At 43.8% G+C, this 123,907-nt stretch overlaps 1 protein-coding gene and 2 long non-coding RNA genes across 4 annotated transcripts; 1 reads left to right on the top strand and 2 right to left on the bottom strand.

The window, feature by feature from the left end:
* Positions 1-7,818: 7,818 nt before the first annotated feature.
* LOC142034791 (uncharacterized) lies at positions 7,819-19,199 on the bottom strand. Its single transcript, XR_012651798.1, has 3 exons — positions 18,628-19,199; positions 16,755-16,805; positions 7,819-8,565 (listed from the first exon to the last, which is right to left on the bottom strand). It is a non-coding gene; the product is annotated as an uncharacterized LOC142034791 (long non-coding RNA).
* A 15,787-nt stretch (positions 19,200-34,986) lies between these two features.
* LOC142031814 (uncharacterized) lies at positions 34,987-103,794 on the bottom strand. 2 transcript variants are annotated; one of them, XR_012650612.1, is made up of 8 exons: positions 103,692-103,794; positions 72,323-72,396; positions 67,643-69,999; positions 67,423-67,543; positions 36,808-36,851; positions 36,382-36,524; positions 36,157-36,226; positions 34,987-35,218 (listed from the first exon to the last, which is right to left on the bottom strand). It is a non-coding gene; the product is annotated as an uncharacterized LOC142031814 (long non-coding RNA). The 2 variants fall into 2 exon arrangements; XR_012650613.1 differs by lacking the exons at positions 72,323-72,396; positions 103,692-103,794 and adding an exon at positions 70,233-72,251.
* A 3,056-nt stretch (positions 103,795-106,850) lies between these two features.
* Positions 106,851-110,713, top strand: SFRP2 (secreted frizzled related protein 2). Its single transcript, XM_075029502.1, has 3 exons — positions 106,851-107,506; positions 108,148-108,228; positions 109,646-110,713. The coding sequence occupies exons 1-3, from the start codon at positions 107,014-107,016 to the stop codon at positions 109,948-109,950; spliced, it is 879 nt and encodes a 292-aa protein (XP_074885603.1). The 5' UTR covers positions 106,851-107,013; the 3' UTR covers positions 109,951-110,713.
* The last annotated feature ends 13,194 nt before the right edge of the window (positions 110,714-123,907 follow it).

Genomic DNA, 123,907 nt, shown 5'->3' on the forward strand with positions numbered 1-123,907 from the left:
AGAGATAACGTAGCACTAAGGAGTTCTGCATTATAAGAAATCCATTTCCATGCAAGAACAACTGCAGAGGCAGATGAGGAAGAGTGCTACATGCACCACTAAGCTATTGCAAGGCTGCTCATAATTTGGATGAAAAACAGTAATGGGGCTTTAAGGCAGCTTAAGAATGGGCTAATGTATTTAACCTACAGATAACTCAATCAAAGCTTTCCAGATCCTGCTGGAAAAGTGTGCAATATACTTAATCCAGTGCAAGAGATGTCGTCTCTGCAATGTTCACGGAGGTGTTTCTCTGCTCACTTGAGCTGTTTTCACTAAAGTAAATGGACTGCACCTTTACAGTCAGCACTGAATCCACACACATCTCCAGGCACGAGTTAAATTCCCCTTGGTGGCTGGATCCTGCTTATGCCGAGGGGATGGAGAATGATGAGAATATGAGATGGAGAGGATGAGAGCAAGTGTGGGCACACTCACCCTTACTTGCTTGACGGCTGGGCTGACATAACACCAGCTGAGGAGCACCTCTATTGAACACGCTGGCATGAGGTCCCTGAGTGTCTCATGGCAGTAGTTCCAGGCACAGTGGGGTCCTGCTCGTCCCTTTTGCTAGCATGACCCAACCCAGTCAGGAGGCAGCGCCGGCCACAGTGCTGCCTGGGCTGGACTGCACGGCCAAGGCTGGACCCTCAATAGCCCAGGCACTGGAGGTGAGCTCTGTGGGGCAGCTGGTTTGGATTATCATCCATCCGCATCCCTTTGCCAACGCAACCCAGAACTGAACCCTTGTGTTTGTTAGGAGGAGAAAAATGCAGGAATAGCATTACAAAACCTCTCACAAATGAAGTTGCAGTGACTCCCAGAGGGCTGTTTCACGTCACTTCTAATTCATGAGTCTCTAGCTATTACTGGATGCTCCAGCTAACAAGGCACTGGACAACATCGGACAAAAATAAGGCAATACCTGATCTCCAGGGCTGGTGGTAACTGCTCCTCCAAAAATGTATCGAAAGGCATCTATGAAAGAGCAATAGTTACTGACTTAAAAAAAAAAAAAAAAAGTAATGATTTTGAGGATGCATTAATATCAAATCCCTTCAAACTTTATAGCAAATGAAGTAACACCACCTTTAAAATATGGAAAGAAGGTTTCCTCATGGCACAAAGGAGGACCATAAAGAAATACCTTCTCTGGGGTCTTAATTTAGGAGGGCATAATAACCTTTTTCCTACCCCATCACAACATTTGTCACCAAAGTCAGATACAGAGGCATGTTTGGCTGGAAAGCAACAGGAAAAGAAAAATGAGAAATTAAGGTGGGCGTTTCAGATGACATCCATAGTGGGATACTGTAGTTTCAGGGTGCTGTTTTTGTCAGCTTTGCACCTGTCCTGCCTGGGAACCTGTGCAGACCAGCCTGATTAACATGAGTGAGTTTAATCAGGGCTCAAGAGATCACCTCCCTGCCAAAAATCTGGGAGGTTTTTATAACCCACCTATGCCATCACATCAGCTAAATAAACTCTCCCTGCTCTTTCTGGAGTGGTGACAACATTTATTTGATCTGTTTGGCACCATAGATTAAATATAAACCTGCACACTAAAGAAGAGAATTTTGTTTCAATTACATTTTACGTGAGATAGAGCAAGAGTAAGAGAGAGAGAGAGAAAGAGCAAAATCAAATAACCAAGGTGTTACGTTAGAAAAAAAGCCCTTTTCTTTGGCACAAAGTAATTGGAAGTAGAGCCAGGAAATTATGATTCTAATACCTACTCTGTCATCTGATTCCCTGTGTGGTCTTGGGCAAGTCCTTTAACCTGCCTGTCTAATTTCTTCAACCTGGTAGATGAGGGCAACCAACCACAGAGGAGTTTGATGAGTACTAGCAGATGTTTTCACAGCACATTGAGAAAATGCGAGAATCCATGGATGTGCTATTATTACTCCCCAGGAGCACACCTTAATGAAATGAATCTGAAATGGAAAAATTGTATATAAGATGCAAACAATGCTCCTCTTTCTGCAGTGGGCAATTTTATTTTATTTATTTTTAATTGAGTTACAAAAGCATCCTTACTAAGAATTCTTGCTCTAAATCTGGCTGGGAAATAGCTTGTTGCAACATTTTATCATCAGAAATTTCTGCTGTTTTGACTGGATCCCTAAGATCTGTGGTATGTTTCTGTTTCTTAACTACTGGAGTATGACATTAAGGATTAAGTTGCTGGAAGAAAATACTAGAAAATTTGAATTTGCTCAAAATTTGCTCATTCAGGATGAAATTCAATTCATCCCCTTCAAGGTAGACATGACTGGAGGCTGCATTCTATCTCTTTGCATGTCTCTCTTCCTTCTACCAGTTTTGACAATAAAAGGCCCTCCCCAGAGGCCTCATGTAAGAGAAACACAGGAAGGCTGTGCACATGGACAAATGGAAGATACAAGAAATTAAAATGGGGAGGCAGCAGGAAGACTTGATGAAAACCTCCCCAGCTTTGCTACTTGAGTATTCAATAGCTTTCACTGCAACAAGATAAGCCACACAGCAGAAGGCTTAAATAAAGCAGTTTGGTAAGTAAATGTCTAAAAGTAGTGTCCTTTGCTCTTAGTCAGTACCTTACTAAGGGTCTGATTTGCAAAGATGCTGACAATTTGCCAGTCTGCAGAGAAATCCACGGGAGCTGAGAGACACTGGGCAGGATCAAAAAGAAAGCCCCTTGCCTATGTGTCTCAGTTCAATGTGGTAATCCAACTCATGGTGTCTCTGCTTGAAATTTCTGCCTTAGATTTGCTTTCAAATGTCTTCTATGCTAAGTCTAACTTTGGTACAAATCAGCGGATTTAGGAATTCCTTATTGGCTTGAGATACACTGTAAAGTCCATTTCCAGCAGCTGAAGAAGGGGTTAGGATTTCTTGCAGTGTGCAAGTCAGGGGGTGACAGTACAAATTCAGGCTAATGGAGCCAATGCTGTTCAAACTTCAAACATTTACCATCCCCTGGAACAAGTGTTGCTTTAGACAAGTTGCACAAGATGATAGAAGGAAACTGGGACTTCACTGCCATTCTCAAACAAAGAGCGTATTCATTAGGAAAACTACTTCCTCCAAAGCACTTACACTGGCATATGTTTCCTACAGACAGCAACGGCTTCAAATCATATCCTATGTTACTCATTTACATATCACATTAAGCAGTGAAGACAGCAGAAATCTAATGTTGCTTCCTAACCAGCTCAGAATCTCTCTGCAGCTTATTAGTCACCTCTTCCCTCAGAGGACTTGTGCTGCGCTGCATGGTTGCAGTTAAGAAGCCACCAGATGGTGTAGAGTCAGCACTCCAGCTTTATACACCAAAGTCCTCTCCTTTTTTTTTTAAGCAACAGGTTATTTTATGACAGTCCAGCTAAATGAGGAAGAAAGGAGTCTCAGTTCAGGAGAGGAATGCATGTGTTGGGTGCATGCATCAATCAGTGAGGACGGTGCCACCGAGCACCTGTGAATGGGCTGCTTGGTGTCCACGCAGATGGGCCAGAGGTGGAAAGAGCTCACAGCGAGATGCCCCAACAGCACAGAACTCTGCATAACCTGTGGGCAAATGCATCTCACCACTTACCTTGCTAACAGTCCCAGGGCTGTGCAACCTTGACTACCCAAGTCTTGAAACTGTGGCCGGTAAAGAAATTGCACTGTCATTTAATAACAGCGGAGCAGCTCAAAGTGGCCACAGAAACCAGTAACAAACTTTTAAAGAGGGAGGTCTTTCAAGGGAGCCCACTGATTTCTTTTCCTTAGAGGTCTCTGGGAAGAATTTAATTTCTTTGCCCCCCTGGAAGAGAGTTGTCACGAGCAATAGTTTAAGTTTTTATGTGACACAGTGTTGGTTTCATTTAAACCACTTAGCAGCCCTGCTTGAGGCATCTGCTTGTGAAACCGACCCTCTGCTGGTGCTCCCAAATCTCCAGAATTCATATGCTGTTGTGCCAGCACACTGAGTGGCTTTCCAGCTCCAAAAATTGTGCATTCACAATGCCTGAAAGACAAGTCATTTCTGTAGCTTGCCAAGTAAACTTGATTCAAGATCGTTGTAGTCTAGTAGTGGGTTTAGTATAAATGTCAATAGCTTTTGTTTAGTGCAGTTTAGTTGGACCATCATATCTGTGATTGATGCATTGGGAAGTAACTTTGGGAGAGCTGAAGGAGATACCCATTTTGGAACCATTTAGATAGGTGATCAGTCCTGTTACAGCCAATGGGTTTCCTTAGGCGGGTAACTTTTTCAGGATCTTTCAGGATCTTCCTTTTTTCAGGATCTCACCATGGAGGGGGAGCTGGTGACTTCACCTGGAGCTCCACATCACAAAATGGGCAGTGTGTAGCCAGCTGCATTAGCAAGGAGTGAAACACAGGTGAAGAATAAAATACCATGGCAAAGCTTTTCATGGAAATTTACACAAACTGTGCCTAAATTAAGCTTGATTTAAGGTCACTGCTATTAGCCTCTTGCTTTATCAAGCAACTTATTTTAAAAATACGTTCTTTTTACAATACTTGGATATCAGAACTTTGTTTTTTCAGCAATAATCTGTTTTCTGTGTTGGTATTTTAAATTAAAACCTTTTGCATTGTAGTTTTTCCACTTAGCAAGTGGATTATTGCCACTTAAAACAATGAGAGGCAAGTATTATCCCTTGTGTTACAGAAGGATCTGAAAAAATACAAAGGCAACAGAAATATGCCAACTTTTGTTTACACATGTGTGCATATCAAAGGTTTTCTGATGAAGGCACATGAGAGGAGGGCTGGGAAGAAAGTGCCAGCATGATTGATTGCATTTTCCTGTTCATGATCATCTGTCTATGTGACATACATACAACAGTACATATGGTTAGCATAGCCCTCCTGACTCACTGTGAGTATTTCACACATATCCAGCTCAAAATCAAAGCTAGAACTCCTTGCACTTGTTTATTTTGCTGGGGTAATATATAGGGAAAGGTGACCCAAAGAAAACAAAATGAATAATACCAGAGAATTCCATTTTCACTCAAAGCTCAGCAAAACCCAGACAAAGTTTTCTGAAGCGCAGGGAAGACGAGGGAGTACTGTGGCCACCTGACCCTTTTCCCATGGATGCTGCCATCTCCATCATCAATCCTTTAACTTCTTACCTATTTTTGGAAACTCTTCTCACACTAAATTTCCAAGAGTTGTTTCAACTGGAATAGAATGAATGAAAACTGAATTAGGTCCAACAACTTGTCCTTTATACTGGTAATATATTTGGAGAAAGGACTGTTAAACCTTTTGTCTTGCACAGAATGAAGCACATTGCCCCTGCTACACAACCTGCCCATGAATAACCACAGTCTTTCAATGCTACTTTGTCCCCTACCTCGAACATTTTTCTCAGGTTTATATATCTTTTCCCAAGACTGCAGGAAGTATTGAAATCACTTTGAGAGATGTTTTTTTGATAATATTTCTGCTCCAATGTGAGGAAAAAAACCAAACCAAACCAAACTAAAAATAACAAACAACCAAAACAGAAAAGAAAATGGGAAAGATGGATCTGGGAATTTTGCTGCCTAGTTTTTGGCTTTAGATGTAGAGTTCTTGTAATTTTCTGAAGCGTAACCATACAACATCTCTCCTATTTCAGGACTTTTTGGTTTCTTGAAACACAGTGGCCTTGTTTTAATACAGGAGCACTCAGACATATGGATGGTTGTTGCATTATACATTTCCACTGTTGATCCAATATTTGCATCAGCTCATGGACATGTCATTTAGAGAGACACCTCAGTCTCCCAGTGGATATCATTCTGACTCTGGGTAACATGTCAGTCCAGCAGTGTTAGATTATACCCAATCTCAGAATGTGGTGACTGTCTTCAAAATACACCTGTCTTTTTGTTTCCAGTTTTGTGATTCATTTATCAGAGAGCAGAGGACAGAAGATTTTGTACTCAGCGTCCCTAGGTCCACAGATGTCTGTTTTGCCCAAATACACATGAAAAATTTTTTTTTCCATATCTCCTTTTATATTTTATTTTATTTTAATTTAGTTTAAATTAATTTAGAATCAATTTAATAAAAAATAATTTTATTTTTTTATTTATTACTTTTTTAAAAGCTCACTCACACCCTGTTATCAAGAAGTATGTTAGACCCAAAACATAGCTCTTGTTTCATATGCAGTATGAAGAATAATAACTATTTTAAGAATAAAACTGATACTTGAACAAAATTCCATTATACAATACTCCCCTGTTGGGAAAAGAAAATAAGCCATAACCTCAGCCTATCCACTTACTTTTTCCATTTCTAGTCTCTTTCTGTCTAAGGAACGTTGACGACATTTTGCAGAGAGAACAAAGTGCCAGAGAAAGGAGTAAGAGGAATTTGATGGCTATCTTTCCGGCCATGTGTTTTCTTGTCTGGTTATCCCCAGCTGTTTGATTCAGCTCTGTTTGGGAGTTCACTGCCTACTACCCTGTACAAATATTACTATTTTTGGTGCATGCTCTTAGGTGCGACTCCCATTTCCCAGGATGCTCAGTATGATAATGGGGATCTGTCCTACCTCTTCCTCAATATGGTTGAGCCAGAACCTCACAAGACACGTTTTGCTGTGGCTTTTAGTTCATACATACCTTTACTGCAGATGTCTCCCGCTCAAGTGCAGCAGCAGCATTAGCTCTCCCAAATTTTGCAGGCTCTTGTCTCATCTTCTCTAAAAAGAGAACAGCGGATTATTTTGACAGCCTGATTTCCATATCCCTTTCCTCTTCCCTTTCCCTTACAAATATAGTGGACGTGCTTGTGGCAAGAGTGTTTGATAAAACTGCAAGCTGGAAGATAATTCTGGAGACTATTTGAGGAGAGCTCAGGGCTCTTACCCCACGGTCATGGGGATATGCCACATGGCTGATCACAACCAAGCAGGTTTGATCATCAAGCTCTTAACAAGCTGTTCACGAGCTCTCCACAGACCACAAGCTGCTTGCAGACATTAAAAGGAGATGGACTGTCAGTGGGTAATACCAAGTGCCTGTATTTTTTGGAAATGCCAAATGAAAGCCCTTTTTTTCTCTCAAAATGCATTTTTGCACTTGGTGCCCCTTATACTAAGATACACAGCTGCAAAGAGTCTTCCTCCTCTGTGTGATGTGCAGAAAGGTTAGAAACCATTATTATCCTTGTACAAAAGCCTCATCTGCTTCTTCGGCGAGGGCAGAGCATCCTCCCAGCTGTGCGGCACAGGGGCTCCTGCACTCCCTCCCCTAAGCCAGCCCACGGAGCAGCCCCAAGCCAGGGCAAGCTCTCTCTCCCTGTGGATTTGCGGCAGGAGGATGTGCTGCCCTTCACACGTCGAGAGGCTTGGGGTGTGGGTCTGCCCAGAAAGCAGCATTTAGGACCGCCAGGCAACTCACTTAGTGAATCACCAGTTCATCTGGAAAAGGGCCCACCTGCTTGCAGGCAACTCACAAAGAAAGAAGGAAAAGAAAGAAAATTGCTGAATAAAGTCATCCACTCAGATGGTTTTCCCAGCCCCAATCATAACCTTCCCTCACCCAGAATTTGTTGCTGTAACCGAAATGTCACCAACCAAGCCATGGGTACAGTGCACGTGGGAAGAGCAAGGCTCTTCCTACAAAGAGGGGACGGGTGAGCACCCTGTGGCCCTGCAGCGGGCACATACGTCTCTGCAGCGCAGACAGGGTCTGCCTTGAGGCCTCTGCCTTTCAAGACAGTCTGATAGGAAAAAGGTCCTCAGATCCCCCCCAGAACTCTTCTTACACTAACCAAGGAAAACACACATAATTAAATTAAGGCACTTTGTTTTTATATCAGTGCAATTTATAAAGATACCAGTGTGACAGTTTCTAGGCACAGATATAGCGTTCATATTTTTCCTGGATGTAGCCCATTGTTTTCTCAGCCAGAAAGCTGTGCTAGGGACACTCTTGGGCACAAAGCAATGCTCCAGGCCATCTTCCTTGGTAACGAGAAGGGGTGGTATCTGCCCTGAAATTGTGTTTCTATCTAATTAAATTCAGCAAGAGTGCCTTCTTTAACCAAAGCCAGTCACATGGAAGTATTTGGAGCGGGGAACGCTGATATCTGATACAAAAGTTCACACCAGCTGTCATGCCTTTCAAAGATGACAAAAAGTTCAATCAAGCCATAAGCTGGACCGTTACATTTTGACAGCATATTTCCTGCATCCAGAGTCTCTGGTTGTAACGGGCGTGTTTTCAGCGCAGAGCCAGTTCACTTTGGGTGTAGGCCACTTTATGGGTGTAGTTACACACTGATGCCATGTGACGCTTAAGTAAGTTGAGAGCAAGATGTATCTCTGTTGCCGCTTGCAGATCACCATGACACTTGCGAGGCATTGCTGCGGTGGCAGACTTTGCTGGCAAGAGTCTCCATACCTCCTGCCTCAATAGCATAAGGGGCTCTTCCCTTCCCATACTTTTCCCAGCAACACTGAGCACTGTCTTGTTCTGTCCCCTGTGCTCCCCAGTGGCTTTTTGTTTGTTTGTTTGTTTTTCTTTCCTGGAAAAGATGTGGAAATGAAAAACAACAATCAAGCAATAGCATCCTGACCAGTTTCAGATCACATCCGCAGCTGCAGGAGTGGGAGGTCCATTGGGGGGTAGCAAGTGGAGGAAGAAGGTGGGCTGAGGCTGATGCGCTACAAGCATAGAACATGTCCAAGGGAGAAGGCATAGGTAGAAAAAGCTTGCAAAGCACTGACAGCCAAACCGGTTATCTTGAAGTTTCCTCTTCAGATCCGTGGTCTCCTAAAAGGAAGGAGAGTTTAATTTGCTCTCGTCTTGCACCACAGGGAGATGATCCTGGGGACTGTGAAGCACCCTCTCCAGTGACCCATGTGGAAAGGCTGCTATAGAGGCTGTGTGAAAACAGCACCTCTGAGCCCAGTCAAGCACCCATGTGAAGTGGCAGTGGGACTACACTGGGGCTGGGGGCAGCCCACATTACCTCAAAGCCCTGGGAGGAATTTCTCCTCCAGGACAACCCCCTGTACTGTGGGGTCAAGCCAACACAGGGCAGGTGCCTCCGCAGGCTGCACCTCTCCAGGAGAAGGCAGGTATGTGGGGAAAGAGGTGCCCCCTCACCCTCAGAAGGAGAAACATCCATTTTGCTGGAAGATAGACGCTTGGGCATCATACGGTGCCTGCAGGCAGCTGCCAGCTGAAGTGCTGAGTCTGAGCCTGGACTGGCAGAAGAAATGGCCCTGAATGAAGGCAGAATTATTGCTGATGTCATTTATAAATTACTATCTTTGATGTTTAACAGAACTGGACACTCTGTAAATTAAATTAATGTTTGTTCATGGATTCATAAAATGCAATTATTGTCAATTAGAGATTATAGCAATAACCCACAGGGGGTGCAGAACAAATGGGATTTGGCTTTAGTTTTTAATTTAGGGGCAGACTGCCATGTCCTTGTTCACAATGCAATAGTGACTAACTTTACAAAGATAATGTGCTTTTATTAGCACAAAGGGTCTTTGGAGTGGAGGCCTTGCAATCAGCCTGGCTTTGATATTTACTGAAAATAGAACTATTACATGTAGTCCTTGAAATATCAGCAACTACGAAATTGTGCTTTATTTCTTTTGCTACAGAGAATGAGCTGACCCAGTTGTGATTTGGGCTGGTCAGGGTTAATGTTCTTGGTTGCACTGGGACTGAGCCTCTGCCAGATGTCCTATCTATATGACCTTAAGAGAAGAAAGGGCAGCAAGGATTATTTTGAGACAACCAGCTTTCTCATAAAGTAAAACTGGATGATCCCAATAAATGTATTTCACTTAATTTACAGCCTCCCACACTTGCCCGTCAGAGCATACTGTGATATCCTTTTGCTGTGGGAGTGTGTTGCACAAAATCTAATTGTTTCTGCTGAGTTGAGAAACTAATAAAAATAACTCAGGTACACGTTTTATGTGCAATGTTTATGGAGTGACCTAGGCATATTACTCCTAAAATTGTAGCCACTAAAAAACTAAGGTCAGGTTGAAAAAAAACAAGGACTAGAGGTAGAAGAGAGGACCGTCACAGTATTCTTCTTAGACTACTTTGTCTTTTTGTCATTGGCCTGCTGGAAGCCACTGGGTTACTTTAGAAGAAAAGAACCTCTTAAAAGCAAAGTCCCAATGATCTCAGATCGAATTTACATTGAGCAAAAAGCAAAGCATTTGACTTTCCTCTAAGAGTTCAGCATCACACACATGCAATCATCCACCTGTTTCCTTAACTAGCTTTTAGCTAGGAAAACAAGAACAGAGAAGTGGATTTTGTCAAAGACCACGGGAGGACTATAGAGCATTGTGTACCAAACAGTAAATATTTGCTTCGGTATTACAGTATATGCTTTGGCTTACAAGAGCAAAAGAGAGTATTTGAGTAGAGACCAAGGCCCATGGTCTTGATGGGAAATAATAGAATTTCACCCATGAACTGGCTTGGTACTTTGGCCATAGGCCAGAGGAGGCCAAGGAGCAATGCTAGAGGGCAAAACTTTCAACCCCCCACTGAAAACAAAACAACCTCCAGTGCTTCAATGAGTGTCTAGTACACCCACCTAACTTATAAGGCACCCAGCAATTTTAACATCTGTGACCCTAAGCCTCCCTGGGACAGCATGCTGTCTGCTTAAGCCATGAGTCCAGAGACATTAGCTTGGGAATAAACTTCACATTTTCCAGGCTGGCTGAACTGGACTCATATTCAACACACTCAGAGCCGAGGAAAAGGAGATCAGATATTTGAACCTCTGCAGACCTATCCATTGGCTTTCACTGGAAATGCTTTTGAAAAATATAACCATTTTATGACATGCTGTAAGAAAATAATACAGACGAGACCTTTTTTTTTATTGTGAAAACAGATTGCATTAGGAAAGGAAAGGTAGATAAAGCTCTTTATGCCTCTTGTGATTTACATATAGGCACATAGGGTGGGCCTTTGGCTTGAGACTATTTTCTCCTCCCTACATATTCTCTCTCTAGTGCCTGTGTTAATCCAGGGCTAGTGAAGAGTTATTGTCCATCTGAGTGAGTTGGAATGTCTTGCATCAAGGCCCATATCTGAGAGCCTTATAAAAATGTCATATCGCGTGCTCACCTAATATCTTGATCCTAAAAGGCTCCCATTTGTGGAACTTGAAATTCATTAAAAGTCAATACATCCTCATTCATATCTTTAGTTGTTGAGAAAGAGACGTGTGAGGCACATTCTGAGTTTTGGGGTTTTTTGTTTTTATTCAGTTTACTGGGATCATGATGAAACACATCACTCGTGTACCCCATCCATCACATCATCATCAAAGTATTCATTTGGTCTTCTCTAATTGGGATCAAATTTTTAATAAGGAATTTGTACCTATGTAAAGATAAACTCTTAAGCTCTGCATTTGATTTTTTTTCTGTGTTTTCAAAGAACTGAAAATGTGATTCATCTTTTTCTGCTTCTTGCAGATAATTTGATACAGGGTATTTTAGAACATTTCTTTTGTATTTACATTTTGGCACAAGTATATTGTTACGTTGTTCACAGCCTTTCTATTGTCACTGCCAACTTCTTTTGGGGAAAATCAAAGAAAAGCTGAGACAAGATATATCAAGCCACAGTCATTTGGCTGCCTAATATTTTATTGCTCCCTTCTTTCTTATTGGTTTCCAGTTCTCAATCTTGTCATTTAGTGCTTATAAATAAACCACTTTTTGTGCTTGTTTAGTAAATAATTTTACAAGCAGAGCTGTTTGAGGATATGCATCGCACTCTTCTTCATGTCACACAAGTTAAAACACTCTACAAAGCCATGCAGTGGTTGACTAATGTTTGGAAGGTTTCCTTTTTATGATGGTACATTCTAAAAAGAAAAGTGATGTGAGTTTCACTGACCTTTCATAAAAACAAAGGATATTTGTAATGTAACCATTTCGGGATTCTAGGACTTTGATTACTGAAGCCTCCTGCCTCTAGAGAGACTCACAAGAAGTGAATGCAGTTGCCCTCGCACATCCATTTTCTCCAAGTGGTCTTACCTATAATTATGTCTGTGTGTATTTATATAAAAACAATCAGATCTGAGGGAAGGAAATTGCTTATTCACCCATATGTCTCACCCACAGTCTTGCAGCAGTCTTTCTGTTCTCAGGGCTTTCATGCATTCAGTGAAGTCTTCAGTGAACTGTTTGTGCCAACCTGACTTATTTCACAAGCATCAGCCAGAAAAATAGTCACTCATAAACCTTAAAGAGAGTCTCTGCTACGGCTTGGCTTGTGTTGTTTCTCTGTAACGTCCAGCACAGCATAGCTGGTTTCCTAAGGAACAGTTCATTTCTGCCTGTGCTCCCTATAATGAATAGCCAAAGCCCACTCAAACTTATTCTAAAGACAGAAGGTCTGGTATTTTAGGGGAATAGAAAAATCCCTACAGTGAGGGGTATCTTTTCAGAAATTTAGGGTGAAGCCATATGAGAAGTGGTGAGCCAAGCTAGGATCTCGTGGCAGCCCAAAGATTTTGCTCCCTCCCACCATCTCCTTTGCACCCCTTTTCCGCATGACGTTCCTGTGGCAAAAAAAAGTTAGCTCAGATATTTCTCTGCATTAGGAAGGCTTTCTGCCTCTGACTCTCCGGAGGCTCACAAAAGGTCCAAACACATGGGGTAATTTTGGGGCAGCAATGCAGTGAAGAATCAAAATGCCTTTGCTATCAGGAAAATGCTGTCACAGATCTGCTGGTTTGTGATTCCCAAAGAGGCAAGAGGGCACCATCAGGCATCTCCAGTGCTTCTTGATGGCAGTTCAACAGTGGACGCAAGTTGGCTTCACGTGTTAAATAAATAAGACTAAATTGGACACAATTCTGAATGTGGTCAAAGCTCCCTTTTGAATCAAGCCATTCATGCAGCCTACATAAATAGTCAGTCCCCTAAGGACCTCATTAGGCATTATTCCATTTTTTAAGCTATTCCAATACTATCTTTTTTCAGTTATTCTCCCCTAGAGACTGGATGATACTGTTTGTTTAGCACACATAAATTTTTATTTTTATTTTTATTTTTTCTTGCTTCTATTTCATTATATGCCTTTATTTAGCTATAGATTTAGTTCTAGTCTGACTCAATGAAGGTCTTTTTTTAAAAAATCTTTATCTTACACTATTGTCCCATCATGATTTCATCTACTCTCTTAGGAGTCATTTCTCCTTCATGCAGGGCAGTACTACAGCACTTCTCCATGCAGCAAAACAGAGTCAACCATCGCTAAAGGCCCCCAGGGTTGATGAAGTTTTCAGAATCCCTTAGATGGGAAAATGGTCCTGAATGGGAGGGTCAGCTCACACTGCCACATGAGACATCTGAGCATGGCCCCTCGTGACAGACGATGTGATACCCACTTCCATAGTGAATCCCTGGGGATTTTAATATCCCTGAAGCTTTACACCGAATTTTGCCAAAATGCTTTGTATCGGCCTAATCCTATCCACATTTGGGAGAGCACTTCAGCACACACTTAGCCCGAAGTGTGTGCTCAGGGCCATTAAAGTTAATGATGCTTAGGCAGATTTCAAAGTTAACTGTGTGTTAAGAGCCTCTCTGCAGCAATGGTTTCCAATGGTTTGCCTGGAAGAAACTCCATAAAATATAGCTGGATTGAACTGCATATTGTTTTCACTGTGGCAAATTTGTTTGCCATGAAAACATGAATGGGGAAGTGTAAACCTCTGTACTAAATACTGCTAGTAGAATGATTTATACACAGTATTAAAAAAATATTGTTGCAATAGAATAGATTAGTATAAGCTCTCTGGGGAGAGACTACGCTTTCCTTGGGTTTTGCACAGTGCCTGGCATATTATAGATGCCAGAGTTAACAAATAGTTATTAACAATAATAAAATACTTCTACTGACAGAGTAGACACCAGTTCTTTGTATCAACCACATGTGTCAGACAGATAAATATCAGACAGATAAATATAAACCTGATCAGATTAACTCTTTGTGAGTCAGTAATTTTTTTAAGATGGGACCAGCTCTACTTTGTAGCTTTTTCCACCCCTTACTCTGTCTTCCTTCAGTGTAAATACTCTTTTATCAGCCCAGAAGAGCTATCTGCCAGAGTCAAATCAACCAGCCTAAGTACAAGAGCATCAGCCACTCCTATTTCGCTATGGGAATAACATAAAACAAAACCAAGCGTCAGCAGAGCACAAGCTGTGACAATTAATGCCTCTATGGCTCACATCTGACTTTTTTGCACAGTGTAGTTCCTAGACGTTAATTCGTTAGAGCTGGGAACGTCTTGTCGCATGTTCACTGCTTTACTGCACAGCCATGAGATGTGCGAGGGCATGTGCTCTCAGACTAATACTGCCAAATTCAGGTGAAAAAGGCAAATTTTACCGAGTTGCCAACTGCAGCAAAAGTGTTGCACCGGGTCTTGCAAGCGTGTGACAAGGCTGGAAGTGTCAAAACCTGACACACTGAAAATGCACCATTACGAGGTTTGGGGTGAAAACTTGAAGTGAAATCAAGCTGACTTGCTATGATGTGCAAACAAGTCCTGTTCCAACTCTTCAGTTTTCTGTCTCCAACTGTTCCCAATGTGACCAACGCCTGCACCAGCCCAGCCCTTGGGAAATGCCTGTGTGAGGCAGAGGCAGTAGCAGCACAGCACGTGGCAAGGACACCTTGAGCATGTTCTTGACTTGCTGCCCTGCTGTGTCACCTCGGGCAAGCTGTGCCATTGCCTCACACCTCTGCTAAAAGGATGATAACAAGACTGAAGCTATTGCAAGAGAGAGAAAAAATCCAGAGTTTAAAAAAAAGACGTGTCCCATGCCTGCAGTCCCAGCTGGGCTCTCTTTGTTCCCTTTCTGATTTTAGCACATCCAAAGCACATTGCATGTTTTCAAGCTACTCTTTCCACAGCCACAAGGGCTAGAAACTTGCTTTTAAAAAAATAAATGAACATGAAAGCTAGGATTCCAACCTAATCAAAGCACTCTGGAGGTTAAGACAATAAAAACAACAAGGGAAGTTATGAGACCCGCCAATGCAGCCAGCGTCACAGTTGTGCCCCCGCCACCTCTAGCTGCCTGAAGAGACAAGCGCTGAGTTTGTCAGGCACTCGGCCTTCTCAAGAGCCCAGAAACGCTCACATGTTTTGAGGAAAACAGGATTATTTTGATGAGAGCTGCCAGAAACTAAAAGGTTCATACACGCAAGGAAGACTGACTCTTCTATTTACAATAAACTGGCCCAGCAGCTCCCAGCCCAGCTCCTAAGGGCTGTCCAGGGCAAATGCACAAAGAGGTTTTTTTGGAAGCCTCCATGTTCTCCGGCTGCCTCCAGGCAGCTGTCCTATATTTTCTCAACAGGACCCTCCCAGCCAAAGCAAATGTCCCTGGCCAGAAGTCAGGCACCCAGTGGTACCTTGGGGACCCGCCTGTAATTGTGCACACACCCCCACGCCTTCCTCTCCACAGCTCCCAGCCCATCGCTTTTCTCCTCAAAACGGCGCATGTCTGCCTTGCCCGTGCTGCCAGCATTGCAAGAGGGAGAGGTTGCAGGAGAGCAAGCCGTGCCTGCATGTAGCAGGGGTGTAAGCTGCAAGAAAGGGTCAGGGCTCCTCCACAAGTGGACTTGGCCCATCGTGTTTGCCTTCTGCCATCTACACTGGCTTTAAAAGCCATTTCACAAATAAATACATTAGTATGTGGAAAGTTGTCCTTAATAGAGTGTGTAAAGTGTTTTGGCACAGAAAAGGTGTGTGATAAAGTGCATTCCAAACCCCAGCCCTGAATTAAGTATTTAAGAATGTCTTCCAATGGGGAAAAGGGGTGAAGAAAAAAAGAAAGAAGCAAAAAGAAAAGAACCAAAGCAGCTGGCAAAAGCACAGATGAATCATGAAACTCTACGAAGACCTGCCAAAGTTTCAAAAACACTCTTAGGTACAATTTACTAAACCAACCAAGTAAAAGGTGCTCGTAAATTACAGATGTACGCAGATGTTGGTGGACTCCAGAATTAACTCTAAGCCTATTAAAACTTTAAACACTCAATGTGCTTGACTGTCAACAAAGGTTTTAAATAGTGTTGCAGTTTGCAGATCACCAGGGATTCAAACTTTCCCAACTGAACACCTTTAGGCTGAGGGCTCAAGGGCTGCAGCCCGCTATGCTTTAACGGGATGCAAACCTCAAAAACATGGAACGTACCTACAAATAAATCATGTCAGGGGAAGGTCCAGCAGAGTGGCTGGAACCATGACATGTCACAGATTTAAGATTGAGATCCTTCTATGAACATTTAAGATGTTTTGGACACGGCATCTGCTGAGATGTTTAGTGCATCACAAGGTACCTCAGTAGGGCACAGACTGGGGACCGACCCCCTCTTCTGCTCTGTGTATGGAAAAAGGTTTAAAATTCCAGGAAAAAAAGATTGAGTCTCCCCTGGTGGTGTGCTTAGAAACCCAATCTTGTGCTGAAGCCATTTCTGCTCTAATGACAGCCCCAATTTCACCTGAAGTATCTCCCTTTAGGGATGGTCTCTGAAGAGGATGAAATTATTAGAGGGGTTTTATGATGTAAAAATCATGCTTAGAGCATCAAAAAAATGGACTATCATTTATTCCACTAAGCAAAATTGCAGCCCTAAAATCAAGGACCATTTCAGAAAGGAAGGAGGTGCACAACAAACCAAATCTGTAGTCCTCTGGGTGTCAGCGACTCTGCCAAGGCTGGCTCTGTCCTAAAGACAAAAAAAGGAGAATTAATGCAGGTACAGTATTGCCTTTTTTTAACAAAGTCCACCCATGCTTTTGGGAAAGGGTGAAGCAGGAATCCTCCACCCTTGCCGATCTTAGCTTTCAAACTTTTTTTTTTTTTTGCCATCTGAACTTATTAAACCCCTTTATACACTTATAAATTCTTCTGTGGTACATGATATGTTTAAAGCCAAAATAATAAAAGAATGAGAGTGTTTCTGCCCAGACATCCTTAAATATTGAATGCAAATTTCCTGATAAAAATCCTGAAGAATCACAACATAGTCTAGTGTACTATAAATTAGGCTAAATCAAATAAATCAGACTATATCATCCCTAGCGGCTCCTGCACAGTCTTTAAATATATTACCCACTCCTCATCAGTCCATTCCACTCAATAACCAGCTCTGTCTTCAGTCCCCAGGCCCGCTTTATTTTGAACAATATATTAGCCTTTGCAGTATAAAGGAGAAAGAAACTTCAGGAAGAAGATAGGCCAGCCTACAAATGAATCTCCCATGGCAGCTCCCTCAGACATGTAGGATGGATGGCTATTCTGAGCGGTCTGTGTCCCAAACACATCCAGGGCAGTAAATCCTTCCCCAGCTGGCTGGCTGGCGGCTGGGAGCAGGAGCAGTCCCTCCCCCAGTCCTCACCCCTCCCAAATACAAAGGCTTGCAGCCTCTCCAGCTCCTTTCAGAGGGCATATTTCATGGCAGACCTGGGAAGAGCAAAACCAGAAGCTCAGCTTCAAGGGAGAAGGGTCTCCCTTGGTGGGTCTCCCAGCGTTTGGGTGGTCATGGCCATTCTTGTCCGGGAGGTGGCCCTGGCTGGGCAGAGCCAGAGCCTGCATCTGCCATCCTCCCAAATGACTCCCAGGGCCATGCCAGGGCATGTGCTGGAGAAGATGGGTCTGAGCATCAGCTCCCATCAGCTGCCCCTAGGAGGCTGGAAGATGGCAACCAAAGGTAGCCGTCCAAAAACCTGCTCCTCCCTGAGGTGTCTTAAAAGCAGGGACACTAAACCGCCTGGCCCCTTCCCAGGGTACAGGCTAGTGTACAACGTGGCTGAGATACAGGGTCACAAGCTGAAGGCTCGTGGTGCTGAGCCAAGGCTTCGCTTGGCCTTCCCCCGAGAAAAGAGCAAACGGCCCTGTGTCTAGCATCATAAAACATCTGGTAGGGCTATCAGGAGGAAGACTGCTGAGGATACAGTTTAACAGAGCTGCTGGGATTTTTTTTTTATTGCATTTATTTTCACGAATCATAATAATAAAAAAAGGAAAAGTTGGAGTCCACTCAATTGAGTTAATGCTTTCGGAATTTTATTAATCAACGTCTCAGCATTCGTAAAAAAATGACACCTTTTAAAACCAGTGGAGAGGAACATTTCCAAATACTTCCAATCAAAAGAAATTATTTTAAAACTCACATTACATGTATTTTTAAACCAGCCCCTCAGGGAGATGGGTGTGAACTCTGAATTATCCCAATTAACTTTAGTGCCAGAGATCAAGGCCAGAAAATGCAAAGTCAGCTCTAAGTTTTCTGAGTAGGTTGCTGAGGGTGCTACAATGCCGGTAAAGCAGCAATTGTGCACAGCTGAGCTTTTTCATGCCCTGTGCCTGGGTCTGTTCTGAAGCACCACTAAGAAGAGATCCAGCACAGTAACACAGAGCATGGGGCATGGCAAATAATAAAACGGCACAGCCTGTGACAGCCCCAGTATTGACTAAATAAAATCTGCCTGGTGAGGAGAAAATGGAAACCAAATTATTTTAATGCCCATAAAAAGATGTTTACTGACCAAGCAAATGCATTCCTTTTGTCTGGGTACATGGTTAGCATTCACTTAAGGACAGTAGTTTCAGAGCTGAATTAAGACGCTGTATTTTATGCCCAGGGCAGGGCTGAATACCAGCATTTTCACTGTGAGCCTGTGAGTAAGAGAGGGGACAGCACATTAAAAGTGCAAGCACCTTGTGATTCCCTGTGGGTCTTGTCCTCTCTAACTCCAAATGCCAGATAATACACCATGTCCTGTTATTTATGCTGGAGATGGAAAAATTAGCAGAAAACTCTAAATTTGAAGCAGCAAAACTGAAGCCCAGGGTCATGAAGGAATTTCTTCCAGGGCATACACACAGCCAGTGGGAGATCTGGGAAGAAACCAGAGTCTTTACCCTTGCTAGCTGCATTTAAGAAGCTCTTTCCCCCCTCTTCTTCCAAAGCTTAACTTCTCCTTCCTTTTTTTTTCAGTCTCTCTTTCCCTGCTATCTGACTGCTTTGCTCTTTCCCTCAGAGGTTCAGTCTCCTCCTCATCCCGTGCTCCTTTCTCCTCCTGTAATATCTCCTGCTTGGTCCCGCTCCCCCAGCCAACAGAACCCATGAGAGTTCAACCTGTCCTTCTCCAGGAAGGAGCAGCATCTCTGTCTCTCCTGCTGCGTGGAAGGGCAATGCAAACAGGAAGGTAATAATAATGAAATGGATGTGGAGGAAAAGATTTGGTGGACCTGCCCCAAGTTCTGAGGGTTGCACCACGCATGCAGCTCAACCAGGCAGGTGAAATAGTAGCTCTGATCTGTTGGGTAGGAGGGGAGCACAGGTCTGATCATGATCAAGGGACTTTTGGTGGACACGACATAGTTACTCTCACTGGAACATGACCTCCTCAAAGAAACAAAATAGGATGCAGGCCATGTCTTGCAGCAGCTCTCAGCAAGGTCCTGCCTCCCAGTGCCACAGCTGTCCCTGCAGGAGAGCTAGCGCAGTGTGACTGCACTCTTCTGAGCCACTTCCAGCAGGTTCTACAGAAACCAGACAGCCATTCAGTGCACTGACCCGATTCATCTTGTGAAATCAAATGGTGAAAGAGAGGAGTTGACAGAGGGGAGTGGTTGTCATCATCCCCATGAGATACAGGAGCTTTTTTCTGACTATGAATGAAAGAATAACATTCAGAAACTATTGAGGCTCTTCATTCATACACATTCAAACAGATACTATTGAGCACTATTCATGCCACAAAGGTTTATTTAACCGGAAGACAGTGAGGGTACAGGAACCAACAAACACAGGGTTTGAAAGTTTTCAAGGACGCTGAGTTAAATTCAGAATAATGCCCCACGAAGGCTAACTGTTGTGCTCTTCACAGAAGTCCATTGTGAGCAGAAGTGTTCATGTAAGCAAATGTTACTGTACTATGCAATGCTCGACCTTTAACATCACACAAAGACCAGTCCAAGAGTCACTCAGCTACCTAGGGCAAGAGGCAAGGTTTTTCCACAAGCCCCCATTCTTCAAAACAAGTTTTAGTGCGACAGGAAAGACTTGGCGGGGTACTGTCTGCAACAGCAGCCAAATAGCCCATGATCCTTGGAGGGCCAGATTTCTGCTGACCATGTTGAGCCAGTTCTCAAACCCACTTTGCAAAGGGAACTTCCATTTGGAGGGAGTGGGAACTTACTTGCTTGGCAGCTGGTGCCGTTCAAGTAGGTGTCTGGGAGTAAAGAATTCAATAATTCAAAAAGTTGTTGGATCTTAACCAAATCCTGTTGACTCATCTCTCAAATTATTTAGCAGACTGCAATATTTACAGTACACTGTTTTAAGAAGATTATGCAAACTATATGTCTTTGTCAGATAAATTATTCACAGTAAGTCATATGACCCTGCCGTCATTCATAAATATAGCTTCCGACCCAGTTATTTCTTCTGTTGTCTAACTACTGCTTCAGTTACCTCAGGCTTTTGAGAAGCTCTAGGCTTCAGCAAAAATAATGCAGCCATTTCAGTTGACTTAGCTCTGCAGTGCCACAAATCCTTTGCCAGTGAGTCTCAGAGAGCTTTACAAGGAGGATTAGGATTGTTACCTTCATTTTATGGATAAGGCAGCAGAGCCATGGTAAAGGCAGTGTCCTATCCAAAGATGAACAGTGCTCAGTGATGGAGCCAGGAGCACAATCCTAGTCGAAGATGCTCAGTCCTGTACTGAAATCCATACTTTTCCATTTAAGATGTGGCTGACAGCTCGGCCCCTTTGGCAAATGGCTGTTTGTGTTTTCAGGTGTCTGAGCTGCTATTAAGCTGTCAGGTTGAGACTGGAGTCCCACAGGAGGATGCTTGGGGATTCCAGCACCTACTAAGACTGAAGTTCATGATGGTCTGGCCACCCCAGAGAGCCCCAGACACCATTTGAAGACATTCAGGTCAGAGAGGCACGCAGAGCCTGAATCCAGGGGGAACTGTACATGGAGATAGTTTTGCTGTGGCATATAACAGAAACCAAGCAGACAGCTGGCATTTGGAAAAAGAGGCCAGATCCGTCATAAGCTTTCCTTGGAATGTTCAAGCTCTAGACTAGACTAGTGCCAGAAAGAGTAACATTAACATTATGAGGAAAACCACAAGAATCAGGGTGTTAATGGCTAAAATGCAGGTCTTACCAAATCGAGGAAGGAGAAGCAAGGAAGCAGAGAAAGAGCACAAGCTGTCAGTGCATAGTCTTTGCAGAGGGGGAGAAATGCAGCCAAACCTTAAAAAACTTCATTTATGTACATTATTGAAAGAATGTAACACAGAAAAATGGAATTTTCCCCTCCGAGGGGAGAAGTCTTTGGGGACGTGGTTGATGCCAAATGTTTTTACTGTGCCTGATACAAGGTTTTGGCAGGTACCGCTACACAAATGGAGCACACATTTGTGCTCATTTAACAAAGGAGGAGACAACTCTTCTCCATGAGGATTGGAAGTCCAATAGCTTTCATGATTTGAATGGATGCATTATTGTTTTGATGGTGTAAAGTGTGCAAAGGTTTACATAAACCAAGTTTTGATCAGAAGGGAAAAAGCAGGGGTAGAGGCTCTGCACAGGACTGAAAAAAACCAGAGTGCTGGCCTTAAGCTGAAAAATTAAAAATATGCTTTGTGTGTAATAGAAATAACATTCCTAGGAGAAATGAACACAGCAACAAGGCCAGAGAGGTACCAGGACTAAGACCATCACACCCTAGGTATGCCAGCAGAGACGGGTACAAAAAGGACAAGCGTCCCTCAAAATACTGAATGAGAAAAGGAAATTTATGCTTAATCCCACTACTTGACCTGAGAACCTGAAAGTATGTCTGTGCAGGTAGGACCATAAGATGCTGGTTGCATTAAAAGGTCTGAGGTAGTTAATCAGAGGACTGTATTGAAGAAGTTCAGCCCTGAGCTGCTAAGACAGTAAGTAAAAAACTGAGAAACCCTTGGACTCTTCGATGAAGGGTATCAGTGAGGTCGTCCTGAGAGCGTGAGTTTATATCTCACGGATGCTGATAAAAATGTCAGCGTGTTGTAACAGAGAACAAGGTTTTGACTATGGTATTTGGGTGTCAAAGGTTTCAAGTCTTCATCTACTGGGGGCTCGTAAATAGCTGGAAAGGACATTACGCCACCTGCTGCCACTGCTGAAAGGAGCATGACAAACTTGCCCTGGGAAGAGCAGAGGGGTTTTTTGTTATTGAGAGAGAGTATTTGTATAGCAAATAAAAACCTAGAAGAGAGATCATAGTCAGAAACACAGCCTCTAGAGCAACAGTCGGAAATGCAACAGTGCAAAGACCAGAGGTTGGTGATGCTGCAGTGACCTCCGGTGAAGGGAACAACTACCTCCTCCTGCACGGGTTACAGTGCAGGCCAAGGTGCGCGCGAGAGAGATCCTCCTGTTACAAGGGAAATCTCCCTCTCGTCCCCAGTGAGGCAGGGAGGGGAGATCAGCCAGGCATCTTGGGGATGCTCTTTTGTTACAGATTTTCACAGGGATGTGGGACTTGCCCCGCTTTTACGCCTCAAGCCCCAGCCCTGGGAACTGACCTACTCCAAGTTCTGCACCTGCAGAGTCCACCTCCTGGCACAGAGTATGCGGGGGCTGAGTGCCTCCTCATACAGCTCAACAGCCTTCATCCCTGGAGAGAGGATTAGCAGGAGACAGCACTGCTAAACAAGGGGCTGCTCTGCGCTCTACCTGTACTAAACATGGCACTTTTCACATAAGAGTACCTGATCACAGGCTGCATCAGCGATCTGGAGTTTTAAACGGATTGCAGTGAAATCCCAGACACACAGCTGCAGGTTCCCTTTATACAAGCGTAATGGCCAGTGAGTGAAGCTACCAGTGTAATAAAGCACCTGTTGGCAAAGGAGGGACAGAGGTAACCAGATCTATATTTAGTACTTTTAAATTATAAAATAACAAGAGGGATATATGGGCTGTCGGCTGCAGACATTTTTTCAAAAAGAAATGAGAAATCGAGATTGCCTATGCTATTAGAAGGTGAGCTCAGAGGAATCAGAGACTTGCTGGTACATGAAGAAATACTTAAGAAGCCAAACATAAAACACAGTAGGTCATCGTGAAAGCTGCTGCCGTGTGCTGGAAGTGATGCCGTAGGTACCTGTCCATACAGGAAATCAGAGGTGGTTCTGCAGGTGTGTGAAATAACCATCCCAAGCACCTTATCCAGACCTTAGGCAGGAGGAAGATGAAGACTGCGTCTATGGCATTTTTGATCAGAAAGGATACCTGCAGCAGCCTGAGCTCCCCACAGCACTAAATGGTTTTGCTTCTGCTGGTGTTCACGGGGCCACACTCTGAAGACAGGAGTAGCCAGAACCTCAGATGTAAATTGTATGATCATGGTTACTTTGATTGACAAGAAAATGATAAGCTTTTCATATCCTTTCTAATCTCAATACTGTTTGCTAAATGCCATTAGTACATTGAAGCTTAGGAAAAAGACAAGGTAGGGAACTGTGCATTTACAAGTCTCTGGCATGACCTGGTTGAACTGACCACTGTCTTACACAATAGTAAGCATTTAAAAGCCAGGCACTAAAAGAAATCAGCTCTCTCAAACTTCATGGCCTCAAGGGCTTTTTGACCAAACACAGAATGCCAACTGAATTATAGGAAACTTTTGTTATTGCACAGTCCATGCACATACTTCTGGGGTCTACTTGCTTCTCTCTGTTGTCCCTAAAGGGAAGGCTGCAATACATTCAAAAGAGAGATGCCCTTTGAGAAAAGATGACGCCCAGAGACAGCACAGCTGTTTCTTCATGCAGATATCCCACCAAATATGCAGATCCCTACACATTAAAGGAACATTAAATATCTCCAGATCTGGCCTGATCTGGTCAGAGGAAGTCTCCAGCTCCTTTATGGCAGGCAATCACTGGAAGTCTATTTTGTTACTTGCTGCTACAAAAAATACTCCCACTAAATTAAGTCTTGTTTGACAGGACAGTTGATGTTTCCATCACTGAAACATCAGCTGAGGTTTTGACATAGTTGAGGTTTCTATCACTGAAAGATGTGTCTCTGAATTTGCAGTTTCCTACAGACATTTGTAGAGCCAAAAGGCTCCCTGTCTCTATCACACAAGAGTAGGATGTATGAAAGTCTGTTTCCCACAGATGCCATTGCAACACACACACACACACACACACACACAAAGGAAGCCGCTCCTTCAGCTGCAACTGTCTGTTTTCCTTTACACAAACAGCAAAGTATGAGAGAAAAAGGAGTCCTGGAGGGTTATGCTGGTTTCACATGGGTGATCTGAAACCATAGATGAGCTTTCTTTGTCAAAATAGTAAAAATGTTTATTTCCTGTTTGGAGTTGCTTTGAGGGAAATTTGTAGCATGGGAGCAACTGTGCCCGAAGCCATAGCAGACGGGTGCTGTGCTGAGAAAGGGGTCGTGTGTTCCCGTCCCTGTGGAGTCATGAGTGGGTACAGATGTTGAGGCTTCCATTTCCATTCCTCTCCATATCCCTTCTTCCCCAGTCAGCCCCTCCTTGAGAATGCAAGAAGATAATTTGCAGAAAGAAAGATGCATTTTCCCCCCTTTGTTTGGATATAATAGCGCATTTCTCTTTCATCGTTTGAAATATGGATTTGTTCCACAGAGTCCATGTAGATTCAGAACCAGAAAATACCACGCCGTGATGATGGCTGATGGTCTATGTCTTGTGCGTGCCCGTCTCTGCTGGACTCTAACCTACACTGATACTTCATGTGCGGGCAAAGGCAGCAAGACCGCTTTCCTCAAGTGGATAGCAGCTTTATTCCGGTAAGACATGCCATTTGAAGCAATGTTAAAGACAACTTTCTGGTAGCTAGTTTGTGTGTGTATAAAAAATACAACAAACCAAATAAAATTCTTGGTGTCCAGCACAAAGTTACTGGATCTCAGACTTGCTGGCATTTGCTTTTGGACTGAAGAGGGAAATATCTCTGTAAAGTTTCCATTGATCTATAAAGCAGAAACATCTGCTGGAAGTGTTGTCCCAGGCCGTCTCCGACTGCAGTCAGCAGGAGGCGAGCCTGCGGTTAATAAGCCTTCTCTCTCCCTTCCACAGTAGATGTCATTGCAATGAGTATGAAGCACAATAAGAAAGTTTACAGGATACAGGCTAACTCAGCCAGAAAATACAAAACACAAACATGGAAAAAAAGCATCACTGAGAAGACTGTCAACAGCTTTCAGATTAGTGATGTACTCCTGCCAAAGTGAAAACAGAACCACTGGACCAGCTACCCCGAACCAGCCCTGGGACTTGCCTCCGTTAAAAATGCCATAAGGACCATTTTAAAGCTCTCTTCTGCAATCCTATATAAAAGTGCTTGCAAGGCTGGGATTTAATCCGTAAAAGGCTGTCCTCTTTGGCAGGATTTTCAGAGAGTTTAATTCAATTTGCAGTGTAGTTTATGCCATATACCCACACTGAGATTTTTAATTTCCTCAGTGATGCTAATCAGTACATGCTTCCAATGTGGCCAACAGCATCCCACAGGTACCAGAGGATTGGAAACTCCCCAGCACAGAGATGAGCCTGGGATTCACCACTGGTGGCAATATTACAGAAGTCGGGCAAAGTTTGCGCTCCCTTGGGCAAAGCATCTGTTCCCCCAGGCTGTTTTTCACAACAAGATTGCTGGTTGTTTCCACCTACAGGAAACTTTGGAGGGAAGCCTCCAGCATTTCGGCTAGATACCGACTCAGTGAGGCCGACACTGCTCCCCCACTGCAGCCATCAGCCCCATGACACGGAGCTCTGGTGGGTCTTCCACCACACCACCATGCTGCCCTCTGCAGCCTCCTGCACCCTGCACCGCTGAGCGCCTAGGGCTTCACTTCCCCTGCCTTTGGGAAAACAGGGGGGGCAAAGAGAGGGTCAGTTATCCGCACCTGCAGCAGTCAATGAGCCCTAGACTGGCTTGTGAAAACCACTGTTTTCTACACTGGAGGGACCTGCTAGTACAGCCCTCTGGCCAGCACATCCTCCTGTCAGCGAAGGCTGAGGTGGGTGCTCAGTGCTCGTGGAGAGCTCAGTTTGGACAAGCAACCCGAGGCAAGCACCCCAGCAAGGTCCACCTCTGGCATGGCCGGTGCTGCTGCCCCCAAGGGCTGCCAGGACCTCCTGAGGCTCTGCCACCCCCAATGCCCCGATGCCTTGAGATCCTTAACAGCCTCTGGGTATGTGTCCTGCAAAAGTCACCGCTACAGGCACAGCCAGTGCTTCTGTGAGCCTTAGCATCATTTCCCTTCTCCCAGGGAACCAAAAGTTAGCTGGTACAGAGAACAGCCTTTTTAATAGCAGGAACAACAAGACTCTTCTTATTATGCCGTGCTGGTTATAGCATGTCACTCTGTCATCACCCTATCATTGCTCTGCTGCGCACACCACTTACTCTAACTTTAATGGTGTTACACTTACCAAGGTTATAATTACACATTATAGTGCGGCTTTCCTACGCCGAAAAAGGACTAAACGTACAATTACACAGCTCATAAATAGAAGGACGCCTTAGTACTGCATAAGTGCACATGCCCACATAAAACCTTTAATTTCGGTTGCAAATAGATTATAGAGATTTTACAAGGATGTTATTCTGACTGTGGTAATTGTTAGCACCACCTCTTGGTGAAAACCTCCAACTGCACGGGACTTTTCCCAGTAATGCCTCTCTTTCTTTACTACGAGTGAGGACTATGGTTCCTGCAAAACCAGCCATTAACTAGAAAAGAGTCATGAAAAAAGGATTTGCTGGTTGTTACTGTTATTATTGTTGTTCCAAATATTTAAAGATAAATATCTGAACCTATGCGTACCTCTTTAAATTATTTTAGGATTTAGAAACACTTACTGACCCCTAATAGTTAAAGACAGTCAAGTGAAAAAGCATGTGTGCCAAATTCAGTGACCTCTCAAAAGTTTAACATTAGAGCTAAAGAGAAAAACATATGGCAAACACAAATGCCTAGACACCTATTGATACTAAGATTAACCGTCACTGTGACAAAATGAGACCTAAGTGCTTTCTTTCAAAAACACCCCTCATTCGAGTCATAAATACCAATCAAAGGGGATCAGAGGGCAAATCTCATCTCCAGTCCCCAGAGGGTTTCTGAGCGCAACACGCTGCGTGTTGTCAATGTGAAAAGTCATGATGAAACTAGACTCTACCAAGAGGATCTCCCACATATTCAAAGATTTTTAGCACTCAGTAGTTCGGTTAAAATAAAAGCATATTGAACTGTAATGATCTTTCTTAGCTACTCCCTTGTCTAACAGCATTCAGTTGGGGCCATCCACATCTGAGGTTTCATGACCACACAAAACTTTTTTCCTCAAACTGCCCTGCCAAGAAAACCACGTACATCCCACCATATGTGTTCAACAGTGTCCTCGCTGTTGTCGGGCCATTAGCAGCACTGACTGGGAAGGCCTGGGTGACCAGCTCCAGCGGGCCTGTGCTGTGGTCATGAAGGATGAGCTGGTGCGAAGGGAAGGGGCAGAGCCTGCAGGCATGGAGGCAGAGGGGCTCAGAGGCACTCAGATCCCCCATCCTGGAGGACAGCACCAAGATTTCCAGTGAAGGGGAGCCATTGCCCTTAGGTGTTTCCATGAAAAGCTCCAGGGCAGGCCAGGCAGAGGTATCTGGGCAACAATCTGAAATGACAACTCCAGTCATCCTATGGCTGTGTGTCTAGCATCCACATGTTTTATAGGACTCGGGTAGATGGCTAAATTTCATTGTTTATCAAATGACCACATTGGCAAAACATTGAGCTATCTGTCCACATGTGTGGATTCAATCAGTAGCATAAGAAGAGCGATATGACATCTTCAGTCTCATTTATGGAGGAAAGACCAAAGAGAGGAGAAAGGACAAGGGGCTAGAAGGAAAGAGAAAGAAAGGGAGAAAGGGAAGAAAAAAGAAAGAGAGAAAAAAGAGACATAGAAAGAAAGAAAGAAAGATAGAAAGATTATGCTATTCATTCCTTTCTGTGCATTTAATTTTCAATTTTAATTGTGCAGAACAGGCAAATAGAAATGAATGATTGAAGTTTTTGGAAATGTATCAAACATGAAAAGTATGCACTTCTCTTAACGTAGCTTTTAAATTACTTAGAGCACACTGTTCTTATTGCTTATTGTGGTGTACAGAGTCCTGTGATCTACAAGGATCTACAAGTTTCAGGAATGGAAAGGGCCACTACAATCTTTTCCTTCCTTCTTTTTCTCACATTAAAAAAAAAAAAAAAAAAAAAAAAAGAAAGAGGAAAAGACCTCAGTGTCTCTTAGCTAAGATCTCCTAGCTTTCCCTATGTTTTCTAGTATCATATTCCTGTGTATTACTCCAGGAGGGAAATTCCCATATCTTACATTTTCTGCTTGGCTATAGTTATTTCATCTTTCTCCCTCTTGGTTCCAGCAATAAAAGCATCTGTTTGTAGGCTCACACAGGCAGAATTAACAAGAAAATACACGTATCTACAGGGCCATTTTAATCCTGATCGTGGATAGAAACATACACATGCATAGATATGGTCAACTCCTACCTCCCTTATTCATTGAGAAGTCCAACTGGAAGTACTTAACAGAAGGATATGAAGAAAGTGTGCAGGATGTGGGTCTGGAACTTGGAGGTAGAAGAAAATTTCAGTTCTGAGGGTCAAACAAGTTTGTGATGCCTTTTGTATAATAGCAGCAGCTTAAGTCAACATTTTCAGGAATTATTTTCAGTTCTAAGTGCTTTAAAATGAGACTGAGGCCTGACCTTTTTAAAGGGGCATGATGATTTCTTAAAAACAGACTCCCTGCTCTGGTCAAGTAAAATGCAGGGCAATCAATATTAACTCTCATTTTTTAAAACCCCACATTTTTGCTATCACAGCTCTTGGCTTTTGGCAATGCTATTGGCCGTGAAGTCTCAGCTGAAAGTGTGCACACTCATGACTTACCCACTTTCCTGCACAGGGTAAATTGACAGGAGGAAATGGAAGAATTTTACAGTATTTTTTTTGCAACATGAATTAATTCTTTGCCAGGGAAAACAATGGGCAAATGCACATGCATTTGAGGGCCTCATGCCCTGGCTAGCTATTAGCTGACAGCAATGAAAACTCCTTGCGAACCCTCACACCTCCATTTTCTGCTTCAGTGGGACAGATTTCTAGTGGAAGAAGGACATGTCCAGGGGGATACAGGAGAGGTTCAGTCAACAGAGGCCTTGAGACCACACTGGTGGTGTCCACTCCAGCAGGAATGGAGGGAAGTAGGTTGGGCAATAAAAGTTGAGTAAGGTCCTCTCAGACTTTTAGAGATTGGAGCAGGACAATAAATAGGTAGAAAGCAGTCTCCTGAGTCTGAAGGCAGAGAAAGAAGAAGAAAGTCCCTGAGGTGAGGCACAGGACAGCATTCAGAAATGAGAATTGGGAAAGAACTGGTTAAAACCAAATAACGAGTGACTGGGTCACTTGCACTCATGGATGAACATACATGCCAGTAAGACCTGTAGTAATTTGCGATGTTACAGGACACTTGGGGCACTGTGTTTGTTGCCAATGGTTCAGAAATTAACTGTTCAGTAAGATAGACCAATGGCATTGCTACATCAGCCAAAACAACACAAAAGCACTGGAGGAAAGAGGCCCAGTAAGCTCATCTCCCCACTACACAATGCAATACAAGTCCTTACAGTGTCTGGGGAGTCACAACATGTTCAGTTCAGTGCTTCCCAAGCAAAGAGCTTGAGCAGACCGTCCAAGCCCTGTCAGAAGAAATAGCCAAACCCGCTGAATGGTGTTTACCAGCCGTTATAAGGCCTTAACAAAAACAGACGAGTCAGCATATCCTTTGACCTAAATCAATGAAACAAAGTGCTTGAGAGAAGCACTGTCCTATCCGCAGTGGACGACATCTTTCCAAGATGAATGCCCAAGTTTTTTCCCCTTTTAGATGCCGCAAATGGTTTTTGGCAGATGCTTCTACACCCAGATGGCGCCAAGTTAACTACTTTTATTATGCCTTTTGGATGGTAATCTTCCCGCAGACTTCCTTTTGGCATCACTACTGCACCCAATATATTCCAAAGGAAATGACAAGGCTACTGCAGCACCTGGAAAGGGATAGTTGCTTGTACAGACAAAGTCCTGGGATATTGCCATTAAGAAGAGAAACATGATAAAAGCCGGCCTAGATTTCCAGAGACACTTGGTATTTGGGTCTAAAATGCAATAAACATTGGGCTAGCTGAACTATTGAGACAACGTGCATGAAAACTAGGCATAAGGGCAGACTGAGAAAAGGTAAATTGGCCCAAGAAAGTAATAAATAAATGCAAACTCCTGAATCTATGTCAAAGTGAAATGAATGCTGGGTTATGAATGGCAATAATATACCCTTGGAATGAACTCCTGGAAAACGAAAGCACCTGATATTTGAACATAATATGAGAATATGTTTTCAACTGAGCGGAAGCCCTACCTGAAGCACACTAGTGCTCCCTTCCTGTAACTACTCGCAGCCTCCTGCTATAACTGCGTTGCAGATTACTGAATTATTGCAACCTGGTCAGACTGGCGGGGCTGCTACATACTGCTCCCGGACATTCGCTGATGATATAAATCACTCTCTGCAGACTGAGGAGTGTCTCATTGTAAAAGAAGCATGTGAAAAATGTATTAAAAAGCTCTTCCAGAGAGTCATTTCAACTTTTGACTGACCACAAACCACTTGTACTCCTGATAAATAGGAAAGACTTGGATCGCGTGCCAGTGACTTGTCAAGCCCTACTTAGGGCTTAATTAGGTACAATCCACAGACATAATACAGTATTGTGCCTGGCACAGCCTTGGTAGTTGGTGGTACCCTGTCTAGATACCTTGCGAATGTGACAGATGTAAGATTATTGCAAATGGCTGAGGAAATTAAAGCTTTATGAGAGAGGTCTGCAAGCCTTAAAACCAATGTCTGATTCATAATTATAACACATCTGACTGGCTACTACCAAAAATGTGGAGCTGCAATATTAGAGTGTGGGAAAAGTGACTGCCTTAAGTACATTAGAAACATACCAATAATAACTGGACTCTCATTCCAGAAAGAAGCAGTGTTTTGGAGCCAACATGGTTATCCCAGCAAAAATATCCCCATGGTACTTCATTAGTGAGAGTTATGAATAAGCCAATATGTTCGTTTAGTGATCTGCTACTGGTAGAAGACATCCTGCTGCCGCAGTGTCCTGCAGACGGCTGAGATACCTGCCTCTCTCCTATAAGTTAGGCACACCAGGTCCTCACGAGCAACCTGCTGACCCAGTCCTTGCCCACTGGGACTCTGCTGTGTTATGGCAGTAGTACTGGAGCATGCAGTGGAGCAACACAACTACATCCCATTTGTTTGGGGTTCTCTTGGTTAGGTTATTATCCTTAACACAATGACTTCTAAACTGGAATGCCCTTACTCAAATGTTTTAAGGCTTAAGCTTTCCAGCAAAGCATTGTACATCTCTATCTGACATTTTCTCTCCCCCGTCCCTCTCCTGGAATTCTTGCTTTCAGCAACCACATCCCTGGTTTTTGATTCCTGGAAAAAATTCTCCTTTCTCATGGTGTCTTGCTTGATCATTAATGTTGACATGCCAAAAGCTTCCCACCGAGATCTTGTTGGCTTTTTTGGCATCCCACTTCTCCACATCTGGTATTTTATATAGCTATCCATAATATTATAATTCTTGTGCCAGCAGCTTGTCCTCTTCATATGCAGACCATATCTCTCACAGATTTCTCCCCAAATGGGTGCCTTCTCTGCTACATTAGCTCCTCCAGCCCCAAACAACCCAGCTGTTTGAAAGCTCTACGTTTTTCAGAAAACATAAATCACCAAGTCCCAAAATATCTGACAACCTTATACATAACAAAATTCATGAACAGAAAGTAACGCACTCATAACTTGTGATTGAAGGCCAATGAAAATGACACAAGAAACCTTCCTTTCCCCCATGCTGTTGCAGCTTAAGTAGCATCCAGAAACTTCCTAATGACTGATGCCCACAGAAACAGGAATTGATGCTATTTGTCAATGAATTATCAGAATTACTTTATATTTATGTTAAAGTGAGCTTCCATTTGTAGACCTTAAAGTGATACTGCACACCAGTCCCTTACAAATCAGGAGAAAAACCCAACAATCTCTGTATCTCAGGTTATATGCCATCCTTTGTCCACATCATAAAAATTTGCCTTGAAAGGCTGATGAAAACTACAAGACAGGGATAAAAGAGGGATCCCAGAACAGAGGAACACCATCAAGGGGCCATAGCAATCTTCTTCCATATTCATCAATAATACAAAATATCTTAATCTATAGAAGGCAATTGGATATGATCATAACCACCTGCTCTTATTCAAAATAAGATAAAAATTAACATTTATAGGCAACTTAACGTTCACACTCATTCTACAAAAATTTTGCTCATAGATAGTCTCATTTCATTCTGTGTCTTTCATGCTGGTATTTTCTGATCCTGTAATTTCTGTCCAGCCTGTTAGCGCTAGATTGAACCAAGCTACCAGTAACAGCTACTCAAAACTAGTAAACTAATACTTTTACTCTTATCCCACCCTCTCTATGATGGTTATATGCTATCTCCTATATTATCTCACACTGCATGTTGTCCTACCAGAAAAATTTATTCACAGGTCTACAGCTGTCAGAGTGACAAGTCTATGATTTGTGAGACCTTACAGTGAAAGTGATTTTTTTTTTCCCATTGTCAGTGTTAAAAGCAAAATCAGGTAAGTTTTCTGGCCAAACATCACAATCAAAAAACCCCCACCACCCCAAACAAAAAAAAAAACCACAGAGCCCCAACCCACAAAGCAAGCAGCTAATGAGTCTTACAACAGAATTATCATTAAAAAGTCACAAACAGAAAGAAAAACTTCATCAAATGTTTGAAAAATTCAGCAGAGACTGCTCCCAGCCTTTGTCAGGAATTGCTCAACACTAGAGCAGGTCAAGCTCTGGAAAGCAGAAGTCTTTTATCTCCAGGCATGTGCACAGCTACCTGCATTTTAAGATGCCTAAAGAGTGAAGTGTCCAACTTATACCTGGGCTTTTCTGGGAGTCAGGAAGTAGGTCTTTTCTTACCTGTCTCTTGGAAGAAGGAAGAGGATTCTTCTCGCGGAAGAAGATTCTTCTTGCGGGAGGCAGTTAAGCACAGGACAGACTGTCCAGAGAGGCTGCAGCATCCCTGCTCCCTGAGAGATGCAAAGCTTCACCAAACAAGGCCATGGGTAACCTCATCTAATTGTCAAGTCAGCTCTGCTTTCAGCATGGGGTTGGAGCAGATGACCTTCAAACATCCTTTCCAATCTATGTTTTTCTATAGTTTGATGATTCTAATCACTCACTAAATAAAAAATTAAATATTCTGCCAATGAAATGGTTCTGACATGTTTCTTCTGTGATAAACTGCACCTCTGCTTTCACCACGTTGAGATAGCAACATGACAGCTACTGATGGTTCTGTTTTGCTTACAGGAAAACATTTATACTTATGCAAAAATGCTGTTCCCATCATTTTAGCATCTGTGTGCTATTTGGACAGGTTTTATTGGTGGAACTGTGATAAATGCCAGTGCTTGCTTCACCAAAACCTTAAATTAAGTCGTAAGTTGTAAGGATATGCTTATCCCTGCATTCTCCTGCATATTGCTTCCTTGTTTCATAGGCGGAGAACTAAGGGACAAAGGAAGCCTGTGGAGAGGTCGGCAGCTGAACCTTTCCTCCTGAATCTCAGTCCATTGATTTCAAAACTCTATGGGCATATATAGTCTATGGGCAACTTCTTCCAGTACATAAGAGTTTCTTGTCGTCGACAACAGCTGATCTAAAGTATTCAATGGCAAAAATATACTGTCATCCAAACTGCTTCTGGTTCACAGCTTAGTTCTTGTTTTTTATAGCACATTTTGAAATAGGACACAACTGTATGCATTTACTTTGGTTGCTGCTTTATAAAGACACCTCTGTGAAGGAAGAATGTCCCTTTCATTACAGGCCACTGGAAGACCCAATTATCTCCGAGATTTCTTAGCTGCTGGGGGCAAGGATGAGACTGAAAACACAGACAGCATCAGGTGTACACTGACCCTGGGGACTGTGCCAAAGCATCCAAACTGTGCACCCACGCTGCTTCCAGATGTTCAGCGCCAGCACACCCCCAGGGAAGAGCTAGGCTGCTGTGCCATGAGTCTTACACCTTTCCTGCCTCTCCCCATAGGGTCTCTGGTCCCCATGGCACACATCTTGCATCCTGTAGACCCCAGTGACCTCTGCTTATCTGCAGAATTTGTAGAAATTTCTGGGTTTTGTAGCCAGCCATTATTTTTGTTTGACTCTTGCAGCAGTTGCTAATAACCTCAGCATTACCTTTCCCAGCTGTCGCACAAGCTATATGCTCTAAAATGTTAACCATTTCAATAAGAAGGATATCCCAAGGACACAGATGTTGAGCAAGTATCTAACTGCTTAGGTTTCTACTGGACTACAGAGGTTGTTTTTTGCTAAACTGCCAAAAGCAGAACAACAAAACTGCTTGCCAGATCCTGCTCACTTTCTGTGCAAGTCCCTCTTCATCTGTCAGAGACTGCTCAGCTCCAGTCAGGACAGGGTAGAAGAAACTGGCCCTTCTCTTCAAACATGATTACCCCATGGGGGTATGTACGTATGTCCCACCCTGAATGTGTCACACCCTCTGTCACACCACTGACCATTGATATACTCATTCAGGTGAAATGCCAGTGCTCAAAACCAGTAAAGTCCCTAACTACCCTTGCGGCAGTGGAAGCAAAGTTTCCAAATACTTGCAGGGCAAAGATGGGTGTTTCCAAGGGCATGTATGGCAGTCATGTTCCCAACTGGCTGTTGTGCTTGAAAAAAATCTGTCTTGCATGTGTGAGCAGCTGGGGCAGGGCATGATCTCCCTCCAGGGACATCCTCTCTTTGTATTGTTTTCCCTTTTTAAGAGTACAAGTGTTGGGCAGCCGCCTGCAACTGTTGCTGTGTAGGATGAAATGAAATATAGTGTTATTAATAAAAGAAAAAAATAAGTCGCACAATAGCAAGCTTTAGTTAGGTTTCTGAAAAAGGAAGAGCAAAGAAGCAGTTCTCCTCACATCTCTAAGGCGTTCTGGGGTGAATATTTAGCTCGTATAGCTCTAAGGAGCTTGGCAACATATACCTAATTTCCAGTGGGACAGGCAGAAGGGCCAGTGAGAAGGGATGCTGACAGGCTAGGAATGGAGTAGCAATGTGGTATTTTAACAAAGATGAAAAGTGTTGCTCTACATCTGAGAGCAGCTTTGTTAATGCAGTTGCATTTCTCAGGCCACATAGCTGAAGCATCAGTGGGTTTGGCTGTGTCACCTTGGTATAAGCAAAGCTTGATGAAATGTGAGTAATTTTTAAAAGAAAGCATTTCTGTGGGTTTGATTCTCTGTTTTGTGGTCATTGTCTTGGAAGGAACGTTAGTCATTTTGGGCTTTTGCACTTGCATTAAAAAAAAAAGGTTAAAAAAAAAAAAAGGTGGGAGAAACAGAAGGTTTTAGCGATGGCTACAAGCTCGCTGGGGGCCCACAGCCAGAGTCTTGCTGACCCACAGGGACACCTGGCCTGCTGGTGACCAGCTGTGTGGGGACAAGGGGACTGCCTGCCCTGGAGCTCGGTGCTGGCTGCCCTGCTTTTCCACCTCCTCCCAGCCAGGAGCTGAGCCAAGGGTGAAGCCTCTGCTCAGCTCCCACGCCTGAAGGAGCCCAGGAGGGCATATGTTCGCTGCCCCCACCCCGCATCAGGGGTAGGCAGTCTCCCTCCCATGCAAACCTGGGTGCTGGGAATGGGTAGGATGAGCAGGAGACAGTGGAAATCAGCCAGCGCACGGCAGTGAGACAAGCACTTAAGGTCTAACCAACATCTACGCCCTGTTGAAGGAAGGCACCTACCTCCATCTGGGTTCCATGTCTGTCCTTCCCCCTCTTAGAGCTGGTCCATAGATTGGTCCTGTACAACCCACTTTTGTCCAGAAGAGTTGACCACCGAGCAGGATGGGGAGACTCATCATTCCTCAGTCCAAATGAAAACAACCCTCTGCCACCCTGCAGATGCATCTGCCCTAGGGTTAAGGGCCTGGCAGCTCCCACCTGTGGCCATACCTGGCAGAAACTCACCTTTGAGCTTGCAGAAGTCTGTCAAATCCAAGGCGTTTCAAGAGCCTGGGTATCTTGGACCCTGAAAGCTGTGGGGAGGTTTCCAACAAAATTCTGATTTGCTGAAAAATTTCCGACCAATCCTAAGCGTGAGCTGTGTAGCTCTAAGTTGAGAAAAATAAAAAAAAATTAGCATGGTCTTATTTGGTTTGTAATTGTAGGTCAGTTACAGTTATCTGCTCTAAACAAATATTTTCCTTTGTAAAAGTTCTTGAACAATAAAAAGATGCCTCTATCCCCCCCAATGCAGTGTAAGTGGGATCTGTAACATGTATTATGCCATTTGCTACATTCCAGAAATAATTTTCCAACAGCCTTGAAACAGAATAGGTGCAGTGCATATAAACAAACAGAAAGCTCTTTGGGGCTTGATCTTTAAAGTTTTACCTTCCAATTCTTCCTGCAAAGTGGTATCTCTGGCTCTGGTGTTCCTGCAATAGACGTGCAAAAATTCATATAGTTAGCTTTGTAACTGCCCTAAGCCATGGTTTTGATTCTCATGTGAGCCTTGGCTTGTTGATCCTTGGTTTTAAAAAGTCTGCTGGGCTATACTTTTCTGACAGGTTGAAGGCTCACAACAGAATCATTTTAAAGGGCATGATTGCTTCATGGCGCTTGGATTTGTCTCACAATAACACAACACCTTTCCACAAAGACAGCAGGAATGACAGCGTCTGTCCTCTATACCCTGCATGTCCTGAGCATGGCTCTGCTGAGCGAGAGATGCCTGAAATATCTATGGAGTATAAGATCCTGAAGCAAAGACCGCACTCATCCATAGCTCAGGTGAAATCGTTGGTGGCACTGATAGCTTCTTTTCTGTACTGTTGCATCCACCTTAGTTGCCGGTGGTGAAAGCTGTGGGCTAAGGCAGGAGCAACCACGGCTCTCTGTCCAGAGCCAGAGCAAGGGCCACCCCAGACTGAAGACGTCAGTCCAAGATTTAGGTCTCACTATACGCTAAGAGAGAGGTTTCTGTCGTGCCATGGTGGTTCTTTACGCGCTCTATCCATAGGCTTAGGAAGCTGTCCCAATCAAGCAGCTGCACCCACAGCAGCAATAGAGGGAACGCGGCTGTCACAAGTCAGTCACAATTATTCACAATTTTTTCTCAGTCCTTAAGGTGGAAAGAGATCGAGGAAATCAGTGAAAGGTATGAATAGGCCCATTTCAGTTACTTTTCTCAGGTTTCCTCTCTGCATCTGCCTTTTGCTTACTGCAGATACTTTGATAGCAAGCCACAGAAAACACCATGGCAAGTACTTCACCAGTACTGGGGAAACTCTCAAGGGAGGGGAGAAGAAATAGGTACAAAATTGTTACTCTTTTTGCTCTCTGTGTTTATTTATTTTGGACCCATTGGGCTAGACCGCAACTAAAACTTTATGAACCTAATAAAATTCCCAACATTCTCAGACATGGGTCGTGATGTTTATATATTAGGCAGAATACAAAGGTGTATTTATGAGGAGATTGGAAGTACTTAGAGATGCTTGAGCTCAGGCAAGGCATAAAGCACACTTAAGAAATGTTTTCAAACTTAGCACAGGTACAATCGAGCTAACTAGTGCTCTTCCCACCTGGGAAGATGAAGATAAACCACATGGCACATCAAAATCAGAAGCGTTTTGGAAATGCTGTGAACGTCATCACAAAACCGTCCCACCTCCTCACAGGTGGTGGAGTACAGGGCAACTTAATTATTTTTCAATAGATGTTATTTATTTATTTGCCTAGTTCTGCTATGGCTAAAATACGAGCTCTTTCATTTTGGTAGTGGTGGTAATGATACACACTAATAAAGAGAGGAAGGTTACAAGAGTAAACATCTCTTTTCCCTTCTGTCCTCATAAAACACACAGTATTCCCTGATTCAATAACCAAGTTATACTGTCTGACTCAAGTCGAGGGATAATGGGTCTTGGCAACAGATTAGGCTTTCCATCTTTATAAATAAGAAAAAGCTAGAGGGAATATACGCTGGGATTTATTTCTGCCAGGAGCAAATAAACAGTTCTGTCAATACACAGATATCCCACTTCCCCACTTCACCCATCCCTCTCTTGTCTTTGGCCATCACCACCCCACCCCCCAGGAAAAAAAAAAAAAAAAAAAAGAAAGGTTATGTGTTCATTCTCCTCCTGTCACGCATGATTTTTTTACTGATTTCAGCATTAACTTTTTTGGATACTTCCTGTCACTGGAAGACCTCTCCCTCTCCCTCCCCACAAGAACAGCATACGTTTTCAATTTAGATTATGTTCCCAGCAGATGTTGCAGGACGTGAAGGCCTTGCTTTCTCTTTCATTAAAAAGGCACTTGTAATACGTTTTATTGTCTTGGACAGAAAAAAACATGTATTGCAATGTTCAAAAATCAGTCAATGTGATTTCATAATCTCTATCTTAAAAAAATAATAATTGGTTAACAGGAAAAAAAAACCAAACAAGGCCTGTGTTGAATATATAGCCCTGAAGAGTATTTGTAAGCTTCCCTCCACAGGACCCTATGGAAGGAAAGGTTTAATATCTCAGGGACAACTCTCCAATTCTAATTCCCAGTCATTCCAAGAAACACTTCTTGTTATTTTCATAATATTTTGCATGAAAATTTGGAGTACTCATCAGTGCCTTTGGCTCGCCACATGGCACTCCAGGTCATCCTGGGTGCATATGGCTTTATGTGAAGTTAGACCTGTTAACACAAACCCTTCTGTTCTCAAGACATGACACCGACGTCCTGCAAGGAGCCTGAGGTCTGGGTTAGAGTGTAACGTCCAGATACACACTTGGGTGTTTGCTGCTGGCTGGTGGCCTGGCCAGGGCCACATCACCCATATCCTTCTTGCAGCAGGAGGACTAGCTTGAAGAGGACCAGAGCACCCAAAACCTCAGTGCTTTGAACTGTCCTAAGAAAGATGGACCAGAGCAAGTGAGCTCCTGTCACCCAAGAGTAAGGCTTGAAAGGAAAAGAATTAGGCAGGCTGCATTAAAAAAACCCAAGGAAATCTAATCAGAAACTCAATATACCAGAAAACGGTATGCTACGGTCTCTGAAGATTCCCTTTAAAAATCTTTAAGCCCATGCACGCTAGGAAATTGCTGTTGGTAGTCTGTAGGATGCTTGCAGTGTCACAGAACCATCTTTTGTCTGGTTTTGCAAATACCTACTGCTAAGCACATATATATATATTTGTGTGTATGTGTATGCATCTGTGTGTGTATACTTCACATACACTCATATTTACTTATTCTATCCTTTGTGTCGAAACTAGGAACAAAATGAGGTTATACCCTACGGCAAAACATACACAAACATGATGCAGAATCACCAGAGCTGCCAAAAAATCCCCGCTGTAAAGAGAAGATTAAGTCTTACAAAATGGAGAGCAAACCACAAGTTTCATACAGAAAGCTTGTTTCCCATACAGTTAGATTTTATCATTCCATCGTTTCTTCCTGTATTATGGAAGCAATTGTTTTTTACTAAAGCGTAGGTATGTCAGAGCCAGAAGCAATGGTTCATCTAAACCTACATTTGTGACAGTAAGTAATACAGACAAATTGATATCTCAGCATCTATTTCCAGCCACATAAATCCAGCCAGTGGCTATCTCTCAGGTTTCCTCATTTTCCATAAATTTGTCTATCTTCCCTTGAGCTGATGTGTACCGCTTTTTATTGCTGACCTTGGAAATTGCTCCATAATTTAAAAATTCTTTGTGTAATAGAAATCCAGCTTGAATTATAACTGACGTTGGTTGTTTCCACCTGGTGTATTGGGTTTCCTGATTACACCCACTAACTTTCAACTTCTTCCTTTCTGTAAGCACTTACAGAAAGCACTTACTGCTTTAGGTGGCTGGTGGTACCCCGCAACCAGCAAGGAGAGATTGGAGGCAATTTTGCACTGCGCTTGCCTCCTCCTGGCCATGGGCTGCTGAGTGTGGGTGCTGTCCCCGTGGTGGGTCAGTGCAGGATGGGTCCTGCCTTCCTGCCTGCTCGTGGCTCCCAGTAAGCAGCAGCAGTGCTTAGTGCTCAGCAGCATCCTGCTCATCCCCGAAGCCCCCAGAATCACTCCCCAGTGGTTTGGTTCCTGTACATTGACTTCTTTCCAACCTGGGAGCTTTCTAGGCAAGGGAAACCCAGCAAGGGACACACCGAGCTCTGGTCAGCCGAAGAAATGGTCTCATTTTGACTGGGCGCTTGCCACCGCAGCAGGGGGGGGCCTTCTGGGCCAGCATCTGTGCCCTATGGGGCATACCATAGCCACGTTCTGCAAGCCGGAAGGGATGTAGTGTCCAGACGATTGCAAGTGCGGGGCTGTCCCAGCAAAATTACTTCTTGCCATAATTTTCCAATTCACCAAGAAGCAGACGTTTCCTCAAATCCAGGGGAAGGCCTGGCTCTCGGCTGGCAGCACCGAGCTCCTGAGCCACGCAGGCACCAGCGGCCAGCGGCATCCCCCTGACATTGGGAGCACTTGGGATTTCAGCTGCTGGGACTCCAGGCCCTGCAACCCTCAGCTTAGACTCACTTTCCTTTCTGCAAATAACCTGTTTCATTTTATTTTATTTTCATTATTAATCACAGCAAAACCAAGCCTGAAAATCCCCCCCCGCAGTGTAACAAGCCCTCTCCGCACCACTCGCGGTACCTGGCTGTCATAATCACCTTCAGCGGGCTGCATCCTGCTGTCACCGGAGCAGGGCTGCCCAGCACTGGTCCCAGTGAGCGCATGGCAAGCGGTCAGAGATGGAGCTGGCGTCCTTCACCCACACTGCCGCCGGGGTCTGCCTGCACACCGAGGGACACCGTCCTGGAGGAGGGAGCCAGGTGGGCTTCTCCCACCCTTGTGGCATTGGAGGACATGGACAGCAAAACTGAACTCAGTGCAGCAGGAGCAACCTCAGCCCCTCAGCACTGGCCCGCTGCAGACCCACCAGCACCTCAGGTGGAAAAGCAGCCAGAGAGCAGAGCTAGAATGTGTCAATGCAGTGAGAGATGAGATTTAAATAATCTGTGTCAGACCACTTACAAATTTCAGCTTGTAATAAATGATCAATGTGCAGACTAAAATATTCCCACTCCGGGGATTCCTTTTTTTTTAGGTTGAAATTTTTCCTTCTTCTCTAAATGCCAGTCGTTTATAGCCCAGGAATTAGCATTTTCTGATATTTCTCTATGCTTTTTCAGGCTGTGTGTTGCTGTGCACAGCCAACCTTCTGTCTTTTCTTTCACACTCCTCACACTTCTTGGCACTGACACCTCAAAATAACTATTGCTGCTACCCACGGGCTCACCTCTGCACGATGAAACAGTAGCACAAAGCAATTGGCAATGCTCATTCTGCACGCTTTTCACGAAAAAAAACCCAACCCAAACACCCAGCCCTTGTCCCCTCTGCCACTGCCAGGCAGAGCAGCATCAGCCCCAAGGGCAGGCTGGGTCGCACGAGCCTGGATGGGGCAGACGGCCCCAAGCAGCAAAGGGGGACGGTGAAGACAGCAGCCGAGGGGCTCAGGAGCACAGCGCGGAGTGAGAGCAGCCATATGCCGGGACAAGGAGAGGCAGCCCGAGCCACGGGGATGGCCATCCTTCCTTCTCCAGGTCTGGGGAAGAACCTGCAGGAGGGCAGCCTGGTGCAGGGACTGGGACAGTGGGAAGGCAAAAGGTTATCCTGAGGATACAGCGGCTCCTCGTGGGCAGAACATCTGAATTGAGTGTATAAACATCCCATGCTTCCCAGCATGGCTTTAAATTAAAATAAACCTGTTTTGTAACACTGCCAGAGAAAGGCTGACTGAGAAATTTATAGTCCAAAGTATCCAGGAATTCACTCTCTATTAATCTGTGAGCATTTATTAAAAATATAAAAATGAAATTAAAATGGCCATATTAGGAACATTTGATGCCCTTTGTGGACATGTATCTTTTATTTTCAGGACAAAATTTCTTTTCTTCCAAGAAATCTGATGAATTCAGAGGTGGGAACTTGCTGAAATCATCTGCAATGCTATTGTATAGCACTGCTTTTGCTCGCTGTTAAGTAATATTCTGTAGTTTCTCCGTTACCTCAAGAGGCTGAGTTGACTGGCCTGGGTTAAGCCAAAAAGCCAAAAATAGAAATAGAAAGCCACAAAATATTGTAACAGATATTCAAAAATCATAAATCTGTAATCAGCAAAGCAGAGAACCTCTGTTAACATCTTTTTCACGTAAAAAAACTATTTGTTGAGGCATGCAAATAAAAAGAGTTAATGAGACCAATTTAAAAAGTAGCTTTTGCAAGCCCAAGAGTTTTGGATTACTTGTATAAATATCCAGATTGCTGAAAGCTGGGCTTTTCTTAGGAATCCCTTAACCTTTTGACATCTCTATCCCGCGCACTTACATCCCTATGAGCTGCATTGGTCCTGCCTGAGAGGGGCAGCCTTCCCGAGGGACCAGTCACGCATTTTCCATGAGCCGGCCCCCACACAAAAAGCAGCTCTAATCCCAGAAGCAGGGACCATCGGCCACCAAGCGTGGACCTCCGCTGGGAGCCAGCCATGCCGTGCCAGGCTGCTGGGGACCAGCACCAGGGTGGGCAGCACACCCAAAAAGTGTCGGGGAGCAGGGTGCTGTCCTCCAGCACGGGGAGAAGGTGCAGGCTGTACGAATGCCATGGAGACTTGGACACGCGCGCCTTGTCCTGTCTTTCTAGCATGCAGCAAAACAGCTGGAAGGGGCACCGGCATTCACTTTGGCCACAGCTTTTTAGCACAGTTTCGCACTGCTCTTATAATTGGATCAATAAAATAAATTGGCCACACTGATGTCAAAATCTTCATGTGCTTCTTTTTTCTGAGAAATTCAACTGCTCACTGAAAATGAATGACAGGAGAAAAGCTTTACCATGTGCATTGCTCTGTATGAAAAATCATCAATGTTTGGTCTCGGTTTGGATTGTTTTTTAATACTGCCCACAAGATGTTATCACTTTGATATTTTTTTATTATTATTACTACTTTAATTTCTAAGCTGGTGCATCTTCCAGCTACTCCTAAGCATGTTCTGTGGTCTTGCCCTAGGGTACAAGATTTCACCTCTTTCCTGGTCTTTTAGGGACTATCGAACATATAGAAACTATGAAATAATTAACCTGTAGATCAATCTCTTCTCGCAAGTGCATGATGAGGTAAGCTGGTAAACTCAGAAACATGTGAATGGTTCTTAAAAGATAAATATGTCTTTCTGTGTGACATATACTTGACAAATACCCAGCATGTCTGAAAAAAATGGCTTTATAGATGCTTCCATATGAATCCAGAAGTTTACCTTTAGACTCCTGTTTTTCAATTTGCTGCAACACATGTTCACCCTGAGAGTTACACAGCATCTAACACTACCGCAGTCTTGGCAGAAAAATCCTTGTTGATACTTATATCACTGTAAAATCCATTCATGCTGAGTGAATTAATTAATTACTAAGCTGACAGTTTTTAAGATGGCACAAGATAAAACCAACCAAAAAAGCCAAACATAAAAAGCCAAATATAATCACAACATCATCGAAATGTTAAAATAAGAATGGGATAATGTTTGCAGTGTTGAACCTTGGCCCTTGGATGAGTTTCTTAGTATGAGATTTCAAAACGCATTGGCACCTACAGATTCATACAGGTTTCTCGCAATGCTTTTCAACATGCATATCAGCCTGTCCCAGTAGTCTAAAACCTCTCAGACCAACTCTGGAAACTATTTAGCACCTGAATCCCATTTATTTCCACACAAACGTCTCAGTTCCTTAATCATAATTGGGAAAACTGTACTTCTCTGCCTCTCAGGAATTATTTAATAAATTCTACATAAGATTCTGAAGTCCGTTAGATATGATGGCAAAGGGAGAGCCCAGAGATATCCTGGACAGATCAAAGTGAAATGAGGAATTAAGTGAGGGAGATCAGCAGTGACAAGATGAGCTTTGCTTTGGCTCCTGGAAATAGATAGACGGATAGACAGCATATAAACACACTACTAAAAGTCTCAAATTACAATCCATAATTTGTAAAACACAGCTAACAGCATTTTCAGTGTGCATACTGAAACAGACTCAAAATTATTCCTGACACTGAAATTTTCCTTAGTGCCACTTATGAGCTATCAAATTATTTCCATTATTCACTGGAAGAGAAAAATAGCAAAACTCAGAAATTCATACCAGAAGTTATATTTATGGAAATACTGTCTAATTTTTGGAGAAAACACTTTGTACCAGGTCATCGGTTCAAGACAGATGGCCTCATAAACCTCTCACCAATGCATAAAACCTAAGGTTCTATTTGATGGGTTCCAGGAACTGCATTTCACACAGATGACTTGAGTGCTGCAGCAGAGAAGCAGAGGCCATTTACTGCCTAGCAATGGGATGTGAGCTGAATACACCCATCACCTGCGCATGATGCAGGGTGAGACCAAAACGGAGAGCGACCAAGAGCTGCTGTCCCCACGGATGTGCCACGCCATGGCACGCTGCCAATGGTGAACTGCAGATCCATGAACTCCTAGACTTCTTATATCATTTTTTTGCCTTTTGCTCACCTACAAGGACTGAGTGGTGATGCTGAAACAAAAGCCCAGGGAAGCACCACGCTTCGTGGCATGCTATGCAGCAGAGCCTGAATTTATATACCTGGCCCTGTCTGGTTCTTCAAACATTCGGAGGCATCCCTTCTCTATTATTAACATACACGGTAAAAGCATCAGACTTTGCACGACGTACACTCATTTACTAGCATTTTACAAGGGAACACTGTTTACTTAGGTCGACGTATCCACAGCTGAAATATTTACTCATATCTAAGAGATAGACAAGCTACACAGTGTTGAAAGTTTATCAGTCTTTTCCAGCTTCATACTATTTTGGACATAGCAGTAAACAAGTATCACTCCCTGTGCCTCCACTCATAAAAGCGTAGCAGAAGGCATGGTATAAATAAATGTGGCTACCATATGGCACATTGCTTTTGCCATTGCGAAGCAGGCACAACAAGCATTCTGTCATCTGTCTGATTTGGAAACCTCCCTATTATTTAACAATATCTGGTGTGCACTAATTTTGCACATAAAAAATAATCTCACACTATGAGACATCACTCTAAGTTCTAAAAAAGAAAGCACACGTATATGTGAGAGGGAGGGAGAGGGAGAGAGATCTTTCCACATGTGAACAAATTACTGCCAACAGGGCTTCAAGGGGTACGCTGTAATTTTAAACTGGGAAGAGTGTGAGGGTTTTGCTAATATTTCACTCACGTAAGTGATTCTGCTATTTTGATGCAGAGAAATTATGTAGCTGGAGCTTGCTACTTGTTTACTCATTGGTTTAGAAATATCCTGGTGTTGCTATAGATCAGCTGCCACTGGAAGGCATTAATGATGTTAATGTTTCCTTCTTTAAATAAACATAAAACTAGTATGTACACTTGTCCAATTGGTACCACTCAACCACTTTTTTAATATATACTACTTGAATCCAGCAATTTTGCTAATGATCTCTCCATTTTGCTACGGAAAAATTCCTTAAAGTAACTTTTTTGCTGAAAATGTTTCTCAGCATGCAGTTACAGCCTTACTAAAATTAAGTTATAGGTGGGATTGATGACATTGCCTGTTACTGACTTCATTTGAATCTTCCTTGTATTCCCTACCTTTAGATGCTTACAAATGCCCAGGCTGAAATCCCCGATGTTACAAATCTGCTTGAGGTTTAATTACTGAAAAAATGCCTGGAAACCCTCTCTGAACAAGTACAGCTTGCAGATGCTGAGGGATGCCCTGCCCCAGGTTCACCTTGCTCTTGCTCAGCAACTCTGCCCACAGCTGGGATGTAACAGGACCATGCAACCATGCACCTGCGCTGGTCTCCAGGAGCCTGGTCTCCCCTGCCCTTCTGGCGCTTCTTGCTGGACTCGGGCACTGAGAAGAAGGAATCCACCAGGCTTCAAAGCAGAGGAGCACAGCTGGAAGGAGAAAGTCCAGAAGGAAATATTTCCAGACAAGTAGCCTGCAGGAAGAAGGTGGTAGGGAAGTAAAGCCAGGAAAATATGCACAGAAGTCTCTGTTCAAAACGTGTTACTGAGGTTTCCCCAGAAACACTGCTGAGGACGTACAGAATTAAAATCATCCATGCTATTTAATTTTGGCTTTTGCAAGTAAATCTTCCAGGGACAGAAGGGCCCTGAATGCCATCACCACACGGTACATTTTTCTCTGTCTCAACACGCAGGGCAGATAGCACTACCTGATGAGCAGCGATAGCAAAATATCTTGATCTTCACTGTCTACAAGCACCACTGGGCTTCTGCACCTGAGCAAGGAGAAGCAAGCAGACGTCTGAGCAGGATGCCAGAGCTCTCTGAGGATGGGGACAGGCTGATTGCCAGTGTTCTCCCCAGGCTTCTGCTGGCAGCGGCGAAATAGTGAACTCAGAAATTTTGCTGTTTTGCAGATCCTCAGGGCAGTTATGGGCCTTTCTCCCAGTCCTGACTCAACCCCTTGTTCTTCAGCTTGTTTTCATCCAGGACTGTTTCTTCCATCTCCTTGGCCAGACCCTTCAGGCTACCTCAAGCCAGCAGTGCCCACCTTCTGGGTGCAGACCTAAGGTCCTGGGGTCATGGGCATGGCTGCCAACCCAGCCTCTGCTGGACAACCAATCCACCCTCTCCGCGTCTACTCCCTCTCCAGCCTACTATTCCTTGCACCCTCCCCTCCGAGGCACTCCTGGTCTCACCTGCCTCCCATTTAGCCCTTGTTCTCTTGGGTCACCTCCTTGCACAAGAGTTTCCAGCTCCTGCCTACGCCAGTGGTGGGTGGGTGGGTGGCTGTCTGCATGCTGCCATGGCTGAATACTTCTTGCAGAACACAGAAAGGAGAAGAAATGTCAGGACATGTATTTCTATTAAAGCAATGAGTATATGAGATAGACAGAGACTATGGTTTTGTGGCTGTAGGATATACATGCCAAGCTTTGCTCTTCCAGATGGTAACCGTGTATATTTTTTTTTCATCAGGGAGATGCTCTCTCATGATGGCAACATGAAAGATGGCAGACAACCAGACAACTGGGTGGAAATTCAGTGTGGGATCTCAGGGATACTCCAGAAGGCTTTATGAGTTCAGAGTCGCGAATACCATAAATGTTACTGCAAGTGGCCCACTGACACATATTTGAAGTAGTCAGAAAAATTATTTCCCCACAGTGGCTTGTGACTCATTCCGTAGCCATTGCTGTGCTAGGCAGAAGAGTGCTCTTGCAAGGCTGTACAAGCCTTGGTAGGAGTGACATTTTTTTAGATGAAATTGTCAGGACTCCCTAGCTTAGAGAGGGTACCACCATCCTTCCCCATTGTCTGTTTCTTTGTACACTGGACACTGTCAGATGCATGCACTTTCATCTGCCGATTTTTAAGCACTCTTGGCTTTGAGACATCTTTATTCTGTTTTAATCAGTAGATACTTTACCAGATATAATTATGACCTGAAACCCCTATGTTTCTGCTAACATTGTTTGAAAAGGAACTTGAGTATCTGCAGTGTGGGGGGTTTTGGTTTTAGCTTTCTCTCTTCTCAGTGATTATCAGGCTATTTCACATTTGCCCAGGATTCCACTAAAATACTTGTAAATGCCCCTCCTTGTCCCTGAATTGCTTTGCCTTGCCTAGCTTTAACTCATCATGGCTTTTAACTCTCATTTTTTCCTGCTAGCAGTAACTTAGAGAATGTTCTTGTGTAGCTGCCACCTCTGTTTTCCATTTCCAGAACAGTTCATTTGTTAACCTCAGATTTTTTGAGCAGTCCCTTGTGAAGCCACATTGGCTTTTTTACTTGTTCTTTGCATATCTTTTTTCAGAGGAATTTTAATCTGTTGCACCCTAAATTCAGATTTCTTTTTAGAATTCTCCAGCTTGTTTGCACACCCTTGGATCTGAGGTACTTCGCATTGTATCCAGCCCACTAAGACCCTGATTTAACTAAGCAGTTAAGGATGTGCTTAATTTAAAGAATGTGTATAATCCTATCCCTGTTCAACAGAACACATATATCAATGGCTGTGCCAATGGGACAAAAGCACATGCTGAAAGTTACTGTAAATTTGTAAAAACTTCTATTCCTGAAATCTAATCCTCCAGTACTACTGCAGCACCTTCTGGCTCCTAAACAGTTTTTCTCAATTAAACAAAAGGAGATTTGCAATACTCTGTTGTTTTCATCCTTTCCTTTTCATAGGACTTTGAGGTTTTTAGGTCACAGCAGTTTTTTACATCCTCTAGAGAGAAGTAACAGCATGTTTTACTATATTGGGATGACAAGCCATCATGCTCTTGAAAAGCAAGAGACCCCTTATTCAGAGTAAGCAAAATAAAGCAGACTTTTTAGACCTCCAATTTCTGACTGGTAGGATTTACATTTGTGGAGAAATCTGCAGATATCAGCTGCGAAGGCTTAAGCTTACATGTCTCCCTACAGGGCTCAGGCTGAGAGGCTGCACAGAGCCCATATGCACTCAGGCCAGGCTTTAGCTTGTATCTCTAGTTAGGTGACTTTTTACCCTCTTGCAGAAAGTGACACCTACCATGCACACAGAAGTGTATTTCCATGAGATGAAGGAGCAGGGAGAGGCTTCCCACTTCCTGGGGTAATTTGTCCCTTTCTCATCATGAGAGTCAAATGAACCATCCTGGAAGAGCGAAGCTGTGATTCACTAGTATAGTACTGTCCTGGTGAATTTCTGTTTTCACCTCAAGCTTCTAAAAATAGTCATTTTTGCTCTAGTAGCCAAATGCAAATCAAAAAGAAATGGAAAGAAAGTGACGTGACCGAGCAGCAAATCCTTTTACCAGTCAGCTTTGCATTATAAATTAAAGCTGACAAAGTAAAGATAATGCTTAAAAACTTTGCACCTTGAGGCAATCAAGTAACTCGGCATCCCCGCAGTCAATCAGATGCAGTACTTACAGCTTCACTCACTGTCTCCTAAGAAATATGTTGTTTTGCTTCTTGGCTAAACTGTTGACTTGGGATGGAACATGATTTCCAGGCAAAAGGCAGAACAGAGCACAGACCTGTTTGATTCCTGGCTTGGTGTCCTGTTGTTGGCTTAAACAAAGTTTCAGTTTAAATTTTTTGGGGTTGTCTTTTTTTTTCTTTCTTTCTTTCTTTCTTTTTTTTTTTTTTGTAGGTTTGCCTCATGTTTCAGTATTATCTGTTAAAAATACTGTGCAGCTTAATGCTATCACCCACACCCCAACAGCACTTTAGCACTTTATCACTTACTCCCTTTCAAGCAGAAGAGGAATTTTTCTTGGTGTTAATGGAAGTGCAGTCAAGGGCTGTGGGGGACCCCTCTGAGAAGAGAAGCACATACCATACACTGACGTTAGTTTAAATCAGGTTTGTGGCCTTTTTTTAAACACAAAAATAAAATATTTTATTAACATCGGAAATAATCCAGAAGAATCTGCAGGCTACAAAGCAGTGTAATAGCCCTCAGATGGTACAATTACCCAGACAACTGGAAAAACTTGCAATTATACAAATAGGGTATAGCATTGTGAAGCTGATAGCAATGTAGGAAGTTACAGAAAGGTATTGCTCTTCTAGGGGATAAAGGGTGAGCATGTTGCAATCAGCAGCCAAACTTGGATAACATGATATCTAACATATTAAATAAAGATGTTCAACGTTTCTTCATAACAAAGTAGAGGAGTCATAAATCACAAAGTACTGATTCCTTTGGGTACCACAATTCTACAAGTTTGAAGACAAAGAATATATCAAGTTTCATTCTCATTCTCATTATAATCTCCACGTAGTAACCTTGAGGTCGGAGAGAGAGGTGAGAGCCTATGGAGGTATGCCTTCAATGAGGGAGAAGTTATTTTGCTTTGGATTGCTTGGGTTTCTTAAAAGAAGAATCTGCGCCTGAGTAATTGGGAGCATTTTGCCTCGTAGGGCTGAAATAACAGAAAAATTGGTAATACATTAAGTAATTTGGAGATTGTTTTGTAACCAAGACTGCCCTTTAAATTTATCCACTTTCCCTATCAAATGCTCCCTTCCAAGAACTAATTACTGAGTCATTCTCTTCCTGTGTCTTGTAAGTACTGTTTCTTTCCATCTTCAGGGGTTTTTGTGTTTGCACAAACCACTCCTGTTTCTCCACACTAACACACTTTAGCTACTAAAAAACCCGAACCATAGAAGGGATAATTCAAAGTGACCAGACATCTTGTGTCAGAAGAGAATTAGCAAGCTCTAATAACTGTCTGGGCATTTATTTGCTATCATTTACCTGATCATTTCAAAGTACTTTTGAGCCATTAAAGCTTTACAACATCCCACGAGGTTGGTGTTTTTAACCTTCTTTCACAGACAGTAAAAATGATACAGAAATAGCTTAGCCCCTTGTGCTGTAGGTCATATGGGCAGTAACAGAGAGGGTTCAAAAACAAGCTGACAAGGCTATAATGTTCCAGCCATTAGACAACACCATCTCCTTCTGGAATGAAAAGTCGGTAACAAGCTCTCTGATGCAGGGGGGGAAAAAAGAAAAAAAAATAATCACTGCAACTTCTTGAAAACGATTACAAGGCAGCCTTCCCTAAAACTGGAGAGTGAAAGGTGAATTATGAAATGCATAATTCATATCATTATGAATCACATAGTGTATATTTCTACATTAACATAAAACCAATCAGGTGTTTAGCTAGTGTTCTAAACAACAGAGGGATTCATGAAAGAAGCGCCTGCACCTTGGCATCTGCATCTCCCAGGAGCTGTGCGGGTACAAAGAGCCTGCATTTGCAGCAGGATCAACTGGAGCACCAAGAAACTGGGTGGGAATGCAGGCTTTCATGGGCTGCTCCATCTCGGGTCCACAGCAAAGCTGCACGCAGCACTGGCTCCTTTACCTGCTTGCTGGTTGGGTCTTGCAGCCTGCGAGGCTGCCTCCAGTACTCGGGCTGAGCAGTTCAGGGCAGGTATGCTGCTGTAGGTATAGCCACCTCGTCCATCTGGTGAAATGCCATGCGTGGTGGGGGGAGGAGGTTCTGAGAGTGCATCTCAGAAACTGCTTCTGAAGTTCCAGCTCTGTGGGGAGAAGACTATCCAAGCAGATTGCATCCAGCACCCGGGATGTATGGAGCTGAGATCATTACAGTGTCGTGACGACCACAGCGAATGCTGAACGGAGTCCAGGCTGTTATTGCATAAGACTCGAGCGCTTTCCTGGCAGTGACTGTGAAGAATATGAAAATGTTGAAACTGAATTTATTCTCAGTTTCAACATCATCTCTCAGAAAGAGTCAACCAGCAATGGAATTTCAAGAGGGGAAAGCTCCTATAAAACTAATGGCTTTTTACTCTCTCTCTCTGTCAGCAGATGATAAATTCCTGGTGCTGGAGGTGCATCTGAGTGACTTAGAACAGAGTTCTGGAAGTCATGAAGAAGCAAGAGAGGTTTCAACCAAGGCTTAATCATTCTATTCTCAGCCCTTGCTCTGTCCAAAGCTCTGCTGATTAGAAGCCAGCAAGAATTTTTCCTTGAAAAAGGCAAAGGAAAACATCAAGATAATCTTGGTTTGCAACTTGGGATCTCACATTAACAAGAAACTGAAGCAAGACAGATTAAAAGTAATATTTTTTTTCAAAGTCAGATGCCTGACGTTCAGCACCTAAATCTGTTTTTTGAAACTTGTGTCTCTACTCCCAAAGCCAGCATAAACTGGCTGACTGGGGCCTCTGAAATGTATGCCGCATAGGCTGACACATTAATTTGGAATCATGAGTTTAATTAGACTGACCCCAGTTAAAAAACTTTCTCTAAGTGACTCACCAGTGATTACAGAAAAAACAAGTCCTACGTCTCCTCTCTCCCCGTTGCTATGTTCTGAACACAAGAGCAAGCAAAGCTATACCCCCCCTCCTGCAACTCCTCAAGTCGCAGAAAACTGCACCACTTCTGGAAATACATTTCGCAGCCTAACGCTAACTTCTGCTAGTCACTGCAAAGTAGGTCTCGACAATCTAGAGCAGAACAATGCAGAAAGAAGCTGATTTGAAAATACTTCCTGAACAATCATTTATAACAAGTACCTGCTATAAACCTCCTGTGCTACAGCTGAGAATACAGAGGTGAAAACATATTAATACTTTATCATAATTCTCTATAACTTTAAAATATAGATCCAGCATGTAGGCATATAGATCAGATTATTGAATTTCTTATATTTAAATATTTTTAGCATTTTTTAATAAGCTCCCCTCCAAACATCTGGAAATTTTAATTTTCAAAAAAATCAGTCTTTTTAGCAAATGGTAGAACAGCCAAAGGTTTCTTGCCAATCAAAACATTCCCAAATACTGATTTTATTTTTTCCAAAATTTCATAAATATTTTTTAAAAATCCTCATGATCTTTTTTTTTTTCCCCCTGAAATGGAAAAGTTTGGTTCAAGCAGCGCTGCCATTACAGAGAAAGACAGGAAAGACAACCCTGTTCCTGAGGGAGACATTGAACAGTCTTCATATGCATTAACCATTCCCTTTCTGTGTTGCCCTTCATCCAGTCCATACTTTTGATTTTTGCAGTAGAAAAAGCAGGTGTACCCCAGAAAAAATTGCCTGATGCACCTCTGGAATAGTTCTAGCCAACATATAGTCTTTACATAGAACTTGGTTGACATGCTATGGAAAAAATAGCTTGGGATCACCTAATTAAAGACAACTTAATAATGTGAGCAACCTTTTTTTGGCGTAGGAGGTTACATAAGGATGGGTCATCAAAGAAATTTGTACCGAAGTCTTCATTTCCTTCACCTTGCCCTTTGTGTTGCTATATTTTGTCCCATCTCTGACACACCATCCGGAAGGTCCACCCATTTTCCCAGGATGATATTTCAATCCTTCCCTTGGCAGACAATGACTCCCAAGTGGTTTCCTCAGCCCGTGCTTTTAGCACTCTGGGACTTCTGGTGACAAAGTTATCAATGGCACAATTAAATGGGAACGCTTTCCAGATGGTGGCTCTGTGGCCTCTTCTTTAACCTGTTCCTTACCACTTGACAGTCTGCCTACAAATCCCCATCTCCCTCAGGTTATTTCAGTCTCCCACACAGCTCAGTGGCACTGAAGTCCTGCTAGATTAAATCTCTACATTTCACTTCCTTTGAAGAGGAATTACCATGTTAAAGAGAAATATCAGTTAACCTGGTACAATTCACCTTTGAAAAACTCCTGTTGCTTTTATTTTTTCCATTTTCTACTTGCCTTTCTATCTCTGTTCTCTATTGTTTCAAATCCTTGCATACTACTGATGTGACACTAATGGGCTGCCCAGATTATTTTTCCCTTCCTTCAACAGAGGGTGTTACAGGCATTATCCCCCAATCATAAAGTGCTACCTTTGAGTTCATAGATTATTAAAAATCCTTTCTACCAGACTTGCAATTTCCTCTGCCAGATCTTGGACTATTATGAGATGGACATTATCCAGCCACTCTTCCATTGCAAACACATTCATTTGCACTTCTACAGTTACTCCGACTACCTTTGTCCCCATAGTCTACCTTACAAAATACAGCCTCATTATAAAACAAAACCAAAGTATTCTTTAGTTTGAGGTCATACTTGGACTACCTTTATCTTCATTCCCTCCTTATTTGTTTGGGGGCAAGAGGGGATTTTTTTTGACACCACTTCTAACCAGGGTGAAGAAGTATATTAATTTTGGAAATGGTCTCGTCTCCAGGGACAGATCTCAACACATGCCTTTTATGGGTTCAGATAAGCCATTGATGGCATTGTGTTATGTGGCAGGAAGGTCCTCATACTTGCAAATACTCAAATCCAAAGCTTCTCTGCCTGGGAATTGCACTGGCTGATACAGCCGTAATCATCTAAAACCAATATTTGGTCCAAAAGAGAAAGGAAAACCATTCCCACATTGATTTCAGCTTCCAATATATTTGTCATTTTGAGTATCTATGTCAGCAAAGACTGACCAGAAACCGTTTCAATGACTAGCTTACCTTAGGTGCTGCAGCATCCCCAGAAGAGTTCCATCCAAGTAGAATAGCCCTGTCTGGGGCTGACGTGCCTGGGCCAAACCCAGTGTTTCTGCAGAGCATCCCTCACCTTGCAGCTCACCTGGAGGACACCCTACACTTCCTGCAACCTGTATAGCCCAAGCCCACCCATTTCCCAGCAGACAAAACAAGTGCACACAGTAAATATAGGAAAAGTAGGGAGAATTTAAGGATTATTTTATGTTTCTCACAGGGAGAGCCATAGGCAGCTATTCACTAAATCCTCAAACCCCTCTTCCAAGTCCTTCTGGCTTGAATGGTTAAGGAAGAGCCTCCCTTCTCTGTCTGAAGCTCCTTCCATCTTCACCATGCCAAAACCCCAGATCAAGCCTCATTTAAGCAATATACAAGGAGCAATTTCAATCCACTTAATATGTGCAATCAAATAGCTCACTGCTCAGTATACTCCAGAGTTTGGGAATGCTTATGAAGCTGCCACAAAGCTTTCAGTGCACTACAGAGGTCTGCTTTGAACTGCCAAAGAAACAGGAGGTTCTTGCCATAAAATTGAAGTCCAGTGTGTCACAGAGTGCACATTGTTTTGTCTAATTTGAACCTGGAAACAATTTTTATGCTTTTTTTCAGAACTGGTGAGTAACCATTGAGTGACCAGATGCATGTCTCCATGTTAGTACTGAAAGAGATTTTCACTGTGGGTTTGGCCTTCTAAGAACCATCCACCCCATGATGCCATCTCCTCTCCTAATTTCCACCTATTAAATTTCATTAAAGAACAGCTGAAATGGAGGATGCTTTTTCCTCACATCATCCCTCTGAGGAAACCTTTTCTTTTAGCTTCCACAAGGACTTTACGAAAGACTGAGAGAGAGCAAGTCATCCCCATGACAACCTCTGTAACACATTGGTCAAAATGGTATATTTTTAGCCGGTGTCCATAATTTTTTATATTTAAACTAAACAGTATTTCTGTGAACTATATTCCCATGAGAGCTGCCTAACCTGGCAGTAGCATGATGGTGTTCCCAGGTGCTACACACTGAAGCAGCGCTAGCAGCAGACCTTTGCATCGGGATGCCCTTGGTACAAGGCATGCAGTATATGGGGTGCTCCTGGGCTTCTAAGGGCTTTACCAACATATGGACATGAGAAATGTCTTCTGGGGCGAGACAGGCCATCCACCTAGCCCTATTAATCTATCAGTGACAGTAGCTTTTTGTAAATAAGTGTGTACAAGTATCAATGCACTAATATATTTGGCAGAGCTTACTCAATTCCTGTTGTTGCAATCATCGCAATAGAGTACTCTTTTGGGGCTGGCAATGTACACCTTTGTATCATGATCCGTACAATCCTAATGACCAAACAAAATAAACTCGGTCAGTTTAATCCCTTGAGCTGTCCTCAAAGAGTCTTTCTGATTACAAACAACAAGCAGGCAGCACCTCTTCATTAGGAAAGAGAGAGAAGTAATAAATGAGCATACAAAACCCATGGGCTAAACTGGCTTATCAAAACGTATTAAGCCTGGCTAGCATATGACATCAAGCAGAGCCAAGAACATGGCTCTAAGTGGGCATGGAGGGAGTCTCTCTTTTGCTAGTTGTCTTTGAAGGAGAGAGAAACCCACCAAAGTAAACTGTATGGGAAGGAAGAAGGAGGTCCCCAAGCACCTCAGAAATCCCCTGGGGCTGCATGGCACGGCTGTGGCTGGCCTGAGGTCTCCTGGAGAAAGGACACCCTGAAGACTTCTCCTCCCGTGGTGCACCCCATCTCCCCTCACCAACACCTCTCTTGGCGGTGCAGTACAGGCAGAGGTACAGCCCCAGCTGTCAATCAGAGACATCAATGGGGTCATGAGGCAACCTAACTACAACAGCCACCAGGCAACACAGGAGTATACTGAAATCAAAACTTTTTTCTTCTTTTTTTCTATCAGTCCCTTTTTTTTGTGAAATACTGGTAATTTCCAGAGAAAGCAGCCAGTTTTCTTGGAGGTAGGTGTTTGGCTGAAAATGAAGTACTTTTTGTCAAAAAGTAGGTTTAGTGAAGAATACTTGACCAGACCTTCTTCCAATTTCCTGCTCAGAAAAGCCTGTACTGGCCTGTGGTCCCTCTCTTCTTATCCCTGGACTCGCACGCACCGCCAGAACTTGTGACTGGGAGGGAGCTACCTCTCACACTGCTTTCTAGCTTTGGTCTTGTCAGCAGAGAGGAAAAGAGAGATGGAAGGGGAGATAGTACTCAAAGAATGCAGAATCCATAGAAACAACAAATAATGAACACAGACAGACAACTGAGAAGTGAAATACTATAAAATTACATTGTCAGATGTTCTCAAAAATGGCCCACAGTGGAGAACTGGCTAGTCACACAGAGCTGGCTCTCCCTAGTCCCAGCTATTAAACTGTTATGAAGCTAAAATTGCATTAAATAGTTTCCTAGCTTTACTTTTCCATGTATGTAATAACTATCCACACCACAAGGGTGTTTCACAACTGCAAAATGGGAAGAGGAGATATACACAAGAAACTCTGTATTAAAATGTGATCCATGCTATGAAAAACAAATGAGAACCCTGGATCTGACCTAACTGTGAAGTAATTTCAAGTGATAATAAGATACCAATGATGAATTTGTTAAATCTGGAGTACATGTGGAACTCATCTGAAGCATACAGCCGAAAAATAAATACACTAATTTCAAAAGTGATGTAACGTGACATTTTGTCCATAAGCAACTAGCTGAGGACAGTCTAGCCTGCAATTATATTTTTGTAGACATAAGTTTGGTAAATGTTTTAATGCATGTTAATACTTCTTATTTACATCATAGTTCAGCAAGACAGCATTCCCCTCTTCAATTTAGAGACACCAAAAGTCACACTGCCTGGTACAGCAAAGGTCTACCAGCCCTAGAAGATACATAGACAAACTTTTAGTCTTTTAGCTCAGAAGAAAACCAAATACCAAACTCTTTTCATATACATCACAATTATTTTGAATCGATCGTGCATTTCTAATACGAGCATGTTCAGAAAATGCCTAGATCCAATCCTTACTGTAACCGTGTTGCCAACAGGTCCATAGCAGAACCAAAGAAGTTAATCTTCTGAATTCTTTTCCAGCACGACATTTCTATGATTTCATCCCACCAAGTATGTGCTGCCTTGTTCTGAATCAAGCTCCAATATGCCCAGACTGTCCTTCCTAGATTCTGTCTAATCTCTTCTTGAAAGACCTCAGTGACAGCAATTCGGCTACTTCCCAACAAAGTCTGTTCCAAAATCTAAGCCTTCTGGATATGTCTACAGAGTATCTCTGTTTTCCATCTACTATGTATTTTGTATTTATAGTTCTTTGTAGTTCTTTGCAATTTTCATTACTGGCATTTCTGGACAAGGTTTTGCAATAATTTATCCCATTCTTAGACACCGATTTTTGCTTATTCACTGGATAAGGAACTTAGGCCTCTAAGATGGATTTCTTTTTTTTCTGTTCCCAGTGCTAGGAGCTTACAGGTCAGGTGTAGAGATGCTGAGCACTGAAGGACTGATGGATTCGGATGTAAGTACCTCTAGTCAATGAGACTCATCTAGATATAAATCTGTTTCAGAAGAAGGTACAGGTTGAAGTGAAAATAGGAATAATTCTATGATAATCCTATGGTTAGATAAGCCTTCAGTGGCTAAAATAGCATATCCCTTTGCATTGGTTAGCTTTCAGAGAAGGAAAACTAGATGCATCGTCCTCATCATCAACAGTATAACTACTGTCAGGGTGCTTGCTGCAGGTTTTGTTTCTAACAGGTTTTGACTTTACATAACTCAGAAACATTTGCACACTTAACAGAGACTTCATTTTCACTGTACAGCAAACAGTTGAAATATGTGTATGTTGCCATGTCATATAGATAATGTTAAAAATCAAAGCATTTTCTATTCCTTATTTTTTGCTCCATCTCCAGAACATCACTCCTTTTCTTTCCCATAGCCTAATACTAAAGTCTGAAGTCCAAGTAACAGTTAAGCTGTACTTTTATGCCAAACACTGATAATCTATCAATAAGAGGGGAAGGGACAGAGATTTACCAAAACAGCAGATGACTAGTGACTCCAAAGTACTGTGACAACAAAAAGAGGGCATTCTAAATTTTCAAGGACTTTTTGGAAAAGCTATTTTGGATTGCCCTGTGGAGAAATCATGAAGCAGGAGGCATATGTTACACTGCAACCTTTCACAACACAACAGCCTAAGGGCAGTGAGAAGATTTTCATACTGCTGAGGGCAAGCGGTCCATGAGTCCTACAGTAAAATATTCTGTGTCAGGAAAATGACCTCGATCTTTGACCTCTGCATGATTCATATTCTTTCAAGTTAATACTGGAGACAAAACATATGAAAATAAAGTTATGATGGATGTTTAGCTGTAAACACAGGACTGTCTGGTCAAAAACACATGTAATTTTTGCTCCCTTTCATTTACCTTTGTCTTCCTGCATGTAGTGTTACCACTGAGAATTAAATCCCTAATAAACTTCTGGATAGGTTTTCAGGCTAAATTCAGTTTATTGAGTATTCAAATGGATATTTAATGAACATGAGACCCACCTTAAAACTCTCAAAAAAATTATGCTTTTAATCTTAATTATTTAACGTATAGCAAACATTTTCTTAAGTGTGCTTTTAGGAACTGAAAACTTGACCAAAAGAAATATTTCTATTGATTTCACAAACTAGGAGACATGTTACCTTTTTTTTTAACATCATCTTTAAAGACTTGCCATACCTGTATGGCAATCATGTAGGCAAAAATTTCCCAACCAATAAATATTTGATAAGCACAGCCACTGTAAATATCTGGTTGCACATTTCTAAAGAACATCATAGAAGACAAGCACTGTGTTGCTCCACCACATCTGAAAATCTCTCTGTTTTTGAAATGTTATTGCTTCCTTCCAAAAAAAGAACAGGCCAAACCAAACTATAATTCCAGTCCATATGCTGATAAGGTTTCAGAACAAGCTGATTTAGCACTGACAAGAAAGGCAAACAGTAAGTTGGACCCTCATCTACACCAAGTCTCTTTTATGCTAATTTAGCATTGTAAAAAAAAGCCCTTTCTGATGTGCAATTTGTATTTCCACCCATACAAAGACCGTTTTACCTTGCCAGAAGAGTAGAAAGAAGCCCTGGTAAATGAAAACAAGCCCAGCATTTGTATATGAAGAGTAAGTGTCCCCTCTCTTCTCTGTCAATGGGACGAAGTTTACAAGTTACCTATTTTCATAACAGGAATCCCACATGCACACTCATCTTTACATAATTGCTTACATTTCTATTATTATGTCATATATAGGGGTAGGACTCAACATCCCACATGCAAACACCAACTTTGCATCTTCAGTTACAGCAACTGCATGTTAAAAACCAGGCCTGGGCTTAGTATTACCCCTGGATTTCTATGATCCATACATCAGAACTGTAAGCCTGGTCTTGAGTGTCACCACTCTAAAATACTTCCTTGCATAACATCCCAGCAGCTACCAAAAGCAATATGAGTGCACCAAAGACTCCACCTAGAGCATGTGAAGATGCTTACTTCTGTTCAAATTTCACAAGCATTTTCTTAGTGTGCTCAGGTCTGCAAGATCTGTAAACTCCTCATGGAGTTCAGCAAGTACCAAGTGCCTTGGGTCAGGACACCTGCCCAGCAAAATGCACCATCCTCCGCAATGGGTGGGATTAGCCCCTGAAGACAGGGCCTCTTGCAGACAGTCTTGAGCTGCCCCATCCACGCTGGGACTCCTTACAGTGCTGCCTTCTGCCACACAGCCACAGTGAGGTGGACAGCCTTTGCACGCGTCTAATAAGTCAACATTATGATGGGAAAAATTCACCCAATGCCAAGAGCTCCAGCAAGACCATATAACACTTCATTTGTGTGCTAAAAACTCAATAGGGATTTAAATTAATTAGATCCTTGTCCACAAGACAAAGTTAACCCTTGCTGAATAAACATTTTTTTATTAGTGGATCAGAATTAGGTAGGATATGTTTCTTACAAAGCAGTTTTATTTCAATGTCAATTAAATGACTGACAAACTGTGTCTTCAAATGTTTCTTTTTCATAATTTCTTTCTTCTTTTTTTTTTTGTTTTATGAGTGCAGTGCTCCACCAGGGTCATCTTTGTGTAGCCAAACCAAAGATAACCTCTAAAACCAGAAGAAATAAATCAGAATGCTCGAAGTCAAGGCTCTCACTCCAGTTTCACTTGAAACAGAGAAAACACATTACAAAGTATAGCAAAAGTTTGCCAAGTCTCTTTAATGACCCAGAAACTGATTATGATGTACTGAATTTTGCAAGTTAGTAAATCTGTCCACATACACAATAGCAAAACAAAAAGTTGGGACTCTGTCACCAACTGGATTTTCTGTTCAGAATTACACAGATCCAGCAGCCTAGTGACTCCTGGGGAAATCTCTTGGGGGTTAACTGGATGAAACCAACAGGCACAAGAAGATATTATCCACAGACACCAGCAGATGCATCCTCAGTGGAACACTTCTGCCAGCCGTGCTGCAGAGTTGTCTACGGTCACCCCTGGTCCTCAAAAAGCTTTGGTGAAACTGGAGGGCTAAAGCCAAATCTCCATCCTGGTGTTTGTGCCTGCCTCCTCCTCTTGCCTGTGTGCTCTTGTCAGTGTCCTCGCATGTGAAAATAATTGTGCTGTTTCGTGCTCCCTTATGGAGCAGTCGAGGACAAAGCCACAAAAGTTGCTCTCAGATGTATCATCTCTTTTTTCATTAGCACAAGGCATAATTAGGACCTGACCCAAAGCCATCCCAAAACAGCTGATGTCTATCCATTCACTCCTCTGGGCTTTCGACCAGCACAGGTTCCAGGTTAGCATAAAACACAGCACAATTATTTTCACACGCACGTACACTGACAAGAGGCCACCATCATTTTAAAGATGTACATGCTGTGCCTATCAAGGCCAAGGGGTCTTAACCGTAAGAAATGACTAAATTTGTATACACAGGAGGAGGCTGGAAAATGAAATTACATTTGCTACAGAAAATCCATCTTTGTTTTCCAAGCTGTTCTTGCTTTCATACTCAAGTGTTTCGTGTCTCCCTCATCAGTAACCACCATCACTTGGGAACAGCTGGGTCCTTGGGTGGACACACAATTCATGGTATTATTGCTGCAGCTTCTATGTGTCTTCCTGGCAAATTTCTGTCTTAATTGTACTTCTTTCCTAAAGAAATGTGCTTTTAAGTCAATCAGGGTTTGCAAACATCTCACCAAGTCAAGTGAAGTCCAAGTGGGTGAAAGGCAGTTTTATTTTCCTGCTACAAATTTTCCAATCACACCTATTTTTATGTTAGCAGGGGAAACCTCCATGATTTAATAACTACAAGCCATTTAACAAACATGAACTCAAACAAGCACTTGTAAAGAACAAAAACAAATACTTCACTCTGAAAGGTATGTTTTCCTTTTAAACACTTCTTCCGTTAGAATAGAAACATAAATTTAACTGATTTTTACATTATTTTATTTTTTTTAACAAAAAGTTATTCCCTCCTCTCCCATCCCAGATGGCTAGATGTTGACTCAGTGCAAGGAATTTGGGAGGTTATACAAACACGAACCTGGTTTGACAATCCATTATAACTTGGCTAATGGCCCTCCGTCACCAATAATCAAGGCTCTGCTAACACTTTCATTCCTTTATTTCTTATTTTTGCTGAGTACATTGTACTCTGCTCAGCTGAATCACCAGGATTTCTTTTCTTTCAAGAGTGCCCTTTTTTTTAAAGCCTCTCTCTTAAGGGAAAAATATTTATTTGTCAAATGAAGCCCTCAAAGGGCTTTGCCTCTTGCAGGTGAATTTTCAGAAATGTAAGTTTTCAGAGTGGTTTCAGGCATAATTTTCTCTCTGCTCCCCCCTTTTCAAATGGCAGCACTGTGCAGGGAAGCGGTGCCCAGCTGCAGCACCTAACCCTGTATGTCTGCACTGCCCCAGCACTACTTGATCAAAAATCCGAAACTGAGATTTGATCTTAACAGAGATGCCAAAGTCCTGAGTCTGCCCCATACACAGTTCCTCAACGATAGTGGAAAACCTCCAAACAAAACAATCCTGCTAATTCAGATTTCCTTATCAGCTTCTTTACAGGAGGCCTGAAATATCAGTTTTAAAGGGATATTGGGGTTTTTTTTGATTGGTGGGGGGCACAGCGTCAGCCTGTGGGCTCAGCTTCTCCAACCACCCGAGTTCAGGCTCTCCCAGGGGAAACCAGGGGATCCCACCCGGACACGCGGTGGCACGGTGAAGCAACAGTCCGGCCACTGACTCGCGAGCTTGCGTGGATCCCTGCAGAGAAAACATAACTCCACCTTGGCTTGTCGGTACAGGTGTCTCCAAAGAGGCTTCGGCATGGCCACAGGCTCTGCTCTTGCCCTGCTCCTGTGCAGGAAGGAGCTGTGGCTGTGTGAGGGATGGGGTTCCCGGGGACTGGCACCCCAGCACCCATCTCGGCAAAGGAGCCTGCCAGGGCGCTGACCTGGCACACAGATCACATGCAATGCCGGGGGGACGCGTGTCCTGCTTCTTGCCAGGCAATACGTCTGCCCTGGCCGGTTTCCAAAGCATGTCATACCCATGCATCTATCAGTGTGCTGCACCACATGCTGAGTTGAGGTAAGTAAAGCTTGGCAAGTTTGCATCTCCCTGCAGAGTATTGCTACTGCAGGCAGGAGCACCTCTCAGGCTGGGCGAAACATAACGAATGGGGCCCTCTGACTTCTCCCAGTTGGGGTCTCTTTGATGAAGCAAAGCAGGACTGAATAAATAAACTTGTCTTACCCAGCCTCTGTGGGAATCCAAACATTTCTGAAGATTTTGTCATCTGAAGTTGAGTACAGAAGTGAGGGTAACATTGAAAAGATCCTGAGGGAGTAAAGCTCTATTTAAAAGAGAAATTACTTAGGATCTCTGGAACTTAGTCCTCCCAAAGCCCTCAGACGTACGGTCTTAAATCACTTATGTGCTCTCAAAGTCTGGGAATTTAGGAGTTTCAAAGGGGTGTCAAGGCCTTCATCCAGCCAGTGAACTTTAAAATTGTCATATTTGGACCCTCTGCAGCATGAGGTTGCTCTGGGCAGGGGGTGACAGCACTGGAATGGAGCTGACGGGATGGTGGTCATCTCCTGGAGACCAGTGTCACCCGCAGGTACGTGGCAGGCAGAGGGCAGCATGCTGGCGGGGCTGGGGACCATGCTCTATGGGGCTGTCAGCAGGACAGGACAATGTGGTGCGCCCCCACATGCCACAGCATGCTCCTACCTGCTGGGATGAGCGTGGGGACAGCCAGCTCATCACCCACTGCAAAATAGCAGAGAAAAGACCTACCTGCTGAGGCAATGCTAGCGTGCCTGCCTCACCTCTGATGCCACAGAGAAGGAGAGGGGCCCAGCTTTCAACAGCAGGAGCATCCTAAAGCACTCACAGAGCCAAACAGTCAGGGAGCCAGGAGACATGTGGAGGGAGCCAGCGGAGAGAGCAGCATCCAATTCAGCAAATCCCTTAAGCATGTGTTTAAATGCTTTCCTAAATCCGGACCACAAGGGCGTCCGCACAGATGGCCCTCACTGATCCTAGGATACCTGCTAGTATCCCATGAAGGGACAAGGAGGTGGCTCGGTCCCCTGCAAAAACAGGCAATGGAAAGTAAAGACAGCATGGGGACACGGGCAAAGCCTGCAGCCCTCTGTAACAGAGATGATCTGCATCAAGAGGGATGCTTCTCGGAGCAGTTCACTTCTCCGGGCAGTCCCATTGAGTTATTACCATACAGTATATTTTCTCACTTGCCATGTGTTTTTTCTTTTTTTTTTTTCTCCTCCCTCTTCTTTTTTTTTCTTTTTTTTTTTAACTTCACCTAATGTTGTTTATTTCAAGTTTCTCAGCTCCTCTCTCAACAGTGGAAAAGCCGTATCCTACATATGTTCTGCAGATTATTGGACCCACCTCCTCCTCCGAGTGTTTCAACAACAATCAGTTGTTTTCTGTGCAGTGAGAGGGATTACAGCCCTGTGGTATCTTTCTACATTCTTTAAAATCTTCTCTCCTCTCTGGGGAAGAATCTGTTTCTGATGTTAATGTGGTGCTACGTCTTTGTGAAGTGTTCTGATCCTGCCTGCTGTCACCACAACATGGTGATAAATTAAGAGTTTAATTTCAGTTTAATTTGCACATGCAGATTAACAAAGGCAGAGGACAGGGCATGGAAGGACAAGAGCAACTCTAATATCTCTGCCTCACTCAGCTCGCTCATGTGCGTCTCTGGGGACTGCAACTGCTTCATCCTAGCATTGATACACAAAAAGCAAGAAACCTGAAGATTTAACAGAGTCAATATTATTTTGACTCAGATATTATGGAAGGAGAGAGTTTAATAAATACTCCTTGCCAACAGACTTAACACAAATCCTTCTCATTTGTTTTAAGTTTCTCCTCTTTGTTCTTAGTACTGCAAGAAGGCACAATGTGCTACATTTTTGAAGTATGCCCTTAACCCCACTGCGCTGAAGGGTGGTAATAAACAACTACTCCAGCACTTTGAGTGGATGGAAACAGAGGTGTTAGCAGGCTCTCACAGTGGAGGCACAAACCCTCCCAAGGTGGTTCGAAGGAGGTGATCCCATCACTGCCGAAGGCACGATGCATGATGCAGTACCTCCAGCCATGGTCATGGTCACGCTTGCCATATGGACAGCTGGCCTTACAGACCCTTGCAAAGGCACTGAGTCACTGTGGGGACACTGTGCCTCTAAGGCACCCCATTTCTGAGTCCCTTAGAAGAAAGAGACAAGGTCAGAAAATGTTATAAAGAAAAGGATTGGAGCAGAGACCCCTCAGATCTTTGCAAGACAGTTTAAATTGACTAAAGGGTTAAAAATGGAAGACCCACACTTTGGCTGTAATATATAAAAATGGTGCTAGGCATCAGGAACTTTTCAAAGAGTGCTAATTTATAGATGCTTTTCTAAGGAGGACAAGTGAGTATATTACTTTTCCTTTAAAGTGCAGCTGCAACAGCAAACCACACACACTCTGTAGGTTTTATAACCTTGCTAATTTTCCCTAAGTCTTGGGAGCTATTGGTGGTAAGTATAAAGGTATTTTCTTTCAACCTAAGAAGAAAAAGAAAACTGAAAACAAAAGAATTTGTTTTCAGAGAACAGCTAACAGCCAAACTAAAGAGATATTGAGTATGATCTCCACAGAACAGTCAGCAATGCCAGGGAGACTGATTTATACCACTTACTCTTGATTCAGCTAAAGGAATTGGGGTTTTATTTTTATTCCTATTCATATCAATGGGAAAAATGGGCACATAAAGCATGCAGGGACAAAATGACAACCTAAAGGAAATGCCGGATGAATCAGTAACCCTTTTGGCTGCATACAGAAAATCTGTAGCCATGACAAGAGAGATCCTGGGAGCATTGCACTAGATGAGGTACTTGCATGAAGAGGAATCAAGTCCCAGCTCTGCAACACATTTTCTTGCTTTCATGTTCCCATTTGTAAAACAGGGAGCTATAAAACCAGTTCATTGGGATGTGCAAGAGGCTCAGATACTGCAGTAAGGAGGAGCGTGCAAATGCTGAGACTGAAATCCTCGTCTTTCAATCCCATCACCATCTAAAGTGCCAACTAGCCATTTTATTTTATGCCAGCTCTTACAGCTTTGAATGTTGCTTTTGTCCCACAGGAGAAGGAAACCACGTTTTTTGTGGCATCATGTCAGAATAGCTCATCATAAGGGTACCAGCCTAAAGTGGAGAAGACCTGAGTTCATCTTCCCATTTTACCAGCTTTAGGGGAAAAGTTTTGATCGGAGTCAGGAACAAGAGATTTTTGACCACAGGTTTGCCTAACTGCCTATGCAGAAGGGGTGGAAGCAACTTTCTCTGCAACTAAAACATTTTCTGGGGACATAAAATGAAGAACTTCTGCCAAAACTCTAACCACAGTCCAGATTTTTAGCAAAACATTTTAGCCATGCCTTAATATGAGGGGACAGGTAGCACAGAAAGGTTATTTGCCTGTAACAGCCCAAAAATGGAACTGAAGATTTTGCTCTCTCCCAATTCTCTGGACTTTTGTCTTTGCTTGATGGTCTAAGGGAAAAAATCCACTGTCAAACCCCTACGGAGGTCCAAAATGCTACTCATGTTCCAAAATCACTAGGAGAGCTCACATAATAAAATATTTGCTGGAAAGGCACCAGGACATATTAAGCATAGAGAGGCAGCCTTAACTCTCACTTTCCATACTTTCATGAGCCTGAGTCAGAACCGTAATGTTAATTGAACTATACCTATATGTTGGATTTAACTTAAAGCATTTCTTCACCCGTCCAACACCTTTTTATTTATTCCCATATGTTATCCCATATTATCTCATTAGTTACGTTATTTTAGCTGCACTTAGCATGCAGGTGATATTGCCAAATCGCTACCTAGTCATAAAACTATGTATCCTATTATTGTCATTGGAGTTTTCCAAAATATGCACTAATTCTACCATCTCAAGATATATTTCGCCAGTTGAAGAGTACATTATTAAGCATTTCATTACCATAATAAAAATGAAAATGTATGAACAGAAAATCATAGATATTTTGTGTCCTATTCTCATTATTCTAATTTTCATTTGCTTCTGATTCTATATATATCCTGGTTAACAAACATCACACGAGAGTTTTAAAACTAAACAGTCTGGAAATGGGAAAAGGAGTTAAGTAAGTTCATAATGGCACCCAGAGATCTGCTAAAATAATTTTTAAACTGTTCCCAACCAAGCTATGAAAGTATGTGGCTAGCTATACTCACCAGCACAAGGGCAAAGATATCATCAGCTTGCTAATACATCTTCCATTTTAAGGCCACCAGTGGTCAAACAGAAGAGTCAGCCTGTTGGGTTTGTTGCATAAGTAGTTATTAGCCACAGCACCTAGCAGAGTGAGGAAAGAATGTTAATGGCGAGGAATGAGTTTGTGTTGCAATGAAGGAGCAGCAACAGAATGAAGGCTATATCCTGTTTTGTCCTTACACTGAGAGATCACCCTCTGGCTCACAGGGAAAACACGAGACCCAGTAAAGTTCTCAAGACTCTCCTGCTTTCCACCTTGTATTACTGGTGTGAGGCCAAGACTCTTCAGGTGAGTTCAGCATAAAATTTCAGCAAACAAAAAAAAAAAGAAAGTTATAAACTTGCATGATGAAAGTTGAGAGAGCTGTCTGGAACTTATATAGTTATTTGCTGAATTCAAAGAAAAATAGTTTATCCTTTAAACCTTTACAAATGAAAACTTTATATTTTGGAATTAGTCAGCACAGCCCACAATTCATGGTGGCTACTTCCTTTCTTAGACACCGCACATGAAAGGCTTTCTGAACTTCTATATATTCCCTCCTTCTGAAACTAAGCACTGCTGCAGCATACATGAGATAAGTTTCCTAATCTACAGCATTCATGTTATATTCAAAAAAAACTAGTTGATAAAAGAGGACCACATAACATTGGGTGAGATGGCAAGTAACAGATTTGCTGAATTATTTCACAGAGAACAAGATTTTCTGTCTGTCTCATTGCTGAATTTTCAATCACGATTAACTTATTTAATAGAACTGGTGAAATAATAGGCAAAAGTAAACCACATCAGCTCCTTTGATTCATTATAGGCTGTATGGAAAAATCATAATTTGCCACAGCCCTATGAAAAGTGGCAGTGAGACTAAGCCGCAGCAACTGAATTCACCAAAGATCAAAGTAAAAATATGAAGCAAGTATCTTGCAGTGTTAGAGTTTAAAGTGTGGGTTTTTTCAAAATAATTTGCAAAGATAGGCCAAACGTTGCTGGTCTTAAAAAAATGTGCATCCAGTCTGCCAACTCAGGTCTGCTGAGCAGCAACAAATAGGACAGGATCTTCAAGCTCACAGCAGCTAACTTCAGGAGCTTATTTCAGCTCTAATGAACCTTCCTGAGCACATACTATGCGCTGGAGTATGTATCAGTCAAACCATCCACAGCTGTACACAATACCCCTACTTCCAAACAACTAAATAAAAAGGACAACCAGCAGGGCTTACCTTCTCCTTCCACCAGAGATACATACCTTACTATTAGCATGCCTATGGTTCACAGGGCTGGGGCGGGGGGTGATGGAATAACAAAACACAACAAAGATAATTCTGCTCCCAGAAGAGTGCTGTTCCAGGAGCACCATCATCTCCGGGCTCCAGCAGGTCCATTGCCAAAAGCAGACCAAAATCTTGTCTGTCACCTAGGCACAGTTTTGTGAAACCACACATGCCAAAGCCTAAGCAAGATTGTGCAGAAAGTCAAACTGCATCTTTTCTGAGGAAGAGTTACTGGCACACTGTGTATGAATACATAGCTGTAACATAGAAATCTATGCATGTGTCCTTCATATGCAAACAAAAACAGTACAGATCTTTGTTACCAGTCCAAACCTGCACCCTTTTATGTACATCATCTCCAGCCACGCAGAGAAAGTTCAGCAATTATCCTGAAGTGAGGAAAAACATACAATTCACATGCATTCCTTAAACCCAATGAGAAACAGTGCTCTGCAGTGGTTACTGCACTAGGACTCAGCTGAATCAAAATCTGTATTTGACTTTCCTACAGAGAGATCATGGGATCTTGACTATCCATTTCGTCCCTAATTTCTGAAAACAGAGGGTATGGATGCCAACTATACATTGAAATGTGTAAAAGCTGAGTGTTACAGTTATTTGTGTGTGGAATGCAAATCTTAAATACTATTAATTCCATAACTCTAACCATGTAACTCCATGAACATTGACTTTAATTAACATAGCGTGGAATTATATTCAGTGTCAGGGTGTGAAAGTCTCGTAAGAACCCTAAACTACTGTAACTGATAGGTCATGCCAAAAGAGAAGAATGTGTTGGTGATGCCTTCTAAATGATAAATCTTCAATTCTTCTTACTGCAACTAATACCCAGCATCACTTGCCAGTTGTTTCAGAGTGTTACATTTCTCAAAATGAAACCTACACCATAAACGTCTGGTCAGGTGAAGCTCATTGATGTAAAGCAGCCTGTATTTTCTGTCACAGAATTACCTATTAGACCTTGCAATGTTTCAATTATATATTTAACTCTATACTAATCTATTTCATGAATAAGCAAAGAATTAAGATATTGCATAGTATTTTATTGTCAGCTGTCACATAAATTACGATTTTTCTGTTCCACAAACACAAACAATCCAGAGCTGAATGTTTCTTCAAGACAAGGTCAGCTGAAGAAATACCTTCTTTAGGAGAAAGTAGATAATGCTCCCTTTCATCTGCTTCTGAAACTCCAGTCACCTTCTAGCTTGCATGGCACGAGAAAATACTTCTGAGAAAGGTTGCTGTAATATAAGAAATGAATGCTGGGAGACTTGGAATTGTTTAAAAGTGAAATAAAAATGTAGATATCGAATTCCTCAAAGCCACAGGTTTCAGCTTAGGGCTGGTCAAAAGCCCACTAAAATTAATATGAATTTACTGATTTGCTTTAAGATCTGATTTTCATAACCATTGTGTGTGTAATATGAGCATAACCACATTTTTGATTCAGTGGGATATACCCCATTTCTCTTACCAGTTCCAGGAAAGGATCAGAGATATTACATGATGAATATGCTGCACTTAGCTGTGATTTTATTGTCCCTCTGTTTCTGCTGCCTTGTAGAATGTGCAGAGAAGCTGGTTTCCGTGATGAGGAGAACAATCCAAAATGAGTAGGGAATAAAAGTTAAATGACTATTATTAAATTCAATGTATATTCATAGGCCTATTGTTTCTATCTAGTCCCTTGAATATTCTGGTTCAGCAGACACCCCTAATATGTCACCAGTCTGCTTTTTCAGCTATGCAAACAGAGGACATCACCACTGATGCAACTAGGTGTATGTCACCTAATTGTTCTGGGACAGCATACTCTATAGATTTAGTATACGACTCTGTATGTGATACTGGGTTATTACTGAAAAAGACATTAATCACCATGACAGACACAAAGCAGCACTATTCGCACTGTCTGAACTGAGACATCAAATAGACCCATTGCTAATTAGAATGATGACAGCCAGGAATTAAAGTTAAAAGCCTCTGTTTTTTCCCACTTCTTAAAATTATCCCTCTCTGTCCCATCCTTTCCCTTCTCACAAATCTGGTAGTAAAACATTAGGCAGCCTCTTCTGTGATTCTGCTAAACAGTTTCTTGTTAACGGACACATAATAATGATGATAAATGAGAGAGAAGAAAGCGGTCATTAAGCTATTAGAAGCTGAATGCACACCGTTCGAGTACACCCAGCATTTATCTTGCTTTAGCTTGCTTTCCTAAGCCAGGAATACAAAACGATACAGAGCAGAAAATGTAAATCATCAATGATGTAATAGTGACCTGTGCGATACCTTGGAAGGGCTTAAGCACACACGAACATTTTCTTTACAAAAAACCCCATTGTCCTATCCTGACATATGAACGCCTGCTTACTTTCTTCATGGCTTTCCAGAATACGTTAACCCTGTGTATCACTTAACACTACATAGGCCCTCATATCTCTGTCTGAAAAGATGCAGTGATATTTTCCTGCACATGGCTGTGCAGCCAGCAAGTTTTGACTTACGGAGGATGGGACTGAATACTAAGAAATGTGGGGGGGGGTTAAGTTCTATTTTTTAAACAACTGGTAAGAAACACTCGGCTATACTACCCGTGAATTCTTCCTGGTGTTGGTAGAGAGAAAATGTAAAAAAGAAAAAAAAAAGAAAAAAAAAGAAAAAAAAAAAGAAAAAAAAGACAAAAAAAAAGAAAAAAGGAAAAAAGAAAAAAAAGAAAGAAAAAAAAAAAGTGCTTCTAGAGTGATTTGTCATGGAAACCTGGTAAAATCTTGTGTAAGAAATGCACCTAGCAGCATATAAAATTACTCTGGATGATTTGTCTTTGGCTTGCCAAAAGAGGCATGACGATGACAAGGAACTTGACACATCCGTACCTGGAAGCTGCAGACACGGAGACCGAGCAGCATGGGAGAGCTTGCTGGGAGATCTGAATATCCAAGAAGAGCAGACGTGGGCAGAGCTGCCCTCAAAACCAGATGGTATCGAGAGGCAGTGAGTGAATCCAGAGAAACAGCTGAGGTGAACCCCTTTCCAGAGATAACCCTTTGCCTGTTTCGTTGAGTAGATTAATGAGCTGACAGATGGTGATGATTAATATTTTTTTTTTAAAAGGCTTTATTGGGGAGAATTTGGAATGTTAATTTCTTTCCTGTTTTCTGAAGTTTGAGGTTTGTGTGTTTGTCAAGTCGTGCTTTGAAATGATCTTTTATCAAAAGTGGTTATGCTTGGGTTTTTTTAGACAAAACATTTTGATAACATGCTCTGAATATGTTTCAATAACCATTTCAGAACAAACTAGCACTGACATTTTTCAGGAGGTGAAGTGTTGGAAAAACCCAGCTTTTCCCACAAGTATTGTTTTGCTGTGAAAGAAGCCCATGCTGGAATGAAAACATATTTCTTATCAAGCTTCAAAATGCTCATCTGGTAGTTTGGGGGGTTCACTGTTATTTGAGATGGTGATTCATTAGTAGAAGAAAGACCTACTCAAACAGAAAGGGTATCCCACAGAAAAAAAAGTTCATGAGTGTCAGAGGTAGTTTGCAGCAGTGACTTTCTTACCTTGGTTAAATGTTCACAGGAGGAAGTCAGAGCAGAAAAGTGAAGTCTTCAGTCTTTTTGACCAAAGGCAGCACCTGTGTAGAATTAAACGGCTTGTTAGTGTACATAGCATATCATCTTCTTAGAATATACCTGGGTAAATGAAGAGTTACAACCTAGCTGCATCTATAATTTCATTGATGTTACTTTTACAAGTCAATATTGAATTAACTGCAGGCTGACAAAAAGACATAACAGAAGAAAAAGAATTTCTCTGCCTTAAGTTAACTTAATATACAATTACACCAATATAGTGAGAAAGAAACAGTGCTTTACAATGAAAACATTCAAATAGTTAAAATAGCAATGCATAAATTTCTGCAAGAAGAAACTAAAACCCTTCACAGGTAATCTTGGACCTAAGCTATGAGTACAGGGCAGAGAAGTGAAAATATCCACCACCAGGACATTAATAACAAGGGAAGTTCAGTTTTAAAAGAGCCACAAGAAGGAAAACATGAATAGCTCTTAATGCTTCTCATAGCAATGAAACAGCCACTTAAATGGAAAATGAAAATTTAAAAAACAAATGGAGTGTAACTTTGATTAAGGATTTGTTTTTCAAAGGCATTCATCTACGTTATACGACTGGTAGACTTCAGTCCCTGTAGTGCAGCATGTTCATATTCAAGCTCAGATTTTAGGGAGTACATGATGTTTTGATTGGAAACTGGATATAAGGCGACTCCTTCAAACAATAACCAAAATAAAGACATTGACATGAGGAATTCGGCTGTGGTTTCACATGCAGCCCAGGCAGTCTGGCAGCTCACTGACCAAGGCAGGGTTGCTGCTCTCCTCCTCCCAAACTTCCTTGCTGCTGCCCCAGCCCCAGCCTTGCCCCTGTCGCAGGCTGCCCTGCTGCTCCTTCCCTCCACTGCCATGACTCACCAGAAGGCAGAAACCAACGCAAGATTTCTACTTTGGTTTATTTTTGCCTTTTGCCTATTTTCTGGCCATTTCAGTGAGTTAAATCAGCTAACAGAGAGGCCCAGCAAGTGCCAGGAGGAGCACTGGGAGAACACATGGCACGGAGGAGGTGCTGGGGAAGGAGCTCCTTCTCCCCAGGTCGACACTGAGCTCGGTCCACTGAGGTCAACAGGGAGGGTCCCACTGACTCCAACAGGCACTCAACTGGTCCCACATTTGGGGGAGGAGGACAGATTCCTATGCGAAGCCCATCTTCGCTCTACATGTGCTAGTGCACACCTACGTAGGTAGCTGTACCTGGCAGCCAGTCTCCTCTTTGGTGGTACACTGTATGCTTCTGTTAGGGAGCAACAGTGCTTGTACCAAATTCATCATAAGGAATAAGCTATGGAAAGTCACAACAAGGCTTACATCTTCCTCTTGTCCACAATGTTATTTATCTAGAAGACCGATCCTATACATCTTTTGGCTCGTTCCCTGGTTGTCCGCAAGGCCAGGTAAAGACTTTGAGGTGCAGCAGGAGTCTGGCCACTTTAATTTAGGCCAGAGCAGCCCCGCTGAAACCAGAGCCCATCCTTCATTTCATGGAGAATTTCAAGATGCAGAAGGTTAATTACGGACAGCGGCAAGGTGAGAATGAACAGCGGTGGCACCCGTCAAACCGTAAGCTGCGCTGGATTTATAAACAGGTCCTGTGCTCAATTAATGCTCTCGCCTTTGGCACGCAGAACAAGTTTGCTCAAGAGCAGAAAAAGACTGAGTAATACAAAGCTGCACACTGCAGTGCTTTATTCGTTTTTTTTCACATCGAACCGAGGACCTAATTAGTTATGTTAGTGTAGAACTAATAGCACATTTGTTATAACGGCTGTTTCTTTCCTAAACATTTTACATAAAGCTCACATGTTTGATATCACAGTATGCCAAAAAAAGTGACAAATGCTTTCCCTGCTCTTGAGAAATCTTGATCTAATTGGGCTGTTCATTTTTCTGCCTAGATGCTGAACTGGAAAGACTGCCTTGGTTAGAATATATGATACCAGAAGTATCTATTCTTCTGGGTTTGAAAGTGCTCAGGAACAAATCCGTTCTAAACACTGATTTGTAATATTGAAGTACAGCGACTGTGCTTTGGTTAGATGTCCCATAGTTATTTGTAAAGCTGAGGATACTAAACAAGACACAAATGTGTCCATTGGTTTAAATAATCATGGGGCTGGTGAGGGGGAAACTCTACTAAAATAGTGATGTGTATTAATTACATCAGTAATTATATAGTATAGACCCCAATGTTCAAGGCCTCTTTTCCTTATTTTGCTTTGTACAGTATTTACGCCACCAAGACAGCAACTAACAAAACCAGCTTCCATTCCTGCTTGCTCTTTCAAAGTTTTATACAAATATTTTCTGCTTGCAAGAAAATGCCTGTCTGTGGCAGCCCTTTCACCCCAGCCTTCACAGCTCCCTGCAGTCAGGGAGGGCAAAGATATGACGAGGAATACATAGCACATATCTAGCCCAGCACTTCTGCATGGTCACATTTGCTAATCGCAGTAGTCAACTCTAATAACAGATTTGTCTGAAGACTTCCAGTAACGCGCTGGTGTTATTACAGCAAGAGGACACACTGCTGTAGATCATGCAACACTCGACAAATATTAACATAAACTTCACCACTCTGCCACCATGAGCCCCTCTTTGCATATGGCTATGAAAAGCCTAGAGGGGATGAAGTGCTTCAGGCACAGAAAGAGCCTAGCTGAGCCAAGTCTACGCACTAACCCCCATTTGATTGCTTGACACCCCAAACCCTTTTTTAAAATCACATTGCTGATGTTATCTGAGTATACCTGGGGTGCAAGCAGCAGGCACGGCTCCTATGTCTGACACAAATTTACAGTTGAATAGGTCAAAAACCAACCAAATGAAAATTAACAGTTTGCAACTTTTAAAAAGTGAGTCAAAGGCTCTTTGAGAAAGAGAAAGGAGGCACAAACACCCACCATAATGATTGAGGCCAGGGAGAAGAAAGAAGCCAGGAACCGAATCTCTGTGCTCTGCTTAGGTGTCCTAACAAATGGCTGCCTTAATGTGAAGCGCGTAAGCCCTTCCTGCTGGACTGCAACCCAGAACTGTTTCCCCACGTGCACCCATGTTTTCCCAGCTGAATGCCCTAGACACTCAGTATCAAGTCACACACTTGTGACACCACCACGCCTTCAATGCAACATGATTTATTTTACATGACGTGGCACAGCTTCAGGAGAAGGGGGCTGCCAGTCACCCTCCCCACGCTGTGCCCCAGCACCCCCTCTCCCCTGTAGCTACAGCTTCATTTGGCTTTGAGGCACATTGGTTTCCTTCCTGAAAGCAAAATGCTCCTGTGAACATGCAACATGATAGGCATGCTTGAAAACACCTCCTAGACTGAGCACCCCAGGAAAAAAAGCCTCGTCTGGATATTGCATGGGACAAGGCATGGAGAGGTGCTAAAATGCTCACTCAGCAGTGCACAGCAGAAGAGCTTCACAGTCTGAGCGGCAGCCCAGCTCCTGGTGCCACGGAGGTGCAGAAACCTGAGCAGGCGTCTCGAGTCCCCGACTTTGGCCTCAAGCACTGACATTAGGTTCTGTGCCTTTAAAAAACAGTCTTTAGGAACATAAATATACAGATAGATTTTTTTTATCAAGATATAAATTTTCCTTAGAAGGGTTACTTTGTTCTTTTATTATCTGTACATGAACTATGCAGGGCATTTGTTTAGGATCTGTAAAAATCTGTTTCCCATAAGCAGCTTGGCATTCTCTCTTTATTAGCTACAACATTCATAGAGAAAACATTGTACTATCAAAAAGCATCATTATTACTTTAACTTTATCACACTGGGTGATTACAACTGAGATAATTAGAGACTAATTTGAGAGGAACCGAAGGGGAAGTGGAAGCGGAGCTAGAAGTTAATCAGAGTGTGCCTGTATCTAAATCAGGAGTGCCTGGAGATTGATTTCTAGCAGATTTTTGCAACTCAAACAGCTCTCCTTGAAGGACATGAGAAGGGAAAAAAAGTATAGAAAGAGATGGAGGAGAGAGGACTGGTGAGTGCAGTGTAGGGAAGAGCACGTTTGACCTGCTGGGCTGGAGTCACCTTCCACGTGTGTAAGGTTCCCAGCTCAGACGGTGTGCTGCTCTCTCCCTCTCAAAAGCCAAGCGTGATCCAAGCCCCGGGACAAGCTGCCCCTGAGCAGATCGATGCAGAGCGTGTTCCAACGGGCTTTGCCCACCAGCGCTTCCAGGTGGGAGCCGGTGGCAGAGCTTTCTCAGTAGGAGCGGGACGAGAGGCCCTGCCCTTGGCTGGAAGGATGAGTTCGAGCTGAAGCAGCAGGGCAGGCAGATGATAATCCTGCCAGTGGGAAAGCTTTTTTTTTTTTTTTTTTTTTAAAAAAAAGAAGAAAATACAGCTCTGGCTCTGATATTAGGGGAAGGCAATAACTGAGGCACAGAAGGGGTCATCTGAATCAGAGCAATGGCTGCTGGAGGGCAGATTACGTCCTGTAAGCTCTTTCCAGAGTGGGCAGCTCTGAGGACAGTGCAGGAGCGAGCAGGAGCAATCTTTTCCAAGCTCCCTCACTGAGTATGTGCAGAGAGCAGGCTGCCTTACTGAGATCCTGAAGCAAATTCTCACTACCACCCCTCTGGGGAGAAACAGGGAGACATCAGCCCATGCCATATTAGTCAAGCTGCACTGCTTCCAGCGCCCTTCCCAGCTCGAGCATCTCCTCATAGCTCTGCGTCACGGCACACACGTGTACCCCTTTGCTTAGCCCAGCATAACCCACCACAAACATCCAGCCATGGCAGCTCCTGTGCCACCGCTGAAGCCTGTCTGCCCCGCCATGAGATACGGTAGGGACTAACTCCTGGCATTCTTGCTTGCTGTTGAACAGACCCCTCAAAAAAGCTGGTTGCTGACCTTTGCAGAGGAGTCCTTCTGCCTCTGCAGGGACTTTCTGAGCCTGCGGAGGAGACGAGGGCTCTGCAGGCACAGGTGGCACAGCAGAAAGTATCGCAATCTGAGCTGGGTTTCACAGGAAATGGGGGATGTGGGACCATTTTTTCTGCCTGACTGTGCACTAGGGAATGTTTGGTAGTATATTTTTTTCCACCACAGCCCTCTCAGAAAATCCTCCTAATGGGTTGTTTGCTTTGCCAGAACACCATATAACGGGTCAGTGCGTGAAATAAGCTATTACCAATAAAAGCACTCTTATGATAGGATAAGGGAAATTTATGGTAGGGCTTTGGCTTGTATGGCAGGGCAGCTAAGAGAAGAATTACAATGGAAAAAACAGTGTTTGCTACACTTGACAAGTGAATAAGGCAGCTCTTGGCTCCTGTCCGCTTCCTCTGATAGTATTTCAAAGGGTTTGGGTCTGTAGGAGCATTGTTGCCCCAGTTAAGGGATGGGGAACCCTGCCCTGCTGTCCGTCATCCCAGACTCTGCCGCAGGAGCAGCACTGCCATCACAGACATTTCAGGTATTCTCCCAATTACTGACCAAAGCTCACAGAAAGACGCGATGTCCTTGTCTCCATTGTGAGGAGGTTCAGCAGATAGACTTCAGCAAGGTGGGAACCAGGGACTTCTTCCTTCCAGACCCAAGCCCAATGAATCTCCTTTCTCCAGAAGAAAGCCTTCCTGTGCATGCCTGCTGTCTACAGGTGATGCAGGATTTTGCTGACTGCTTGACTAGTCTAAACACAAAAAGAGCAAGGGCACAAACTGATATACAAGTGCTAGACACACTAACGTCTGGCAACTGCCCCATCTCTGTTTTCTTGCTTCCTGTTTAATAGGCCCTTTAGGGAAGTTTATTGCTGATCTGTGCTAGAAAATTACTCATATAATTGAAACATCAGTGTAATATTGTTTGCCCAGTATAACTTTTTCTTCAGGAATTTCTGGATGCAATTATCCCTTGTGACTAATAAAAACAATGGCTTAATTGCAAATATATGGTTAGAAATGTCATTTTATGTTTAAACATAAAATGCCTGTTGTCTCAGCATTTCAGATCAAACAGACTGTCCTTCCTGGAAGCAGCCAAGGGAATTTGAGGAGCAGAAACAAGGTAGGAGTGACAGGACCTAATTATCCTTCCCTCTGGAATTTTGCTGAGTAAGTGTTTCAGACCCTGCCTACTGTTACAGTCCTGAGATGCTCCTAAGAGAGTCTCAGAATCATCCTAACCCCAAGGCACCTTTAAACCCACCAGCAATGCAAGCGATGAGCCTCCGCCAGATAGGGGTCTAAAGGCACCTCTGCCCCACCGCCGTCCCTGTGCCCAGTCCCCACTCCCACCTGAGCAGGAGCAGGGCCACAGTATGACCATGGGAGCTGCTCAGCATTTGTCCCCGGGTTTCCAGCAGGGAATGAAAAAAACTACCCTGTAACTGTTTGGTTGGGCCACTTTTATTTTGCAAATTTTTGGATGAAATCCATTTGATTTTATGTCTCTACATACATATACCAAAAATTCTACATACACAGAGATGTAAAAACAAGGAGGAAGAGGAGAGTGAATATTGGGTTTTGAATCCCTATAAAATCCCCAAATTGCTCCTTTTTAAATACTTGCATTATACTAAAAAGAAGAAAACTGCTTTACAGTCCCATGTTCTGAGAAATATGAGCTACTGGCAAAACATGACTGAGGCTCAATAGTTTTCAAACCTGGTACAATCTGCACAACTTCAGTAGAAACCAGCCATAAGGCATTAATAATTTCTTTTCAAAATAACATTAAACAACTAGTGCTCAAACAATCCCAGGAAGTGGCCTAAAAATGGAAAGGTCGGGGACTCAGCCATTAGCACTAAACATGAGAGTCCTGAGCTCATAAAGTGAACAAATCATGTCCTTCTGTCCCCCCCTACATGAAAGAGGATTGAAGATGAATAACATAACACTGTCCACATTCACTGAAATGGAAGAGAATTCCCACATTATGTCATCAAAATGTTTACTTATTAATTTAGAGAGTTTAAATATAATTCACTAATATTAAGATAGAAAAAAATAAATTAAAAAAAAAACCAAACCCTGAAACCTCCCAGATCTCTAAGTAAAATAGCTGTTTTGAACTCCCTGTGAGATCACTGGAGTCTACCCATGAAATGCAAGGATGTTCTTTCCTTACAACAAGCCGAGGCAAAACTAGACAACATAGGAACTATAAGAAAACTTGGATCCCAGTTCTCATGCCCACTCACAAATAGTTCCTGTCTTTGCAAGAGAAGAAAACAGTCTCCTAGCTCCGAACACCACAAACCCAGAGGAAGCCCAGATACACTCTGAAACTTTGCAGCTGATGCTTTCCTTTAATTTATCATGCATTGCATTCACTTTGGGTTTTGAATGATTTACTACCAACACAGCTTAACTCTGCGAAAGTTGAAATCAACATATTACCATGTATTGAAACAATTTTGGCCTTTCGTTAGTCTTCAGACAACATCACTGTAAGCATTGGCACCAACTTCAGCGTCAGCAGAATGCACATTTCGATATGTACTCTAAATTAAATATGTACGAGAGCCTGAGAACCACAATGACAATTACTGCACCTTGGAATGAGACTTGGAATATTTCGTCTGGCAGAGTTCAAAAGACTTTTCAGCTGGGAGCAGCTGCAGCTTGGTTAGCGCAAGAATGGATTGATTGCAATTCATAACTTGGAATATGTATTAATGCAATATTCATGGAAAACTGCGTGTGCAGAGCTCCATATGGCCGGTGGAGCTCTGAAAGCATTTTGCTTCAGGGAAGAATCATGTCACCAGAATGCATTTGCCTTTACTGTGTCTGAGTTAGGAAGGAAGGAAGCTATTTTCCTTGCTTAGCTGGCATGCAGGTTGTGGAGTCTAAAACTCCCTTCACCCCTACCCAAGGAGGCTAGAACAGCCCTGCTGGTTCCCAAAGCAGGGTCTGGGGTTTGACTGCCTCCTTATTTGTGCCCTGCAGACTGCTTGATGCATTAGCTCTATCTAGAACATCCTCACAAATCCTCTGAGATGGCTCTCAAGATCAGACTTGTTGTCAATATAGACAACAATCAGGACCTACCCACAGTCCAGGTGGACTCTCAATAGTAAAAGGGCCACCACATATCTAACACACCCGGCAGATTTGTACAGTATGAATAAACACTTTGGTGACTGAATAAGCCAGCAGATGCACTCCGACAGGCTTGGGCAGATGACATTAATGGAAAGAGAGCAGGCAGACTGCAGCACTCACAGTTTTCTATCAAAGGCTGAACAGAGCATTGCAACCTCCCTTACGCTGAGTACCAGGGGGAGGCCAGCCAAACTCCCACACTTCAGTTGTTTGGCACCTGTTTTCTTGTTGCTCTGGTGCTATTGAAGATCTTAAAGTCCAGACTGAACAGTATATCTGGCAGATCTCAGCTGGGGAGACGAAACAGAGGGGACAAAAAAGATGTGATGCCAAATTGCGCTCCTAGCTGGGTCCCCATTATTCACATGGCTTTGTTTCAAAGCACTTCAGGAAAATATTAAAAAAGAGGATTTGTCCTAGATCACAGAATGTTTAAGGTTGGAAGACACCTCTGGAGGTCATCTAGTCCAACCCCCTTGTTCAGGCAGGGTCACCCAGAGCCAGTTGCCCAGGATCATGTCCAGTCAAGTTTTGAATGCCTCCAAGGCATTCAATACACAACCTCTCTGGGCAACCTCTACCAGTGGTCTGTCACCCTCACAGTAGAAGAGTTTCTTTTTATGTTCAGACAGCACCTCCTGTGTTTCAGTTTGTGCCCATTGCCTCTGGTCCTGTCACTGGGCACCACTGAAAAGAGCCTGGCTCCATCCTCTATGCACCCTCCCTTCAGGTATTTGCACACATTGATGAGATGTCCCCCTGAGCCTTTTCTTCTCCAGGCTGAATAGTTGCAGCTCTCTCAGCCCTTCCTCACAGGAGAGATGTTCCCTTCATCGTCTTCATGGCCCTTCACTGGACTCTCTTCAGTGTGTCTGTGTCTCTCTTGTACCAGGGAGCCCAAAACTGGACACAGCACTCCAGGTGTGGCCTCACCAGTGCTGAGCAGAGGGGAAGGATCACCTCCCTCAACCTGCTGGCCATACGTCTCCTAATTCAGCCCAGGGTAGCATTCACCTTCTTTGCCACAAGCACACGTTATTGGCTCCCCAGGTCCTTCTCTGCCAAGCTGCTTTCCATCTCGGTGGCCCCCAGCATGTACTGGTGCCCATGGTTATTCCTCCCCAAGTGCAGGAATTTGCACTTCCCCTGGCTGAACTTCATGAGGTTCCTGGATAAAAGATGCTGTGCAAAGATGCTGCTGTTGGAATGAGTAACCTCCATTTGCTTTGCAAATTTGGATCACTGTGGTAGGCTTCATGCACTGAAATTGTTCTCCTTCCAACAGGGTGAAATACTGCAGCTGCACTAATACATGAGGCATCAATTTAACATTTGAAGTAAATAATATTCTTCTGAAAGGGAATATACTTCTGCAGGATGACCTTGCAAGAAATGCAGAGTGGAATTACCTGAGTTTGAACTGAGCCAGGTTACTGGAGCATGATGCAGGTTACTACCCTCACCCTGGGGAGATCAGAATTAGTTAGAACAATTAGAAATGCCTTTGGGAGATAAGCCTTGACCAGACGAGACCACCTCCCACTGCTCAGCAGGAGGGATGCTGCTCTGCAGCACCTGCAGCTCACTCCATGCTTGCACATGCCCAAAACAGGAATCTCAGCCCTTCCAAGAGACATCAGCCCGCAAAGACAAAGTAGCATGTTAAGAGGAAAAGCGAGTTAATAACAGCAGCAGGGAGACACCTAATGCACTTCCCAGGTACGTATTTGTGGGGAGATAGTTAAGCAAACCGCAGCCTATTTGAAAATGTGGTCTAGTTCCTATAATTTCATTTCTGTCTGGAGGATTGTGCTAAACACACACTTTCAAAGACTTATTATAGGCATGATACCACCCAACATACAATCCCTTTTAATGACTTTAAAACCTGGATTGGTTTTACTCAGTGCATGGTGCACCTTCACACTTTTCCCTGGTATGACTTAATCTCTTCCTACTTCTCTATCATTTCTGTATTTTCTGATGACGTGCTAGCACACTGGGATCACCCACTTGGTTCAGAAGGGGCTGTGATCTCACATACAAATTTCCAGTAAAACCACAGTGTAGCTCAGGGAAACAGGAGTGTGCTTAAAGCAACTTGTGCAACTCGCTAGAAATCACACCAGCTATTACAGAAAGGAAGGTGCAATTATCGCATGTTGTTATCTGACTTCTGAGAATTTGGAAGAGCATTGCTCGAAGTGAAAGAAAATCAATGAAAGATCCCCCACCGATTTCAGAGGGTCTGCAGTCCAGCTCTAGGTGTTCAGTGCTCAAGGTTGATGCTTCCCTGAAGTTCTTTTCTAGAGGTTAAAAGTGGTTTGGGGGAAAATAAATCTCAAATGCTAGGACTCCTGTTTCTCCTCAGTGTTTAAGAGCTGTACATTTGCAGCCTTCACAGAAGAGCCAATATTCATGTGATGCTCCTGAAAACAAACTTCTTACTGATTTGTTTCTTGGCAACAGCCCTGGCTGATACAGGTTGTGATAACTTGCTACACACTTTATTGTGATCTTTAAGTTGATCGTTTTCCTTGCATCATGTCCTCCAGGGCATACTGAAATCATCTAGGATCTGGCAGATCTGATTTGGTGAGACAAAATTATCAGACTTCATGCTAAAGTGCATTCTGGTTTGTGTGTCTTCTCATTCTTTGCATAGCATTGTTTCAAAGCATTTTTAAAAACTAGGGTCTCTCCTAGAACCATGGATTAAAAAAAATGTTGTGCCTTATCTTCTCAGGACTACTCTACAATTACAAGCTTGCCTTATGTGGGAATATTTCACAAATAAATAATCAAGCTTTCTAGAAGTCAAAGCCATCCTCCCCCCCCACCACTTTTTTAACAATATGTTGGAGACTCTGTTTGTTGCCTTCTTACGGTCATTTTCCCTGCACCCAGGTAATTCTTCCCCCAGGAGCTCCTGTGGTTTTCTGCATGCTGCATCTTCCAATGACTTCCCTTTCCTAAACAGCTTGAGAGCTCTTCAGGTGGGACAGGGCCATGTAAGGTTGTGGCAGACGACCCAGAGGTGGTAGGAAAAGAGCTAGAGGCTGCTGGGAGCTACAGGGTGAGAACATCCATCTGATCTCCACCAGCAGCCAAGGAGTGGGGAAAACCTGCACTTTCCTGAAGTGCCTAAACCTCTATTTCATTGTCAAAGACATATGAAGAGCCTGCCTCTGTGGTACTGACATCCAATTCAGAAAGCAAAAGGTCACCAAAAAGCACCAGTATCACCCTCACACAAGGCAAAGATCGATACAGCCTGAAGCACAGTCTCTCTCTCCCTCTGTCTCTACCACCCAGAAATTCAGCCAAATGAAAAGCAAAGCCTTCCCTCCAGGAAAACCAAACAAAAGCCATGTGTCTTGAACCCTCATTGTGTCCAGACAGGCACAGGGAGTTTGCCAGAGCAAACAAGTTCCAGAGTCAAAGGATTTCCGCTGAGAGCTCTCTGCAACCAGTCCTCCTCGGCCCGGCCCCGCGCTTCCCAGCCAGCTCTCACTGCTCAAACCGCGGCAAAGAGGCCTCCCATTACAATGACACATTTGACAGCTTTGCCAAGAGCGCTTGGTGAGGTGCCAAAGAAAGAAGCAGTGCGCTTTCCTGAAAAAAGCAGACACGCTGAGGAGGAATACTTGAAATGCTCCTTCTAGTAAACCTGAATGGCCAAGCGCCCATGCAAAGAAGCGTTTGGGTTGTTATCCCAGAACGGGCTCCACCGGGCTTCTCCCTGTCCAGAGCTTGCCCTCCCCTTCTCAGTGGCATTCAAGGCATCTGCACTGAAGAGCGACCATGTCTTTCTGCACTTGGGCTCACTTCGAAGACATTCTCACCCACTGGATTTCAAGCTAACTAATACCCTCCATTTGCCTTGCCTCGATTAGCAGCGTTTCAGAGCCCCGGTGCTCAACACAGGGCTTTCACTAGGTCTTCTCGTTACCCAAGCAAAAGCCCTAAGCCTGGCTCCAGCTGATCCCACAGCAAGGAGCGCCACAGCCACCAAGATCTCACAGCCCACATGGAAAAGCACCACGAGAAAACCGGAGATGCTCTTGAGAGGACACATGGTATTTGGGCAGCATCATCAGGGAGATTTCCACTATGCTGAATGACACAAAGATAGCCATTTGACTCCAAAGAAGGTGTCACCCTGAGGCACCAATCCTGAGTAAGGGGACAAGGATTCAAAATAATCATACTTCTATGTGTCTAGACAGAGACAGAAGCCACAGCCCTGTCCAGGTTTTCTTAGTGTGGGGAAAACCCCAAGGAGGACCAAATGCCATTACAGCCACTAGAGCACTTCTTCCCACACCCCACAGTGAAAGGACGCTTTCCAGAGGCAGAGTTTTAAAGGTCTTATGGAGCAAAGTGGAACAAACACCCATACGCATGCATATGGGTATATGGAATGTGCATATGAAATGCATGCATCATAAGGTCTCTGGCACCACTTTACTTCTAAACTTGTATCTTGCAGAAAGGTTTTAATAGCATGACATAATCTAAGGCATGTACCAATGCCATTTTTAAGACAGTTGACTTCTGTCTGGTTTACACAACTCCCTCTGATTTTACACAAAGTCTAGCATAATGGAAGGCTCTTCTTCCATTGCTTTTATGTGCCATATCCTTTCTTTCTGTTTCTTCTTTAAAACACATTGTTTTTTTTATTTAATGCAGGATTGTGCATCCAGAGCCTTGCAGATGGAATGCATAATTGAACATTATATTCCACTCTTGAGAGACACACCATAAAATTAATATTTGAACCATATTCTTGCTGATCCAGGGGTAGAGAGCAAAATAACACAAATAAAATATTCTAAAGCAATTTGTGGCCTATCTGCAGAATACTTTCCAGACATTAGCATAGTAAGAGAAAGACTTAACATTAATAAAAGGTGGTTTTTAATTCACAAGCAGCATCATACTGTGCTGGATTGCTTTGGGTAATTTTGCAGTTAAGGAGTCAGAGTGAACAGGGTTTGGGGTGACAGGAAGAAAAGAGAAAGTGAGAAAAGACCAGATTTCAAGCAATGGTCCCTATCCCCCCTCTCAGCCCCCAACACACACACACAACTGTGCAGTGGGGAAACACAGACCAAGAGACTGCTAGAGATCAAACCACATTGCACATGGGACCACAGTGGGGTCAGCGTTTCACAGCATGGAGGTCCTGGCTTCATGAGAGGCGTTTGAAATGCTCACGGCAAAAGATTACAGGTAACATTTGATGCAGTACTACTCTAAAGCCAAACAGAATGAAAAAAAGAGGGGAAAAAAAAAGGTATAAACTGTATTCAAGAGATAGTCAAGGTCAGGGGAAACAGAAAGGGGATGGCCATTACTAATCAGCTACTTCAGTCATTACCATAGCCATGAAACTAAGATATGAATTTGGAGTAAAAAGTGCCTCATATGGGGCTGTTTTGCCCTGGGATATTGGTGTGAACAAAGAGATGTCAAGTCATTAAAGTTTGAGCTGATGCCAGACAGTCTCAGATTTCAGAGTTAGGATCCAGAGTTTCTATTTGTGTCCAAAACTTTTTCTAGAAGTAGGAATAATGAATTTGAACTTTATCATAGAAGCGCTGATGCCTGATCTTGATACCTACTGGCATCCAAAAAACATCTGAGTTCTGTATAAGCTGTGGTTTTGTGCATTGCTGGGGCTCCATTTTTCATTTTCACCAGAAGTTAAGGTTTTCCTTAGTTAAAACGTTGAATTCTGGTATTCGTGGCTGCAGAAACACATCTTTAAAAGCATACAATAGGCAAATGACATTGTTCTGCAGTTGTAAACACACAGCTTAAAATGGTGGCTGAAACGGAAATTTGCTGTTTTTACTGGGCTGACATCTCTGCACTCCATAAATGGACAAGGAACAAAGAGAAGGTGCATTATTTCATCCTCAGAAATAGCTAAGGTGCATAACCATGACCAGCAATTGCCAGAGTAATTAATGCTAGAAAAGGTCCAGGCAACAGGTACACCTACACCACCACATCTGCAGTTCAGATGTTTATTAGTCACAACTTGACATTAAAAGGCCTTCTAATTGGCAGGGGTTTATTCCCTCTGTTCTCAGGAAGTTTATAATTGCGAGGGCCATAGACACAACACGAAGGATGTCTAAGTCTCCCGCCCTTCCTTATGTATTACAGAAAGCATGCACTGTAGTACAGAAAGCAGGGTGGCAGTGAATAAAAAGCAGGTGAGCTCCCCTCTCTGTTCTACAGGAAAAAAAGAAGGACCCCCCCCACCCCCAATGCCCAGATTAGGTGTAAAACCTAATTTATCACACATAGCCTTGATTACCTCTTTGTGATTCTCTCCGGTGACCAGCAGCCGGGTCCAGAAAGCATTTCTGCAACACCGCCTGACACGGTCCTGCTCCTTCACCCTGCGTGGGAGCCTGCCGGCACCCCGTCATCCTCCTGATGGGGCGCGGGGGCTGCCCCGCAGCCGGCGGGACGGGGCTGCAGGCGGCGGGTTAGGGCACAGGTGCCCCAGTAACGTGGCGCTGGGCCACACCGCATGCGCGCACAGCCGGCGAGCACACACACGGTGCTGCCCACACACAGAGCCACGACGCTGCGATGGGGACAGCACGGCGGCACCGGTTTGTCACCACCACCCCGTCACCTCCCTCGCTCGCCCTGGCGCGCCAGGCCTGGCCACCGCTGCCTGAGGAGAAAGCACCGTCTGTTGCAATGCCAGGATGTTCTGGCAAGAAACATTTCCAGAGAGCTGCACATTTGAGGAGGCACTTAAAAAGCCCAGACCTCTTTGTTTAAACTCCGATTGAAGACAGACCCATAAGCTCTGTATATTATTTATTAGTTATTGTCTTCTTATTTAATCCCCTTTGGAAAGGCAACAATAGAGGAGTTAGTTCTCCATTTTTTTTCCAAGCTAGTGATGTTATTCCTTTACTTAGAAACAGAAAGCAGAGTGTACCATACATTTAACTACCAGCACGGACGGGTTACTGTGACCCACCACATTTGTCCCATTCCTGACCCACTACCGGTCACCATTTGTGATGCATCAGTCTCTGGTACGTCACTTGGGAACATGGGCCTTTGCCCAACTACCTGAGCTCAGTGGGTGCACCTCTGCCCTCAACCAAAAGTGCACCTTTCCCGATTGCTCTTGAAGAACACGAGCAGTTTGGCGCTGGGAAACAAGCCTCTGGGAGGCTGCAGGTATCTCGCCCCACGTGCACCACCATGCTAGTTTGAAATTCTCACCTCCAGGCCAGCCTACAAAGGAAAACCAGGAGTACAAAGGGGTGCTTGCAAAAGGAAAGGAGATTATCACCAACCTAAGGGTGATTTGCTCATGCTGTCATCGAGGAGCACCAACACTCCCACCAGGTTCAGAGAGACTGGGTTATCAGTGATGAACAGGAGGAGACCTCTGTTTTTCACTATCAGCTTTCTTAAAAAAAAAATAAAAATTAAACACACGAAACCCCCACACACCACTGCCACTCTCTCATGCTAGGTAAAAGCCTATTGAACAAGTAAGAAGATCAGCAGACTTTCACTCTCCCTTTCCACACTGAAGCAAACTGCCCTCACACACAGGGTTAGTTTAGGCACATCTGCTGAGATTTTTGTTTTGAAGAGACATTTGTTTTCAGGGAAGATGTGCATAAGAGTCACACTGCACCCTGAAATCAGATTTTACTCCTTTAATGGTGGGCTTGGGCATCTGGAGTGTATATGTGCAACAGCTAGCCTCCAGTTCAGCTTGTAAAATCTTTTTGTGGGGGGTAGTGACTTTCCTAGTATTTTTCATGTTAGAATAAATTAACTTAAGTGTGCATGGAAGGTAGGAATACATATGACTGAAATGAAAAGTCGGGCTAAAAATAGCACTAAACCAATTGCATTGTTCATAGTGAGGGAAAGGAAACCTGGGGGGAAAAAAGAAATATATTTAACAGCTGTCTCAACATAATGTCAGATTTATTCAAGATTTCTAAAATGGTCTTTGACAAGCCTTGACTCATTGTGTAGGGCTGGAAAGGGTATTGAGGGTGGACTATTTCTTGTGATTTATAAGAGACCACTGTGACTAGTTTGAAAAACCTGCATACAAGTGCAGTAAATTAAAACAGAAGCCTACATAAGACGTGTACCTTACAGACAAAAGGCTTAAAGCATTCTTCAGTCTGAATCACCAGAGTGTGGTTTGCAAAGGGAAATCGGTTTCAAGAATTTCTGCTAGCCAAAGATGTATTCTCCAATATTTAGAAGAATTAATTTCTTCCATTAGCACATTTTGGAAATTAAAACCTAAACTCATGCAGCTATATCATGCTTCCAAAGGCACTGCACTTGGACTCTGTATCAAAAACTGCAGAAGTTTTCAGTGGCTCATTAACACTGGATCACGTACTAGTCCCATTTATCGAAAAGCTTGCATGGCACACACAGCAACTTCTACGTGAGTACAACTTAAAAAGCACTAAAGTTTGCATGTGCAGAAGAGTGGAAAACGAAACCATGTGTATTTGATCAAAGATGGACGTGTTGGCCTTACCCTTAGCTCTGAGAGATAATTGCACAAATTTTCACATAAAATTCTAACATTACCTAATTCATCAACAGTACCTTGCACAGGCTGTACCATAAAGAAAACACTCCAGACATCTTCACAGGAAGCAAGGGGGAAGTGAAAACCCCACAGCTAGAGGTGCTCTGCATAAGAAGTGTATTAGTTTCACAGATTGAAGAGAAGTCAGATTGTGATCTTCCTTAAAACCCTGGTTTTTCCCTCTCCCTGCAGGCAGATACTCGCTCACATTCCCCTGCAGAGTCCAAGAAATTACTGAGCGGAGGTTCACTCTGACTCCCACAGCCCTCTTCAAGCCCCGTGAGTAAATCAATACAGGCAGCCCCTTTGGCTTCTACCAAACGTCTGCAGAGGTACGTGATCTACACTGAATAGTTTGGGAAAGACATAATACCTTTCCTATGAAGCTCTGGCACCAATCTGGATGGCCAGCATGACTGAACATGCAGAAGGGCCACTTCTCCTTGGAAGGGCAACACAGAACTTGAGATTAGGCCTGCAATCCTTAATTTTACATCATCTAGGGTACGCTAGAGTAATAGCTGGTGACATCCTACTGGAGAACAGATTGGGGGAAAATGGCATCTTATGAATATGCTTTGCTTCCTGTTATGTTTTCATGATGCCAGCCGGCGATTTGTATAACACCCACCTCAAATCACATAGGGAAACTCAGGAGCCAAAACCCTCCTATGACAGTTACTGCCCAGACTACATGACAACCCTGCAGCCTCTGTGTCACCATGCAAATCTGGGGGATCAAAACCAAGCAAACCTCCCAGAAACTTCTACACAGAGTTGTAACACCCCTTTTCAGTGATGGGGCTTTATTAGCTGGTGCCTATGGAGGAATGACCAGGAACAGACTAGCTGGTACTCTTAATAAAGGCTTGACAGCTCTTCTTTGTATAATAGAGTAGTTAATACACTTTGTATAATACAGCCAGGAAGGTATAGGCAAAGGCAAAGGGCTGGAGAAAAGGGAAGTCAGTCCAAAAGAAAAAGAAGACATTCACAAACAGGAGAGGGAGCTGAGGCTTCCAGCCCCTTCATCATCTCCTGTTACACAGCTCATAACCAGAACACCATGTTTGGACCCCTTCTTGCCCAATGTGACTAGACTATTGCTATAGGAATTAAATATTTTCTTCAGTGCACCTGCTCCCATTTGCCTCACACAACTACAGTCAAAAAGATTTCTGTATTAAACCTTGGGGGAAAAGGTCCCCGTCCAATATTAAGTCATCCATGGCTCCTCCCTTATTCCACAGAAACTATCCAAGATATCACTTCAAAACTTGAGGAGTTATGACTGTCTATAGCAACTTCTCCCCTTCCTGTCAGCTAAAATAAAGGAGCCTGATTTTGAATTCCCATACAAACCCATGTAAACCTAGCTTCAAGTCAGCGCAGCTCCACCAGAGAAAAATTGCTGTAAGAGATTATAATCAGATGCAAAGGGTCTTTTATCTGCCGGACTTCCTACATGTTGCTCTGAAATGATGGGTCAATTATCCCAGTGCTATGTTCTTCCTGGACTGAATGAGGATAGTAAGTTGAGATCTCATCAATCACTCCAGCTCCTCTTGCTCCTGCAGAGAAAATTGTTATGGCAACAGGATGCTGAAACCTAGGTTCACAGTAACTGAACAGATGGATTCCAAAAGTCTGAGATGTTCTTGCAATGGAAAAGCTGATGAATTACAGAAGAAAAACATATGCCACTTATTTAACCTTCTGATTTTCTTTGATTCATTGCTAGGACAAGCAAACAAATCTTAAGAAAAAAAAAAAAGGAAAGAATGAAAAAAAGTAAACAGTAATGCAACTATCATTTCTATATTTCATGCAGTAGTGATTCCTTCTATGCCAGCACACCAACTTCCCCTTGACCTTCCCACCTCAAAAACCTAGATTTTACTCTGATTTCTGAAAGGGATGGGTCTTACATAGTAGCAGAGAAGGTGTCTCCACTTCCTCCCCCTAATTTTTTTTTCCCCACTGGCCAATTGCATTGAAATTTGACAGAAGGGTAGCATCCCAAGAGACTACATTTCTATATGAAGATTGGCAGCTAAGCAGGGGACAGAAACCCAAAGCAGTGTTCCCATGGTTAACAGTAGCTGCAGGAGCTTCCACACTTGGTCTCTTCTTCCCTGGGCAGAGGGAGGGCAGTGGAGACTGGAGGTGATATGCAGTCGAAGGACCTGGGATTACTGCAGGGGATGTAGGACACTTGGTAGGAAAGCCAGTTACACCACTCAGGAACAGATCTCTGTGTATGTTTGCACTGAAAATTAAAATGCATTCCCCCAACCCCCAAAATAGAATAGAAAAAGTTGTGGAGATGCATTGTGATGAAGATGAGTATGCATGCCCTGTGGCTGTGCAAAACAGGAAGAAAACAACTTGTGCATTCAACCTTTCCTCTGTGTGTATGCCCTCACACATGCATGCACACAACCAGAACACATATACATCCACACAACCAGAATACGTGTATATACACACACAGCACGCACATACACACATATGTTCACACACACAGGGGAACAGTTAAACACAGGAATTATTGCAAGTATATCCATGCACATAGACAAAACCTGGGATTTCCTGCAAAGCTTGAGTGATTCAGTGTAATAAAAAAGGGCTCCTTGCAGCAAAGCACTTAACGAATGGCAGACTGTGTCCAAAGGGTGCCATTACCCAAGGGAGCCAGGGGATTTGGCTGGAGTGCACAGTATGAACAAATGGCCTGAAGATTTGTTAGGGTAAGGACTGGATTCAGCACAATCAGAAGGCTTCATCTCCTCTGAAGCCCTATATATTTCAGCCCCAGAGCAGATGAAGCTGCAGTATTTTTCCATACTTTAAAAGTAATTTCTTTTGAGAGGACTTTAATTTCTGAAAACTACTGTACCCTCCCAGTATTTTCAGAGTCAAGTTCTCCTCTCGGGCCCACTAGCAAAAAAGCCTGAACTAATACCTTTCATTTTAATTTAATTTCATTATTAATATCTTCTTGTATACCGGCCAGGGAAAATTGAAAAACCTAACGAGAGACAATGACAACTTGCTGTTCTAAATGGCCAGTAGAGATAAATGATGGCTCTGACATTGGCTACCTTCTAGAAATCATCTTTTCACTTTCCCCTATAACCCATAATTTGAAGTATTTGCAACTGCTCTTGCCTTGAAGAAAATATATTATTTACAGCATATTTTCTATTCTAGGAGCTCAGAATTCTTCCTTGACTCCAGCTCATACATCACTTTTGTGTCAAACTCTGACCTCATCTCTATTTGCATTCCCTACTCTGATGGAGCAGCTATTTCTGATTACAGACTGGCAAAATAAATCATAGAAAATTGGAATTCCAAGGAAAAGAACACTTCATGTTTCGTCATGTTGTTGTTATGAGACAGGCGGGCTTTTAGCTTGATTGTTTTATTTTCACCAGGGGATGCTCAGCACAAAGTTTTATGTGCTCTCAGAATACAAGCCCATGTACTCGTGGTGTTCCAAAACCTCAAAACCCACAGTCAATTATACTGCTCAAGAATGGTGACTCTAGATTCCTGACAACCGGTTTCTCCTGAGGTACTGCTGGCCCCATCTGTCCCATACAGCCGTACTCCTCCTGGCTTTAAAAATGCACTGACTCACAGAATGGTTGCAGTTGGAAGACACCTCTGGAGGTCACCTTGTCCAACTGCCCTGCTCAAGCAGGGCCATCTAGAGCCAGTTGCCCAGGATCATGTCCTTGCCTAGTCAGGTTTTTGATATCTCCAAGGATGGAGACTTCACAACCTCTCTGGGCAAATTCTGCCAGTGCTTGATAGCCCTCACAGTAAAAAAGTTTCTTCTTTTGTTCAGACAGCGCCTCCTGTGTTTCAGTTTGTGCCCATTGCCTCTGTCCTGTCACTGGGCACCACTGAAAAGAGCCTGGCTCCATCCTCTATGCACCCTCCCTTCAGGTGTTTATAAACACTGATGAGATCCCCCTGAGCCTTCTCTTCTCCAGGTTGAACAGTCCCAGCTCTTTCAGCCTTTCCTCACAGGAGAGATTTTTCCAGTCCCTTCATCATCTTCATGGCCCTTCACTGGACTCTCTCAGGTACATCTATGTCTCTCTTGTACTGGGGAGCCCCAAACTGGACATGGTACTCCAGGTGTGGCCTCACAGGTGCTGAGTAGAGGGGAAGGATCACCTCCCACGACCTGCTGGCAATACCTCTCCTAACACAGCCCAGGGTACTTGTTAGCCTTCCTTGCCACCAGGGTGCATTGCTGGCTTACAGTCAGCTTGGTGTCTGCCAGGAGCCCCAGGTCCTTCTCTGCCAAGCTGCTTTCCAAATGGTCAGTCCCCCGTATGCACTGGTGCCTAGGGTTATTCTTCCCCAGGTGCAGGACTTTGCATTTTGCTCTCCTGAACATCCTGAGATTCTTATGGCCCATTTCTCCAGCTTATCAAGGTCCCCTTGGATGGCAGCACAACCGTCTGGTCTATCAACCACTCCTCTGAGTTTTGTATCACCTGACGTGATGATAGACTTTCTTTCAAACTTGCTGAGGGTGCACTCTGTCTCAGTGACCAGGTCATTAATGAAGAGGTTAAACAGAATTGAAGACCAAGGTGAGGAAGGCATTGAGTACCTCACGCATTTCTGTGTTCTTTGTCACCAAGTCCTCTGCCCCATTCAGCAGCAGACCCACATTTTCCCTTGTCTTCCACTTATTGCTGATGTACCTGTAGAAGTCCTTCTTGTTACCCTTCATGTCTCTTGTCAGATTCAACTCCAGGCAGGCTTTGGATTTCCTAACCCCCATCCCTGCATGCTTGGACAGCATCTCTATGTCCCTCCAGGGTTACCTGTCCCTGTTTCCACCTCCTGTATGCTGCCTGTATGTTTGAGTTTAGTTGGAAGCAATTTGTTCTTCAATGCAGGCCTCCTACTGTCTTTGCTTGATTTCCTGCTCATCAGGATGGACTGTTCTTGAGCTTGGAGGAGGCGATGCCGGAAAAAAATTACCACCTCTCCTGGACCCCTCTTCCTTCCACAGTTATATCCTATGGGATTCTTCCAAGCAAGTCCCTCCTGAACAGGCCTGAGTTTTCTCTCCTGAAGTCCAGGGTTGTGGTCCTGCTATTTGCCTTGTTCCCTCCTCTCAGGATCCTGAAGTCCATCATCTCATAGTCACGGCAGCCAAAGGTGCACCTGACCTACACCTCCCCAGGCAGCCCTTCCTCCTTTACAATTCGAGGTCCAGCAGAGCATCTCCTCTCATTGGCTCCTCATCACCTGCATCAGGATATGACCATCAATGAAGTCCTGAAACCTCCTGCATTGCTTATGCCCTGCTGTGTTGTCCCTTCAGCAGATATTGGGGTGGTTGAAGCCTCCCGTGAGGACCAGGGCCTGTGAACATGAGGGTCCCTCCAGCTGTCTGAGAGCCTCACCTACTTCTTGATCAGGGGGTCACAGTTAAAAATATTATTTACTACATACTAGTTTGTAGCTTGTAACATTTCCACAAGTGTTTCTGTACAATGGCTCTTCACTGGAATATGAGAGAAATAAAACCTAATGCAGGAAATACCTTATCTCTGTGTAGTCAAGCCCATCCTCTTTTTTCCAGTCACTTCATCTGTGGGACTAGCAACTTGCAAAGGACAACCAATAATTAAGAACACATTGTGCTGGAATCAATATATAGTAAGTCTCAATTTGGGATACCCAGACTTATACCTTCAGCAGCAGTGCTTGATTTATGGATGCTCGGCTTGAAGATGTTTTGCTCCTAAGCTCCCAGCCACCACATGAGGACTGCAGTGCATAAAGTCCCCTCCTCCAAAGGAATATGTTTGTAAATACTGAATGGCATCACCCACGATGAACTGCCAATTTAGGGAAGGGAATAAGTTTTACAAAACAGTCCTGATTTGGTACCTACAGATGGGAAGAAGCTGTACCTTGTTAATGCCATCACAAGAAGTCAGGTCCTTTTTCAATTTATGCAAATCTAACGCCAAAAGTAACACATAGCTACGCATTTCTATCACCTCCAATTTAAGCACATAAGAGTAAAGTAACTGATGAGTGTCAACGAAGTAACCGATACACTGCCTCTTCTCACCATGTGCAATACCAACAGCATGATGCTACCAGTGAGTGACCCAGGTTCAAACACACATTATGGTGCAAATGCTCCTAAAATAGTTCCTAAAAACAGAGCCATGATAAAGTAGTCAGAATTTGTCCCCTCCTTATGAAATACGTTCTTCCTATGCAAAAATCTGACTATGTTTAAAAATAATAAACTGCAAGCAGCAAGGTAACAACTTCCCTCATAGGCAGAAGACATACTGTCCTAAAAGGGCAGAACTGAGGGGGTTTTGCTTTATCTGTGAATGTTTGTGCAGCCAAACCTGAGCCTTGCTTAGACTGGTAACAGGGCTGAGCATCCCTGTGTGCTGGGCTAAATAATAAGGTAAATTCCAGAGCTCAGTGCTGGGACCTTGGGGTGCCATAGGGGGTATTAGTGAATTAACTCTAACAATGTCATAACACCCTTTACTAGAAAACAAAACATATACAGAGAGATGTGACAATTTGTTCAAAATCACACTGAATTAAGCAAAGTTGAAAATAGAAGACAGGTTTTTCCCAGCCCTGTGCGTCTTTCATAGAGCCACTCCTCTGCTTTCCCAGAACAAGGCAAGTTAAAGAAGGAGCATATGCACACATTGCTGTAAAGCAGAGAAAAGTAGCCGGGAACTGACACCATTAAATCAGTGTGATCTCATCTGCTTAATGTATGAGGCAACATACGAAGGGAAACCTCAAGAAACTGCTCAATAGTCATCATTCTCCACAATAAATAGCCAAAGGAAAATCTTCTGCTCAAGTACAAGGTGAGTATACACAGACATATTGCACATACAGTTAATAATGCTAATAGGTCTTCTGCAACGACAAATAGGTCAGAGATGCAAGATGCTTTTCTCTCTTCTTCACAAAATCAAGACGTCTAGAAAAAAAAACCCAAATTCAGAGACATATCCCCAAAATAACGGCAGGCGTTTCAAATATGCGGCTAGCTCTTATGACTATAGGCACAGCTGCGCATTGCATAGCATTACAGAATTAAAGCTGTTACCTGCACACATTCTAAATGCATAGCCAGCATTAATGACACAGGCCATCTAGGAAGGATTAAGGATTAGTTATCATTTCAACCCAATGAAAGAAGATCTATATTTCTCTTTTAGACACGTAATTCACAGGAGAATTGTGCTTGCCAACACTCTGAAAAAATCTTTCAGAATTCTTGCAAACCCACTGTGTTATGATTTCATCTCATGAAATACAACACCTTTACATTAAACCTCATAAAACTAAATCCTGCTGGATCTCTTCCAGGCGTGGAGAATAAACAGCTATATCAGTGATGCCTAGAACAGTAAAATCTGGCCCACTGTCATATGGCATGTTCCCATTTACAGAGGGGAGCAGGTCTGCAAACAGCTAATTCACTTTGCTATTATAAAATCCTCACATATAATGAATTTCTCACATAATTGGTCTAAGAAATACTTCAAGGGAAAAAAAAGAATGCTTTGAACACCATAATACATATTTATTTCTACTAGTTGGGGGGGGGGGTTTAACCTATTCTCTGCATTCCCCTCAATGAAGTATGTGCTGCGGAGCTGCTCTGGTTTTTAGCGAGCAAGAGCGAGTTTAGTTGCATCTGGAATTCTGGTAGATAGCAAAGGGGGGAAATTTGTTGTCAAAACAGTTCAAAAGCACAGATGAATATATCCAATGAGATTACTTTGTAAAGCCCCATTATTTTCCCTTTGCGGTCAGAAGTTACACAGATTCCTTTCAGTCTTGCCGGTCCCACCCAGAGCATGAGTAAGAAGGATATTAAAATAACCAGTACAAGTACGATTATACCAGGCAAAACAGACCTAATGCAAAAGCCCTCCTCAGGAAATCTGGGCAAACATCCTCCATAGATACAGAGACCAGTGTATGGCCAAAGAACAAAAGCCATTTTCTATGTGAATTAGGCTCTTCCCTGTCCTCCACGTAGAGCTACACTTTAATCCCCAAATCTGGGCAGAGGCTGGCACGCCTTCATGCGGGAACTGCAGTCACAGACCCAGATACACAGATGTCACACATTCCTGCCGTCTTTCCAATCACTTAGCCGGCTAATTACGTCTCAAGCAAACTGCAGCCGGATCATCTTCAGTGCCAAAGCACACTCTGTGCAAGCACAGGAGCCAAGGCTGATACCACCCCTCACCAGGGCCTGAATTAATTTTTCTCCATTTTGACCACAGCAGTCTGGATTTTAGTAGCCATGGCTGGAAGACGGTATTTCTATAGTAAAAGGGGGAGGTTAACAGCGCCGTAAACCACCCGTGGCCAGTGACACAAAGCAGAGGAGGGATCCCAAGGTGTGCGGGGAGGCAGGCCGCTGAGCCCTCGGTGGGCAGGAGCCTCAAGGGAAAGGACAAGGTTCCCTGGGAACTGTCAGGGCATCCTTTTTGAACTAGAGAAACGTCCCTGTTAAGATGGTCGCTTAGATGATGTAACGGCAGGGCAAGGTCGCTGAGCCCATCACTGGAATTAATTAGGAGGGGACGTGCACTTGGAGGGCGGTAGTTTGCGCCTGCAAGCTCCCCGTCAAGCAGAGGAGTGTGCAGGACATCTTCACCACCCGGGGGACATCACGTGCCCACTTTTCCCCCGGGGTAGTGAAGGCTGATGCCCTAGGAAGGCTCTCCATGGATTTGGGGATATCCCAACCAGCAAGTGACTTCTGTCAGAAAACTGCCGTATACATAAGGTCTCAGCGTGCACCAAGGCTCAAGGCTGGGAGGACGGAACAGCGGCTGTTTGCACGCTTGACCACGCAAGATGCTCTAACTCTCGAGCTGGCTAATGCCCCCAGCCCGAATTAGCCGCTCTTATTAAGGGCGCATGCAGGCTGACTGTGAAACAAAGCGACAGGTGAAATCCAAGTGTCCACAGGGGCCTATCATCCTTAGGGGAAGAAAGGAAAAAAGGAACAAAACACAGGTGACAGAATACCGGGCTCAAGTGAAACTCTGATCTGATCTAGTACTACCTTTCTTAAAGGTTTATTCTGACGCTTCAAGCAGCATTTTCAATGCAACTTGTGCCGAACCAGATTAACGTAACACAACTTGGTTTCAGCTTTGTTCATCTTTTCCAGTGTGAACACTTCCAAGCTCCAAATGTGTAACTCTATACATCATTAAGCAGCAATGGACACATGTCTGTAAATCATGGTACCTTCATTTTCAATGTTTATAGAACTACTCAAACCAACATAACTTCACCATTTACTCACAGATGTAAATACTAGTTCTAAGATGACCCTAACACACTTTCTGCTACAACTTGCAGGGACTAAACAAACCTTGTTTGCCCTGAAACCTTATGGGAAAAAAAAAATTACACAAGTAAACCAGAGAATTACATTCTCGCCTTTTTTTCCAAACATGAATCTAAGTTTTCCCTGCAGGGGGTCAGTCAAGCCAGCTACATATTGGTTGGGAACATGGGTTGCAAGACACTCACTTCCCTCAAAACTAGCACAGTTTCAACCAGACCAGAAGACCAAGCATCGACTTGGATGCCAAGGTCAGATCCATAGCTAGGTTTAATTCACTGTCAAGTTTCAGCTTGCAGCACTTTTGTACTCAGTACAGGAGCATCTGAATAAAGCTGCACAATAAAACTGGCAAGCAAGCTTTCTGTCTCGCAAAGCTGCTGCTCTAACACATCGCAATCTCTTGAGAAGGAAATTAAGACAATAAGGTAGGAGAAAAGCACAATTCTTTTTCCTGATACTTACATCGTGCCTCCCTTGCTGCAGTGTAAGTGCCAAGTGTGAACAGCCCCACTAACTCACGCAGAAGTGCCCCTTTGGTCAGGAGCAGGATTTCTGCCTCCGCAAAGCCACAATGAGCTTTGGGTTAGGACAGCAGTCTTCTTTTTTGCAGACGAAGAAGTCAAGCTGGTGCACGGCAAGGAATCGCACCCCTCCTCAGCATGCTGCTAGCCTGCCTTACCCACACCCCTTCCCAGCTACCGCCTCAGCCACGATGGTTCATGGTTCAGCTCACAAACTATTTGGGCAGAGTCATCACGTCTAGTAAAGTGCTGAGCCCTATGGCTCTGACCCAACAGGCTTGCAGAATATAAATGTTAACTACTAGACTGAGCACTACTAGGTAGGGTTGAAACTTGAGTGAACCAAGCCTCGAGTTGAAAAAATGTTGTGAGGAAATCTGCATTTGAGCAGAGGGAGGCTGAGATGGATTAGTCACATAGACAACGGAGAGCTGAGAATATTGAAACTGAGAGAAAAAAATTAATAATTAAAGGTACATAAAAAACCCAAAGTAATAAATAAATGTACTGGGTAGTTCTAAAACTTACCTCAGCCTACATTACATGTAGGCATTTCAATGTACTGAGAAATTAAAATTACATGTGGAGAAGAACACTGTTTAAAATGTATTACAAACAAGGGTTTCCTTACAAGCCTCTTCAGGTTTACTTTTCTGTGACAAGTCCAGAAAGGCAAAACTGTAATTTTCTAGTTTGAAAGCAGAACAGTAGAGGAAAGAAGAAACTGAAGATGATGAACAAAAGTTTGAACATATTCCTTGTCGAATACATGTTAAGTGCTGGTTGTTGCTGCTTTTTTGAATCATTTCTGAACTTAGTGAAAACTGCAGATGTAATACCATCATAAGCCATGTCATTCAAACTGCTTCTGGGTCAGGTTCTTCAAGCATCTGGATTTTTTTAATATTTGGAAGTACCAACTTTAGAGTCTGCAAATATATTTTAATTACTGATTACTTGCCTAGTAGTTAGATTATTTAAACAACTTTGTAATTTAACTCCAATCTAATACAGAGACTAATTTGTTGATTAGGTCAATCTGACATCATTATCAGATTGCTTTATTGCTTTATTTTAAATCATGCTTAATAATATTTTAAATAGTATATCTTTATGCAACAGGTTCTCTTGATTTTCTTTTTAAAAATGTTTTACTACAAATTATTATTTAAAAATATTTTTTCTTTACAAGTAACAGGTATCCAAACCTTGAGGCCATTAGACTAGCTATCTACCTGCAAACCTGACCACTTCTCTAAAAGTAGCAATTAGTTCTGAAGATGAGTTTCAATACCTGCCTCTCACATACACTCATTTATAGTCATTTTCTCTGTTAAGCACTGCAGAAGCAGAGAGGTGGCTAATTTTTGCCCATGTACCTGGAGAACTATGTGGTCCCACAGCACGTAGACCCACGCCAAAGCTCACCAATGTCCACAGTTTTGGTCACTCATCAGGGGAAGTACTGCGGCAACCTTGGACACAAATGGCCGAAACCTGCCTAAGTCCTGATTTGGGGAGTAAAATTTGGCGCTAGACCCCTCATGACCAGCCACAACAACAAAACTCTTGCTGTGGCCAATGATGGCAGAATTTCTGCCCTGTGCCACCCTGCCCGGGCGGAGGCAGAGATTCTCCTTTCTTCCCTTCCGCGTGCCCTACCCAGAGCCCAAACACTTTCGTATAATCACCCTGTTGTTCTGTACGGCTCACAGAGTGGGGCCCCGCTCTCTGCTCAAGGTGCTAGCTACTACCAGGCTGCATATAACAGCTGGAGGGGGAAGAAAGAAAAGATACATTACATTATAGCTTTTTAAATAACATACACTAGGAACACCAGGTACCACGCAATTGTAGTCCTCTAGGGCATGGTCCCTGCTATCTTTGTCATCCAGCACTTAGATTAGATAGACAATAAAGGGAGCGGTAATCACAAACAGACATTCTACATGAGCAAAAATGCTCACCATGACAAAAACTGTAGCCAGATATAGATGTATGTCAGATAAATTTGAAGGATCATAACTTGCTAAAGCACTAGCATGCAAATAAACCTAGATTTATATACATATATATATATATACGTGTGTGTGTATAATATACAGCATCCAAGCACCTATATTTACCATTTAATATAAACCGAGGAAAGTACTATGCAACATTAAAAAATGGAGGCTTGGAATAATATTTAACAATGTTCCTACGGAAAACATTGCAAATTGGAAAAACTTGCCTGCAAATTTTAAGATACTAAACACAGGGAAACTATTGAGGGAATGGCCACTAAAATAAAAATTAAAAACCCTAGAAAATTCCTTGTGACTTGGATTTGTTTCCATTTGAAAGTAATCAGCCCCAGTTTGATCTTTCCCCTTCATGACATCAAACCCTGATTAAAGATGGTCTAGAGTTTCAGTCCCTGAACACAGCATTTCTGGAGAAAAGAACGGCAGCAAGCAGAAATACAGCGTGTTGGAAGATCAATACTCAGTGTCACTGTGGAAAGAAAAAAACCCGACATGATGTGCACAAGCGCCACCAAGAGGTGGTTCTTCCATAGCCCAAAAATGATTTTTAATGATTTTTCCTCCTGAGCAGCACCCTGTGCCACTCGGGTACACGCTCAGCGCCCTTCGAGCGTGAGCCACTCACTTGCACCAGGCATTTACTGTTGCATTTTCAGTCAGCACTGCAAACAGAAGGGGGAAAAAAAAAAAAAAAAAAGGATAAATGATTTTTTTTAGGGTTCCTTTCAGAACGGGGCAGGGGGGGAATGATATATCTGCAGCACATGCTGTTTTTGACAACGGAGCTTTTAAATGTTGTGGTAACAGAAAACAAGACCGCTGCCCAGTCCTGGATCTGGAAAATGTTAAAATCCACCTTATCAGCCACCAAAACAGAGTCAGGAGGGATCTGTTGCTGAGCTGCCTCCCGTCAAAACCTGTGCAATCCTATTTTTTTCCTACCAAATGCAATTGCAAGATTCAAATAGTAACAATGTTTTGGTAGTGTGATGCTGGAGCCTATTTTTAAAGGTAAGCAGACACTTTAATCAGATTTTTTCACCATGGGGAGAAAGCCAGTTTTGTCCTCACCACTGCCATTTTATGGGCTGAAGAGAATGAGCTAACAAGCCCCAGCTTTTTCACTCCTCTACCATGTTACTAACCAAAGGGTAAATCCTCAGGCCCCAAGTTTATGCTTAGAGCCCCTGAGGTCAGTATCTCCCTAACCTGCTCAGCCTGGCTACTCCCACCAGTGAGTGACCAGTGGGGCTGGACCCTCTTCAGGGGTGCAAGCAGCACCTAGCTGCTTGGGAAAGGTGGGTGCTTCGTGCTGGGTAAGGCTTGGCTGCCCTGCACGGGTGCGTGCCTCCCTCTGCAAATCGCTGCTCTCAGTGTGGCCGATAACCCATCCTGTTCTTCCCATCTTCCACAGTGGGAAACCAACCTGCAGGCTGCCCAGGATCTGAAAGCTCGGAGTTTTCTCCAAGCAGGGGAGGGAGGTTGCAACACAGCCTTGAATTGAGCCTCTCAGGTCCCAGGTAAGCATGCAGGCACCCCAGTGAGGGCTCAGCTGGGTAAGGCTGCAAGCCACCTAGCTAAATGCTGAACTTGGAGCATGGGTTGGACTCGATGGTCTTCTGAGGTCCCCTCCAGCCACAGTTATCCCATGATTCTGCAACAAAAAGGGGCGATGCCGCCTGCAGGTCAGTGACAAAGGAATATGGGGCTCAGGCTGGGGAAGCCATCAGTGATGGCAGCTTTCACCTCAAGCTCATCACATCAGCAAAGCACCTCAATGGGTCAGAGGTTCTTGGGGGACTGGGAGTGGGTGGGTGCAAAGAGTCCCCCACATACAGTACATAGCCAGGTAAGGGACTAAGGGATCTCAAGGCAGCGGGTTTGGAAAAACATGCAACAGACAGATTAACAAATTGATAGTATTTTTCACTGCCTATGTTGAAGCAAGTCTTTCCCACTCTTTAGCAGACAGGCAAGTGTCAATATATTTTCCCTTTTCCACTTCTCAGCTACGAGGACTGGCCAGGAAAAGGCACAGAAGATCCAAGTTCACACCAAGGCTTGAGAGCAAGAGGAAGCAGCACCATGGTTTTAAACGTAGATAGCACAGACTAGGCACGCTCTTTGGAACACAATGGTGCACTTAACTCCCTGCAAGCACCAAGGACTCGAGTCATTTTCCCCACGGTTCATTTATTTTCACCACCATCCATCAGGTAACTTTTACTGAGGGATGGGGGGAGTACTGGAGGACTGGAGTTGGGGTCTTTTTTTCCAGGCAGCTCATTCTCTCACCTAACTCCCAAGATCGAAGGTGATTTAAGCACTTAAGGATTAAAGGCATTTTAAGAGCTTATATTGCTTTAAGCATCTAAGGTGGCTTAAACGCTTATGCTACTTTCAGGGGTTTAAAGCGGCTTAACTGTCCACGCCACTTGATGAATTTACGGGAGCTCAAAAGCCTACGCTCCCTTTAAAACAATAAAAACGTACCATTGTATTCTAAGAGTGCCGTCCTGCTTGGCTCCCCCCAGGTCAGACCAGGTCGCCCAGGGCTTTCTCCGGGAGGGTGCCCGAGCGCTCCAGCCCCCGCCTATTACTATGCGGGGAAGGGGGGGAGTGTTAGCGCCCTTACCTGGCGGCAGAAAGCTCCGGGGAGAGCGGGCCCTCCCCCGCAGGCGCCGTCCCGGGCCCCGGCCCTGCCTGCCCGGGCGGCTTTAGGCCGGAGCGCCGGCCCGGCCCGGGCAGCCCCGCCTACGCTTAAAGGGCCGGGCCGGGCTGGGCCGGGCCGGGCCGGGGGCTGCCCGCCGGGGCGGGGGTCCGGGGGAGGGTTAAACCTCTCCGGGGTGCGGAGGGACGGCACCAGCCAAGGGCCGTTCGGAGCTCATTAGTTTCATTCCCAATTAAGCGTGAAACAGTGGCTGTTTATTGGCCTGAGCGCGTGCAGCGGGACCCCCACCCCCGGGGATGCTCCCCCGGCCCCGACGTGTGCCCCGACAGCCGGGGAGGGCAACGGCACCCGGGGCGGCCCGAAACACAGCCCGGCTCCCCAAGGGCTGCCCAGACCCGCCGTTCAGAGCCAGCCCCATCCCTCCCAAAAGGGAAGGCGAGCGAAGTGGGGGCCGGCCCCGGAAGGCAAGGCTGCGAGGTCTCCCTGCCCTCAGCAGCCACCCCATAGCCCAGGGACCCCCGACACCCCCCGTGGAGACAGCCCCACAGGTGCCTCCTCCCACGCCCCCACCACCCTTTGAGCACACTTGCACGGACGCCCAAAGCTGCTCTTCCTGCTTAGGCTTTGCTTGACTTCAAGCATTTAGCACAAAAATCACCCGGGCCCTGGGAATGCTGCAGGTTTTCTGGCCACAGCACCCAGTCCCCACAGCTCGCACCCGGCCTGCGATGGCGTGCGGGCCCTGCTAAACCACAGCGACTGCAAACAACATTGGGTTCCGCAGGCTGGGAATGCCGTACCCGTTTGCAACGAGGAGCACCAATGGCAGTCCGGTGCTTTCCCTTGCAAGGGATCAGAGCGAGGGCAGTACTGATTGCTCGGGTCTGCAAGCTTGGGCTGGTTTTGTTTACGCGATCTCAGATCGTTTCAAATTTATAGTAAGTGAGTTCGCCAAGGGTGATTAAAAATGGAAATAATAAGGTCTCATAAAGCCTCGTTTCAAATCAAAGCTTAATTCAGGAAAAAAGTATGGTTTTCCTCCTGATTTCCTGTGGGCTGGAAACAAACAAGCAAACAGTTCTGGTGAAAAAAAAGAGCAAACTTCTGTCGGAAATGTCTCATCCTCCGCCACAGAAAATGGTTATTATCTTTAGTCTAAACAGAGTCTGTTCAGATTTGGGTCCTTGCTTCCACGCAGCCCAGCTGGCTGGATCTGCGGAAAGAGGTGTACGTGGCTACCAGGAATTTACAGAGCAGGCAAATTGTCTTCTGATCTTGCTGAGATCAACCTGAAGGGATGTCAATGACTCCAAAATAATGAGAAGCAGTGAAAAAAGGAGAGAGAAAAATACAAACCACAAACTTGTCCATTTTACAAAGACCTGGTGAATAGCCTGGCCATTCAGGGTAAGAGCAAACGTGCTGGTAGGTCCCCTTCCACTGAAGAAGAGGCTGGGGACAGAGGCCAGTGGGACCAGCATTGGCAGCTGGAAAGGACATCTCCTGCAAGTGGCAACAGCTACAGCCTCTGGCAATCCTCAGGACTTGGCAAAACGGGCTTGAAATGGGGACCATAAGTCATCAGTGGGGCTCAGTGCCATGGAAGGCGACTGAGGCCAAGAGCTTACAGATTTATTGTTTAAAGGAATGAGATGAACACAGATAATAAATGGCAAGAATATGTGAAGCTGTAAGAAATAGACTACTTTTAAGCCCTTCCACAAGTGGTATTAGACATTCAGGACATTTATTTTCCAGGTATGAAACAAATTTAAGTAAGAGAGAAGCTGGCCTACAGGGAGATTACATCCATCAGCGTGGCCCACTGGAAAGGACCTTGAAAGCTCCTGTGAAGGAGCTGGCGCTGGCCTCAGCGCGTGACAATGGCCCGCCTGGGGCAGCACTGCGACCACTCCAGCATGGCAGCCCCATGCCTTCCCCGTGGGAACGCTGCAGGTCCCATCTCTTTCCTACACCACAAGCAGCAAGTCAGACCTCCAGGAAGCTCAGTCTGGAAACTAGACATATAGGGATCCTGCAATTTACAGAAGTCATCGTGGCTAAGGCTAGCTAGCTTCCCATAAAACATCTCTATAAGGAGATACATTCAGTAGCTGATTAATGAATGTGGTTTACCACAAAATGATACTACACAGGCCTACTCTTTTCAATAATAATCCCATATTACTAAAAATCCAAGAAATATCCAAATTGCACTGAAGCTGCGTTGCGATCCCAGTGCTTTGCCTGTTGTCTTCCCCTTTGTGGTAAATCAACACAAACATAATTCTTTAAGGGAGTTCCTAGGTGAAGACAGGAGCGAAGGGAAAGGGACATGCCTACGCTGCGCAGAGCCAGGCCTACGCTTTTAGCCTTGGAAAAAAGTGCCAGGTGACAGCGTTTCAAACGCACTTGGATGCTCCCACCGGGGGAAAACCCCCTTCGGCGGTCGGAGGCCATCCAGGGTCCGCTGCAGCCCCCGCTCCTCGCGGGGGAGAGCCAGGGCCTGGGGCGGGGGGGCAGGAGGAGGACCCCGCAGGGCAGCCCCCGGCGGCTGGGCGCTGCCGAGCCGGGGCCGGGAAAGCCGGCAGCCCCCAGCCGCTGCCTGCGGCTGCCAGCATCGCGGGGAGGGGGCGGAGGTGCCAGACACCCCCCGGGGGCCTAGGGAGCAGCCAGCCTGGCCCCCTGCGTGGGGAACCGGCCCGGCCACCTCACGCGTCCGCTGGCAGCGAAAGCACCAAACGTGGGCGGGGGCGGGGAGAGAGGGGGGTCCCGCCGCTCGGCAGCAGCTGTGTTAGCGGCAAAGCTCACCTCCAGCTACCGCGGCCTGAGAGCGGCCCCTCTGCCCCTGCCCGGCCGAGGAGCTCCTCGGGCTTTGGTGGCTCTTTGTTCGCGGGGATCTTTCCCCCGTTCCCTTCCTTTCCCTTGCCTTGCCCGTGCTCGCACGGTAACTAACGTTCCTTGCAAGGATTTCCTGCCAAAAGACAATCCCCCTGAGCAAAAGCAGACCGAGAAAGTAGTGACCAATCCTTTCTGGATGGCTGTCACCAGGCTCCTCCCAGCCCCCGCTCCCCCTGCCATTTGCATACAAAAAAATCCTGAAAACTCCCGTTTGCCCCCGCATCTCGCTCAGACCCTCCGTCCCCGTCTGGCAGGCAGGAGCCCGGGCTGGGGGACGCTGCCTGCGGCTGAGGGCAGCGGCGCGCCGCCCGCTCCGCGCCCCGCCATCGCGGCCCCCCGAGCCTTTCGGCAGCCCCCCTCTCCCCTCCCTCCACCGCGCCCCAAAATGCAGCGCCGCCTCTGCGCCCTGCTCCTGCTGGCGTCCCAGTGCATGGGCTCGGCCGCCGGGCTCTTCCCCTTCGGGGAGCCCGACTTCTCCTACAAGCGCTCCAACTGCAAGCCCATCCCCGCCCCGATGCTGCTGTGCCGGGGCATCGAGTACCAGAGCATGCGGCTGCCCAACCTGCTGGGGCATGAGACGGTGCAGGAGGTGCTGGAGCAGGCCTCCACCTGGATCCCGCTGGTGCAGAAGCAGTGCCACCCCGACACCAGGAAGTTCCTCTGCTCCCTCTTTGCCCCCGTCTGCATCGACGACCTGGACGAGATCATCCAGCCCTGCCACTCGCTCTGCGAGGAGGTGAAGGAGAGCTGCGCCCCGGTGATGTCCGCCTTCGGCTTCCCCTGGCCCGACATGCTGGACTGCAGCCGCTTCCCCAAGGACAACGACCTCTGCATCCCGCTGGCCAGCAGCGACCACATCCTCCCCGTCACCCGGGAAGGTAAGAGGGAGCCGCCGGGCAGCCCCCGGGCCGGCGGCAGCTGCCCCCCCGAGGAGCCGCCCCGGCAGCGGGGTCCCTCCCCAGCTTTCTGCCGGCCAGCGGAGCCCCCTCCCTCCCGTTACAGCACCCCCCGGTGCTCCGGGACGGGACGGGCCGCAGGTCAGGCTCAGGGAGGCTTTGCCGAGGGCACCGGCGCGGTGCTGGCACCGGCCCGCACCCCCCGGCCTTTGCCGGTCTCCGTCCCCAAAGAAAAGGTCCGGGACCCCGGACTCGAGCCGTGCGGCTCACAGGGGGACAACCTCCTCCTGCAAAGATCATCGCTGAAGCGCGGGGCTCGGGTGGTTTGTGTCGTGTGCCCCCCTTTATGCTTTCCCCCGTAAAAAAAAAACCCAAAACCAAAAACGCTTTTGGCTGAAGTGTGACCTTAAAAGCACACCGTGCCCCCCCTCCAGCGGGTCTGCAGCAAGGTAAGGCGTGTCGAAGTGCTCGGGCAGCGCCGGGGCTGGGGGGGAGGAGAAGGCGCAGGGTCTGGGATGGAGGGTTCGAGGGCTGAAAAAACCGGCGGTTTCCGAAGGGTTCCCAACGCCACCTGCTGTTCCTTTCTCCCCGAGCCTGACGGGGACTGTCCCTTGCATTTCCAGCACCCAAGGTCTGCGATGCCTGCAAAAACAAAAATGAAGACGATAATGACATCGTGGAAAACCTCTGCAAAAACGACTTTGGTAAGTGGAAGCAGAGCCCCCCTTGGCTGAAACGTGAGGGTTCAGGGTGAGGTAAAATTCCCAGTGGAGTCAGTGAGAGATGCGCCTGAATAAAGACAGGGCTTTGTCTTATCTGCAGATGGACCCGTCTGACCATTGGGTCACAAAACACAAAATTCCACCTGGGAATGAAAAGTAGCTCTTTTTATAGTCCTTTTCTGTTTGCTGTTTCGAAGTAGCACTCTTTTATGTGGATGTTGCTGGCAAGCCAAATAGAAAGTAAAATGGAAAAAAAAAATAATCTTTCATCCAGTCTATTGCCTGGGGAGAAGTAGAGCAAAGCTTCATTTGGACGTATGAGAGAGCCGCATGACCAATCTCACATATCGTAAGAAAGACTCTCTCTGCAGATTAAGAATGAAGCTCTATATATCATTTGACAGAGAAGGTAATGCACAGACAATTGGGGATATAAACTTAATGGGAAGATCTGGGGTTAGAAGAGGACAAGAAAGCCCCTTCGACACAGAGAACTGAACGGCACATTATCCACACATTAGCATTTCAAGAGAAAAAGGGAATAAGGAGGGGAATCCTTTTATAATAGGCCAATGTTTATACCTGGAAACAGATTTGTAGTATAAATATCTACAACAATTCAAAAGTCTTTCTTTAAAAAAAAAACCAACAACAAAAACCCCACCACCCAAAACCTGAAACCGTGACTGCGGGACATAATTGCTAAAACAACCGATAGCTTTGGCCTGGCAAATTGCACTCAGATAAATCCTCCTAAAGCTAAACATGCCCCACAGATTCTTACAGAGTCCTGTATCCCCCTTCTAGTTATTTTACCAAATCGAATGCAGCTGTTGGACCAGTTTGCCCTCCATGGGATCTATTCTTTCAAAAAAACAATGCATGTGAAATATCATTTCCTTACAGGTTTGCCCCAAATCCTCTCCAGCCTAATAAATTAGGTTTAGAAGTTTTCAGCCGTGGCAGAGATCAGGTTTCAGGTTAGGTTTAGGTACTCGCTTCCCCACCTCCCCTTCAAACTCTAGTTTCAGGAAGACTGTCCTCTCCCAGCAAAAAACGGGGCTCTGCTTAATGTAGCAAACCCACCCTCTCTCTGTTTGCAAACAGGAGAAAAGTGGGAGAAAAAAATTAATTTAGAAAGGAAGGAAAAAGAGGGGGAGGGGGAAGAGGCAAAAAGAAACCAAAAAACGCTCAGCCCTAAGGATAATTCAAACTGAAATGACTTGCATGCCCTTTGTGGCTTTAGAAATGGAGCCACCTGCTGCCTCTTCTGTCAGCCCTGACAGTTTAATTAGCAATAGAGCACCTCCCTCCCCAGGTCCTCTTTATGTGCACTAATGGGAAAAAACCTCTCAATCTCTCTCCCTCTCTCCACTGCCCCCTCCCCTCGCTCTATTAGCCTTGAAGATAAAAGTGAAGGAGATTGCCTACATCAATGGGGATACCAAGATCACCCCCGAAACAAAGAGCAAAACCATCTACAAGCTGAATGGGCTGACGGAAAGGGATCTGAGGAAGATCGTGCTCTGGCTCAAAGGTGGCCTCCAGTGTACCTGTGATGAGATGAACGACATCAACGTCCCCTACTTGGTGATGGGGCAAAAGCAAGCTGGGGAACTGGTGATCACCTCGCTGAAGCGGTGGCAGAAAGGGCAGCGGGCTTTCAAGCGGTTCTCCCGCAGCATCCGCAAACTGCAGTGTTAGTGGCTTCGGCTCTGGCCGCCTCCAGCAGCCGCCTCTGTCCCGAGCTCTCCGGGCCTCCCGCACCTTCTTGCTTCGGCCCCTCTGAGCCTCGAGATGCCACGGGCATGAGACATGGTGACCGCTCTCCGGGAGGGGAGGGAGCCCTCCATTTTTGTACATAGGTTAAAATGTAATAAAAAAAAAATCATGACTATTTTTGGGAAGTATTAAAGTATCTCGCTTAAAGCTTTTTTTTTTTTTTTTTAATGGTTGCAAATGTGACTTTGGTCTGAGGTTTTTCCCTCTTCATTTTTGGTAATGCTGGTTCATTTATATTGCTGCTTCTCTGTATACATGCATGTTTGTTGTGCAAAAGTAGGAGATGCAGAGAAAGACAGCCACGTGTGCGACTGGCCTGTCACAGTGGGTACGACTCTTTCACCGAGGTGAAATGGCTTGCCATCTATTTTAACACTATAAAGGTCATGTTACGACTCTTGCATGTGATACATAGGCACCAGTAAGAGTATATTAACCATTCTCACATTTTATTTTCCACAAGTCTGAGCCCTTATCTCTCAGAAAAAAAATGAACAAGTTTTGCAGCTGGTTGATCCGAATGCAATGGATTTTTTTATTATTTTGCAAATTAAACCATCTGTAGCCTAACTGTAATATACCTAGTGGTTAACCTGAAAGAGTTGTAAAATATTGCTTTAATTAACCTTGTAAATATTCCAGATAAATGTTATATTCTTGTATATAAACTTTACATCATAGTTTACCCATCGTCTTGGTCTGTATTCACTTTAATCTGGTTTGGGAGAACTGGGAGAAAGCTGTCCAACTGGACTTTGTCGTAGCAAAGCAAAATTTGGCCTTCTATCCCAAGTGGCCAGTAGAGAAGCACAAGCAAGCATCCAGTGCTACAGTCAGACAAAACATAGTGGACATCATTTCCCTAAAGATGAACCCACGAGACATGGGACTGAGGTTCAGTCAACTCATTTTAATATGTGTCTGTTGAGCTCTTCAAGATGAAGAGTTTTCTGTGGCGCCTTTGTTTGACTGCCTGCATTTTCATCTCATCTTCTCAGAAGACTCTGCTTTTTGCTGATGTGGAACTGCAATGAGACCATTTGTTTAAAAATCAAATCCATTCATCCGTTTCTTAGACCTGAAAAAGACATATTAAGGAGTGCAAGAGTAAACAAAAATCTCATTTGCAACTAGCAATTCAGAATAATGGTAGAGCAAGGCATGTTTTGTGTGTATGTACGCTCACTATTCTTACTGAGAAAGAAAATAAAACCTACTTAATAGTGTAACTAGAGGAATGTTTTCCAGCATTTTTCTTACTAATGTTTTCTGATGAAGAGCATTACCTGCTAGAATTTTATTGTACTTATCCTGAAAAATAGTCTTGCTTCGCAGTGCTGTCACACATAAAAAAATTCCTCTTAGCTTCACTGAGAGGATGAGCGGTCCAATACTCCCAAGGACAATGTTTTATGCTAACCATTAACAGAGAGAATGCAAATCCAACATTAGACTATTCTTTTTAAGTAAAAAAACTGTATTAATGTCACATATTTAGTGTGCTTTTTTTCCACCATCAGGATAAAAAGATAAAATCTAAAGATCCGACATGTTAAGTTTGTCTGAGGAAAAAAAGAATTGTTTGCCCTTTTCCAAAGTCTTAATGCACTTGCTACACCTGGTACAAACAACAGTAGGACTATGAACAAGCAAAAAAAGATCAGTCCTCACAAATACCCTCAAAATAATAATAATTAAAAAACAACTAAACAAACAAAAAAAACATTCCAAACTGGCTCTTTAATGTCATTGAAGTTTTTCTTCTGAATGGACCTGGCTTCTCGGGAAAGAGATCTGAGTCTTTTCGTGCTATGGTGTAATTATTTTAATACCAGCACTATGTCCATAATCTTATAGAGCCATCAGCATCCAGATGTCACATCGCTCTACCCATCTCACTCAGCATGTAGTGTAATACCTGTCCCTGAACAGCCTTGGTTTTAGAGGGAACGAGCTCACAGGTACAGAGGAGCTGGCTGAAGATGAGCTTGCAGAAATGGGCTTGTGCTGCTTGGTAGAGGAAAGCACTTCGAAGAGGCAGTTGTTGCAATGCAGTCTCTGGGGATGGAAAACAAACAGCCAGGACTGCTCCACTCAGCCTGCCTTACAGATACTGTCCTCCTACAGCAACCATAAAATTATCTTAATTGGGCTGTTCTAGAAGGCAGCAGTACTGATGCTGATGAGGACAGACAGGTCACAAGTTACTCACTCTGGGGTCATATTAAGGCCAAGACTACATAACAGATTTTTGCCAAATCACTTAGATGTATGAAGACACATTACCTATGACCAATATCGCTCTGTCTTAGAAATCCCCAAACATTCCCCTTCCTCCATCACAAAATAAACACCGTTATACCAGCAAAATCCTGTTCCTGCCAGGACAAATTCAGGAGAAGAATAAACTAGGCTGGCAAACATTCAATTTTACTAGTATAATCAGTGTCCTGGATTAAGAGCATCCTTCCATACAGCATACCCTTACTGCTAAAGCCTTCTGCATGTGGCCCTGGGCTGAATAACTGGGACTATCCACCCTCAGGGTGAATTGGCAAAGGCAGGATTACCTTTCAGATAAACAGGATTTAGGCAAAAGTGAAGAGTAATGGGACTCACATTTTCCCAGTTTAGTTCCATTACCTTGTTCTAACAGCATCCTATTAAAAGACGGATCATATTCACCTCACTAAGGAGAGGGAGTATCAGTGTTTCCTGCATTGCCTGTTTCCAAAGGTGTATAAGCCAGACATTGCAAACTATTCAACTGAAAATTAGGATTTTAAAGTCACAGCCTGGGGAAACTTAGTCTCTCAGATGCTGGCAAAGAAGTAAACATATACATTTTTCACATTTTTACCCTTACTGTTACTTGCTCAACAATAACTGAAAACCTTCAACTGTGCCAGATAAATAGTGAACCAAACATGTAACAAAAAATTATCTGAGCCTGTTACTTCTGATCTGTGTGTTACATATACTTCAGAGTAACTTTATTACCTGATATGGTATGGCATGGTTCAGTTCTAGCAGAATTTTTTTTTTTGCAGTTGATGAAAATGGCAACCCACTGTTGCATTTTTCAGACACTTTTTGTCTTCTTCTAATTGAAACAACATTGTTAGGCAGCCAATTATGTAGCTCCCATTGTATTTGCTTTCATAAAAACTATAAAAGCAGTTGACTACAATGGATTAGTTTAAGAACAATAATAATGATACTTGACATTTATACAGAAGTTTCCATTTAAGTTTCTCAGACTGCCTTCACAAAAATAGGCATTAATATCCCTGTTTTGCAGATCAGGAAAATGAGGCACAGTGAAGTGAAATAACTCATTCAAAACCACCCAGCAAGTCCTTTACAGTCATGAAAAGCAGCATATTTTTTGCCTCCAAGTTTTATACTCTAATCACTAGGCCGCAGCAATCAGAATGGTGTATAATCAAGGCAGCACTTAGATTATAATATGAAAGCGTAACGGCAACCAAGGCTCCCTCCAACATCTTCTTCCATGAGTGTGTAAAAAAAAATGACTACCCAAATTCAAATTTAAAACCCATCAACAACGCTCCTTGCAGTCTTTTCCTTTCTTCCTTATTTAGCGTTCTCTCTATCCTTTAATTACTTCTTAATCCTTTCTTTTCTCCCTCACTTCTCATTCACTTCAGACACCCACAGAGAAGCCACTCAGCCTTTCTCTCACCCCTCTCATACAGACACTTTCGCCCTCGGTATGGTTTATTAAAGAACTCATGCAGTATAACTACACACAAGCCACAAAAATCCTAATGACCAGCTTAAGACATAAAAAGACTCATGCAGGAAATTCAGCAAGAGGCATTTAAATTTAATTAATGATTTTCTGTGGGGACAGGAGGGCAGTTAGATGCCACAAGAAGCACCACAGTCACATGCTGGTCGCCTCAGGTGTGGCCACTATTCCTATTCTGCAGCAGGAGACTATAAAGATATTTAAAGAATATAGCGGGCATGAAGAACACACAGATAAAGCACACCTTCCCCTCCACGGCCGGGTCTCCCACATATCTCAGCCCCGTTGTTATAACCCTGTGTTCCCCCCTCTGGGGCCACGGTGCACCTCGCTCAACCTTCTCTCGGATGTTTCGCTACCTCTCTTCAGCCATCAAGGGCATCAGCCAAGAGTGGAGCCACCGTGACTCGAGAATGGACGATCTCATCGTCCCCCAGGTGCCTGCTGGGGCATGAGCGACCCCCGTGCAGCCAGCGGGGCAGCTCCTTTTTTGCTGCCCCTGTGGCCTGCTGCCATCCTCGCCAAACCTACCCGTTCCGTGAGCCCTCGTGATGTGCCCCCCAGTTGGCAATACCAGAGGAATGGCTATGGATTGATTGCTACCAGAGCTGTAGGCGGCCTTCCTTAGGTCAGGCAGCCCAGGCTTTTGTTATTGGAGCCAGAAGTTCTTATTTCTAGGCTTCAGAGACATGCCTGTATGATTTATCTAGAAGTTGCTTTCTTATCAGCAGATGTAGGTTCAGTACAGCCTAACTGTCTGATGAAACAGCCACAGGAATGGGTCTTGTTTGCCTCTGTATGAAGAGGAGAGTGCAAGATACTCACGTCACAGGAATCCAAGACCCCAAGCTGTTTTACAAACATAAATTAGCCCACACTATATCCCTTTGGGGTGAGTTTAATAGGGTAACATTTTCCAAATGCATCAACCCCCTTCAGGGTGAGCCGTGGGCTCCTAAATCACCTAGATGCCTTGGAAAATATGAGCCGCTATCCCCCACCGGAGTTAAAGCCAGTTGGCCGAGGTCAGCCGGCAAGCCTGTCACCCAGCCAGGAGGAACACCTCAGCAATCAGCCAGCCAGCCCATCGCTCTCACGACTGATCAAAATAACCAACCAACGCGGAAAGCTGCACTGCGAAGCAGCTGATGGAGCAAACTTCAAAACCAACTACTGCACGCACAGAGAAGCTGTCTGGCCAGAAAGACCAGCACAGATTAGGAGGTATGCTCAGTGTCTTACAGAACAGACCCAAGAAAGAGCATGTATACCTTCTAAGACCCACAATAAGGCAATACTATTAATGCAGCTCTTTCAACACCCAAATGCTGCAGATCATCCTTTTGGAGTAATTTTCAATCCAAAAGGGTGATGGCAAAATGACAGAATTTTCTGCTTGGGTGCAACAGGTTGTCATTAGAGGCACAGACAAAACTAGCAGCAGATTGAGGAGTGATCTGAAAGGGTAGCAGAAATGCTAATTTAAGCACACTTTCAACTTCCAGATCTTTGTTTTCAGAGCTTAACCCTGGCAGTCTTCACTAGACATTAAACTTTCCATATGGAGCCACTGTGGAAGACCAATTTAGGAGTTTTCCATTGATACCTGCTTTTATCAGACAAGAGATAACTAATCCTTCCCTGGCAATTTCCCTGTATTGTTAGTTTGCTTCAAATCCCTAACATTGTCTAATTGCCTTTTTTTGTTTTGTGAATCTTCAGCCATGCACAATAGCGCACCCTGGCTGGTTACACACTGAGACAGGTGCTTTGGTGGCTGCAGGGCTCACATCGTTAGGCACACACAGAGCTATTAATCATCTCGGTTTACTCTGGGGCAGAAACCTGAATTAAGTCAGGCCACTTTCCTAAGCAAAACAATAGCTTAATTGTAATAGGTAAGGTAAAAGTGTTGGGAGAGATAGAGTTTCAGAAACTGGGGCAACTTCCCCCCCCTCAAATAATCAGGCAAGACAAGAAAATACATCTAATTTAAGAATTAGGAGATTTAATAATTTGTTTTCAATAAGGGAAGAAAATGATTTTGAAGATAATCTTATAGCTTCACACAGCCTCTTTCCTTCAGATGCTGGATTCTTCAATATGGGAAAAATTTTCAGTAGTCTCATTTACATCCTGTGATCTGTAGCACTGGAATCATCCCAGTGGTATGAATGGTGGGGGGTTTTTTCACACAATGTGGATTTTTAAATATATAATGGATTTTCAAAAGAGTATATGAAACTAAAGCATAAGATCAATTTCCAAAGTATTCTTATGTTTTGACCTTTAAGTAACTTACACAACAAAAAGACAAAAAATTAATTTTGTTGGAAGCAACGTAAGAAGACATATTTAAAATCCTGTTAGATGCTTACAGATGCTTATCAGTTGCTTGAGGTACCCACATGTATTTCAAAATTTGGCTGCAACACATATAACCTTAGAGAGTTTAATGTACTTGGCACCCAGGGATTTTGGAAATGGGATCTAGACTGTTGAAAATATTAGCAAGTAGTAGTATCATAATCTGTCCCACACATGTGAAATGTTAAAATTGTCTTAACCCTTTTGTTTCCTCATATTCTAGTCAAATGATACTTACTGGGAGAGCTGAAATAAGACAACGTGGCTTCCCCACAGAAACAGACTTTATGCATTCATAAGGTAACTCAGGAATTTTAAAGCTAGCTCTACCTTCATGAAAAAACAGTGCATGGACATCAGTCCCTCAATCCAGAACTAAGCTTGCTGGAAGGATTAGAATCCTTTTCAACTTTGTACTGTTACATTAAGTAGATGAACAAGAAAATATTTGTATGAAATACTGTTTTCTACAACACAATACAGCAGGAAACTACATTAACTGTTAAGACTTGCCTTGCAACTGCTGCAACTAGCCAGCACATAGCAAGGAGTAATACAAAAGTCAGCAATATAGTGATATATAGTTATAGTTCATAAAGGGCCTATTATTTAATGAGATTTCTCAAAATGGAAGGTGGAAGAGACACTGCATTTTCTCCCATATGACACTCAAAAGGATCACTGGAGACATCTAGAACATGGATTACAATATAACACATCTCCTGTGCTAGTAGAGTGCCACAACCTAGCTTAGGGTGAAGTTCACCTAGCAATAACTACACTTAATGTGGGCATATTGTATCTAAATGTGAGCTGCTCCATAGAGGCTCCATTTTCTGCACTTCACCCCCGCCAGCTGTGTGCTCCCACCACCTTCCTCCATCACACGAGGCAGACAGTGCATCAGGTCAGCTCTTTTACTCAACCCCAAATGAACCCTGAATGAAAACAACTAAATACGATGAGTGGTTTGTGGTGAGTTCAGCAGCTGAGCAGAAGACCCACCTAGTCCCATAGCTGCACCATCTGATACATGGGGAGCAGATGGCAGGTAGGTCACACAAAGCGCATCCTAAAAATGGGCCCTCAGCCCAGACGTTTGCAAAGAAACAAGTATGTTAACAGCAGGCTCAGTTTCAATTTGCTGCTGTGGCTTGCCCAGCACCAAGGGAAGTTGGTGAGTGCTATTGAAGAGCTTGCAGTATCAACTTTGTCTTGGTATAGCCTGTCCCTGCAGCATGTGAAGGGGTCCCCCAGGGACCTGTGGCTCATAGCAGGCAAGGAGCAAGGGCTGGGGTGCTGCTCCAGCCCTTTGAGCTCCTACAGGGCAGGAGTGCAGCAGGCTGGATCCCTTCGGATGGCAGCCTAATGACCATCTGCAGGGCAGGGCTCAGCACGCTTGTAGCTTGGACATGAAAAATACACCTTTTCAGCCTTACGGTAATCTTGATAAGGCTGAGCACCTGAGGCCCAGGCTTGCTGCATTTGCCAACTGGGCTCTTCTTGCCTGTCTCCCACACTCATTCTATCTTTGATCCTCTGAAGGAGAAAAAGTATCTAGAAGAGCTTGTGGAAATCTTCACACACAGCAGCACTCGAAAAAGAGATAAGAAGAAGGTGCTGGTGGATACTGTAATGGCATAATCTACTTCAGTGGGAGATTCTCATCTGGCTGATGTATTCCATTTCTGACACACTACTGAAAGGATGGTGCAGAAACAGAGCTTTAAAAAAAAAGGACAAGATTTGCCAGGGAATTTGGTACCAACACACATTCTAGGTAGATTTTATGAAGTGTGAAATGATGGCCTAGAGCTGGTCCTAGGGAAACCAGTGGTAAAATTCTATATACATTAATAGAAGCAGAGTAAATCCAGTATTGACTACTTTTGAAGAGTCTGACTCTCTAACAGTAAGAATATTTATTTTCTAAATGTCATGCTATATATAAATTTAGGACACCAACAATTCAGAAGAGTCACTCCTGCTCAAACTCCAATTAGAAGAGAAGCATTCTGAATAGATTTAATGGAGCCCTACTGAAGCTACTGCTCTAAAATAGTATTAATACAACAGCTGACTAAGTCTGAATGAAACATGTACTTGTATATAAATGCAATAGCAGCAGCTATCTGGAAGAAAACACACCAACCCTGATTGTCACTGTTTCAGCACAGAAAGAGGTGGACAAGTGACTGTGGTCAGGGTGAAGTCATTCTCGCCATATAGCATCAGGCAACTGGCTGAGTGCAAAGCTGCCTGAGGTTCAGTGAAATCAGCCTGGTGACATGTGGAGCAGATGCTGAAAGTCTGACAGCTGGAAATGTTGGAAGCACTTGTCATCAGGAGGTGGCAGGAAGCTTATGTCAGCTGGAAAAGAGCCTGGATGCTTGTTGCTAGGGCAGCAGAGAGGGTTTTGACAGCTAAAAGTGTTGGTGAGCAATGACTAGAGATAAGAGTAAAGATCCCTGGGAAGGCAGAGGAGGGTTGGTTCTTCAAGTTTATCTTTAGAGATAGGGATACAACAGGTCACAGCAAACCCCCAGTTTGGGGCAGAGTCCTCATAGCCATCTGCCACTAGCTTAAACCCAGAAGGGAACTGTTAGTTTGACCTTTCATGCTCATTCTCAACGTTACAGTATAAATGCTATAGCTAGCAAGAAGGCTGCAGATGGGGAAGAAAGCAAGGGGTGGGGAGAAGAAAATACTCATCTTTGGGAAGAGTTAGATTCGCTAGACTTGACCTCGAGAACCAGAATGACCAAAGTTTGCATACACAGGTCTGTGCTTGGCAAAGAGCCTTCTTTTTGTGTTTTACTTTCCTCTGGAGGCATTCAGAGTAAAGCAACAAAGACATAGCAGATGTGTCTTTGAGTAAACCTTATTTGCTCCTGGAAAAAACAGAGGGGAGAAAAAACCCAAAGGTTCTTAACTGAGATTGCTAAAATATAAGTATGTGAAAGAACAGGAAGAAAACCTGAGGACTATGAAAAATGCATAGTCTTCAGAAAGACTGAAAAATAAGACCTTGTTAGTAGCTGGGTTTACTCCAAACCCAGTAAAAATACTAGAAAACAACAAAAAATAGAAAGTCTTCTGCAAGGTTTTTTTTTTTCGTTTTTTTGAACAAATTTCCCCAAATGGACAATATAGCTCAGAGATTTTTCCAGAGCAAGACCCTCTTCACAAAGTGTTATAAAAGTTACAGTATTGATAGCAATTTCAGATAAATGGAAAACCCAGGATCTTTGTCAATTTTCACACTATGAGAAGTTCCTTTAACCAAGTACAGCTGGCTGAACTTTTTTTCATTAAATGGTTTATTGGTTTTGATGACGCAAATAAATTGGGGAAATTCACCTAGTGCTGTTTCTTTTTCATTTCCAAGGCTGGGAGTGGACATTACTGAAATTAAATATTCCCGTTTGGGTAGCAAACTTACACAGTCACTGGCATTATCTATATTCACTCATGCATACTCAAATAGATACATGAGACAATATGGCAAACACTTGTCTATGCTGTGGGAGATCCAGGTTTAAAGCTGTCCTCTCCTTCCCTCTGTGCTCTGTGCCCCAGTTCAGATCAAGAGCTCAACCAGTAACCAGAGATTTTGGTAGCTACACACTTGAATGGGGAGTATGCTGGGTGTTTCACTCTCAACTTTTGCTACTGAAGCTTTTCCAAATTGTAGAAATTTACAGAATAAATCAGATAGAGAAAGAATAAGGTTATGGCCTGATGACTAGGTTACCCACTTTGCACAGCAGCTGGAGAACATGAAGAAGAGGGGTCAGAGCCCATCTCTGATCCTCAGCCTCTCTCATGCCCCTGTAGATGTGTGCCATGGCCCCGCGTCAGACTCATAAACGGAGAAGATCCAGCACAAGAAACCTGACCCACGAGTTCTGATTTTGCTTGCTTGATGCATTAGAATTATTTTTTAATCTAGGCATCCTAGGAAAGAAACAGAGCTCCATCCCAGAATACTTCATTTCCAGTGTTAAGACTTTCATCTGAGTGTTAGGCGAACCTTACTAAAAGCTTGAAGCAGTCTGGAGTCTTGAATTTAAGTTGTTAACATCCCAGGTAAATTGCCCTACTCACTCAACCAGTAGATAAAACAGGAGAGCTGGGACTATTTCCCTCTCATGTTTATGATCCAGTCCTTTGCTTTTATTAAATGTACCTGAAAACCAAATGAAACAGTTTGCTGGGTGTTAAAAAATGCTTCTATAACCTCAAATCAACCCTTGTTGCTGTGCTGACAATTCTAAAGAAATGAAGTTTCCATTCAGTCCATAACATTTTTTTCAGTTCAGCTGCCAAAATACTTCAAACCCAGCAACTATTTGCACAGCCCTATAAATTAGGTTTACTAAAGGAAACAATTAGCAAGCCTGTAGCCTACAGGAATTTCAATTGGTGCTGCTACAGTGCATTGTTTAAGTAATTAGAAAATGATTCCAACTATTGTAAGTATTTGCAACACAAACGCGGAGCACATAGATGCTGTCCTATTAATAATGGGAGCTATTAAAAGATTGAAAAGCTAGTCTGCAGAGGAGGTCACATGCTTATTAGTCTAACCAGTATATGCTTTTCATTGTCACTGAATAGCAATTTTTAAATAAAATAGGACTGTCCAGGGAAGCGTGCTCCTGCACTGCTAAATTTGTGAGAAATCAAAAGATACAGATGTGTCACTCCATTCAAGCTTAAAGAGATGAACACCTGGATAAAGACATGAATATAATAATCAGTGAAGTTAAGATGTACCACCAGACTAGAATTCTGTATGAAATACTGAGCAAAGCTGTAAAATCAGCAGCAAGATGTCATGAAACCCAAATGAGTGTTTATTTCCAAATGGAAATAGTATCAATCATAAATGTTGATCTTGCGCAAACTAATTTAATGGGAAAACTCAGCAGAGATGCTCAAACCACAATTTAATACACTCTACAATCCTGAAATGCAATTAATCTGCTTAAGATGGTAATACTTCCAAGTAATAATTGGCAGCCTTAAAAAATTCTGCACCTCAGATTTAGCTATTAAGCTTTAGAGATGGGCTAGCAGCCAGATGTTTATAAACTCTTTTCAGGTTACAATTTAGTTACGGTTACAGGGTTAGACAATGTACTCTCATTTAGCCCTTCAACTGACTAGCTTAACCATTATTTGCCACTACACTAGGCATATGCACCCTGCTGGCTCCTACTGTCCAATGCCAAGTCATCTATTTCCCCGCTACTGCTAGGCTGAGGCTGTTCCATTCATCCCCTAGACAGCCTCCTTTCAGGGGAGCATTACAGGCTCAACAGACCTCTTTGTTGGAGTTCTATTTACACCACCATTTTTTGTTACTCAGATTGTGAAAGGAAACAACAGGAGATGGAGAGGAGACGGACTGCTAACACAGTGGACCAGAAGTCATCAACCTTGGTTCTTTGAAGTGATATGCACAGTAAACATGGAAACTATACCAATATGTGAAATAACCTGGTGGTCTACGTGCAGTTCCCAATAGACGCGTGGATCTATATCTACAAAAAGTCGGCACCATAATCAGCAATAAGTGGCAACATTCGCTGTTATTTACAAAGAACCGCAGTGTAATTATTCACCCGGCTCCTATTGATTATAATGGGATTTGGCTGGATAAATCCCCATGTAACTCTTTGAAAATTTGGGAGCTTTGGGGCAGTTGCTGCTCAGAAGTGCAAAACCGAACGCACATTCAGACGGAATGTGCTCCCTTCCGAATACTGCCAAAATGCAGCAGCAAGTATTGTGAGCCTTTGAATCGATTGCTGCTGTCTCAAAGCTGTTGAGAGATAGAAATGCAGCTCCCTGCAGCACGGCAGGACGATGACCATGCGCCTCCCAGACACAGGAGTGCTGGAGCACATGCTGAACTTTGGAGACATGTTTAATTCCCTTTGACTTTAGTAAGACTAAAGCACACACACAACTGCTTCGTGGCATGGTTTTCAGCATGTGGCCCATGGCGTAAGGCATACGGCAGTGGCCCAGAGGCCTCGCGGTGGCTTCGGTTGTCAGGTGCCCAGGTTTTAGCTGGGGAAGCTGCTTTTCATAGCACCATGCTGCTCAGCAGCTGCCTCCCCAGTACGCCACGGGCTAGCACGCTCCTTGCCAGCACCACAAAGGCTTTTGCAGCCGCATCGCTTCACTCCCGCGATTCACCCTGTCGATTCCAGTGGGAGCAGCACTGCATTTCAGCGAGCGATAGCAAGACTAAGTCTTTACATGCCGAGGTGAAAGACACAGTATGTTGAACCACAAGCTGAGCAGGCATAAAGGGCTTGGGTTCAGCGAACTCTGTGTCATTCAGGCATACTTCCTACACCAGATAGCAGCCCCAGCAAGGGTACGTGTGTATCACTCATTTCTTTGCTGTATTCTGACTGGAATACACCTGTTTTTCCCCAGCCGAATTATCTTCTTTACTTAGTGCAGCACCCTATCGCCTAGCTTCAGCTTTCTCTCTAGCCCTCAGCTATCCTACTCCTTTCTGAGCTTCCCTGAAAGGCAGCTCCATGCTACTTCGGTTGCCAGATTTAAGTCTGCAAGTGCATGGCACCCCGCTCCCACTGGCCATGCTGTCCATCGGCTTTCCCAGCACTCTTCCACTCTCCACTACTATATTCCGAAGCAGTGATGCCTTAGACAACAAAAACACCACCAGCAGCAAAAGTAGCATTGCTTCTCTGTGATAATTATTTCCCATTTCTACAGTGGGACAGGTGCCAGATAGGCCTGTTGCATAAGGTAGGTCCACATGTGTTGCCTTTACCATGAGTCTGCCAGTCTTTTGAAACATTTTACTGGTGCCCTAATTCTGGGTTCCTGGGATGATAAAGGTCTCACTGCTTTCATTTTATGAAATGTGCATTTTTCAGAAAAAAAAAAAAATTGAAAAAGAGAACCCTAATAGCTAAAATATTAAAAGTGACTAAGAAGAATTGTATTGCTATTGAGGAAAATTTTCTATTCCTAAACCAGTCACATCACTGGGGCAACAAGGTGATTGGCTGTTGGATTTTCATTATTTGAAGTAAAGAGGTTTGCTTCACTAACTTTTGCAGATATGAGGAGAAACACATTTTCATGTTCTGCTTTATGGCAGATTAACTTACTATTTCTCCCTTGTCTGGTGTACTTTTTAAGAGCCCCTCCTTCACAAAATAAAAATGTTCTTCTTTTATCTGACAATATCCAGAGGCTGGACATAAAATAGACAATGCACAGAGCACAGTGTGTGCATGCATGTTTCAGTGCATAGAAATTTGCACTTTTAATTTTAACCAGTGCAAATGACAATTAAAAGCAATAGCCTTTCAACTTTTGCAAGAAGAGGTCCCATTTTTGCATTTTACGGGGTAGTTAGAAAAACAAAATTTTATTGCCTGTATAGGGGAACAATTTTTAGTGATTTAAGCTTATAGTGAAACCAGCTGATGTCCATCTTGCTTTATCCGTATTGCTTTTTTCTTTTATCATAAATGTATCCAATGAATATTTTATGTTATTTTACTTTCTTGGTAAATTGCATGCATCATGAGGTAAAAAAATGTATACTAGTTACTATTATTTTCCTAATGGGTTTTCCTTTCCAGTACAGCATTGTATTGTAGTTATCACATTGAGAATTTGCCAAAATTATCTGACAGAACTGCTCTGGAGCTTCAGCAGTTCTGACATCCCCACAAA

The sequence above is a fragment of the Buteo buteo genome, chromosome 1 (genome assembly GCF_964188355.1).
Source record: "Buteo buteo chromosome 1, bButBut1.hap1.1, whole genome shotgun sequence".
Classification (NCBI taxonomy): Eukaryota; Metazoa; Chordata; class Aves; order Accipitriformes; family Accipitridae; genus Buteo; species Buteo buteo.

Bases quoted from the DNA above. Each gene is read 5' to 3' on its own strand.
- SFRP2 (XM_075029502.1), top strand. From the start codon at position 107,014: ATGCAGCGCCGCCTCTGCGCCCTGCTCCTGCTGGCGTCCCAGTGCATG. The intron at 107,507-108,147 runs GTAAGAGGGAGC...TTGCATTTCCAG, and splicing joins CCTCCCCGTCACCCGGGAAG to CACCCAAGGTCTGCGATGCC. The intron at 108,229-109,645 runs GTAAGTGGAAGC...TCGCTCTATTAG, and splicing joins CCTCTGCAAAAACGACTTTG to CCTTGAAGATAAAAGTGAAG.